At 44.5% G+C, this 144,179-nt stretch overlaps 1 protein-coding gene across 1 annotated transcript; it reads left to right on the forward strand.

Annotated features, from left to right (window-relative positions):
- The first annotated feature begins 31,044 nt into the window (after window positions 1-31,044).
- LOC144498469 (decorin-like) lies at window positions 31,045-97,713 on the forward strand. Its single transcript, XM_078219631.1, has 8 exons — window positions 31,045-31,302; window positions 56,493-56,705; window positions 73,975-74,087; window positions 82,718-82,931; window positions 83,469-83,582; window positions 90,016-90,109; window positions 91,910-92,048; window positions 96,935-97,713. Exons 2-8 carry the CDS (start codon window positions 56,522-56,524, stop codon window positions 97,127-97,129), a joined length of 1,053 nt encoding a protein of 350 aa, XP_078075757.1. The 5' UTR covers window positions 31,045-31,302; window positions 56,493-56,521; the 3' UTR covers window positions 97,130-97,713.
- The last annotated feature ends 46,466 nt before the right edge of the window (window positions 97,714-144,179 follow it).

Genomic DNA, 144,179 nt, shown 5'->3' on the forward strand with positions numbered 1-144,179 from the left:
TAAATGGCCTATTGCTCTAAATTCAATGTTATGCTGTTCTTTGTTCTCCCTGCACAGGAACTAGTTTCTCTCTATCTCTTCTAAAGGTACAATGCCCTAATGGGCATTGGTGACCATGGACTTCCATTGGATTGGTCCATGATTATGCTTGGCAATGGTTTGCTATTGTATTCTGCTGCGCGGCTGACCAGGAATCTCTCCCATTCCTACTTCCTATCATCAGGTGTGTTGGAAAAATTTACAGGCTGATAATCAAGCTGCTTGGCCAAGTTTGAATCATCTTCCATGACCATCAAGTCCTGAAGGGGGTCTTGAATCCAGAGCTCTTGGCCCGGAAGTAGGGACCTTACCACTGCATCACAAGACCTCCCACTCTTTCCATCAACCCTATCAAGTTGTTTGATCATCTTAAATACTTCAATTATATCGGCCTTTAATCTTCTATACTCAAATGGATACAAGACATTGTAACCTGTCCTCCTAATTTAACCATTTTTGTTCTCAGTGATTGGGTGCAATTTAAATTCAAAAGTGTTAAATCCCTCATGTGCAAGCTTGGATTTAATCCAAAATCTGATGGTATTTAGTGACACAGGATGCTTAGGTCCAGCTGCAGAGATAAACATCTGGTTCAGAGTATCTCAGAAGAGAAATGTGCTGTAGAACAAACATACAATGTAAAACCCAAGCTCTGTATAAATATTAATGAGATCCAGGTGAGAGGCCACATGTTTTATTAGATGGAACTCGTTGGGAGGACTGATGCTCAATAAGGATTCCAGTATCCAGGAAGGGGTGGAGGTCAGGATCTTCGAATGCCCAAGGCCAGGCAAATAATCCGCAGGTGGTTGTACAAGGAAGGATGTACAATTAATTAATGAGGCCGTGTGGGGGACATTCAAAATCCGAGGCTTTCAGATTTTGGCTCGACCAGATGAATTGTGGAAGAACTTCAGGAATTAACTGGAATTCAACACAACCCTCGAGGAAACAGAGACACCAACAAAGAGGAAAAGGGGCTTGATGAGAAGTCTGGCTGGAACATGAGCCCTGTGAAGCAACGGGCAGATGAAGAATGTAGCAACTCTTACAACTGCTCACTTTTTACATGCTTTAAGTGAAAGAATTGATGGGAAGTTTTAACACCAGGAGGATGTACAATGGTCCATTTAATGGCTGGACCTCATGTAAATGGAGCCATCAAGGTGCCGGGCGAAAACGGGATCTAGACACAGCTTTCCGAGTTCACACTGATACAACACTGGGATAGCCCAGGATCAGCAAGATTGTTTTTGTGGGAACCTGAGCCACTTTCTTGTTCCTCCCCACTTCAAGGGAATAATTTTCAGCATCCATTTTTGCGACCTGCTCAAATTTATCAGCAGTAGAACTATTCTGAGAGTACACTAGATTCCTCAACTGGCAATTGGCTCCCTCGCTATGTTATAGAACACAACTTGCATTTATAAAGGTCTTTCCTCATGAAACATGTGACCACTGCTCAGTGATCGATCCTTGTGAAAATGTCAATAAATAGATAGCCTCAGCTTTAGAAGGGCCATTCGGTCCTACTGCTGTGAATCTTGGCCAGTTAAAATCAACTCACGCCATTGTGAAATGATCCCAACGTGTAAACCAAAGGCCTTGAGCATGGCTCCCATGGATTGTCTGTTATAATCATTATCCAGTGAGGGATTTACTCATCCTGGCCAGAAAACACTCCGTCCATGAGTGAGTTTACCACTGGCTTAGGGCATCATTAATGAGGGGTTGCCATAAACAGCCTTGAGTGAGAGTTAATTGGTTGGAGGTCATGTTTCCAGTGACCTGTACTGGGCATGATCATTCACGGTTACCCAGTGAGGACCTTATCAAGTTTGGTTGTATACATGCCTGATACCATAGGATGACTGTTGCCTTAAGAACATCAGAGATGGATAAGATTGGTTGGAAAAGAAGAAGGGAAATTAAATGTAGAAAAGTATTCTGAGAAAGAATCACAAAGGAAACAATGAGCAACTCAAAATGACATTGAGCTTCAGTGTTAGTTAATTGGCTCGTGCATGGATTGTCAACCAGACAGTAGTAATGGAAAGAAGTATGTTGTAAACAGAAACTTGTGGCAAATGGAATCCTTTGTTGTTGGAAAACGTTACTTGTTTACTGGTACAAGTACATCACTGTAATTGTACAGTATCATAAAATAGGAATTGTGGTAAGTTATTTTAGTTTAAACAACGGCACTTGCAAGTTGTTGGTATAAGGTGGGAGACATGAATTGTAAGCTGTAGTCCGAGCAGTGTGGCTTCATGAACCGAATGGACTGGAGGTGCAAGTAAAATTGAGCAGCTCTATGTAGCTTCCAAAACTTAGTGATGGTCTCGTCAGTGTGTAAGGCATATGTGGATGGTGAGACACTAAAGCTTGCACAGTACAGCTGACTCTGTTGGTTTTCTGGTTTTAATTATTCAGATGTCTTTATATCAAATCTTGCAATCATCAAAGAGTAACTGAGCCCTTCATTTTGCCAAGCAGCTTACAGGCCTAAAAAAAAAGCAATTCTGTATTAAAGACCATGCCGAATTCGACCTAAATATTCACTGAGCAGCGAAATCAAAACTGTGCCAACAAGCCTGTTTCATTAAAAGAATATGACATCTGGATAATAAAGTTGAATTTTGTGCAGGCCAGATTGGCACTGCATTTGCCCAGAAACAGTCAGAACTTTCTCAATTTTTCTGAATGCAAATGGGTGTAGTGAGATCTTTCCCTTGGTTGAAGAGTCCAGAACCAGGGAGCACAATTTCAAAATAAGGAGGATGACATTAGTACAGAGATGAGGAGAAATTTCTTTACACAGAGGGTTGTGAATCTATGGAATTCTCTACCCAGAGGGCTGTGGAAGCTCAGTCATTGAATATGTTTAAGGCAAAGACTGATAGATTTCTGATTAACAATAACGTTAAGGGTTATGGGGATAATGGGTGTAAAAGGCATTGAAGTGTCTGATCAGTCATCAATGTATTGAATGGCGGAGTAGGCTTGATGGGCTGAATGGCCCACCCCTGTTCCTACGTTCCTGTGCCAATCAAGCTGAAGACTGCATGGAGCTACCTAGAGGCTGGCCCTGGTATTCAGTGACTTATATCAGATTTGACCCCTGAGCATAAATGAACGATGCAGAACAAATTGTTGTTCATTTATGTAGCAAACCTGTAATGATATACTTGTGGAAGATGGACTGAAACCAAATTGTGCAAAACCAGAGGCAGTGCAGTTCAAATCTATAACTGGTCATATATAACACTGCTGTTTGTGGAAGCTTGCTGTGCACAAACAGGAGGTTGTGAGAAGCGTTATAAAAATGTAAATCCTTCATTCCTTAACCCTTTATATAATTCAGAATAAAAAGCTTGTATTATCTATTTGTGTCTATTTTTTGTCTACTATTTGTAAGTGTGCACTGGAATCCTGTGTGTCCAACACGGAGAGTTTTTTTTGGCAGAAATTTCTACTCAAGGTACTAATGCAACTTTGCCAAATCAACATTTCATAGCATCTATAAAGTGCCCACAACAAGATGCACTGCAGCAACTCACCAAGGCTACTTTGATAGCACCTTCCAAACTTGCAACCCCTACCACCTGGAAGGACAAGGGGAGCAGATCCATGGGGACACTACCATGGTAAGATCCTCTCCAAGCCACTTAACATTCTGACTTCAAACCATTGCTAAGGACTAGATCAGAAACTCCAAGGTATTTTATGAAGTTAGCCTCGACCCTAACTTTTACATTTAATTTTGGCATTGGTGAGCACAAGGTGTTTCACTCCAGGTATGATTCAAGTGACCCACTAGGAAGCTTTTATCAAAACAAGCTTTATTTAAGAACACAATTGGAATATAAAAAAAGAATTAGCATAATTTTTACCAATTAAAATGCTTAAAATGACTAAGTATATTTCTAAGCAGCTAGCTATCTCTACTGTTCTACTTTAGCAATAGCCCCACAAAAATGAATCCCTTCTTTAGAACCAGTTAGCACAGACACCAAAGATACTTACATAGGTACTAGATTTCCAGCCCTTTGACACTTCGGGTGAGTGAGCCAGCCAGACACTTGTCTTCTAATTCTCATGTAGCAACTTCCAGAGAGACCCCAGGCAGTAGAATCTGAGAAAAGGGCTTATTTCTTTGCAGATTCCAGTCTCCACTTCAAACAGAGCCAGAGACACAGAGAAAGCAACCCCTCTCTCTCTAAAGAGCCCAAAAAACAGACTGCCTTGAGGACTCTGGTAAAGTCCAGTTATACCTTATACCCAGTCACATGACCCTACCTGTCAATCAACCCAATCAAGCCCCATTCTGCAATGTCCCAGGAGAAAACACAAAACAACAGAACCCTGCATTTATTCAGATCAAAATAAACATTATATCAATTAAGATCAATTATGTTGCTGCAGGAACAATACAGTGCTGTTGGCTCAAGACAAAACAGCTCCAATAAAATGGAAGGGACTAGTAAAAATATTCAGCACAGAAACACAACCAAAATACATTTCTTAAAGGCACAGTATTGTTGACTGCTGTTCCTTCATTGTCACTGGATGAACATCCTGGAACTTCCTAACAGCACTTTGGGTGTACCTACAATGAATTGCCATTGCTCAAGAAGGAGGCTCACCACCATCTTCTCAAGGACAATTAGGGATGAGTAACAATGCTGCCTTTCCAGCAATTTTCACATCCTATGAAGGGGTATACAGTATGCAATTCTGTCGGGCAATATTGTGATCTGTCTGAAGCAAGCTCTTTGTAAGATTGTAAGATAACCTGTTAAGAGAATGTTAGCAAGTCCATTCTTCATGCAGCAAGATATAGGGAAGTAATAGCCTGATTAAAACATTGAAATTTATGCAGCAAAGACTTTAAGAGGGAAGTGAACTGGATGGAAAGGTAGCTATGACTGGCAAAGTTATAAAAATAAGGATATTAGGCCCCGAAGGAATCTATTTCATTGAATCCTGTGCAGGTTGTATTTCTGTATTATGTAATGAAATAAACTCTACCTGTAATCCAAAACTAATTGACTCTCTTTGAATTTTTACACATTTTAAACCTTAGCAAGATTCAACATATCAAAGTCTCAAATCTTGGAATACAACTGAGGAGCCTAACCATCAAAAGGGACTACATTCTAGAAGAAAGTCTACAGATTCTCTGAGCTGTGAGCTCCTGCCCAGAGCAAAGTGGGTCAGTGAGTTTATCACTATCCTATTCCAGTGTAGTATATTTAGTTCAACATCTGTGTACAAGCAATGTTCTGCATGTGCTTTTAGAAATACAAATGATTAAAGGGACATCGGGCCTGATTTTACCAAAACGGGCGCGAAATCGCGGTAAAGTTGGGAGTCGGGCCTATACCGCGATCTGCACCCGAATCCGAGCAGATCCTCTACCGACACCCGATTCGGGCACGGGTCCGGCCTGTGCCCAAATCGGGCGGCCCGACGATTTAAATGCATTTGCATGCATTTAAATCGACTTAATGAATCGCGCGCCGAACTCAACCGCCAAATCCCACTTTACCGTCTTCTGGCCCGATCCGCGTCCGTGCTGTCACCGACCTGCAAAATAAAAGTCTGAAGTCGCTGCTGCAGCCTCCGAAGAGCGGAGTCAGAGACTGCAACGGCTCCCTGACCCAGGTCATCCTCTGGTCGGGACGGGAGGGGGGGGGGGTAGAAGGAGAGGGGGTGTGACGTCTCATCCCCTGGGGGGGGGTGGGGGGGTGGTGGGAGGGGAGGGGGTGTGACGTCTCATCCTCTGGGGGGTGGGAGGGGAGAAGGTGTGACGTCTCATCCCCTGGGGGAGAGGAACGAGAGGGGGTGTGACGTCTCATCCTCTGTGGGGGGTGGGGGGGTGGTGGGAGGGGAGGGGGTGTGACGTCTCATCCTCTGGGGGGTGGGAGGGGAGAAGGTGTGACGTCTCATCCCCTGGGGGAGGGGAACGAGAGGGGGTGTGACGTCTCATCCTCTGGGGGGCAGGGGAGGATGGAGCGGGGGGCAGTGGGAGGGGAGGGGGTGTGACGTCTCATCCTCTGGGGGGGTGGGAGGGGAGGAGGTGTGCCGTCTCATCTCCTGGGGGAGGGGAACGAGAGGGGGTGTGACGTCTCATCCCCTGGGGGAGGGGAACGAGAGGGGGTGTGATGTCTCATCCCCTGGGGGAGGGGAACGAGAGGGGGTGTGATGTCTCATCCCCTGGGGGAGGGGAACGAGAGGGGGTGTGACGTCTCATCCTCTGCTCGTGGGACGTATGAGACGTCACACCCATCTCTCCCACTCTCTTGCCCCTGCAGGGAAGAGTAATCTGTGGCTGGTAGTGTACCAGTGATAGTGTATCCCTTTACAATGTGGAATCGGCCGGTTCTGCTTCATCTTCTTAGCGAAGAATCGTTTCATCCTGAAGGTTTCGTGGGATGGCATGGCCACACGTCCATTCCGGCAGGAGGCATCGGCCGCAGACTGGCAGCCAATCCTGACCAGAGGATGAGTCGTCACACCCCCTCCCCTCCCACCCTCCTCCCCCCCCTCCCAGGGGATGATACGCCACACTTCCTCTCCCCCCCGCCCCCGCCAGGGGATGATCGGTTACACCCCCTCCCCTCCCACCTCCCCCAGGGGATGATAAGTCACACCTCCTCTCCTCCCCCCCCCCCCTCCAGGGGATGATCGGTCACACCCCCTCCCCCCCGACCAGAGGATGAACGTCAGAGAGCCGCTCTCTCCGCTTTCTGCTTTTTTTTTCGAGCCCGGGCTCGCTCTGTCAGATTTTTTTCGAACTGCGCATGCGCAGTTCAGAGCTCCGATCGGTCCGCCATCGCTAAGCCCCAGCCACAGCGCGAATCGGACCGGAACCGGCAAAACGCGTATGGGCGCACTGCAAAGAGGATTCCAGGCGCAGATCTATTTGACGCCCAGATTCAGCACTTAGGCTCAAAATGGTAAAATGCCCCCCATCGTCTTTCTGAAACCAATGTCATGAAAATCTTTGTTTACAAACATAAATTATCATTGAATCACAGAACCCCTACAGTGTAGAAAAGGCCATTCAGTCCATCGAGTCTGCACCAACTCTCTGACAGGGTATCTTACTGAGGCCCTCTCCCTCACCCTATCCCTGTAACCCCACACATTTACCATGGCTAATCCACCTAACCTACACATCTTGTGACGCTAAGGGGCAATTCAGGACGGTCAATCCACTTAACCTGAACCGTGGGTGGCACTGTGGCACTGTAGTTAGCACTGCTGCCTCACAGCGCCAGGAACCTGGGTTTCATTCCAGCCTCGGGTCACTGTCTGTGTGGAGTTTGCACATTCTCCTCATGTCTGCGTGGGTTTCCTCTGGGTGCTCCGGTTTCCTCCCACAGTCCAAAGATGTGCGGGTTAGGTTGATTGGCCATGCTAAATTGACCCTAGTGACAGGGGGACTAGCAGGGTAAATATGTAGGGTTGGGGGAATAGGGCCTGGGTGGGATTGTGATCGGTGCAGACGTGATGGACCAAATGGCCTCCTTCTGCACTGTAGGAATTCCATGATTTTATGATCTTTGGACTATGGGAGGAAACAGAGAATCCGGAGGAAACCCACGCAGACACTTAAATAACTTTATGCTCATAAATATTTGAATGAATGTCAAATAATGTCTGAACTTGCCTATTGGCTGAATCATACCACACATGTTCATCAAAGAGCTTACGTAACATTGGGGTTGGACCTGTGATAAAATTGACTGTTGTAAGGGAGACTGATGGATCCCTGTGACCTTCATATGGATGATGTGGTTCAGAAATGAATGGATCTAATCATTCTGGATGTTATTAATCACCTGGACTTGATCAACAATTGCCAAAAACAGTTTCAGAAAATAAAGGTCGCCTTAGACACACCTAATCCAGTTTCTTTGGGGATGTCACGAGGGTGGTAGCTCTGGACGGTCAAGCAACTACTTGGATTTCTGAAAAGCTTTCAATAAATTCCCTCATGATAGATTGTGCACAAACTTTAAGCATCATGGAGTGAGTGGAGAAAGGGCAAAGTGAATTCGAAATTAGCCAGCATTGAAATGATGACTTTGAGCGAGGTAGCTTTCCATTAGGGGCCTGTCACAGGTGGGTTTAGTATTGGGTCCTGTGTCGGTCACCAGGTCTCTGCGTTGGATTCCCTGCTGTTAACTATGTCAGTTAATGATTTTGTACAGGAGATAAATATAGTTGGTAGTTGCAGGTGACACTAAATTGTGAGGTAGCTGAATCTTATGAGGAAGGAAATTAATCACAATTTGTTTTGGACAGATGGAGAACATGAGTCCAAAATTGGCAAATTCTATTCAATTCTATAATAATTCTATAAGATCATCGGCTTGATAGTCACCCTAAGCACTTGAGAAAGTGTAGCTTAGCCAAGTGGCACTGCATAGACCTGTCAGCCTTTAATGGCATGATCTAAGTACACTCAGTATCAAAAGGTATTGTCATCTGTTTAAACTGGGAAACTGCATGAAGGGTGTGATTTCCCTTCCATCAACTCTTATTGGCTGGCAGCTTGGGAGACTATCTCGAACCAAGACAATGCACAACAACAACTTGCATTTATATAGCACTGTCAAGTTAGTAAAATGTCCAAAAGTACTTCATAGCAGCTAAATCAAACAAAATTCCACATTGAGCCAAAAGAGATATCTTCAATGGGATGTGGGTAGCACTGGCAGGACCAGCAATTATTTCCCATCTCTCATTGCCCTTAAACTGAGAGGCTTGCTGGACCATTTAAGAGCCAATCACATTGCCGTGGGTCTGGAGTTACACATAGGCCAGAAGGGTAAGGCCTGCAGATTTCCTTCCCAAAAAAAGCATTAGTGAACCAGATAGGTTTTTTGTAACAGTTGCTGTCCTAGTCATAGTTACTGAGATTTGTAAAAATTCATTCTTGTGATGTCGGCATTCCTGTCTAGGCCAGTATTTACTGCCCATCCCTACTTGCTGCCTTTTTGAATCGCTGCAGTCCATGTGGTGTAGGTATACCAACCGACTGTGGTTTAGGTATACCATAATACCATTAGGGAGGGAGTTCCAGGATTTTGACTAGCGACAGTGAAGGATGGGCGATATATTTCCAAGTCAGAGTGGTGAGTGGCTTGGAGGGGAACTTTCAGGTGGTGTTGTTCCCAGGTATCGCAGTTCTTGTCCTACTAGATAGTAACAGTTATGAGTGGAAGGCTCTGCCTAAGTGAGTTCCTTGGTGAGTTGTTGCAGTGCATCTTGTAGATGGTTCACACTGTTGCCACTGTGCATTGGTGGTGAAGGGACCAGATGTTTGTAGATATGGTGCCAGTCAAGCGGGCTGCTTTGTCCTGGATGGTGTCGAGCTTCTTGGGTGTTGTTGGAGCTGCACCCATCCAGGCAAGTGGAAAGTATTCCATCACACTCCTGACTTGTGTCTTGTCGATGGTAGCCAGGCTTTGGGGAGTCAGGAGTTACTTACCATAGGATTTCTAGCTTCTGACCTGCTCTTGTAGCCACAGTATTTTTATGGCCAGTCCAGTTCAGTTTCTGGTCAATGGTAATCACCAAGATGCTAATAGTGGGGGGATTCAGTGATTGTAATGCCATTGAATAACAACTTTTACAGATGCACCATAGAAAGCATTCTTTCTGGTTGTATCACAGCTTGCTATGGCTCCTGCTCTGCCCAAGACTGCAAGAAACTGCAAAAGGTTGTGAATGTAGCCCAATCCATCACGCAAACCAGCCTCCCATCCATTGACTCTGTCTGCACTTCCCGCTGCCTCGGCAAAGCAGCCAGCATAATCAAGGACCCCACGCACCCCGGACATTCTCTCTTCCACCTTCTTCCGTCGGGAAAAAGATACAAAATCTGAGTTCACATACCAACTGACTCAAGAACAGCTTTTTCCCTGCTGCTGTCAAACCTTTGAGTGGACCTACCTTGCATTAAGTTGATCTTTCTCTACACCCTAGCTATGACTGTAACACTACATTCTGCACTCTCTTGTTTCCTTCTCTATGAACGGTATGCTTTGTCTGTATAGAGCGCAAGAAACAATACTTTTCATTGTATGTTAATATATGTGACAATAATAAATCAAAGCAAATCAAACAGGTGATGGTTAGATTCTAACTTTTAGAGATGGCCATTGCCTGGCACTTGTGTGGCATGAATGTTATTTGCCACTTGTCAGCCCAAGCCTGGATATTGTCCAGGTCTTGCTGCATATGGATATGAACTACTTCAGTATGTGAGGAGTTGCGAATGGTGCTGAACATTGTGCAGTCAATAGCGAACGTCCCCACTTCTGAAGGTATAATGAAAGGAAGATCATTGATGAAGCAGCTGAAGATGGTCGGGGCTAGGACACTACCCTGAGGAACTCCTTCAGTGATGTCCTGGAGCTGAGGTGATTGACCTCCAACCACCACAACCATCTTTCATTGGGCCAGGTCTGACTCCAACCAGTTTTCTCTCTGATTCCCATTGACTCCAGTTTTGCTCGGGCTCCTTGATTCCACATTCATTCAAATGCGGCCTTGATGTCAAGGGCAGTCACTCTCACCTCACCTCTGGAATTTGCTCTTTTGCCTATGTTTGAACCAAGATTGAGTGGCCCTTGAGGAACCAAAACTGAGCGTCAGTGAGAAGGTTATTTCTGAGCTTTATATTCCAGATTTATTAATTGAAGTTAGATCCAAACAGCTGCTGTAGAGGGATTTGAACCCCCATACCTTGGTGTACATATACACCGGTCCCTTAAGATGGCAGGTGGATAAAGTAGTTAAGAAGGAATATGGGATACTTGCTTTTTTTAGCTAAGGCATAGAGTTTAAGATCAGGGAGATTATGCTGGAACTGTATAAAATGTTGGTTAGGCCACAGCTAGAGTATTGTGTGCTGTTCTGGAAACCACATTATAGAAGGGATGTGATTGCACTGGAAAGGGTGCAGAGGAGATTTGCCAGGATGATACTGAGTTTTAGTTATGAAGAGAGACTGTATAGACTGGGGTTGTTTTCCTTGGAGCAAAGGAGACTGAGGGGGGACATGATTGAGATGTATAAAATTATGAGGGTCATAGAGTAGACAGGAAGGACTGTTTCGCCTTGGTGGAGGGATCAATGACCACGGGACATAGATTTAAAGTAAGGGGCAGGAGATTTAGAGAGGATGTGAAAACCTTTTTCACCGAGAGGGCGGTGGGAGTCTGGAACTCACTGCCTGAAAGGGTGGTGGAGGCAGAGACCCTCATAACATTTAAGAAATAATTAGATGTGCACCTGCGATGCCAAGGCATACAAGGCTACGGACCAAGTGCTGGAAAATGGGATTAGTTTAGTTGGCTGGTTGTTTTTGACCTGCGCAGATGTGATGGGCCAAAGGGCCTTTTCTGTGCTGTAGACCTCTATGACTCTATATCTCAGCATTAGCCTAGGCCTCTGGATTAAAGTTTAAAGTTTATTTATTGGTCACAAGTAAGGCTTACATTAACACTGCAATGAAGTTACTGTGAAATTCCCCTAGTCCCCATAGTCCAGTACCTGTTCGGGTCAGAACATGGGAGGAAACTGGAGCACCCGGAGGAAACCCACACAGACACAGGGAGAATGTGCAAACTCCACACAGACAGTGACCCAAGCCAGGAATCAAACCCAGGTCCCTGGCGCTGTAAGGCAGCAGTGCTAACTACTGTGTCACTGTGATTTTGAGTCCAGTGACATTGCTAGTTGTGTGGCTTATCCGATCCAGAAAGACTGTAGTCTGACTCGGGGTGTTACTTCAATCTGATTTATATATGATAGGTTATAGAGTAAATACATCTCTCATGAGTTCAGACTGTTCCATTCTGCTGATGCCACTATTAGATCATAATCTACATCACTCACTACCATAACTTTTCTACTGACGCATTACACTACAGGTACAATTACCACAGCACCACCATCTCCTGCTAAAAGATCACCCTAAAATGATCAAAACCTTGATCAAAGACGATCGGCTTTGAGAGGAGTGAGAGAGGTAGAGAGGAGGAAAGATCTAAGGAGGAAATTCCAGAGTTTTGGGCCCAGGTAGCTGAAAGCATGGTCACCAATAACAGAGCGATTAAAACTATGAATGCGTGAGAGATGGCAATGAGAGAAGTGCAGTTATCTCAGAGGGTTTGCGAGCTGGAGGAGGCTACAGAGCTAGGGAGGTGATAATTAAGCCATTGAAGCTTTTGTAAACAATTGATATAAACCATATGGAAGTCCCTGTATCCCTGGAACACCTCAGCGTTTCCTCATACATACTCCCCCCTTCTACTTATTCACATTATCTTGAGATTACACAGTTTCATTTAGATATAACTGTTCAAGTTTATTCTTCCTTAACAATTTCATCAGAAAATCCTCACTATTCCCAGTTTAAACCAGTATGAAGGTAATTATAGGGTCTCCGCCTAATTGGCTGAACGTAGCATTGTTGCTTCTGAATCAGAATGTTATGGATACAAGCTCCAATCCAGAGACTCAAAGACACAGGCTGATCCCATCCAAAGTCAACAGACTTCTGGCTGCTCCATCAAATTTTCTGGCTCCCTCCGTGATGATTCCCACAGCGGGTGGGAGCAGAAAATCCCAGCCATAATCTAAGCTGACACTTTAGTGCAGCCTGGATGCCATCTTTCAGATGAGATATTAAAGCAAGGCTCCCTCCGTCCTGGCCTTCAAATATCCCAATTATACTAGCCTGCAGCTCCAATGATTGGAGCTCAACTCTGCAGATTACGTTTTCAGACAGAGTCAATGAGTTCAAACTCCATGCAGGAAAATCCCCAAGTGCTGCAGCTGAACAGCCAGGCAGCATCAATCAAAAAAAAAAATTTTTGGCTGCTAGAGCATGTTGTGTAAGTTCAGAAGGACAGGTTTAAGGCTAATGTATAGTTGGGGGTATAGCTCAGTGGTGGAGCATTTGAAGTGGTCCCTGCTTCAAACCTAGGTGCCATCTTGAAATTGTTTTCAATCAGCCAAAAGGCCTCCTTCTCCACCTTTCTGACTCCCATCACACTGTCTCAGCGCATTAGAAACATAGAAAGTAGAAGCAGAACTAGGCCATTCGGCCCCTTGAGCCAGTTTCGCCATTAATTTTGATCATGGCTGATCATCAAATTCAATATTGTGATCCCACCTTCCCCCACCCCGCCCCTCATATCCTTTAATCCCTTTAGCCCCAAGAGCTATGGCATCATTTGTCGAAAATAGTCCCCTGATGTGGACAACAGAAAGGAATGTATATTTTAAATCCAGGATCAGGCCACTAATAAATGGAAATACTTTGTCAAAGAGGGCTGGCTTGGAGTTGAGAGAACGGAAAGGTTATGGCTGTGATGAAATAAACTAAGAAGGCTCCATTGGTCTGTGTTGAAGATTAACTCACAATCTGTGAAAATCACTTCATGTATTTTTCGGTTTCTCCCATTGTCTACTGATCTCATGCTGGAAAAAATTCTGACTGCTTTTTCCCAATTGACGTTTTTCAAACAAATTGTCCCAATAAAGCTGAGCCAGATGTCTGTTTTTTTTTTGTACAGAACCCTGAGGAACTATTTTTTTTTGAAAACCCAACAAATTAATATTCCAGCAGCTGTCTGGTGCGGTGAAAAAGGAGTGTTACAAAACACTTGCATCAAGTACGATAATACTTTGGGCGGTTTCTTTCCTGTCAATGAAGGTATTCGATATACTTTGGCATTAAAATTCAAGAGAAAACTTGGATTGTTTGAGAAAGCAAAGTACTTTACTGCTACCTTATTCTCCTGTCAACCTACCTTGTACTATTGGGCTGCAATATCCCTCTCTTGCATGTACAGCAGACTCAAAAAGTGCCAGACATTGCCTACCCGAATATAATTTTCCCATATGTCAGCCTTGGGCAGTGTCATGCCTTGATTGAGTTCTTGTAGGTGCTGCAGCTGCGATATATTAGGGCAAAGTACTTGACATGTTTTGAATTGAACAGTTGGCGATGTTAACTAGGAAAACTGATGATTATTCTGAATTAAACATAGGATTAGATATGAGTATTTCTGTGTTCATTTAATATTAATATTTGAAAAAACTGCCATGATTTTGTCTGCTGTGTGACTGTGATACACTGACAATTCAATGTTTTGTTTGAGGTAGTTGCCACGGAGTCAGAAGGTCAGTTCAAGTCCTGCTCCAAAGATCTAAACCTGTAATCCAGGCTGTCTCTTTGGTGCAGTACTGAGGGAGTGCTGTACTGTTGGAAGTGTTGTCTTTCTCATGAGACATTAATCCTCTCCAATGGACAGTTAAAATGCCATAATGCTATTTGGTTAAGTGTTGCTGACGCCTTCTGATGTCCTGACTGACATTTGTCCCTCTAATGCCAAGTGTGCATTTATTTATTTAATTGTTGTTTCCGGGAGCTTGCTGTGCGCAGTGTGTTGCCTAGATTATAACAGTGACCACACAGCAAAAGTAACTAATTGGGTGAAAAGCATTTTGGGGTGTCCTGAGGTCACAAAAAGGGAGTATATAAATGTAGATGTTGCTTCTCTTTTCAAAAATGGAAAACCTCTACCAAGACCACGGTGGCACAGTGGCACAGTGGTTAGCACTGCTGCCACTCAGCGCCAGGGACCCGGGTTCAATTCTAGCCTCAGGTCATCACTGTCTCTGTGGAGTCTCCCCATGTCTGCGTGGGTTTCCTCCGGGTGCTCCGATTTCCTCCCACAGTCCAAAGGTGTGTGGGTTAGGTTGATTGGCAATGCTAAATTGCCCCTTCGTGTCAGGAGATTAGCAGGGTAAATATGTGGGGTTGGGGGAATAGGGCCTGGATGGGATTGTGGTCGGTGGAGACGCGATGGGCCGAATGGTCTCCTTCCACACTGTAGGGATTCTATGATTCTCTGACCAGGGAAAAATGTCAATGGGAGTCCTGCTCCGAGGAGCTGGTGGTTTTTCACTCGTGTAGTGGGAGAGCAGGATTGGTGAACTCATTCTTCAATGCTAACTGGTGTTTTCAAACAATTGTGGTGGTCACGTTTGTATCAGCTATTTAAAGAAGAAAGTATGGAAGAACTAATGTTTGCTCTTTAGCAAATTTCCAAGAAGTGTCCTGAACTGCTTTGCATGTGTAGAGCTCCATTGTGCGAGCAGTGATGTTATGCAAGTCATTGAACATCTCAGGATCACGTAAATCAGTCTGGACAAGAATTGAATCCAAGTTCCAGGGGCGAAATTAATGAACAATCGGTTTGATTTAGCGGCAAAAATGTAGGCCAGGATTTCCAGGGCTGAAAGGTCAGGTCCCATTTTGGGATTTTCAATCAGGGAAAATCAAATAGAATCATAGAATCCTTAGGGTGCAGAAAGAGGCCATTCAGCCCATTGAGTCTGCACCAACTCTCCCATCCCTCCACCCCATCTCTGTAACCAGCCACATTTCCATTATTGCCACTATAAGCAGAAGCTATTTGTGATTCTGGCTCACAGTTTGATGACTTTTTGAAAAATAAATTAAAATATTACTAAAGCAGCGAAGGCTACACTGTTAAATGAATTAGTAGTGCTGGTCTATTTTTTCATTAATTGTTAAAGGAAAATATTAATTTGCATTTCACATGCACTTTATAGCTTATTGATGAAGTCTTTCTTTTGTATTAGAAAGGCAAGAGCCTGGTCTTGGTGGAAGTTGTCAGTTTTTGAAATTAGAAGGGACATTTGCACTTATATCCCCCGCATTCCCCCCCACCGCCTCTTCCTCGCGTCCCATCCCCTGCCCTTTGTGACCTCAGGACATCCCAAAACCCTATGTGCCCAGTTAATTACTTTTGAAGGTTGGTCACTGTTGTCATCCAAGGAACAGTTTATATTTACTTTATACTAAATTACAGGGTGCTTGAAATTTAAAAGTCCAATGTGATTGATTTTTGCACTTGGATATTCCACTTAGAACTTCACTGAACTCTAGATTTTTTTTCTGAGTATCATTTTTACCTTCCATTTTAGGTGATTGGGACTAACAGCAAGAAGCTGAAGTGATGGAGTGACAGATTTATAGACTGAGGAGCACACGGTTGCCACTAGGTGGCATAGGCCTAAACTGGAGCAAGGGTAGGATGGTGGAACAGTGCGGAGCTAGCTCAGATTGTAGAGGTGTGAAGTGTATGGAAATGTTGTGAAAGTGAAAGACTGGTTGGCTGATTGGGCTTGATCTGTGTCAGCCGAGGTGCCATTTTCACATGAATTGTGTCATGTGTGTTGAGAACCCCGCTGATGTTAAATGCAAGAGTAATCCAAAACCCAGAAGGGTAACTTGTAACATCGGTTCTTCGTGGTATTGTATTTTCAATTTGGTATAATGTGAGGAAAGATATGCAAATCAGTGAGGAACCATTAGTCTTGTTGTAATCAATTAATAAAGACACAATTAATAAACACACAACAAAAAAGACTACAATACACTACCACAGTACTCTTAACTTCAATGATGGTTATGCACATACAGTATCTCATGAAGTTAACCCTTGTTCCCAACTATCTATATTCCTAAACTATGAAAAATGCCCTTTTCCCACACAAAATCCAATATTATATAACTCCATAAGCTAAATCCAGCATTTAGTTACCACCCATAAGTTATCTTCCAGTCTGGGATAACCTTGCTTCAGTTCAGCGTAGTATTTCTTCTCTTTGAGAGATTTAAAACAGCAGCTTTCAGCACCAACCTGTTTTCGGGACATGCTGCCTCCTCCAGCAGAGTGCGGCTATGGTTACAACTGCTTATCAGCTTTACCTTTCTTCCTCCTCTCCTACTGTACTCAATTAAGTCGAATGGGTCGAGAGCTTCAAGTTTTTAGGTGCCCAGATCACCAACAACTTGTCCTGGTCTCCCCATGCCGACACTATAGTTAAGAAAGCTCACCAACGCTTCCACTTTCTTAGAAGAGGAAAGAAATTTGGCATGTCAGCTACGACTCTCACTAACTTTTACAAATGCACCATAGAAAGCATTCTTTCTGGTTGTATCACAGCTTGGTATGGGCTCCTGCTCTGCCCAAGACTGCAAGGATCTACAAAAGGTCGTGAATGTAGCCCAATCCATCACGCGAACCAGCCTCCCATTCATTGACTCTGTCTACATTTCCCACTGCCTCGGCAAAGCAGCCAGCATAATTAAGGACCCCACGCACCCCGGACATTCTCTCTTCCATCTTCTTCCTTCGGGAAAAAGATACAAAAGTCTGAGGTCACGTATCAACCGACTCAAGAACAGCCTCTTCCCTGCTGCAACTTGACTTTTGAATGGACTTACTTTGTATTAAGTTGATCTTTCTCTCCACCCTAGCTATGACTGTAACACTACATTCTGCATTCTCTCGTTTCCTTCTCTACGAACGGTATGTTTTGTCTGTAAAGCGAGCAAGAAACAGTACTTTTCACTGTATGTTAATACGTGTGACAATAATAAATCAAATCAAATCAAAATGGATATACTGTTTCTTCCCTTTTATGTCATTTTATTTTAGTATCACCTTGGACCAGGTTTTTACATACGGGCGCAAAGTATTTTCTTTTCTCTCCACTTTGAACTTACCTCTTCTACAGTTCTAACACCTATTTTTATACACCATTGTTCACCTCCTAGTCACTTAGATAAATACTTGTTTTCCTATTGCTATGTTACTTTGCATATCAAAATGAGCCCTTCAGACTTGTAACACTTGTAATGGTTCCCCTTTTATCCAATACTCGATTTTACTCAATTCTTGAATCTTCCTTTTACTCCAGTTTCTTGACAAATGTGGTGATTACATTGCAATTTGAAGCAAGACTGATGATACCATGCATTATACCAGCACGTCAAGTGCAGCTTATCTTACTGTGGTCTAAATGTTTCAAGTTTCAGCTCTTTCATGCTTTAATGAAATGACTTGAGATATTGTTTTTGAGATAAAGCCCTTGTTTTTGGTATCATCTAAGCCTCACACAAAGGTTTGCAAGTTCACAGAATCACAGAATTATTACAGCATATAAGGAGACCATTTGGCCCACTGTGTCTACACCGGTTCTGAGTGCCATTCTCCTACCTTCTCCCCATAACCCTGCACATTCTTCCTTTTCAGGTAACGGTCTAATTCTCTTTTGGATTCTTTAGTTACAGGAAGGATGTGGAAAAGATTGAAGTTACAGGAAGGATGTGGAAAAGATTGAAAGGGTGCAGAGGAGATTTACAAGGATGTTGCCTGGATTGAGTGGCATGCCTTATGAGGATAGGCTGAGGGAGCTCGGTCTTTTCTCCTTGGAGAGACATAGGATGAGAGGAGACCTAATAGAGGTATATAAGATGTTGAGAGGCATAGATCGGGTGGACTCTCAGAGGCTTTTTCCCAGGGTGGAAATGGCTGCTACGAGAGGACACAGGTTTAAGGTGCTGGGGGGTAGGTACAAGGGAAATGTTAGGGGGAAGTTTTTCACACAGAGGGTGGTGGGCGAGTGGAATTGGCTGCTGTCAGTGGTGGTGGAGGCAAACTCAGTAGGGACTTTTAAGAGACTCCTGGATGAGTACATGGGACTTAATAGCATGGAGGGTTATAGGTAGGCCTAAAAGGTAGGGATATGTTTGGCACAACTTGTGGGGCCGAAGGGCCTGTTTTGTGCTGTAGTTTTTCTATGTTTCTATGTTTAGTTAAACCTGCCTCCACCACACTCTCAGGCAGTGCATTCCAAAACCTCAGTCACACATTTGTAAAAACGTTTTTCTTCATATTGCTTTTGCTTCTTTTGCCAATTACATTAAATCTGTGTTCTCTGGAACTCGATCCTTCCATGAGTGGGAACAATTTTTCCAGATCTTCTCCGTCCAGCTCCCCATTATCTTGAATTCCTCGATCAAATCTCTTCTCAGCCTTCTTTTCTCCAAGGAAAACAGTCCTAACTTTCTAATCTATCTTCATAACTGAAGTTCCTCATCCCTAGAATCATTCTCATGAATCTTTTCTACACTCTCTCCAATGCCTCCACATCCTTATTAGTACAAACGTAGGACTGGAGAAATTAATAGAGTGGTGGCTGTCGGGATAGTGAATGCACTGGTGGTCACTTTCCAAAATTTTATAGATTCTGGAATGGTTTGTGTACATTGGAAGATAACAAATGTCACTCCACTATTTAAGAAAAGAGTGAGAGAGGAACCATACATGTTGGCCTGACATCAGTCGTAGGGAAATTGCAAGAATCTATTATAAAGGATGTGATAACTGAACACTTGAAAGTTATCAAGTTTGATAACTTTGGGTAGGGCCAACATAGATTTATGAAATGGAACTCATGTTTGACTGACCTGTTGGAGTTTTTTGAGGATATAACTAACGAGATAGATAATAGATATTTAGAGGCTTTTGATAAGTTTTCACACAAGGGTTAGTGAGCAGAATTAGAACATATGGAAATGGGAGTAATATATTGGCATGTATTGAGGATTGGACAGAAAACAGTGAATAGGAATAAATAGGTCATTCTTAGGATGGCAGGCTGTGACTAGTGCGGTACCACAAGGATCAGTGCTTGGGCCCCAGCTATTCACAATCAGTATCAGTGATTTGGATGGGGAGACCAAATGTAATATTTCCTTGTTTGCTGATGAGATTAAACTAGGTGGGAATGTAATTTTGAGGAGAATGCAAAGAGGCTTCTAGTGAATTTAGACAAGCTGAGTGAGTGGGGAAGAACTTGGCAGATGGGATATCATGTGAAAAAATGTTATCCACTTTGGTAAGAAAAGCAGAAATGAAAAGCCTTGTTTAAAGAGTGAGAGGTTGGAAGGCGTTGATGTGCAAAGGGACCTGGGTGTCCCTGAAAGCTAACATGCAGGAACAGCAAGCAATTAGGATGGCAAAATGGTATAATGGCTTTCATTGCAAGAGGACTTGAGTACATGAGTAAAGATGTATTGCTGCAGCTGTATAGAGTCTTGGTGAGACCACACCTGGAGTATTGTGTACAGTTTTGGTTTTCTTACTTAAAGAAGGAAATACTTGCCAAAGAGGGAGTGTAACAAAGGCTCACCAGACTGATTCCCGGGATGGCAGGATTGTCCGAGGAAGAGAGACTGAGGAGACTGGGCTGGTATTCTCTAGCGCTTTGAAGAATGAGAGGCGACCTCATTGAAAGTTACAAAATTATTATAGGGCTCTAATAATAATTTATTATTATGCATGCAGGAAGAATGTTTCCCCTCGTCGGTGTGGGGGGGGTGGGGGGGGGGGGGGGGGGGTGGGTGTCTAGAACCCAGGGACACAGTCTCAGAATAAGGGGTGGGCCATTTAGGACAGAGATGAGGAAGATTTTCTTCATTCAGAGGGTGGTATATCTCTGGACTTCACCACTCCAGAGGCGATGGAGTCATTGGCATATTCAAAGCAGAGGTCAATAGATTTTTAGATAGTAAAGACATTAAGGAATATGGGGATGGTGCAGGAAAATGGCATTGTGGTAAATCGGCCATGATCTAATTGATTGGCAGAGCAGACTCGAGGGGCCAAATGACCTGCTCCTGCTCCTATTTCCCATGTTCCTTCCTCAAGTATAGTTCCCAGAACTGGATACAATACTTCAGATGACACTGAGCTGGTGACTTATACAAATTCAACATAACCTCCTTGCTATTGTACTCCATGAGCCTATTAATAAAGATACTATTTTCTTTGTGAACCACTTTTTTAACCTATCCTGCCACCTGCAATAATAATGCGCATATACATCCAGGTCTCCCTTCTTCTGCACACCCTTCAGAATTGTATCCTTTATTTTATATTGTCTCTCCATGTTCTTCATACCAAAATTAATCACTTCACGTTTCTCCGCGTTGAACTTCATCTGCCCTGGCTATCGGCCTGTCCCACCAACTTGTCAATGTCCTTTTGAACATAAGAACATAAGAACATAAGAAATAGGAGCAGGAGTAGGCCATCTAGCCCCTCGAGCCTGCCCCGCCATTCAATAAGATCATGGCTGATCTGAAGTGAATCAGTTCCACTTATCCGCCTGCTCCCCATAACCCTTAATTCCCTTACCGATCAGAAATCCATCTATCCGTGACTTAAACATATTCAACGAGGTAGCCTCCACCACTTCAGTGGGCAGAGAATTCCAGAGATTCACCACCCTCTGAGAGAAGAAGTTCCTCCTCAACTCTGTCCTAAACTGACCCCCCTTTATTTTGAGGCTGTGCCCTCTTGTTCTGGTTTCCTTTCCAAGTGGAAAGAATCTCTCCACCTCTACCCTATCCAGCCCCTTCATTATCTTATATGCCTCTATAAGATCACCCCTCAGCCTTCTAAACTCCACGAGTACAAACCCAATCTGCTCAATCTCTCCTCATAATTCAACAGAATCCTCCGCACAGTGCTTCCACGTTTTATGTCAGCTGAACATTTTGAAATTGGGTCCTGGGACACCACAGTGGGTTCAAACCCCACTACACCTGACACACTAATGCAATAATGGGTCAATAATGGGTTACGCTGCAGGAAAGGATGTCCCGAGGCATGGTACATTGGGGAAACCATGCAGACGCTGCGACAACGGATGAATGAACACCACTCGACAATCACCAGGCAAGACTGTTCTCTTCCTGTGGGGGAGCACTTCAGCGGTCACGGGCATTCAGCCTCTGATCTCCGGGTAAGCGTTCTCCAAGGCGGCCTTCACGACACACGACAGCGCAGAGTTGCTGAGCAGAGACTGATAGCCAGGTTCCGCACACATGAGGACGGCCTCAACCGGGATATTGGGTTCATGTCACACTATCTGTAACCCCCACAACTTGTCTGGATGTGCAAAGTCTCACTAGCTGTCCTGTCTGGAGACAATACACATCTCTTTAACCTGTGCTTAATGCTCCCTCCACTCACATTGTCTGTACCTTTAAGACTTGATTAGCTGTAAAGACTCACATTCCAATCATTATTCATGTAAATTGAGTTTGTGTCTTTGTGCCCTGCTTGTGATCAGAACTCCCACCCACCTGATGAAGGAACAGCCTGTTCCGAAAGCTAGTGGCTTTTGCTACCAAATAAACCTGTTGGACTTTAACGTGGTGTTGTTAGACTTCTTACTGTGTTTACCCCAGTCCAACGCCGGCATCTCCACATAATGGGTCAGTGCCAGAGCAGCTGCTTTTCAGATGTGATGTTAAACCAAGACCATGTCAGCTCTCTGCGGTGGATACAAATACTCCTGTGGCATTCTTTAAGAAGAGTAAGAAGTCTCACAACACCAGGTTAAAGTCCAACAGGTTTATTTGGTAGCAAATACCATAAGCTTTCGGAGCACAGCTCCTTCGTCAGATGGAGTGGTTATCTGTTCTCAAACAGTGCAAACAGACACAGAAATCAAATCAGTATTCTGTAATTTGATTTCTGTGTCTGTTTGCACTGTTTGAGAACAGATAACCACTCCATCTGACGAAGGAGCTGTGCTCCGAAAGCTTATGGTATTTGCTACCAAATAAACCTGTTGGACTCTAACCTGGTGTTGTGAGACTTCTTACTGTGCCTACCCCAGTCCAACGCCGGCATCTCCACATCATTCTTTAAGAAGGGCAGGTGAGTTCTTTGTCAAGCATAATTTCCCCTTCATAAATCCATGCTGACTCTGTCTGATCCTGTCACTGCTTTCTAAATGCTCCGCTATAAAGTCTTTGATAATGGATTTGAGAATTTTCCCCACTACCGGTGTTAGGCTTACTGGTCTATAATTCCCTGTTTTCTCTCTACCTCCTTTTCTGAATATTTATTAGCTACCCTCCAATCTGCAGGGACAGTTCCAGAGTCTATAAAATCCTGGAAGATGACCATCAATGCATCCGCTATTTCGAGAGCCACTTCCTTAAGTACTCTGGGGTGTATCAGTAACAATGTGCATCATTCATATGCTGTTCATTCTTCAGCAAAATCTGGCCCAAGCAAATTCTTTCCTTTGTTAAAGGCAATTAATGGAAAATCTAAGGCAGCTGTTCAAAGTTATGAGAACATTAGATAAATCTGGAGGAACAATTGGTTGATGAGTCACTAACAAAGGCCGTCTCCAAAAGAATTAAAAAGATGTTTGAAGAATGTTTTTCATTTTCTACAGGCAGTTAATCCAGAGTGGGTGACTTGACCAGAAACAATGTCGGAAGTAGAATCCACAATAGCTTTTAAATGGGAATGGGATTAGTATCAGTCAAGAGAGAGCAGTAATGTGATAAAAATGGAAAGTGCTGAAAATACTCAGCCAGTCAGCCAACATCTGTGGAGAAAAGGCAGTGTTAGTGTTTCAAGTCGGATATGGCTGTTCTTCAGAGCTGAGTATTTCCAGCGTTTTCTGTTATTATTTCAAATTTCCAGCATCTGCGATATTTGTTTTTGTATTTTTGAAAAGAGAGACATGTTGTGGAAGTTTTCCACCTTACACTCATCAAGACAAATGTAAAAATTACAAATTTGAAATAATCACTGCAATTTATGCAACAGGAGAAAAGGGTGCTGATTGGTTGGCAAGACAACTCTGATTGACCAAGACGTATAAATTGTGGTGATTGTTTGAAATTCTTTTATTTGTCTTGATGAGTGCAAGGTGAAAAACTTTGACAACCACCGAAATCTTGCTCCTGTTCATGCTGGCAGAATCTTACGGTCCAGCCGACGGCACACTCCCGCTACGGGTTTCCCAGCAGTAAGGCGTGCGTTCAATGGGAAAACCCTGTTGACAAAGACAGCACCATAAGATCCCACTGCTAGTGAGTGGCGTGTCGCCTCCCACTGCCACCAAACTCGTCGTAGAGAGGGAGAAAAATCCCACACAACAAGCCTTCCTTTTCAGTAATGTTCAAGTTCTGTACTGCTGAGCAATGGTTTTGCTTTTAGTATAAGTCTAAAATGATGCTAGAAAGGGCAGGAAAATGGGATTCTGCAAGTCGTTTGTTTGAACCAGCTCCCTTTGATGAACCAGATGATTTTTCTATGCTGAAATACACACTCCATGTCTTCTTGTGATTTTTTTGAAAACATATTCCTCACGCTGTGCTGTTCTCCTCAAAGCTGAAAGTTCAAACTATTACCTGCTCTCATGCACCTTTGAACCTATGGAATCATCCAATGCAGATGGAAAGCATTTGGCCCATCATGCCTGTACTGACTCTTTGAAAGAGCTATGCAATTGGGTTCACACCCCATCGCTCTTTCCCCCATAGCCCTTGCTAAACTTTCCTCTTTAAGTATTTATCCAATTCCCTGATTTTGATTTGATTTGATTTATTATTGTCACATGTATTAACATACAGTGAAAAGTACTGTTTCTTGTGCGCTATACAGACAAAGCATACCATTCATAGAGAAGGAAAGGAGAGAGTGCAGAATGTAGTGTTACAGTCATAGCTAGGGTGTAGAGAAAGATCAACTTAAAGCAAGGTAAGTCCATTCAAAAGTCTGACAGCAGCAGGAAAGAGGCTGTTCTTGAGTCGGTTGGTACGTGACCTCAGACTTTTGTATCTTTTTCCTGACGAAAGAAGGTGGAAGAGAGAATGTTCGGGATGCATGGGGTCCTTAATTATGCTGCCTGCTTTTCCGAGGCAGTGGGAAGTGTAGGTAGTGCCAATGGATGGGTTTGTGTGATGGATTGGGCTACATTCATGACCTTTTGTCGTCCCTTGCGGTCTTGGGCAGAGCAGGAGCCATACCAAGCTGTGATACAACCAGAAAGAATGCTTTCTATGGTGCATCTGTAAAAGGGCAAGTTACTATTGAATCAGCTTCCACCAACTAGTCAGACAGCACATTCCAGATCACAACAACTTCATTCAGTTAAAAAAGCTCTCCTCATCTCTACCCCTCTGGACAATTATCTTATATATCTCTGTTTCCTGGTTGCCAACCAGCCAGTGGAAACAGTTTCTCCTTATTTTTTTGATCAAAGCGTGGCATCCCCATCCCACCGACTCATATTTGTGAAGATCTTTGTTAAATCACTGCTTAACCTTCTCATCAACTAGAACTTGCTTATGGGACTTACGAGATTACATTCTTATGTTGCATTCACAAAGCATATCTATTGCAGCAAAATGTCCCTCAGCGAATGTCTTCACAGGGGCGATTGTCAAACTGAATTTCACAAGTCACTTTGGGAGCTATTAGAACAAGTGGCCAAAGGCTTGTCAAACAGGTAGGTTTTAAGGGATGTCTTAAAACCGGAAAGGGAGGTTGAGAAATAGAAAGGTTAAAGGAAGAAACTTCAGAGTGATCTTGTTGATGGTGCAGATCATCTCACGGTTACTATGACATCAAGTTTGCAAACAGTCTGGTTAAACCTCAGGCAGTTGCTAGGGAGTGGGATGGAGTTGGTAGCGAGGGAACATAATTTGTGGTGGCAATTAAGACTTTAAAAAAAATTTAGTTGGATGAAATTTCTGCTCATCGATAGCTGGGTGCATATCGGACAACCAGTGCAATGATTTGGGGACAGTGGAGGGGTCGGCAGAGATGGTGGTGAGGTAAAGTAGTAAAGTAAAGTTTATTTATTCATCACAAGTAGGCTTACATACACACTTCAATTAAGTTACTGTGAAAATCCCCTAGTTGCCACACTCCAGCGCCTGTTCGGGTGCACTGAGGGAGAATTGAGCATGGCCAATGCACCTAACCTGCACACCTTTGAACTGTGGGAGGAAACCAGAGCACCGAGGAAACCCATGAAGACACGGGGAGAACGTGCAAACTCCACACAGTCAGTGACTCAAGTCAGGAATTGAACCTGGGTCCCTGGCACTGTGAGGCAGCAGTGCTAACCATTGTGCCACTATGCCGCTCCTGGGGAAAGGGGGAAGCTCTTCACATACATGTCAAATGTGACATGTTATTGGAAGGAAGAAAGAACTTGCATTCATTTGGGGCCTTTCATGACTCAAGACTTCCCAATTCAATCCAAACAGTACTTCCTGAAGGGTAGCCATGCTGTGAGGGATGAAACACGGCAGCCAAGTCCCTGTCCCACACGACCCATAGTATACAAAACACGGTATTGAGGGAATGCTCCACATTCGGACATGCCAGGTTTTGAACCTGGTGTTAAACCAAATTCCCATCTGCTCTCTTGGGGTGGGGAGGTTGTAAAAGATCCCATGCCAGCAGTCTATGGAAAAATAGGGTGGGGTTAGCCCCATTGTTCTGGCCAATATTTACCCTTCAACCATCACCACTAAAAACAGATTATTTGATCACTGTTTATTGTTAGAAAAAATATTTTTTGACGATAAAGTACTTTGGGATGTCCTGAGGCGCTAAAGTTGTTTTTATCTTTCTTTCAAAGTGCAAAAATTTCCAATGCTAACATTCGTCATTGTGCAGTGCTTTCGAAAAGGGATTAGTATTAAGATTTTGTTTCTACTTTAAATCCCAATTGCTTTTTTAAATCAATTGACGGGCCTTTACTGGTCCTGACTGAAATTTGACATGGGTGGAGAGACATATTGCAGAAAGGCAATTATCAGCTACTTCACAGTGAAGGGTCTCTTGAGATACGATTTTACACAAGAAATGGTTTGCCCAGAGCAAAGTGGCGTGGAGTTACGAATGAAGCTGGGGACAAACATTTGGCCTGCTCGTGCTTCATTCCTCCACGTGCTGCTTTTAGGCAGGTTATTCTTCTCATCATTGTTATTAGCCCATTGAATATAAGACCAAGTAAATGAGCTAATTACACATGGAGGAACGTATTTCTTTTTAATGCTTTCATGGGATGTGGGCGTCATTGGCAAAGTCAGCATTTATCACCCATCCCTAAGCAATAATCCCTAAGAGAAGGTGGTGGTGAGCCGCCTTGTTTAATCTCAGAAGTGATGTAGGTATATCCACAGTGCTGTTAGGGAGGGAGTTCTAGGATTTTGACCCAGTGACGGTGAAAGAATATTTCCAAGTCAGGATGGTGAATGGCTTGGAGGGGAATTTGAGGGTGGTGGTGTTCCCATGCGTCTGCTGCTCTTATCAATCTAAGCGATAGAAGTTGCAGGTTTGAAAGGTGCTGTCGAAGGAATCTTGGTGAATTGCTGACTATAATGAGTGCAATAAATATTTATACCTAACTTTGCAGGTTGGAATTCTGCGATGTGTTTCCAGGCGAGTTGTTTTGCTGCTTTGTTCTGTTCACCCGGGAGTTACTTCAACACACCACCAAGTATCATTGAAGCATCCATTTTAGAAGGAGGCCATTCGGTGCATCTTGCCTGTGCCAGCCCTTTCAAAGTGTTACAGATTAGTCCCACTTATCAAAATCCTGTGACACAGTCTAAAATGGGTGAGGGTGCAGGGTTCTCCTGGCATAATGGCCAAGATTTATCCTTCAACTGTCACCACCAAAAACAGATAATCTGCACATTTATCTCATTGCTGTTCATTTCCTCTCATATTTAGTTATTTATGCGTGTTGGTCTTTTCCAGTTTGTGACTATGGGTGTGTGCGTTTAACAAGTCCTGTATGGTGTCTTTTAGGGTGTTGCACCACCATGTATTTGTGTAACTTAGTGAGAACATTACTCCCCTTGTTCTTTCTCTTATCCCGACAACTTTGTCCCATAAAACCACTGAATCCCTACAGTGCAGAAAGAGGCTATCCAGCTCATCGAGTCTGCACTGGCTCTCCGAAAGAGCATCTCACTCAAACCTTCCCCTCTGCCCTATCCTTGTAACCCTGTGCATTTAGCATGGCCAATCCACCTAACCTGCACATCTTTGGACACCTAAGGGGCAATTTAGCATGGCCAATCCACCTTGAAGTATATATCCAACTTCTCGTTTGATAGTTGCAATTGAATTTGCTTCCATCACCTTTTTAGTCAATGTATTCCAGATCACAATAGTTCATTGTGTCCAAAGAATCCCCTCTGCACACTTCTAGCTCATTTTGCTAATTAGCTGCTGCAATCTCTATCCTTTGGTTAGCGACTGATCTGCCATATATTGACATTCATTTAAAACTGGGTGAAAAAAAAAAGCTTTACACTTATCTTTTTAAGTTTGTGAAAGATCCAAAAATGATTCACAAAAAGTAGAACTAGATATCAGTCAGCTGAAAAGAACTTGTGGTGAAATACACCTTGGCGAAACTCGATCACAAGATGTTCCAAAGTGCCTTTTGTACAATTAATTACCTTGAAGCTTAAAGTCGCCACACTCCGCCGCCTGTTCAGGTACACTGAGGGAGAATTTAGCATGGCCAACGCATATAATGAGCACATCTTTTGGACTGTGAGAGGAAACCAGAGCACCCGGAAGAAACCCACCCAGACACAGGGAGAACGTACAGACTCCACACAGACAGTGACCCAAGCCGGGAATTGAACCTGGGTCCTTGGCACTGTGAGGCAGCAGTGCCAGGGACCCACCGTGCCACCGGACCACTCCAACATTGAGTGGACAAATGCAGAGAGCAGTTTGCACAAGCTCCTTGGCTTTGTCATTCCAATCTTGCAGTTGAAGTCAGAAGGCTGATTACTCCAGAATCGTGAGCACAATCTCCAGGCTACAACTTTATTGCAGTACTGAGGGAGTGCTGCACCATTGGACTTGCTGTTTTCTGGATGAGAAGTTAAATTCAGGCTCTATGTGCCCTTTCAGGTGAATGAAGACCCTCTGACATAATCTGATGACGGGAAGGAGGCCTCCTGGTGTCCTGGCCCTCAACAAACTGTATGAGTCTACGATTTCAGGCATCCAGCATCAAGTCAAATACTCACAGAATCCAGTTAACCATAGTACAGTCAGTGCCGATCTCTCTGCACTTTCACCAACTTTCACTAACACAACCTACGCAATTGTAGAATGATTTCTATTTCCAATACCAATCCCTCTTAAACCTGGAGGGTGGAGCAATTCAAAGTGGTTTGTGCTCCTTTACTGCAGTTTTATAAAATGAATACATCTACTTTATTCCATAATCAGAAATGTTGCCATCAGTTTAATAGCGGTGCAGGATTTGGTGAATAATTAACAATGAGTTCACAAAGTCTGTCATTATTACCACATAAAACAACCCCTAGGAAATTGAGGCAAGGAAGGGATCCACCATAAGTTTGGGAATCATCACAAATTGCTGCAAGATTTGGGCCACTTTGCCCCCCAAAAATGGCAGCAAAGCCTTCAACCTCCCAAAGAGTGTCAAGAAATGGCTAGGTTTGCAGTGTCAATATGAATGAGCCTCATCACAGCAAGTTAGGGCTGGTATTTCATATCGTAAAGACCCGGTTATTGAGGGGATTTATGGTCCTGACCTTCCACCCAACTTCCCCAGCCCAGAAAGGAACAATTGAAAGTGTCTAATTGCAGTGGGTAGTAAATTATTCCTGGAGTTATACAAGGTTTTTACTTTTTTTTCTTACTTTTCATTTTGGTCACTGTTTCCTCTTTCATTTTCAATCCAATCTTTCTTTCCCTCTCTTTATTTATTTCTGTACTTGATTTGGCCCTAATTAATCCTAATTCCTTCAGTGTTGCTTCCTCCTTTTTTCCCCTCAATCTTAAATTTTATTAGTTAATAGGAGATAGATCATTGGATCCATCTCCCCTGCCAGCTCCTGTTTTCTCAACTCTCAAATGGCCAACTTTACAGGAGAGGCCAAAGAAAACACTTCAAAGACACTCTGAAGCTCGCCTTGAAGCATTGTAGCATTGATCTTAATGACTGGGAGGAGCTTGTCACCAACTGTTCAAAATAGCAGTAACTCGCATACCAAGCTGCATCATGCTTTGAGTCACAAAGGGCAAGATTCTCTGGCCTTCCAGCCGCGTGTTTCCCGCCAGCAGGAGGTGGCGCGTTGTTTGCTTGTGGCGGGGTTCTCTGGTCCCACCGCTATCAATGGGAATTCCCATTGCTGGCGGGAAACCCATGGGCAGGGGTGTGCTGCCGGTGAGATGGAGAATCCCATCGGCCTCAACGGCTGGAGAATTCCGGTCCACATCTTAATGATGAGGCAGGGCAGCAACAGAGAAGGAAAGGAAAGGATGCAAATCCTACACTCCGGATCCCACTACTTCATGGGAGATTCTGCCCCATGCGGCTACAGATTGATTGGTCAATTCGGCCTGATCAGTCACAGGAAGACCCATGGCGGGAACTCGCCACCCTGAGTAGAAGCCATTCTCGACAGCCAGTGAGAAGAAGCACCGCAATAACACACCACCAGCAGTCTGTCATGCAAAAGACGCGCTCTGAGGGGTGAGACAGTAAGAATTCAATTTGTGGCACTCACTGCTAGTTGTCCCTCTCCAGCAATTTCTGGGCAGACGTTTCGACAAGCTAGTGATGATAATTGTTTCAGCAAAAACTAAATATTAATTGTGTTATAGCTCTTCAATGGGTGTGATGGTCTGCTGTGGGGTCGCAATTCATGTTAACTTGTGGGGAAGATGAAGTACTGGCTATTCACTTTAGTGAAAGTATAGTGGTGGAAAGAGGTTATTCTGGTGCAATAAGCACTTTAGAAGACCAGACTAACGGCAGCCTTGTTATAAAGCTAAAAATGGCCAGGCGTCTTCTGTCAACTAAAAGAAACCAAGAAGGGTTTCTTTTATTAAACAAAAACATTCTTGCATTTTACTAAATACTCTGAGAGGTTCTGTGACAGAACCTTGGATTTCCATGAGGTGAAATCTTCACCTTCAATATACTGTGCCCCAAGTAAGATCATTTCTAATCGATGCCAATTATCATTTTAAGCATTTGTAACTGCTTCCTTTTCAAACCCATGGAAAGTGTCACCATTATGGAGTTTATTTTCTCAAACCCCGGTGACACGTTTGATAAATTACAGTTCAGATCTAGTGGGTGTGTGGCTTCACAAATCCACCAGCAAAGGGGAATACACAACTGGGGGGGTGGGGTGGGTAGAATCCAACAAAAGGCTAATAAAGTGTTCTTGGCTTCAATACAAGGGATATATCATTACCATATGATCAGGAGTTGCCGGTGTGTGTGTGTCAGTTAAAGTTCTCTGCAGTTAATGGGACCTAGTCTGGAGGCTAGCTAAAAGAACAGGAGCAGGGGAATTTTTTTTAACCAGCTGTGACCCTCCAGCGAACAGCAACAAGGCTCCCTCCCCCTTACACACCTGTACTGCTCTCCCCAGGCAGCTGAAAACTTCACCATCAGAACATCTTCAGAGAAATACTGGGACAGATCTCAGCAGCTGAAAAGGTATGGCTCGCGTCCAATGCTGATCAATTCAGTCTTGCTGTAAATAGTCATTTGATTGTGATTTTTTTCTCTCTGTCTAAAAGCTGTCGTCTCTGTGAATCTGAGCGACTTGTTCTCAATCTTTAACTCGATTGCATGCGTTGGATCCGAGGTACTTTTCCCATCCACCAAAACATACAAGGTTTGCTTTGCTGCAAAAATAAGTTGAGAGTTCTTCTTTTTATTTGCCCTTTCAGCATGGGCTAATTATTAAATGGCGTGCAGGACGGGCGCTTTGTTTTGACTGCAGTAATGTAAATGTAGTGAAATGTTTTAGCCTGCAACGCTCAGAGTTTAACGGGCTTGAGGATGGACGTGTTGTTGACTTTATCCCCTTAACGTTTGAAAGCACGAAAGGAGATGCAAAACTGACCTTGTAAGCTCTTTGTTAGCAGCACTCCGGGGGTGTAGTCAATTAAAGCGACACGGTGGAAGTGAGTAGGTAAGCCTGTGGTACTGGAGTACATTGCTGTCAGTCCCATTCACAGAATGGTGAAACTGAAGAGTGAAACACTCATATGGTCCTAAAAATGTTACTTTAATAAAAAGATTCTAGATGTATGGAATTCCGTGTTGTCTAATTCTGAGCTGTTCCATTTTCTGTCACAAGCTATTTTCTTAGCTTCATTTCTGAAATGATCACTTTGGTCTCTTCCTATAAGTGTTTGGGAACTGTGCCCAAATTCATGTTTCAATGCGGTAAAGTAAATAGTGGCTTGAGTGTCCCCTCGTAATGTTACATTCCCATAGATAGTGGCCAAACTATTCCCTTGTGCACCAGATTGAAATATAGATTTCTTGGGGGGGAAAAATTAAGAACAAGAATCACCACAAAGGATAATTCTAGTCATTTTAGAGTCCTTGCCTCCAATGTTTTGTTGAAATGTGTTGCAGTTTGAAGAGAATGTTTCATTAGTATTGTAGCAAGGTGACATATGCCCCACCTGATTTTTCCTTCAGAGATAAAAATTAATCCCCCTATAAACTCATTTCCATCTCCTTTGTTGCCCTGATCTATTGAATGGCAGGGTATCAGCTAAAACATGAGGGTGTGTGTGGCCAGGAGCATATTGTGATGGGGCACCAAATGGGGGGGATCATTCATCAACCAGTTGGTGCCCGCTGGGGCTCACTGAGCTGGACACCCCTGACTTACAAGGTCATTGGTTCAAGTCTCATGTCAGATAATTGAGCATGCAATTTAAGTTGATAGAAACACTACAGTGCAGAAGGAGGCCATTCGGCCCATCGAGTTTGCACCAACAGTCCCACCCAGGCCCTATCCCCATCACCTACATATTTACCCCACTAATCCCTCTAACCTACACATCCCTGGACACTAAGGGGCAATTTAGCATGGCCAATCAACCTAACCCACACATCTTTGGAGTATGGGAGGAAACCAGAGCACCTGGAGGAACCCCATGCAGACACAGGGAGAATGTGCAAACTCCAAACTTAAGGGTGGCACAGTGACACAGTGGTTAGCACTGCTGCCTCACAGCGCCAGGGTCCCAGATTCAATTCTGGCCTCGGGTCACTGTCTGTGTGGAGTTTGCACATTCTCCCCTTGCCTACGTGGGTTTCCTCCGGGTGCTCCGGTTTTCTCCCACACTCCAAAGATGTGCAAGTTAGGTTGATTGGCTATGCTAAATGGACCCTTAGTGTCAGGGGACTAGTAGGGTAAATATGAGGGGTTACGGGGCCTGGGTGGGATTGTGGTCGGTGCAGACTTGATGGGCCGAATGGCCTCCTTCTACACTGTAGGTATTCTATGATTCTATGATTCCACACAGACAGTGACCCAAGCTGGGAATTGAACCCAGGTCCCTGGAGCTGTGAGGCAGCAGTGCTAACCACTGTACCACTGTGCCACCGCCATCAGGTTGACATCAGCACAGTGCTGAGGGAGTGCTGCAGTGCCGCAGGTGCTCTCTTCTGCATGAAATATTAAACCAAAGCCTTGCTGCCCTTTCAGGTGGCATTACATTATGTTGAAAAAGAGCAACATATTTCTTACTGACATCCAGGTCAATATTTACCCTCCATCAGAGAACATACAGCATAGCAGGAGGCCCATCAGCCTATCACTCCTATACTGGCTCTTTCAAAGAGCTATCCAATTAGTGCCTATTTCCTCACTGCCCAACACATTATTCCTCTTTAAGTAAATATCCAGTTCCCTTTTGGGAGCTCCTATAGAACCTGCTTTCACCGCACTATCAAGCAGCACATTCCAGTGCATCAATTATCCTTTCATGGGATGTTGGTGTTGCTGGCTAGGCTAATATTTATTGCCCATCCTTAATTATCTTTGTGAAGGTGGTGTTGAACTGCCTTCTTGAACCGCTGCAGTCCATATGGTGTAGGTACTCCCACAATGCTGAAAGGGAGGGAGTTCCAGGATTTTGACCCAGGGATAGTGAAGGAACGGCGATATATTTCCAAGACAGGATGGTGAGCGACTTGAAGGGGAACCTACAGGTGGTGGTGTTCCTATGTGTTTGTTACCCCCATCCTTGCTGCATAAAATCTTTCTTCTTGTCACTTCTGGTTCCTTTGCCAATCACCTTAAATCTGTGTCCTCTTGTTATTGACCCTACTGCCAGTGGAAACTGGTTCTCCTCATTTACTCTATCAGATCTCCCCTAATTTCCTCTTTCCTAAGGTGGACAATTCCAGCTGCCCTAGTCTCTCCCCACTGCTGCAGTCTTTCATTCCTGGTCTCATTCTATCCTCTCGAAGACTTTGAAATCCTTCCTAACGTGTGAATCCTGCAATTGTACACAATACTCCAGCTGGATCTTACCCAGTGTTGTCGTGATTATGGGGTCTATCTCTTTAAGACAGCACAGCAGAAGAGGGTCACTTGGCTTGAGGGACCAATCAGAATCGAAAGTGAGTGACCACCCAGAGGGTGGAGTCCTCTCTTGGTTCCCATTGGCTCCTCAAGGCAGGTAACCCTCTTCTGATCTGCTGTCTTAAAGAGAGACCCCACAATCACTACAAGTGTCTTATAAATAAGTGACATAATTGCTTTGCTATTACACTGTTGCTGGCAAGCCCAGCATTTATTGCCCATCTCTAATTGCCCTGGAACTGAATGGCTTGCTAGGCCATTTCAGAGGACATTTTAAGAGTCACTCACATTGTTGTAGGTCTGGAGTCACATGTAGGCAGAACCAGGTAAGAAAGGCAGATTTCCTTCTCTAAAGGGCATTGGTGAACCAGATGGGTTTTTACGACAATCAACAATGGTTTCATGTCATCAGTAGACTTTTAATTCCAGATTTTTATTGAATTCAGATTTCACCGTCTGCCGCGATGGGATTGAAGCCCGGACATCATACGGTCCCATTATTCCCATGGGCTTCAGTTTTGCTAACAAGTCTATTATTGGCATATTGGCAAAGTTTGAAAGTTTGCAGAGCCAACATCAGCCACCTCCATCAATCCTCTCCGAAACTTAATTCAAGAACTCAATCGAGTTAGTCAGATATGATTTCCCTTTAACAAGCCTACACTGGCTTTCACTTCTAACAGTTTTCCAAGTGCCAATTAATTGTGTCCTGGACTAACCTCTCTAACTGTTTCCCTATCACCAATATTAGGCTGAGTGGACTTTTAATTCCCAGGTTTATCATTTTCCCCATTTTTGAACAGGAGTGTGACATATTCATCAGCATTACGTATGAAAACCCCAGATTATCTGGTCGTTATGACATTGCAGTTTGTGGGAGCTTGCTGTGCATAAAATTCCTACATTACTGCAATGACTATGAAGTATTTAATTGGCTGTAAAACACATGGGGGCATTCTGAGATTGTGAAAAATGCAAGTTCTTTCTTTTATCATCCATAGGGGCTGCCCTTGGAGTCCCATAGAATTACTACAGTGCAGAAGGAGGCCATTTGGCCCATTGAGTCTTTACTGACTCAGCATCTTATGCTGGCCCACCCACCCCCTCGCCCTGCCCTATCTCAGTAAGCCTGATGGCTAATCCACCCAACCTGCACACTTTTGGACTGTGGGAGAAAACTGGAACACTCGGAGGGAACCCACGCAGCAAGGGGAAACTCCACACAGGCATGTATTTTTTTCCGTGTGTCCCTTAAAGAACTATTAATAATCTTTAAACATCTGCATTAATTGTCACAGAACAGGGCCAACATGGGAGAATCTAGTATCAGGGAGGGTACAGTTTAAAATTCATTGAGCTCCCATTAAAGTTGGAGATGAGGAGGAATAATTTATTCTCTCAGAGGGTGGTTAGAATTTAGAATTCCCTTCCCCAGAGAGCAGTGGGCATTGGGACATTGAACATATTCAAGGGAATTGAGGGTTATGGGGAGGCAGACAGCAAAAAGGAGTTCAGGCCACAGTCAGATCAGCCATGATCTTATCAGTGGGGGGAACATGCTCGAGGGGCAGAATGGCCTACTCCTGCTCCTATTTCTTATGTTCTGTGTGGTACCTTCAAAGGCCACCGCACTCAGCTTCACAGGAACACTGCCTGACACTCTCTATCTCAATCGCTTCCCCTCTGTCTGACTCTCACCCCATTCCTTTCCTCCCCTCTCTCTTGTTACTCTCTCTATCTCTATCCCTGTTTTTCCCTCTTGCCCGCTCCAGCTGGATGGAAAGTGGGAATGAGAAGCTGAAATGGAGGGAGGTTTCATCTGTATCTAACTGCATTTTCTGAACTGCCCTGTTTTTGTTTGATGAAACAGTGAAATGGGAGATTGACTTTGTAATGGGCTGTGTGTGTGTGTGAGTGTGTCTGTGTGTGTGTATATCGTTGTATGTATCTGTGTGTGTTTATCAGTCTGTGTATCTGTGTGTATATTTCGGTGTATGTATCAGTGTGTGTGTGTATGTATCAGGTGTGTGGGTGTGTAGCGGTGTATGTATCAGTGTGTCTGCGTGTGTATATCTGTGTAGGTATCAGTGTGTGTGTGAATCGGTGTGTGTGTATCAGTGTGTGAGTGTGTATTGGTGTGTGTATTAGTGTGTGTGTGTGCGTGTGTGTGTGTATCAGTGTGTGAGTGTGTATTGGTGTGTGTATCAGTGTGCGTGTGTGTGTGTATCGGTGCTTGTATCAGTATGTCTGTGTGTGTATATCTGTGTATGTTTTAGTGTGCGTGTGTATTGGGGTGTGTGTGTAGCGGTGTATGTATCAGTATGTCTGTGTGTTATATTTGTGTATTAGTATGTGTATGTATCGGTGTGTGAGTGTGTATCGGGGTGTGTGTGCATATATCAGTGTGTGCGCGTGTGTGTGTGTATATATGTGCGTGTGTATCAGTGTGTGTGTGTGTATATCAGTGTGTGTATCAGTGTGCGTGTGTGTGTATCAGTGTGTGTGAGTGTGTGTGTGTATATCAGTGTGTGTATCAGTGTGTGTGTGTATCAGTGTGTGTATCGGTGTGTGAGTGTGTATCAATGTGTGTGTGTATCAATCTGTGTGTCTATCAGTGTGAGTGCGTGTATCGCGGTGTGTGTGTATTAGTGTGTGTGTCTGTATGTGTATATCAGTGTGTGTGTGTGTGTATCGGGTGTGTCTGTGTGTGTATCGGGGTGTTGTGCATCAGTCTGTGAGGTGGTCGCATAGGTTTATTTGCATGTGTGTGAAAGTGTGTGTGTGTATTCTGCATGTATGTATGTGTGCATGTGAGTATATGTGCATGGGAGGCGTTTGTGCATCTGTGTGCCTATATATGAGAGTGTGGGTGTGTATGTGAGAGAAATTGTGTGTGTGATTCTGTGTGTGAGGGTGTAAGTGTTTGCCTGCATGGGGGTTAGTGTGTGAAACATAGAAACGAGAAGCAGGAGGAGGCCATTCGGCCCTTCGAGCCTGCTCCACCATTCATTTTGAACACGGCTGATCATCAAATTCAATATCCTGATACCCCCTTCCCCTCCATATCTCTCAATCCCTTTAGCCCCAAAAGTTATATCCAATTTCTTCTTGAAATCACATGTGAACATGTTCAGGTTCCTAGCCATCAGTGTGTGTGTGTGTGTGTGTAAGCATGCATGTACATGTGTCTGTATATATGAGTGTGTATGTACACGTGTGTGTGTGTTCACATGCGTTTGTGTATATGTGCATGCGGGCTGTAAGTTGTCGGTTAGTCCGTGTGTCTCTGCTCCCATTCTCTGTGTCTCTGGAACACAGATTCTGCCTGAGCAGCTCAGCATTTGATCATTTTCTATTTCAATATCTGATCTTTCCCCAGTGGGACTGAACTGTCTGTAAATCATGTTGGAAGGGACCTTAGGATCCAGTCCTGCTACTGGGGGAGAGACAGAGAGGGAGAGACAGAAAGAGGAAGAGATTGGGATGGTTAATGAGGGCCAATGTTGCCAAAAATCTGTGTGTAGCAGTGTGAAGGTAGCAGCCAGCTCTGCTCTGTGAGAAATAACCGTCTCTCTCTCTCTCTCGGGGACACGGATTTGAAGGGAGTGGTGAAAGAACCAAATGTGACACGAGGAAATCCTCTCTGTCCCAGCTTTTGGTCGCCTGTTCCGAATATCTCCCCGTGTGTCTGGCTGGGAGAATTTGTCTTCGGAGGGCCCCCATGTGAAGTGTCTTTGGGATGTTCCATTCTGTTTCTGGTGTTATATTAATGCAAGTTGTTGTTGCTTTACAAGTCCTGTTCACGTGTTCCAACCCGGGGGGTTCTCAGCCCCTGTAACCCGGGGCCATTTGAACATCCCACAGTCACAGTCACTCCAACATCAGTGGCTGTGTCTTCAGCTGCCGAGGCCCCTAACTGTGCAATTCCCTCCCTAAAGGGGCGATGAAGGCCTGGTGGTATCATTGCTACACTATTCACCCAGCAACTCAGCTAATTTTCTGGGGACCTGGGTTTGAATCCCACCACATCCTCCCAGTGTTCCCTTAATGTGGCACCACATCATTTTACACCCCTCCACCCACTGAATCACTGCTCAGCCACACCCCCACCCACCGTGATCTAAAGAAATCCCAGCCTGTCCAATCCTTCCCAATCGCTAACATTCTCCATCCCGACAACTTAGAATCATAGACCACACAGAGCAGAAGAGGCCCTTCTGCCCATCGAGACTGCACTGACACGTGTGGAAACCTGACCTTACCTGATCACATTTGCCAGCACTTGACCCATAGCCCTGAATTTACAACGTGCCATCCTTTATAAAGGATGTGAGGCAACCTGCTTCTACCACACTCCCTGCAGAGCATTACAGACTGTCACCACCCTCTGAGTAATAAAGTTTTTCCTCAAATCCCCCTTAAACATCCTCCCCTCACCTTGACCTAAGAATATAAGATCTAGGAGCAAGAGTAGGCCTTCTGGCCCCTCAAGCCTGCTCCGCCATTCAATAACATCATGGATTACTTTATAAAAGGGGAAAAGCTGGAAACAGTGCAGGTCCAAAAAGACTTGGAGCAGTCACTTACACATAGAAAATAAGAGGAGGAAGAGGCCATTCGGCCCTTTGAGACTGACCCACCATTCAACAATATCATGGCTGATCCTCTGTCTCAGTGCCATACACCAACGCAATCCCCAGACTGGAACCTTAGAAATGTATGTATTCCCTTCTCGTGAATTGGCTTCCACACCCTTGTACGTTGGAGAATTCCACAGGTTCACCACCCTCTGGGTGAAAATATTTCTCCTCATCTGAGTCCTAAACGGCCTAACCCGATGCTGAGACTGTGATCCCTTGTTCCAGACTCTCCAGCCAGAGGAAACGATATCCCTGTATCCAACCTCTCAGAGATTTATAAATTTCAATATTCGATCCCCTCTCATTCCTCTAAATTCCAGTGACTACAGGCCCAGTTGCCACAATCTCCCCTTATACAACAATGCTGCCATCCCAGGAATCAGTCTGGTGAACATTCACTGCTCTCCCTCTACGGCAAGTATATCCTTTCTTAGATAAGGAGAGCAAAACTCACACAATACTCCAGGTGTGGTCTCACCGAGGTCCTGTGCAGCTGCAGTAAGACACCTTTGCTCCTTTACTTAAATCCTCTTGCAATGAAGGACAACATACCATTGGTCTTCCTAACTGCTTGCTGTACCTGCACGCTTGTTTTCAGTGACTGGTGTTCTCGGACACCCAGGTCCTTTTATACAACATTTGCCAATCTATCACCAGTCACAGAATACTCTGCCATTCTGTTTCTCTGTCCAAAGTGGATAATGTCACATTTATCCACATTATTCTGCATCTGCCATGTATTTCCTCTCTTACTCAACTTGTCTAAATCACCCCGAAGCCTCTTAACATCCTCCTCATCACTCACATTCCCACCAAGTTTCGTCTCATCAGCAAACTTGGAAATATTGCATTTGGTTCCTTCATCGAAATCACTGATATATTTTGTGAATAGCTGGGAACAAGAACTGAACCCTCTAGTCATTGCCTGCTGTTTAGAAAAAGATTCATTTATTCCTACTCACTATTTCCTGTCTGCTAACCAATTCTCAATCCGTGCCATTATATTACCCCCAATCCCATGCACTTTATTTAGCGCACTCACCTCCTATGTGGCACTGCTCCATCCTTTTGTGTGCAGTGTAGATTTACCAGGGCAGCACGGTGGCACTGAGGGTGGCACAGTGCTTAGCACTGCTGCCTCACAGTGCCAGGGACCCGGGTTCGATTCCTGGCTTGGGTCACTGTCTGTGTGGAGTCTGCACGTTCTCCCCGTGTCTGCGTGGGTTTCCACCGAGTGCTCCGGTTTCCTCCCACAGTCCAAAAGATGTGTGGGTTAGGTGGATTGGCCATGCTAAATTGCCCCTTAGTGTCATGGGGGCTAGCTAGGGTAAATGCAGGGAGTTATGGGGATAGGACCTGGGTGGGATTGTGGTCGGTGCAGACTTGATGGGCCAAATGTCCTCCTTCTGCACTGTAGGTTTCTATGATTCTATGACAGTCGCCCAAGGTCGGAATTGACAACTGTGCCACCGTGCTGCCCTGGTACTCAATGACTGGAGCAGCCTGATCCTCATTCTAAATGATGCTGAACCATGCTAAACCACATCAATATAATTAACCAGTGTCGGGATAGTCAGGCCTCCCATGACGTACAGAAACTGTGAAGAAATGTTTCACAAATAATGAACCTAATTTGATTGGTTCACAATTATTGCTGGCCAAAATTTAAGTCCCCCATATCTGGGAGGAAGATTAAATTAATTTAAATGACCTGCATATTTCCATTCCTCCTAGGTATCACCTTCCATTTTATCTTTCAAAATGGACACAGTAAGTAGTCTCACAACCAACAGGTTTATTTGGTAGCACGAGCTTTCGGAATGTTGCCCCTTCATCAGGTGAGTCTCCTGATGAAGGGGCAACGCTCTGAAAGCTCATGTTACCAAATAAACCTGTTGGACTTTAACCTGGTGTTGTGAGACTACTTACTGTGCCCACCCCAGTCCAACGCCAGCAATGCCACAAAATGGACACTGATAATGTTCACAGACATCAGGCCCTTGTTTAATTCTATTACCTCAACAACTTGAAAGGCAATATACACCAGCATCCCTGCACTCAATGGCGAAAAAAGTGATCCTCCCTTAAGAAATGGAGGTGTGAAAATTCATACGAACACACAAATTCGGAGCAGGAACCTGTTCCGTCACTCAAGAAGATTGTGTCTGATCTGATTGTAACCTCGATTCCACATTTCCGCCTCCCCGATAACCTTTCACCCTCTTTCTTGTCAAGAATCTCCCTATCTCTGCCTTAAAAATATTCAAAGTCTATTCCCACTGTCTTTTGAGGAAGAGAGTTCCAAAAACTCATGACCCCCTGAGGGAAAAAATTCTCCTCCTCTCTGTCTTAAATGAGCGACCCCCAATTTTTAAACAGTGACCCCGAGTTCAAGATTTTCCCACAAGAGGAAACATCCTCTCTACATCCACCCTGTCAAGTTGCCCTTTGTATCTTATATGCTTCAACCAAGTCGCTTCTTACTCTTCTAAACTCCAGCGATGCAAGCCGAGACTGATCAACCTTTCCTCATAAGAGATCCCACCCATTCCAGGCATTAGTATAATGAACCTTCTTTGTTCTCACTGGAACGACGGAGGTTGAGGGGCGACCTGATAGAAGTCTACAAGATTATGAGAGGCATGGACAGAGTGGATAACAAGCAGCTTTTTCCCAGGGTGGAAGAGTCAATTACTAGGGGGCATAAGTTTAAGATATGAGAGGCAAGGTTTAAAGGAGGAAATGTTTTACACAGAGAGTGGGTGGGTGCCTGGAACTCGTCGCCGGGGGAAGTAGTGGAAGCAGATACGGTAGTGACTTTTAAGGGGCGTCTTGACAAATACATGAATAGGATGGGAATAGAGGGAATATGGTCCCCGGAAATGTAGGGGGTTTTAGTTCAGTCAGGCAGCATGGTCGGTGCAGGCTTGGAGGGCTGAAGGGCCTGTTCCTGTGCTGAAATTTTCTTTGTTCTTTGTTCTTCTCTGATCTGTTTTCAATACATTTGCATCCTCCCTTAAATAAGGAGACCAATACTGCACACAATGCTCCAGTTGTGGTCTCACCACTATCTTTGGTTTTCCATTAATGAATCGGGACAGAAATAATAAATGCTTCTGGATGCCTATGCTCTGTGGGATTTAATTGGTAGGTTTTCTACCACATGTAATCTTGCACTGTTTAACATGTGCATAACTAATCAAGGATATTAATCCAATTTCAGAGTGGGAGCCAACATGAAAATGAGCAAACCAATTTATTTATCCCAATTCACAGATATGTTCCTTCCTGAATTTTTCAAGACTGTTTTAGAATTCATAGAATCCTACAGAGCAGAAGGAGGCTTTTCGACTCATCGAATCTGCACCAACCATAATCCCACCCAGGCCCTATCCCCATAACCCTATTCAATTACCCTAGCTAATCCCCCTGACACTAAGGGGCAATTTACCATGGCCAATCAACCCACACATCTTCGGACTGTGGGAAGAAACTGGAGCACCCGGAGAAAACCCATGCAGACACGGGAAGAATGTGCAAACTCCATACAGTCAGTGACCCAAGCCGGGAATCGAACCCGGGCGTCTGGTGCTGTGAGGCAGCAGTGCTAACCACTCTGCCACCGTGTCGCCCTAATTGTATGGGCAAGTGAGGTATTTTTGTAATATATAAGCATAATTAACTTCAGAATTCTGAAATCGGAAACAAAGAGTAAATTGCAATTTCAGTTTTAAAAGTTGGTCGCTTATGCAAAGGGGTTGAAAGTTCTTATTACAGTTCTTTTAAATTTGTTCTGACCTTTTTCTACTTAAAATTTACAGCACAGGCCATTCAGCCCAACGGTTCCATGCTGGTGTCTATGCCCCATGTTATTGAGCCTCTTCTACTCTCCCCATCTAATCCACTGGAGTGTCAGTCTTCATTCTGGAGTGGTACTTAAATGCAGAACCCTGTAACTTGGGAAGTGAGTGTGCCACCAACATAGCCACTCAGTCAGAGCTGATGCTGGAGGCCCTGAACTCCAGGTGAATGTTGGTATAAAGCTGTGGCCACTTCAGAACTGAGCTGAACTTGTGATGTCAATACAGCCTAAACAACCAACGTCTTACTATTGCCTAACACAATCACAAGTGAAAAGTAGCAGCATCAGTTTTCTGAGGGAAAAGTGAATGGGCACCAAGAAAACTTTGGAAACAAGTACTTGGCTCACATCAAATTAAATAGAACCATAGAATGGCCACAGTGCAGAAGGAGGCCATTCAGCCCATCAAGGCTGCACTAACTCTCCGCAGAGCATCTTACTCAGGCCCACTCCCCTACCCTATTCACGTAACCCTGCGCATTTACCATGGCTAATCCCCCTAACCTACACACCTTTGGACACTGAAGGGCAAAATAGTCAAGTTTAATGCCAGGACTTGCATCCACTTAAAATATGAGCAATGGTAACAGCAACAGTTCCATTCTTTCAGATTATCGGGAGCTAATCTGGAGGACATGGTGGTTTCCAGCTGCCAATGGGCAGGGTTTTCCAGCCCCTGTGGCATGATTTCCAGCAGTGGAGGCAGCTTGCCATTAGCTGCTGGCAGGATCTTGCAGTCCCACTGATGTTTACAGCATTTGTGTGGCTCTCCTGTCCAGCCATGGGGTGATGGAGGGATCATCTTCAGCGGGACTGGGGGAAAGGGCTGGAAAACCCTGCCGAATGAGTTTGCTGAGCCATTACAGAATTTAGTAGACGCGCAGAAAGGTTTTGATGCCTGAAAAGATGAAAAAACCATCGACAGCTACAAGGAAAATGCAAAGGGAATGTGAACACCATATCTAAGGAGCTGAAATACAAAGAAAAATACAGCTTTCTAAAACTCTAGTTAGATCCCGTTAAGAATATTTACAGTACTGTGGGTGTTCCTGCACAGGGACTGCAGCAGGTCAAGAACGCAGCTTCTCAAAGGACAATTACTGTGGGCAATAAATGCTGGCCTAGCCAGTGACGCCCCCACACTGATACGGGGAGAATGTGCAGACTCCACACAGACAGTGACCCAAGCCGGGAATCGAACCTGAGTCCCTGGCACTGTGAGACAGCACTGTGCCACCGTGCCACCCCTAAATGAAGGGTGAGATGTGAGAGACAGAAAATAACCAGCCATTGACCAATGGGTCCATGTTTATCATGTAAGAATTCCTATCTTCTGACTAGTTAGTGCAATGATCTGATTGGATGAATTAATCACATCTCCTCTGGCAATCACGGTATAGACTTGCCAATAAGACGGCGTTGAAATTCAACCTAAAAGATTCCATGAATTTGGAAGAGTTTAATGAAATTCACACCTTCATCTCAGCTAGTACCCTTGTTACAACCTTTCATTCTGATCTGCCGATACACTATCATTCAACAATGATAAACTTCTTCCCTCATATTTATTGGGTTGAATTTTAAGGACTGTTTCACATGTGAGTGTGTGTATCTATGTATTCTGTAATTTCCACAAATTCATTCCTTCATGGGATGTGGGCATCGCTTGGGAGGCCAGCATACTTGTTGCTCATTCCTCATTGCCCTTGAATGGAATGTTTTGCAAGACCACTTCAGAAGGCAGTTAAGTGGATCTGGAGTCACACGTTAGCCAAACCAGTTAAGGATAAGACTAAAGGACATTGGTCAATTAGATGGATTTTTGCAACAATTAATGATGATTTCATGGACACCATTTCTGAGACTAGCTTTTGTTCCAGATTTATCAATTGAATTTAAATTCCACCACCTGCCATTTTTTGATTTGATTTGATTTATTATTTTCACAGGTTTGGTATATAGTGAAAAGTATTGTTTCTTGTGCACTATACAGACAAAGCATATCGTTCATGGAGAAGGAAACGAGAGAGTGCAGAATGTAGTGTTACAGTCATAGCTAGGGTGTAGAGAAAGATAACTTAATATATGGTAGGTCCATTCAAAAGTCTGATGGCAGCAGGGAAGAAGCTGTTCTTGAGTTGGTTGATATGTGACCTCAGACTTTTGTACCTTTTTCCCGACGGAAGAAGGTGAAGAGGGTACGTCCGGGGCATGTGGGGTCCTTGATTATGCTGGCTGCTTTGCCAAGACAGCGAGAAGTGTAGAGAGCATCAATGGATGGGAGGCTGGTTTGCAGGATGGATTGGGTTACATTCACGACCTTTTGTAGTTTCTTGTGGTCTTGGGCAGAGCAGGAGCCATACCAAGCTGTGATACAACCAGAAAGAATGCTTTCCGTGGTGCATCTGTAAAAGTTGGTGAGAGTTGGTGGGATTTGAATTCACGTGCCCAGAGCATTAGCCTGAGGCCCTGGATTGCTAGCCCAGTGATATTACTACCATGTCACCTTACAGCATCATACAGAGTATAAGTGTGTGAGCATCAAGCAAAATATTAACACAAGGTTACATGAACTCATTGCATTTAAATAGCAACTTATCTTCTCCTAAGTTCAACTCTTCTGTCCCTGTATGTAACATGTTGGGTCATCTCCAATAGGAATGGGAGCTTGTACTGCAGTCTATAAATAAGAGGAAAAGCTGCTATTGAAGTATTAAGTTCCATTGGAGTCGAGAGCAGGGGTTCGTAGCTGACACAAGAATACAACACAAGATATAGCAGCAGGAGTAGGCCACCAGGACTTTCAAGTCTGCCCCGCCATTCAATACGATCATGACTGATGTATGCTGGCCTCAACTCCTTTTCTGTGGTATTTTCCCATAGCTCTCTATTCTTCAATCCATCAAACATTTATCCACTTTGATGATACAGCCTCCACCACCCTTTGCGTCAAAGAAATTCAGAGATTCACCACCCTGTGCGAGAAGAAATTTCTATGCACCTCAGTTTTAATGACTAGCTCCTTAGCTTGTAACTATGTCCTCTTGTTCGTGAATCTCTCACTGGCAAAATTGGTGGAGTAGTGGATGACGTGGAGGGCTGTTGTAGGCTGCAAAAAGACATAGATAGGATGCAAAGCTGGGCTGAAAAAAGGCAAATGGAGTTTAACCCTGATAAATGTGAGGTGATTCATTTTGGTAGGACTAATTTAAATGTGGATTACAGGGTCAAAGGTAGGGTTCTGAAGACTGTGGAGGAACAGAGAGATCTTGGGGTCCATATCCACAGATCTCTAAAGGTTGCCACTCAAGTGGATAGAGCTGTGAAGAAGGCCTATAGTGTGTTAGCTTTTATTAACAGGGGGTTGGAGTTTAAGAGCCGTGGGGTTATGCTGCAACTGTACAGGACCTTGGTGAGACCACATTTGGAATACTGTGTGCAGTTCTGGTCACCTCACTATAAGAAGGATGTGGAAGTGCTGGAAAGAGTGCAGAGGAGATTTACCAGGATGCTGCCTGGTTTGGAGGGTAGGTCTTATGAGGAAAGGTTGAGGGAGCTAGGGCTGTTCTCTCCGGCGCGGAGGAGGCTGAGGGGAGACTTAATAGAGGTTTATAAAATGATGAAGGGGATAGATAGAGTGAACGTTCAAAGACTATTTCCTCGGGTGGATGGAGCTATTACAAGGGGGCATAACTATAGGGTTCATGGAGGATATAGGAAGGATATCAGAGGTAGGTTCTTTACGCAGAGAGTGGTTGGGGTGTGGAATGGACTGCCTGCAGTGATAGTGGAGTCAGACACTTTAGGAACATTTAAGCGGTTATTGGACAGGCACATGGAGCACACCAGGATGATAGGGAGTGGGATAGCTTGATCTTGGTTTCAGATAAAGCTCGGCACAACATCGTAGTGTTGTACTGTTCTATGTTCTATGTTCTAAAACATTTCACCATCTGCCCTGTCAGGTCTCCTCAGGATTTTAATAAACAATAATTACTAATGGAAACGGGCTACTGCTGGATCTGCCATCTTTGATGTCATTAGTTTACCAGGAGCGCAACCCAAAGTACAAATGCAAATTGACGCAGTTAAAGACCAGCTGATCCAACAAATATGCCCCAAACCTACGTGATGGTTGGGGCATCAAGGTTAGATGATATCAACCCTTGTCCCCTGGCTTTGAATCCTAGTGCCTCATCCACCAGAGAGAGAGGTAGAGAGAAACCCATGGTCAACAATAAAAATCTGCGACATTTGATTTGATTTATTATTGTCACATGTATTAACATACAGTGAAAAGTATTGTTTCTTGCACGTTATACAGACAAAGCATACCGTTCATAGAGAAGGAAAGGAGAGAGTGCAGAATGTAGTGTTACAGTCATAGCTAGCATGTAGAGAAAGATTGACTTAATGCGAGGTAGGCCCATTCAAAAGTCTGATGGCAGCAGGGAAGAAACTGTTCTTGAGTTGGTTGGTACGTGACCTCGGACTTTTGTATCTTTTTCCTGACGGAAGAAGGTGCAAAAGAGTATGTCCGGGGTGAGGAGAGGGTGCTGACCTTAAACCTTAATTATGCTGGCTGCTTTTCTGAGGCAGTGGGAAGTGTAGACAGAGCCACTGGATGGGAGGCTGGTTTGCGTGATGGACTCGGCTTCATTCACGACCTTTTGTAGTTTCTTGTGGTCTTGGGCAGAGCAGGAGCCATTCCAAGCTGTGATACAACCAGAAAGAATGCTTTCTATGGTGCAACTGTAAAAGTTGGTGAGAGTTTGGGGCGGCACGGTAGCACAGTGGTTAGCACTGCTGCTTCACAGCTCCAGGGACCTGGGTTCAATTCCCGGCTTGGGCCACTGTCTGTGTGGAGTTTGTACATTCTCCTCGTGTCTGCGTGGGTTTCCTCCGGGTGCTCCGGTTTCCTCCCACAGTCCAAAGATATGCGGGTTACGTTGATTGGCCATGCTAAAATTGCCCCTTAGCATCCTGGGAAGCGTAGATTAGAGGGATTAGCGGGTAAAATATGTAGGGATATGGGGGTAGGGCCTGGGTGGGATTGTGGTCGGTGCAGACTCGATGGGCCGAATGGCCTCTTTCTGTACTGTAGGGTTTCTATGATTCTATGATTTCTCTGAGTTGTAATGGACACGCCAAATTTCCTTAGTCTCCTAAGTAGAGGCGTTGGTGGGCTTTCTTTTACTGTAGTTTTGGCGTGGAGGGACCAAGACAGGTCGCTGGTGATTTGGACACCCAGAAACTTGAAGCTCTCGCCATTCCCCTCAGGTAATTAAATTCCAGTCCACAGATCATTATTGGCTCTTTAGTTATCTCATTATTCAAGTAGGCTTCACAAAGTGGCACTCACACATTCTTAACTTCCAACAAGGACCTACATTTCTAAGACCTGACATTCCACAGGTGTTCCTGCCATAACTCGGGCCATTAGTGGTGTTTCCCTTGGGACAGATGTTGATCCACATTTACTGAGAGGCTGAGAGGTTGCAGTGAAACATCCCGCTTCATTTCAGAGCCTCACTCCTATAGCAAACAGCAGCCACTCATATAACACCGATAAATAATGTCTCACATTCCAAAGGATGACATTTATAATATTTAACACTCCCTGAAATATTTCTTCTGCATATATTTCGTAATAATTACAACAAATTTCCATTTTTCCCCTGCAGTAACCTCATTTCTTCCCATACTTTGTTCACCCTCAATGTATCCTGGTTTGGGGGGGGAACGGCGGGGAAGTGGTGGTTGTGTGTGTGGCTGGTGCAGGCAAGGACAGCTGGATTTTAAACAGATGTTTGGTGCCAAGCGAAATAACAGTCGGAGAGTCTGGTGGAACATTAGTAAAGGAAGGATGAGGTGGAGTTCAGTCGCAGACTTGGCATGTAGGATTTCACGTGGATCTGTCAAATAATTTGTCATATCTTAAGAATTGAGTAGAAAAACAGAGTGTAGAATAACATCAAATAGCAGCGAATGAATATGGTGTTTTTCTGACTGCCATCTAAGCTTGTTACTGATAGTTCTCAGCTGGGTTTCAATCAGCTTTGGAGCACTGAAATTTAATGTACAGTGTTTATAATTTGAGCTTTCTATTCATGCTGTTTGTCTCTTTATCTGTTCTCCCCGGCTCCTTCTCTCGGATTGCTATTTACTGCTTCTGTATGTAGTGCTGCAGCTGGAGTTTTGAATAGCCATGAACGTATAGATGTACTGTCTGGCTGTGTTCTAGAGCGATCTTGATCTCTTTTCATAGCCTCCCATTGCTAAGGGTGCAGTCAATGATACTGCAATCAGTCAACAGAAACTGGTGCAGCTCCTACCAATTATCGCAAATTGAAGCACTAAGATTCGCAAAATTCACCCAGTATATGGTGGAGGTTGGGTGTCTATTTAAAAATGCCTACCCTGTAATAGATGTTACAGTCTCTCTGGTAATGTTAGGTAACAGAATAAAAAAAAAGATTTAAATTATCTCACGTCTTTCATAATCCCATGATGTCTCAAAGTATTGTACAGCCAATGAGGTACTTTTCGAATATAGTCGCTGTTGTTTACTGAACATTGTCTAACCGTGACCAGTTTGTATTTAATCATTAATGTTCAATTATGTATATTAGTTCTCTATTTAAACAGGGAATTAAAAACAATGGCCGACATTTCCGGCTGTTTCCACTGGCAGGATCTTCCAGTCCCATTGATAGCAGCCCACCTCCCGCTCTCCGCTACGGGTTCTCTGGAGGGTGTGACCAATGTGGAAACCCGTGCGGGACTGGGAGATCCCACCGCTGGCCAATTGTTGGCCACCTCTGCTGCCGCAATGCACACTGCAGAGGGGTTGGAAAATTCTACCCTTTGAGTGAAGGTATAATAAATCCACATGCTATTTTGTGCACAGTGTGATGATAGATATTTTAAAAAATATTTTTGGGATTATGGTGGTATTCTGTAAGAAAGTTGTGTTTGTGTGTGTGTCCATGATTTATTAAACCGGGGGAAGGTGACTGGAGACAGCTTCTCTGTGAGAACTGAGAGATAAAAGGGTAAAGGTGTGGTGAAGTTTGGTTTATAAGTAAATTGGCTGGAGTTAAAATTTGCATTAAGAGATAAACAGGGACCTGGCTTTTCAAAGGGGAGTTTAGAAGTTGCAAGGGACTATTTCACAACCTACAAAGGTTTCATAAGTAAACAGGGGAAGGTACATTACATTTTATTGACCCAAAAGTGGAGGCAATAGGAAAACATGAAAGATTTCTATATTTGGAAATGTTGAATTCAAAGAGGTATTTGAGGGCAACAAACTCTGAGACGAAAAGGAAAATGGATGTTTTAGAAAATAAGTTTAGTTGAGTTGTGGGCTGGAAATGTCCTGAGGATCAAATCTGTGGGTTGAAAAGATACAAAAGGGTGAATTTGAAGCAGCCATACAGCTTCAGGCCAGAAATGTCTTTGGTCAAAATTTTCTTCCCCGTCCCACCTGTGGGATCTTCCAGTCCCAATCATGGCAATTAGTCACCCTGTGGCATGTTCCCTGGTGGCAATGCAGTGTGCAGGGCATACAAAACCTTGCAGGTGTCAGTGGGACGAGAAGATCTCACCAACAGCCGCCTTGACCACAGGAAAACATGCTGCTTGGGGCGGGGGGGGGGGGGGGGGGGGGGAGGGGGGGGGCAAATATTTCCACCCGCCTTTTGTTTCCAGAAAGCAGTTTGTTTCTGACCCTTTAGTTTGGATTTGCAATGTCTGAGGAGAAGTGTTTGAGGAGTTGTCCAATACGCCTTTTTTAAAGTGACACCAATTCATACTTTGGATAATATTACTGGATTTTTATGATTAAAAATCTATAAGACAGTTGTTGTCAAGAAGGAAGTTTACTTGTGTGTTTTGACCAAGTGGGTTTTTTGAGGGGTTGTTCTGCAAGACAGATTTAACTGTGTAACTTTTATTTTTCTTTCGTAAATCTCTTAATTTTCAAAGTCCTAAAGGTATTGCTGGAGTTCTATGCTTTTGGGGTCAGTAGCTATCCCTCCTCATTTTCAAAATAGATTTAAAAAGGGTTTATGGTCAGTCCCTCTGGGATCTGGCTTGCTTAGCAAACAATGTCTGGGGTGGTCATAAAAGCAGTGAGTTTTTGCGATTTGGAAGGATGGTGGAAGCAGATTCAATATTAACTTTCAAAAGAGGATTGGACTGATATCTGAAAGGGAACAATGATCAATGAAGGAGAGTGGGGCCTCATTGAATCTTTCAAAGAGCCAGCACAGGCACAATGGGCCAAATGTCCTCCATGCTGTAAGATGTGATGATTCTATGGCCCGGACACTGCGGCCATTCATGTTGGCGGGATTCTCTGGTCTCACTGGCAGCGCACCCCCTGCTGCGGGTTTCCTGGCGGTGTGGGGTGGTGTCAATGGACATTCCCACTGAAAGTGACAGAACCAGAAAAATGCGGAGAGGGAGGCCAGAGAATCTCGCCCATTGTCTAATTCGATTCCTGTGTTGTTAAAGCTGCTCATTCCATTACCTGTATTATTTACTCAAATTCTTCCTGTCCAAAAACATCTAAATCCTTCCAAATCCTTACTGTGTAGCAATCTTTGTTATAAAGAAACTGATCACTTGTTGTCAACCTTTAACTATTACTGGTTACATTTTTAGAGGTTCCTCGCTGCAAAGCATGGAACCTTTCCTAAGGGAAGAATTTGCTTGGTATTCTTTATGGCAAATATGTTGTTAATATTTTCAACCAGTTGTGTCTGCTAGCTGTGGTTCAGTGGGTAACATTGACACCCTTGAGTCAGAAGGTGGTGGGTTCAAGTCCAGCTCTCAAGATGTGAGCACCAAATCTTGACTGGTGCTTTTGTGCAGTAACGGGGGGAGTGTTTTGGATTAAATGTTGAAGTGAAGCCCTATCTGAGCTCTCAAAGATCCCTGGCACTCTTTGAGCAACATTTACTCCTCAACTGACGTCTAAAAGCAGATTATCTGGTCATTTACAGGAGGGATGTGGAAATGATTGAAAGGGTGCAGAGAAGATTTGCAAGGGTGTTGCCTGGATTGGTTGGCATGCCTTATGAGATAGGTTGAGGGAGCACGGTCTTTTCTCCTTGGAGAGACGAAGGATGAGAGGTGACCTGATAGAGGTGTACAAGATGTTGAGAGGTATAGATCGGGTGGATTCTCTGAGGCTTTTTCCCAGGGCTGAAATGGCTGCTACGAGAGGACACAGGTTTAAGGTGCTGGGGAGTAGGTACAGAGGAGATGTCAGGGGTAAGTTTTTCACTCAGAGGGTGGTGGGTGAGTGGAATCGGCTGCCGTCAGTGGTGGTGGAGGCAAACTCGATAGGGTCTTTTAAGAGACTTCTGGATGAGTACATGGGACTTAATAGAATTGAGGGTTATAGGTAAGCCTATATATAAGCCTAGGTAGGTAGGGACATGACCGGCACAACTTGTGGGCCGAAGGGCCTGTTTGTGCTGTATTTTTTCTATGTTCTATTTCTGCTTGCTGTGTGCAAATTGGTGGCCATGTTACCCTCTGTTACTATAGTGACTACACTTAAAAAATGCTTCATTGGCTGTATAATTCTCTATGATCTTCTGAGGATATGAAAGGTGCTAGATAAATGCAAGTTCTCTCTTTTATTCTGTAGTGAAATTTCTGTGCATGGTTGTGCGTCTGTTTACTTGTGTTTTGATTGTAAATGATTTATCTAATTGTTTAGATATATAATAAGAGCTTTTACTATAGCCTTCTAGAACATTCTTTTTGAATATTTGATTATTACATTTAGGAGTACAATTGCTTGATGATTATGCTACTGGATTATTAACCCAGAGATAAAAACAAAAAATGCTGGAAATATATTTTCAAGTCAAGGTGGTGAGTGGCTTGGAGGGGAACTTGCAGATGATGGTGTTCCCAAGCATCTGCTACTTTAGGTGGTAGAGATCACGGGTTTGGAAGGCACTATTGAAGGAGCCTTGACAAGTATATCTTGTAGATGGGCTGCCACACTGTGCATTGGTGGTGGAGGGAGTAAATGTTTAAGGTGTTGAAGGGGGTGTTCATCAAGCAGGGCTGCTTTGTCCTGGATGGTGTTGAGCTTCTCGAGAATTGTTGGAGCTACACTCATCCAGACAAGTGGCGGGTGTTCTGTCACACTCCTGACTTATGTCTTAAAGATAATGGAAAGGCTTTGGACAGGGGATAAATTACTCGCTGCAGAATTCCCAACTGTTGATCTGCTTCTATAGCCACAGTCTTTATATGGCTTGTCTCTTTCAGTTCCTGACCTAAATTTAAATTCAGAGGGAAACACATTGATACAAGCTATTTTTAAAAATCTTTACAAAATATATCCAATGTGGTCACATATGACCACATCTCCAATCCTTCTCGCGACAAACTTAGAATATTCGGGCAATATAATTTATTTAGCTCAAAAGAGATGGCCAGCTGTGGAATGAGACAATGTCTGATCTGAAATTCCTTATGTTCATAAGCAACACGTTGGCTGGAACGTAACTGAGAGTAACTGCCGGAATTGTGTGGTAACTAGAACTGTTCCAGTTTTAGAGTAATACACCAGACTGATGACTATTTGACGAGACTTAAATATGATTAGATGTGAATGAAAATGCTGAAATAGGTAGTCAGGGATTCAGTGATGTTTTCCAAAGTTATATTTTTTCTTAATTATATGCCCCAACTCCACAAACATCTATTTCAAAATAACATTTCCCTCTGCATTTATCAGAAATGTGCATGTTGAATGAATTATTGTCAGTTCGCTTGAGACAGTTCAGGAGATATATTTAGAACTCATTGTTATTAGCAGTGGAGGAAAATATTCCTGCTGATTATCAGGATTCAGGAGAACTCTGAAAGGGATGGCCTTATTGAGGGCAATTAAATTATTGTGACACACCCTGTGACAAATTCCCCCAGTTTGTGTCTCCTTCTCTCATGAAACATTGAGGGAACAAAACAGAAAATGCTGGAAAACCTCAGCAGGTCTAACAGCATCTGTGGAGAGAGAATAGAGCCAATGTTTCTGGATGGCCCTTCATCAGAACCCTACCAGCTCTGATGAAGGGTCATCCAGACTCGAAACATTAGTTCTATTCTCTCCCCACAGGTGCTGTCAGACCAGCTGAGGTTTTCCAGCATTTTCTGTTTTTGTTTCAGATTCCAGCATCCACAGTATTTTACTTATATCTAAACATTGAGGGGAGACTGTCTGCTTTGGAGCTTGCATCATGGACCCACATTTATCAGTTACACATATTGGGTGGAAATCAGGAGCAGTTTTCCCATTCATCCTCCCCCTGGACTCAGTCCCATGGAATAGGAGGCAAAAGAGCTCTCCTTGAACGTTCAGTAGCGGGGTGGTGTAAAGAGCCAGTGAATCTACCTCTCTCCTTCTGAACGGCAGAGCAGGCTTCTAGCTGGATGATGTACAACTAACAAGAATTACCATAGAATCCCTGGCACAGTGGTTAGCACTGCTGCCTCATAGCGCCAGGGATCTGGATCCAATTCCGGCCTTGAGTGACTGTCTGTGTGGAGTTTGCATGTTCTCCCCGTGTCTGCGTGGGTTTCCTCCGGGCGCTCCAGTTTCCACCCACACTCCAAAGATGTGCAGGTTAGGTAGATTGGCCATGCTAAATTGCTCTTTAGTATCTAATGATATGTAGGCTAGGTGGATTAGCCATGGTATATGCATGGAGTTATGGGGATAGGGAAGGGGTGAATGGGCATGGGTAAGAAGCTCTTTCAGAGAGTCGGTGCAGATGTGATGGGTCAAATGGCCTCTTTCTGCGTTGTAGGGTTTCTATAGATTCTATGGATAATTAACAAGAATGAGTCACTATAGGAAGGATGTGATTGCACTGGAGAGGGTGCAGAGAAGATTCACCAGGATGCTGCCTGGACTGGAATGTTTCAGCTATGAAGAGAGGCTGGTTAGCCTGAGATTGTTTTCCTTAGAGGAGAGAAGGCTGAAGGGGAGACCTATTGAGATGTACAAAATTATGAGAGACATAGATAGGGTAAATAGGTAGGAACATTTTACATTAGTAGAGATGTCAATAACCAGGGGCTTAGATTTAAGGTAAGGAGCAGGAGATTTAGTGGGGGTTTGAGGAAAGGGTTTTTCGCCCAGAGGGTGGTGGGAATCTGGAACTCACTGCCTGAAAGGGTGGTAGAGGCAGGAACCCTCACAACATTTAAGAAGCATTTAGATGAACACTTGACACACCATTGCAAACAAGGCTATGGACCAAGTACAGGAAAATTGGGATTCGAATAGATAGGTGCTTAATGACCAGTGCAGACGTGATGGACTGGACGGCCTCTTTTTGTGCTGTAAAACTGAGAATGAAATCTAGGCTGACGCTGCAGCGCCGTACTGCGGGAGTGTTGTACTTTCAGAGGTGCAGTCTTTCAGATGAGATGTTAAACTGAGGCTGCTCCACTGTCTCTAGTGAATCTAAGAAACTCCTTAGCAGTTCATAGAATCATAGAATCATAGAAACATAGAATCATAGTTATCAGAGAAGAATGGGGAATATCTCCCAGAGTTCCTGCCGCTATAATATTTATCCCTTGATCAACATCACTAAAACAAAACAGATTATCATTTGTTTTCTCACTATTTGTTCGAGTTTTCTGCGCACAAATTATTGCTTCTTGCATCACATCAGTTCAAAATAGTAATTATAAAACACTTTGGGATGATCTGAGGTTGTGAAAAGTGCTATATAAATGTAAGTTCTTTCACTCAGTGCTGTTGCGTAGTGCTGGCTGAATCTTTGAACAAGTGTGCAAGGGATTAGAACAGAGTGGATGGAGTGTTAGCTGAGTGCAGAACCTGGAATTACAGTGGGCAGCTGGTCTTTGAAACCCCCAATTCAATAGATGCAGAATCTACTTCAAGTAAACTGCGGGAAACAACTGACTGGGAATGGGAGGAAAATCTCTCCACTGAACTGCATACAGTTTTGGTCTCCTTTTTGTAAGGAATAGAGGGATTGCAAAGAAGGTTCAGCAGACTGATTCCCGGGACCGTCCTATGGGAAGAGATTGAAGAAACTGGGCTCGTATTCTCCAGTGTTTAGAAGAATGAGTGGTGATCTCACTGAAACAAAGACAATTCTTACATGGCTCAACAGAGTAGATGCAGGTAGGATCTTTCCCCTGGCTGGGTCTACAACCAGGGAACCAGTCTCAGAATAAGGGGTAGGCCATTTAGGACTGATATTAGGAAAAATTTCTTCAGTCAAAAGGTGGTGAATCTTTGAATTCTTTACCCCTGCAGACTGTAGAGTCATTGAGTATGCTCAAAACAGAGATTGATAGATTTTTTGATATTAATGATATCAAGGGATATGGGGATAATGTGGGAAAATAGCATTGACGTAGAAAGTCAGCCATTATCTAGCTGAATGGCAGTGGAGACTCAAGGGGCCGAATGGCCTACTCTGCCATTTCCTATGCTCCTACGATCTCAAAGGTTTGAGTTTCCCTGCCCCCTGCAAAGCTTTACTAAATGTCACTATCTTGATCTTTGAATGACATAATACATGTTACACATAATATAGCAAGATGCATTGAAGGGGAAATATGTGAGGGAGAAAGGGATAGAAGGACATGTTGATGGGGTTAGAATAGAGTGTAGGAGGAGACTAGTTGGGCTGAATAGGCCTGCTCCGGGACTGCCAATGTAATGCATTTCTGTGTGTCGTAACCACAGTGTTCCTTTGTCTTCTCCTAGGTTAAGTCACTGTGTTACTTGTACCAACCATGCGTGTGATCATATTGCTGGCGTTCCTGGTCGCAGCCTCCTGGGCCAAGCCATTCCGTCAGACACAGTTCCTTGACTTTATGCTGGAGGATGAGGGATCTGGTTTTCTCCCTGAAAGCGAGGGGCCCATCTGCCCATTTGGTTGCCAGTGCCATCGCAGAGTGGTTCAGTGCTCTGACTTAGGTAAGCTATGTGATCTCAAACTGCTCCAGTCATGGGGGGATTTCTCTTCCCCGTCATCTTCACCTTGAATAAATCAGGTCAAATTCTCAGCCTTGTTTTCATCTCCCTCCATTTTCTCACCCTTCACTATCTCTGTAACTACCCCCGAGGTCTCCAGCCCTCCTAGATTTCTTTGTTGCTCTTATTTTATGAGCATCCCTGATTTTTAATGGCTCCACCATTGCTGCCCATGCCTTCAGCTGCTTAGGCCCGAAGCTCTGGAAATCTCCCCTAAACCTCTTGGTCTCTCTCGTCCTTTAAAATGGTCTCCTAAACACCTACCTCTTTGACTGGATTTTTAATCAGCTGTCCCAATAACCCTTTCTTTGGCTTAGTTTTATTTTTGATGATGCCCTTGTGAAGCTCCTTTGGGCTGTTTTATCATTTCAGCTAGTTCTTGTTCGATATGAAGAATGGTTCTGATCGAGTAAATGAGGAAAAGCCACTTCCATTGGTGGGGCCCGGTAGAAGCAGGGTGTCGGTAACCATGGAGGGGAAATGAGGAGAATCTTCGTTTTAACACAATTAGTAGTTATGATCTGGAAAGCACTGCCTGAAAGGACAGAAGCAGGCTGAGTCGTAACTTTCAAAAGGGAATCGAATTTGTACTTGAAAAGGAAAAGGAAATGAAGGGCAATATGGGAAAGAGCTGGGGCGGGACTAAGTGGGCACGCTTTCAACAAGCTATCATAGGCACGATGGCTGAATGGCCTCCTCTCTGTGTTAATGTTGAATGGAGTACATGCTTTAAGTTGGTAATTAAGCACCGCTGTCCCCGGTTGGGGAAGGAATAGAAAACCATTGCAACAGTACGTAAACCAGTTCACTCTGGGTGTCTGGGAGGAACTGGATGAGTCTGTGACTTTACTTTGTTGTCTGGGAAATAAACCTGTTTTAAGATACAGGCTCGCTACTGACTCACTCTTCCACAACATTCCATTATCGGAATTAACACTCTGCTGGATGGTTGTATGGTTTGATAATATTACTGACCACGAAGGATGGAATTGTGAAAATGATGAATAGAATCCTATTGTATCTGATACTGAATTGTAAATCTGGATTTAAAACAGAAAATGCCGGATAAACTCAGCAGGTTTGGCAGCATCTGTGGAGCGAGAAACAGAGTTAACGTTCCGAGTCCTTAGCTTTGTGACACTATAAGGCTTCTTCAGTCCTGAATGGCACCATTAGCACCTCCTTTGTCTTATGTCCACAACATCTTTACCAATCCTTCTTTAGCTCTGATTTATGCCTGATACTTCATTCTGCCCCAGCCCACTCTCTAACTATATAACTCACTACATTTCATTCCCTCTTCAGTTCTGTAGAACAGTCATATTGGACTCATGTAGAACGCATATTCCACTGTGAATGGTCACAGTGCCCGCATAGTCCAAGTTCAAGAAACCTGCATCCAATCAGCCAGAGCCCAATTTCCCAACCATTCAGTTGGAAAAACAATGACTTTGGAACAAAATCCTTCATAGCGAGTCCAAGCCTGATCACCGAACACATCCCAAGAATGGAAAAACATTCTTTGAATATCTTCTCCTTTTGAACAGATTGGCTTATAATGAGTTGTAAGGCATGTTTGTGCATGTTTTTATTTAATTTTTGGATCAGTGATGTGCACGACAGAAATGTAGATTGAGTCCAGGGCAAGGACACAAACACAAAATGTGTCCATAATTGCTTAGTTTGATCATCAGCTTTGATGCAGGCTTACAAAGCTTTCTGAAAATGATAGATGGCCTGGGTAAATTAAAACAAGTTGCCATTTATAGAGTTCATCAGACAGAAAGATTTGGAATTTTAAAAAATTCTCTCAGGGGATGTGGATGTTATTGGGCTAGGCCAGAATCTTTGCCCATCCCTAATTGCCCAAGATGGTGCCTTCTTGAGACGTTGCAGTCCTTGTGTTGTAGGAACACGCACAGTGCTGTTGCCTCACGGAAATGCTCTCAGGGTCCTTTAGCACTGTGCGGAGTGGTTTCCAGTATAGGCTGCTGCTGCACACCATTCACTCCCTTGCCTTCGCCCGCTGTCCAGACACATCCAGGTGTGCTTTCCATCTAGTGATGGAGGACCCACTGGAGGGTTTTCTACACAGGAGTCCTCCCACATATAGGAACCTGGGCTGGAGGATGTTGTTAGAAGCAGTCCCATACAACCGTAGGTTGCGTTGTTTCAATGACTTTCAAGATGACTGCCTCTTTTGCAGTCGTGTGGAGTATGTGGACTAGTTTTCTGAGAAATCTGTTACTTTTTTTTTGGTTGCAATTCAGCACCATGTTCTTGATCTTCAGGCACCTGGTACAAAAGGGATAAGGGGGAGGGGGGGTGGTGGTGGTGGGGCAGGGGGTGAGAGGACCACCTCCTCTTAGCCCTACTCCTGGGCCCTGCCAAGCTGGCCATTAATAGGTTCAGGCAGTTGAGAGGGTTGCCCATCCTGACTTTCTCTCCCTTTTCTGTGGCTATGTTCGCTGCCGGGTGTTCCTGGAAAGGGAGCATGCACCGGCACACAGGTGTCTATGGACTCCATCATAAGAACATAAGAACATAAGAAATAGGAGCAGGAGTAGGCCATCTAGCCCCTCGAGCCTGCCCCGCCATTCAATAAGATCATGGCTGATCTGAAGTGGATCAGTTCCACTTACCCGCCTGATCCCTATAATCCCTAATTCCCTTACCGATCAGGAATTTCATCTATCCGTGATTTAAACATATTCAACGAGGTAGCCTCCACCACTTCAGTGGGCAGAGAATTCCAGAGATTCACCACCCTCTGAGAGAAGAAGTTCCTCCTCAACTCTGTCCTAAACTGACCCCCCTTTATTTTGAGGCTGTGCCCTCTAGTTCGAGTTTCCTTTCTAAGTGGAAAGAATCTCTCCATCTCTACCCTATCCAGCCCCTTCATTATCTTATAGGTCTCTATAAGATCCCCCCTCAGCCTTCTAAATTCCAATGAATACAAACCCAATCTGCTCAGTCTCTCCTCATAATCAACACCCCTCATCTCTGGTATCAACCTGGTGAACCTTCTCTGCACTCCCTCCAAGGCCAATATATCCTTCCGCAAATAAGGGGACCAATACTGCACACAGTATTCCAGCTGCGGCCTCACCAATGCCCTGTACAGATGCAGCAAGACATCTCTGCTTTTATATTCTATCCCCCTTGCGATATAGGCCAACATCCCATTTGCCTTCTTGATCACCTGTTGCACCTGCAGACTGGGTTTTTGCATCTCATGCACAAGGACCCCCAGGTCCCTCTGCACAGCAGCATGTTGTAATTTCTTTCCATTTAGATAATAATCCAATTTGCTATTATTTATTCCAAAGTGAATAACCTCGCATTTGTTAACGTTATACTCCATCTGCCAGATCCTCGCCCACTCACTCAGCCTGTCCAAATCTCTCTGCAGACCTTCTACGCCCTCCACACGATTCACTTTTCCACTTATCTTTGTGTCGTCTGCAAACTTTGTTACCCTACACTCAGTCCCCTCCTCCAGATCGTCTATATAAATGGTAAATAGTTGAGGCCCCAGTACCGATCCCTGCGGCACGCCACTAGTTACCATCTGCCAACCAGAAAAGCACCCATTTATGCCGACTCTCTGCTTCCTGTCGGATAGCCAATCCCCAATCCACGCTAACACCCTACCCCCAACTCCGGGTGACCCAATCTTCTTCAGCAATCTTTTGTGAGGCACCTTATCAAATGCCTTTTGGAAATCCAAAAACACCGCATCCACCGGTTCCCCTCCGTCAACCGCACTAGTCACATCTTCATAAAAATCCAACAAGTTCGTCAAGCACGTCAAGGCCTTCCATGCCTGGTGGGCACCGCGGGGACTGGGCTGCATTATCATGTTTAGCCATATTTTGTTTTGATGTTTTATATTTCCTTTAAGATTCTGTTTACTTTGATACTATGGCGGCACAAGGCGGCACGGTAGCACAGTGGTTAGTACTGCGACTTCACAGCTCCAGGGACCTGGGTTCGATTCCCGGCTTGGATCACTGTCTGTGTGGAGTTTGCACATTCTCCTCGTGTCTGTGTGGGTTTCCTCCGGGTGCTCCGGTTTCCTCCCACAGTCCAAAGATGTGCGGGTTAGATTGATTGGCCATGCTAAAATTGCCCCTTAGTGTCCTGAGATGCATAGGTTAGAGGGATTAGCGGGTAAATGTGTGGGGATATGGGGGTAGGGCCTGGGTGGGATTGTGGTCAGTGCAGACTTGATGGGCCAGATGGCCTCTTTCTGCACTGTAGGGTTTCTATGATTCTATGATACAGTTTCCCTTTAAGAAGTTGCATTGTAATTGATCCCACAGTTTGCTGCATTAATTTATTTGGTTAATGAAGAAAAGCACAGTGCTGTTAGGGAGGGCGTTCCAAGATTTTGACCCAGTGACAGTGAAGGAACGGCGATAGCGTTCCAAGTCTGGATGATGGGTGGCTTGGAGGGGAACCTGCTGTTGTTCCCATGCGTCTGCTGCCCTTGTCCTTCTAGCAGGTAACGGTGATGGGTTTGGAAGGTACATAGCACATCATATCGTCAGGATGTCCCAAACTGTTTCACACCCAGTGAAGTAATTTTGAAGTATAGTCACTGTTAGAATGTAGGATCGTAGAAGCATGTGGCACAAGAGGAGGCCAATCGGCCCATCATTTGCCAGGGAAGAAGCAAACTATATTCCCCAATGGTCATGCCCTGGGGTCACTTTTAATACCTTACCCCACCCAGCTGGAATGGTGAGCAGGAGGGTTAAAACCAGCTCCATTTCAACTAGGTAGGTCATGAGGGGAGTAGGGGGGATGGAGGGTGGACAGTGGGATGAGGGGAAGGGGTTGGGATGGGGAGAGGGAGAGGTTGGAATGAGGTGGAGTGGGTGTGGAAGAAGTTGCAGTAAGATGGCGGTGAAATTAGGGGCATAGAGGGCAGTGGGGTGGGGATGAATGAGGTGTCCTGGAGGGTGGAGGGGTGTTCTGGAGGGGGAGGTTGCAGGGCTAGACTTAACGTCAATGGAAAAACAACAAATGCTGGAAATACTCAGGTAGCATCTGTGGAAACAGAGTTAATGTTTCAAGTTGATGACCTTTCATCAGAGCCGTATTGTGTCAAACACAATCGAGAAACCAGGCTGGAGGTAGCAAGTGGCCAAATTAAGTTAAATTATTTATATTCTCCTGAAGAAGTCCTTGTCCAGGTTCTGGAAGGAATCCTTGCCTGCCTCAAACTCTCCTACACTTAACATTCCCACACTCCTCTTAAGCAGTTAGCTTATTCTTGCTATGGTCTCCTAATGCCCCGACTCTTGTTCCCACCCATTGATCATGGGGTCGTTCCCACCTAGCAAAAGACTAATTTCAAATATTAAAAATGTTGGATCTACCAGGCCTCGCTTCCTTCTGACCTCCAGAATGCGGTGTCCACTCCCGACCCTCAGCTCACTGATCCCATCAAAATTGTTCCCCCACCTCCCCAGGTTTGATTGTCCCTAACACAACTCCCACCAACAAGACACAGAGAGGAGTTGATATAAGTACAAGACATATGTGGAAGAATTTGTGCAAACAGGCATATCAACTTGAATAATAATACCAGCACAAATCATTAATCTCCTGGTCAGAATCAACGTTTGAAAAACTAGAGTTTGGAAACTGGTGGCAGCAATAAACCTGGCAAATAGTTTAAAGACTAATTCAAGTGGAGTCTTGCTGCTCTGGTTCCATTACTTCATTTAGGCTAAAATATCAGATGTGCAGGGAATTTGTTTGACTCGAGGTTCTTGTTTTAAAGCTTAATGATGTTCTTTTGGCACATCACTTTGGTGAGAATGTATTCACCAGAAATCTTGGACAAGGGACTCTCATTCCTGAATCTTTCCACTTCTCAAAGTCCTTTCCAAGACGGTGATGTGATATTTGTGATATTTTCTTTGTGCTTGTGGCTGTGTAGGACGTGACTAAAGGGGAAAAAAAGAGCTTTCCTCGTTTGAGTTACCCAATGAAAACATCAAACACATCAAGTGTGGCAGGGCCAGATGGAGAGTAAAGGCTTTCTCCATCCTGCCAAACAATGTTCCTCAGACACAAACCCGGAGGCCATTTTACACCAGACCACTAAGTTTTTCCAACTCCTGCGAACGGCATCCTCCTGGGAGTGTCAATTGGTAACAGAAATCAGGAACAGTTCTTGTGCTGTGGGACTCACATCCTCTAAGAATAGATTGAAAGTTCTTTCACTATCAGGAAAAATGGAGCAGCTTTCATCTCATTCTTCCGTCCATGTTCCGACTTGACATAGTGGAAGTCCAGTTTAACTGTTTCTCCCCATAACTCAGGCAGGAAACACAGGTAATAGCAGTTTGACATCACTGAGTGGCAAACTGAGGGGCAATTAAGAGTCAACCACATTTCTGTGGGTCTGGAGTCACGTGTAAGTCAGACTGGGTAAAAATGGCAGTTTTATTTCCCTAAAGAATATTAGTGAACCTGATGCATGTTTATGGCAGTTGATGATATTTTTATGTTCACCATTACTGAGAATAGCTTTATATTCCTGATTTTATTAATTGAATTTAAATTTCACTAACTGCTGTGGTGGGATTTGAACCTTAGCATTAGCTGGGTTCCTGGATTACCAGTCCAGTGACATTACTACTACAACTTTACTGCATCAAAGAGCCTTGGCAAAACTGGAGTCATACTTAACACAAAGCAAGATGGTTGTGGTGGTTGGAAGTCAAGCATTTCAAACATCACTGCAGGAGTTCCTCAGGGCAGTGTCTTAGACCCAACCATCTTCAGCTGCTTCATTAATGACCTTCCCTCCATCATCAAGTCAAAAGTATACCATACATAGAGAAGGAAAGGGGAGAGTGCAGAATGTAGTGTTACAGTCATAGCTAGGATGTAGAGAAAGGTCAACTTAATGTGAGGTAGGTCCATTCAAAAGTCCAATGGCAGCAGGGAAGAAGCCGTTCTTGAGTCAGTTGGTACGTGTTCTCAGACTTTTGTATCTTTTTCCTGATGGAAGAAGGTGGAAGAGAGTATGTCTAGGGTGCATGGAGTCCTTGGTTATACTGGCTGGTTTTCCGAGGCAGCGGGAAATGTAGACAGAGTCAATGGATAGGAGGCTGGTTTGCGTTATGGACTGGGCTTCGTTCAGGACCCTTTATAGTTTTTTGTGGTCTTGGACAGAGCAGGAGCTATACGAAGCTGTGATACAACCAGAAAGAATGTTTTCTATGGTGCATCTGTAAAAATTGATGAGAGTCGTAGTGGACATGCCAAATTTCCTTAGCCTCCTGAGAAAGTAGAAACATTGGTGGGCTTTCTTAACTATAACATCAGCATGGAGGGACCAGACAGGTTATTGGTAATTTGGACACCTAGAAACTTGAAGCCCAGTCCATAACGCAAACCAGCCTCCCATATCGACAGGGGCATGTCCTCTACTACGCTTCCTGAAGTCGATGACTATCTCCCTTGTTTTGTTGACATTGAGGGAGTGATTATTGTCATTGCACCAGTTCACCAGATTCTCTATCTGTACTCCATCTCATCATTGTTTGAAATCTGACCCATCAGCAAACTTGAAAATGTGTCAGAGGGGAATTTGGCCAGACAGTCATAGATGCATAAGGAGAATAGTAAGGGGCTGAGGACACAGCCTTGTGGGGTACTGGTGTTGAGGATGATCATGGAGGAGATGTTGTTATCTATCTTTACTGATTGCGGTCTGTGGATTAGGAAGTCTAGGGTTAATAGAAGTCTGGGTTCATTCAACCAACCATTGTGGAACAGCCTATCTGAGATTGCAAGTAGCAGCTAAGCACATAACCTACAAGTTGGAACCCATCGTGAGAGGTCAACCTTTTCCCTCAGAATCAACACACTCCTCACACTTTCCTCACACTCCTGACTTGTGCCTTGTAGATGGTGGACAAGCTTTGGAGAATCAGGAGATGAGTTACTTGCTGCAGAAATCCCAGCCTCTGACCTGCTCTTGTAGTACGGTGTTTATATCATAGAATCGTAGAATCTCTACAGTGCGGAAGAGGTCGTTTGGCCCATCAAGTCTGCATCGACTCTCCAAAAGGGCACCCTACCTATGCCCAATCCCCCGCACTAACCCTGTAACCCCGCACATTGATCATGGCCAATCCACCTATCCTGCACATCTTTGGACTATGGGAGGAAATCCTGGAGCACCCAGAAGAAACCACGCAGCCACGAGGAGAACGTGCAAACTCCATACAGACAGTGACCCAAGGTTGGAATCAAACCTGGGTCCCTGGCACAGTGAGATAGCAGCGCTAACCACTATGCCCACCATGAAATGAAATGGTTAGTCCATTTCAGTTTTTGGTCAATGGTAACCCCAAGGGTGTTGATAGTGGGTGATTCAGTGATGGTAACACCATTGAATGTCAAGAGGCAATGGTAAGATTCTCTCTTTTTGGAGATGGTCACAAATATGATGAGGGGTTTTAGATAGGGAGAGCGAACAGTGATGAGGTGTTTTAGATAGGGAGAGTGAGCAGTATTGAGGGGTTTTAGATAGGGAGAGTGAGCAGTGATGAGGGGATTTAGATAGGGAGAGTGAGCAGTGATGAGGTGTTTTAGATAGGGAGAGTGAGCAGTGATGAGGGAATTTAGATAGGGAGAGTGAGCAGTGATGAGGGGATTTAGATAGGGAGAGTGAGCAGTGATGAGGGAATTTCGATTGGGAGAGTGAGCAGTATTGAGGGATTTAGATAGGGAGAGTGAGCAGTGATGAGGGGATTTAGATAGGGAGAGTGAGCAGTGATGAGGTGTTTTAGATAGGGAGAGTGAGCAGTATTGAGGGGTTTTAGATAGGGAGAGTGAGCAGTGATGAGGGAATTTCGATTGGGAGAGTGAGCAGTATTGAGGGGATTTAGATAGGGAGAGTGAGCAGTATTGAGGGGATTTAGATAGGGAGAGTGAGCAGTATTGAGGGGATTTAGATAGGGAGAGTGAGCAGTGATGAGGGGATTTAGATAGGGAGAGTGAGCAGTGATGAGGGGATTTAGATAGGGAGAGTGAGCAGTATTGAGGGGATTTAGATAGGGAGAGTGAGCAGTGATGAGGGGATTTAGATAGGGAGAGTGAGCAGTGATGAGGGGATTTAGATAGGGAGAGTGAGCAGTGATGAGGGGATTTAGATAGGGAGAGCGAGCAGTATTGAGGGGTTTTAGATAGGGAGAGTGAGCAGTGATGAGGGGATTTAGATAGGGAGAGTGAGCAGTGATGAGGGGATTTAGATAGGGAGAGTGAGCAGTATTGAGGGGTTTTAGATAGGGAGAGTGAGCAGTATTGAGGGGTTTTAGATAGGGAGAGTGAGCAGTATTGAGGGGATTTAGATAGGGAGAGTGAGCAGTGATGAGGGGATTTAGATAGGGAGAGTGAGCAGTATTGAGGGGTTTTAGATAGGGAGAGTGAGCAGTATTGAGGGGTTTTAGATAGGGAGAGTGAGCAGTGATGAGGGGATTTAGATAGGGAGAGTGAGCAGTGATGAGGAGATTTAGATAGGGAGAGCGAGCAGTATTGAGGGGTTTTAGATAGGGAGAGTGAGCAGTGATGAGGGGATTTAGATAGGGAGAGTGAGCAGTATTGAGGGGTTTTAGATAGGGAGAGTGAGCAGTATTGAGGGGTTTTAGATAGGGAGAGTGAGCAGTATTGAGGGGATTTAGATAGGGAGAGCGAGCAGTATTGAGGGGATTTAGATAGGGAGAGTGAGCAGTATTGAGGGGTTTTAGATAGGGAGAATGAGCAGTGATGAGGGGATTTAGATAGGGAGAGTGAGCAGTGATGAGGGGATTTAGATAGGGAGAGTGAGCAGTGATGAGGGGATTTAGATAGGGAGAGTGAGCAGTATTGAGGGGTTTTAGATAGGGAGAGCGAGCAGTGATGAGGTGTTTTAGATAGGGAGAGTGAGCAGTGATGAGGGGATTTAGATAGGGAGAGTGAGCAGTGATGAGGGGATTTAGATAGGGAGAGCGAGCAGTATTGAGGGGTTTTAGATAGGGAGAGTGAGCAGTGATGAGGGGATTTAGATAGGGAGAGTGAGCAGTATTGAGGGGTTTTAGATAGGGAGAGTGAGCAGTATTGAGGGGTTTTAGATAGGGAGAGTGAGCAGTATTGAGGGGATTTAGATAAGGAGAGTGAGCAGTGATGAGGGGATTTAGATAGGGAGAGTGAGCAGTATTGAGGGGTTTTAGATAGGGAGAGTGAGCAGTATTGAGGGGTTTTAGATAGGGAGAGTGAGCAGTGATGAGGGGATTTAGATAGGGAGAGTGAGCAGTGATGAGGGGATTTAGATAGGGAGAGCGAGCAGTATTGAGGGGTTTTAGATAGGGAGAGTGAGCAGTGATGAGGGGATTTAGATAGGGAGAGTGAGCAGTATTGAGGGGTTTTAGATAGGGAGAGTGAGCAGTATTGAGGGGTTTTAGATAGGGAGAGTGAGCAGTATTGAGGGGATTTAGATAGGGAGAGCGAGCAGTATTGAGGGGATTTAGATAGGGAGAGTGAGCAGTATTGAGGGGTTTTAGATAGGGAGAGTGAGCAGTGATGAGGGGATTTAGATAGGGAGAGTGAGCAGTGATGAGGGGATTTAGATAGGGAGAGTGAGCAGTGATGAGGGGATTTAGATAGGGAGAGTGAGCAGTATTGAGGGGTTTTAGATAGGGAGAGCGAGCAGTGATGAGGTGTTTTAGATAGGGAGAGTGAGCAGTGATGAGGGGATTTAGATAGGGAGAGTGAGCAGTGATGAGGGGATTTAGATAGGGAGAGCGAGCAGTATTGAGGGGCTTTAGATAGGGAGAGTGAGCAGTGATGAGGGGATTTAGATAGGGAGAGTGAGCAGTATTGAGGGGATTTAGATAGGGAGAGCGAGCAGTATTGAGGGGATTTAGATAGGGAGAGCGAGCAGTATTGAGGGGATTTAGATAGGGAGAGTGAGCAGTGATGAGGGGATTTAGATAGGGAGAGTGAGCAGTGATGAGGGGATTTAGATAGGGAGAGTGAGCAGTGATGAGGGGATTTAGATAGGGAGAGCGAGCAGTATTGAGGGGTTTTAGATAGGGAGAGTGAGCAGTGATGAGGGGATTTAGATAGGGAGAGTGAGCAGTGATGAGGGGATTTAGATAGGGAGAGTGAGCAGTATTGAGGGGATTTAGATAGGGAGAGCGAGCAGTGATGAGGGAATTTCGATTGGGAGAGTGAGCAGTATTGAGGGGATTTAGATAGCGAGGGTGAGCAGTGATGAGGGAATTTCGATTGGGAGAGTGAGCAGTATTGAGGGGATTTAGATAGGGAGAGTGAGCAGTATTGAGGGGATTTAGATAGGGAGAGCGAGCAGTGATGAGGGAATTTAGATAGCGAGGGTGAGCAGTGATGAGGGAATTTCGATTGGGAGAGCAAGACTTCCTGTCTTGCCATGCTTGTTGCTCCCCAGTGATTTGGTGAGTCCATTAACTTTAACGGAACTGGATGATCCCGTTGGCATACAGGGCTCGAAAATCCCGACTGGAGAAATTGTTCCATATTGACGAGCATCAGTGACCAAAGGACAAAGATTTAAAATTAAAATTTAAAATTTGAAATGAGAGAGGTGATGAGTATTATTGTTACTCAGTGAGTTGTGATCTGGAATGTGATGAAAGAAGTTTGAATCATAATGTTTGGAAGGGAATTGGATAAATATTTGAAAAGGAGATATTTGTAGGACTTGGGGATGGAGCATTTATATCATGCCTATTCCAAACACAGGACATTCCAAAGTACTTTAAAGCCATTGAAGTGTGCTTGAAGCGCAGGATGGGTTCCAGTGGCATGCGGGAAAGTCGCTCTGATTTCCACTGGCAGCGGAGCGGGTGGAAACATACAATCCTTCACCTTCCAGCTTATTAGTTATGCATCATGGAGGCACTGGGTGAGTCTTGCGGTGGGATGGGCAGGAAGTTGCCTGCCCCACATTTACCTCATATGGCCTATAGTCCTGCTGCCATTTTTAAAAGGCACCTGGACAGACATTCAATCATTGCAGGTCAGGAGCGCTACGCTACTCCTCCAGAGTCCTTGTGGCCGCAGCTCGTATAGGAAAAGCCTGCAGATGTGGGCAACCACAACCCAGGACATTCGAGCACCTCGGGCATTGCCTTTCGCGCATCACTGCATAAGGGCAGCGTCAGCAATAGCAATATACCCATGGTCAGGCCAATGCCCTCCACTGCAGTGGTCGATGTTCACCAGTCTCTTGACCTTCTAGAGGTTGTGCTGCCTCTTGCTGTTCAAGCACTTGCTCCTCCTGGCACTGTGCCAAACTACAATGCACCCTCCTTCCCCCCCCCCATCTGATCAGAGCTGTTACCAAGGCAGCGTGGCCTGCTGAGTGAATCAACGACACCTCAGTGCATCTTTGAACAAATTGAAGTGATACACTTAATGAGCATGTCCTCTACAGGTTTCCCTCCATCTGAGAATTAGAAGGCCAATGCTGAGCCCTCCACCTGTCAACCCGTCACTCGTTAGGCCATCGTTTATTGCCTAATTGCCCTTGCAAAGGTGGTGGTGAGCTGCCTTCTTCAACTTTTGCAGTCCTAAAGGCAGTACCTTGAGTTCTTATCCAAGGAGCCAAGCATCAATAGCACTGACCCTGCCCACTCTACCCACTCTAGACATTCCCCCTCCTTTTCCCCTGTAATCCTGCCTCTCCTGTCCAGCCTTCACTCACCCTCCCACCCTCTCCCTCTCCCCCTCCCAGCCTTTGCCTGCCTGCGTTGTCCAGTCTTGGTGCAATGTTTGCTATCGCCACTCGAGTGAAGTTACGCGAGGTCTCCGAGAAGGAGAAAGCAACATTTATGGACCACCACGGTGTGAAGAGGTGAAGCTCTGCCAGGCATGCGCCACTCACGTACAGCATAAAACTGAATGTACTAAATTCTTGCTGGCAAGACACTTAATCTAGAGGGTGAACTTCATTCTGATAAGGTGGCTTTCAATAGCATACAGGAAATGCTTTAATTCATGCAAATGGTGTTCCCAATATTGTTCATCGGGAAGCCTTTAACCTGCCTTGAAAGTCGGGAGTCAGTTTATCCCTCTCTTTGGAAACAGGTCTTTTGCCTCCTGTCAAATTAAGTGACCCACCCATCCCCAATCCCTCATCATGATTCCCACTGTTGGAGAGACCAGAAAACTCTGCCCGTAGTGAATGTAGTGAAATGCAGCAGCCAATTCACAAAAAAGTGGCAGGATACCTCCTTCAAAGAGTTGGAACAGGCACGATGGGCCAAATGGCCATGTTCTTTGCCATTTGATTCTATGAGCTATACTGGCTCCTCATTTCAAAATTGACACTGACTTAACAAGATGAATCTCAGGGGAACATCTCACCTCTGAAACAATTTTGAGAGAGGCCCACAGGCTAAACCCACACTCACTCTTTCCCAATTTTCAGTCAACAGTTCCTCCTTTCCATCAGTTAACTCCAGCCCAGCATTTAGTCAGGTATCTCACAGGCACATCAGACAGATATTTCCCCCTGTCCCCAGTGGAGCAGCCTGACAGCTTTTGAACCGCCTGCTTCACTCCACTGGGAAGGACAGCTTTAATTGTTGAAGCCAGACTATGGCTCCAGGCTCCGAACTAAATGAACCAAGCGTCTGATTCAGTTCAGACCTTGCTGAGTCTGGTTAATGCAAGTTTTGCCGTCCCTTCCCCCACCAGCCCATATATTTTTAAGTCTGCTTCAATGTATATCTCTCAGAGCTAACTCCTGACACAGCAGTAAATGATCCTTTAGCCCGCATTTCTGTGCAGAGGGAAATATGGGATGTGTAAAATTCAAAGGGAGGAGGGAAATAGACTGTGTGTGTTATATGGGGTGGACTGGTGGGAATTGACACAAACAAGTACCTGGTGTCCTCCAGCAATGTCAAAACACAAGGTAGCCGTCCACACAGTCAACAAAGACCATGGGTGGCCCTTCCCACTGGGATCTTCCGGACCCGCCGAAGGAGACCAACCCCCTTCTGATGCTGAGTATCCTGGCACCAGGACGGGCAATCCATGCAAAACATCGTTGAGATTGGCGGGTATGGAAGTTCCCACCGGCAGCCAATGGCAAGCTATCACTGCTGCTGGAAAACACTGCGGGGCGGGGGTGAAAGAATACCACCCCATTTGTTTCCAAGGCACAGGGTGGGATTTTCCAGCCCCGTCAACAGGGTGGGGTGGGGGCAACCATCGCAGGTGGGACGTGTGAAGTCAATCTCCAAATGATCCCATGTTACCCATATGAACGTTGGTGGGATTCAGTCTGCTACCAACATGACTGGAAGAGAAATAGAATTCAGGAATATTCTTTTAACTGTTACACAAACAAACCACAAGATTCTTATCGTCACTTTGAATGTTCCATTAACCCAAAGCCAGAAAAGCAATTGGCACTTGCTAATTGCTTTTTAATTCACTGATTGTAGGTTTATTCAACACATTATTATAATTCCTGTCATTTGAACCATCTGTTATACATACATTCAGGTACATAGAGTTTGTTTCATTCTTTCATGGGATGCACTGACTAGGCCAGCATTTGTTGCCCATCTCTAATTGCCCTTAAACTGAGTGGCTTTCTCAGCTATTTCAGTGGGCAGTTAAGAGTCAACCACGTTGCTGTGGGTCTGGAGTCACATGTAGGCCAGACCAGGTAAGGATGGTAGAATTCCTTCCCTAAGGGTCGTTAGTGAATTTTTACAACAATCAATAATAGTTGTCATGGTCACCATGACTGAGACTAGCTTTATAATCCTGATTTATTAATTGAATTGAAATTCTACCATCTGCTGCCATGGGATTCAAACCCACATTCCCAGGGCATTAGCCTGGGCCTCTGGGTTACTAGGCCAGTGACATTAACACAATAGAATACTTTGCTCAATCATTTTGCACGAATGCCTCAGCAAGTTTGCCATGAATTGTGGACTATTTGAAATAATTCTGACTAAATGAGCTGATGCTCTTTTCTCTGGAGAGGAGAAGACTGAGATCTTGAATATTATCAAGAGGTTCAATAGGGCAGATGGAGAAAAGGTGGTTTCACTTGTGGGGCGAATCCAAAACTCAGGGCCACAAATATGAGATAGTCATAATAGAATTGAAATGTCAGGAAGTTATGCTGAATCTTTATTGAACATTGGTTAGACCACATTTAGGGTATGGCATGCAGTTCTGGTCTCCGTATCATAAAAAAAGATATAGAGGCACCGGTAAGGGTGCACAGAAGATTTACAAGGGTGATATTAGAAATGTGTGGGTATAATATCAGGAAGGAATTAACAGGCTAGGTTCTTTTCTCTTTTAAAAAAAGCACCAAGGGCCACAAATGTGAGATAGTCATTAATAGAATTGAAATGTCAGGAAGTTATGACGAGGGTTTTTAAAATTATAAAGCTCTTGAAAGAGTGGATACAAAGAGAATGTTTTCTCTTTTGGGGACGAGCATATCTGGAGGCCATTAACACCAAGAAATCCAAAAGGGAATTCAGAAGAAACTTCTTCACCCAGAGAGTGGGGAGAATGTGGAAGTCGCTCCCACAGCGAGTGATTGATGTGTTTAAGGGGAAACAGAATGGAGAATTACAATGATAGATTAGATGAGGAAAGATGGGAGGAGGCTTGAGTAGTGGGCTGGTTGGTCCAAATGGCCTGTTTCTATTTATGGATAAATCCAATGGAGAATTCAGGATAAATTTTGGGTGAGATTCTCTGGTCTCTCCGCAGTGTTTTACTCAGCGACGGGAGATGATGCACCATTTGCTGGTGGCGGGATTTTCTGGTCCCGCCACTGCTAATGGGATTTCCCATTGACCGCACCCTACACCGCTGGGAAACGCATGGCAGGGTGCGTCGTCAGCGGGACTAGGAGATCTCGCTGGCGTGAACAGCCGGAAAGTTCTGGCTTTTATTACCCAGAGAGTGTTTAGAATGCTACAAGGATCAGTTGTGGTGTATTTTACAGTTGCATTTAAGGGAAGAGAGGTGAGTACATAAGGGAGAAAGAAATAGGAAGATTAAATGAAGAAGGGCAAAAGGAGGCTCATATGTGGAGCATTAGCACAGGCCTAGACCAGTTAAACCGAGTGGCCTGTTTTTGTGCTGTGAAACTCTATGTAAATCATGAGGCACAATTCTTTTATCAACGTTTCATGTCTTCAATTAAATTAAATTTGTTTTTCATAAATCTACTTGACTTTCAAACCTGGGGCTATGTTGTTGGAGCATCTGTATAACATTAAATGAATTACACATTCTTGTAAGTGGACCATTATGTTCTGGGATACATGCTTTGCTTTGAGTTGTTCGGAGAAAGGAAAGCTTTGGGGGCTGGGGGTGCAGTTGGGAAATGGGGTGCTACTTTGGTTCGATGGTTTGGTTAACATACGCAAGGCTGAAGTGTCACAGCGAAATACCCTCCTGGCAACACTCAAACTAATATTCATTGCCAACTGTATGGAGCTGCAGATAACAAGGGAGATAATACTCAGTGTTTACCGTCTCTGCTTGTCTGCAGCTAAAATAAATCAACTGATTTTAGAGACGTGTATCCTGAAATCAGATGTGGAGAAGATTGGAGCTTAGGTTGCCCAGAGGCTGTAATTTAATCCTTTGCTCGGTCCTGCTTTTCACATTGCTGAATAAATATCAATGTCCTTTCGTCACCATTTCAGTGTAAGAGCGATGGTTCCTAACCCTAGCTGATTTATGTTGATTTTACACCATGCCAATTCCTCTGGAATGCTCTTTCACTTATTTCCATGGTCCTGCCTATTAATGGCCATAATGCGCTGTTGGGTGGATGTAAGAGATTGAATGCCACTGCTTTCAGCTGGGCAACTCTCCTTAGTTCCCCAACCAATATTTATTTATCCCTCACCTAACACCACTGCAGAAACAGAGTACCTGCTCTAAATCACACTGCTGTTTGTGGGAGCTTGCTGTGCGCAAATTGACTCCCATGTTTCCTGCATTTCTGATACTTCATTCAGTGTCAGCCTGGATTAAGCGCTTGCACACAGAACTCAAATTTTCTAGGTGAGGTGCTGACACTTGAGCCGGGGTTGGTGCAAGTCTAAAAAGTGATGTGTAAGCTCTTAAAAAGTGACATCTTTCAAACTTTCTTCTGAAACAGGTCTGACCACAGTGCCCGAGAACATTCCCAAGGACACCACACTGCTTGATCTGCAGAACAACAAGATCACAGAGATAAAAGAAAATGACTTCAAGGACTTAAAGAACCTTAATGTAAGCTACCTCTCACTACTGGCCTGTGGCTCCTATTCCCGAGGCAGTCAGCCTCACAGAATCGTCTCTTGATATGTTTTCTTCAGTAGTGGGGTTGAGGTCTCGATCTTCACCATGATCTTCCCCCAATGCCGCCTCTCTTCCATTATCTGAGAGGGCTGCTCCCCTAAATCTGGGTCCACTTCAGGCCCTACATCCCTGCTCACTGGTCACCTAGTGCTGTGGGGGAATGGGAGAGAGGGCAGGAGCAGCCCGTAGGTCTGCTCTTGGGCCTGAACAGGGCATCAATTGCTGGGATAGAAGCAAAATACTGCGGATGCTGGACTCTGAAACAAGAACAGAAAATGCTAGAAAATCTCAGCAGGTCCGACAGCATTTGTGGGGAGAGAATAGAGCTAATGTTTCGAATCTAGATGAACCTTGCAATTGCTGAGTGGAGCCACAGAACAATAGAATCCCTACAGTGCAGAAAGAGGAAACCTGGCCCATCGATTCTGCGCTCAATCTCCGAAAGAGCATCGGACCCAGGCCCTCCCTTCTGCCCTGTCTCTGTAACCCCATGTATTAACCATGGTTAATTCACCTAAACTACAGATCTTTGCACACTAAAGGGCAATTTAGCATGGTCAATCCACCTAACCTACACATCCGGGGGAAACCCACGCAGACTCCCAAGGCTGGAATTGAACCCAGTTCCGTGGCGCTGTGAGGCAGCAGTGCTAACCACTGTGCCACAGTGTTATCCAGTGGGGGTGCTCAATACCTCCCTTCCACGGTTATGCCTACGTTCAGATGTTCCCAAAGAAGGAGCACATGTTGTCCCCGGCTATGCTTGATTGCACATGAAGAACTGGAATACATTGAAGACTTAAGGGAACAAAATTAAATTGTTAAATTATTTTTCTAGTGAGTTTTGTCATCATTTGGAACTTTAATTTGTCCCACTCTAATAAGGGGCTCATAGGTTTAAATGTTCTTGTGCTGATGATTTATCATCCTTACTGATTGGTTAACAGAGTCAAACTGGCTTCAACTTGTCTTTGCAAAGGAATGTTCTCACTGCAGTCTCTCTTTGTTTCAATGTGTAGGTTACAGTGGTGGAGTGGTTACGTTACTGGGCGAGTAATACCGTGACCTTAAGCAATAATCACAGTACATTCAAATCCTCCCCACAATCGTTTGGGAGTTTAAATTGAGTTTTAAAAAGACTTGGCAATACAAAGCTGCAGGGTGTGAGTAAAAGTGAAAAGCTGTTGGACTGTCGGGAAAAAGAAACAATCTGGTTTGCTGATGTCCTTTAGTGGAAGAAACCTGACCCAATCATTTTAAAACATTTGGTCAAGGCACAGCCACCATATATTGCTCTTGAGAAGATGGTGATGCTGTAGTCCATGCGGTGGAGGTACATCCACAGTGCTGTTGGGTATGAGGGAATGGAATATTTCACACCTAAAGGACAAAGCTTTAACATTGGCAGGGATGTAAAGTGAATAATAGTGGATTATTTATTAGTCTTTCATGGGATGTGGGCATCATTGGCAAGGCCAGCATTTATTGCCCATCCATAACTGCTCTTGAAGTGAGTGTCTTGCTCGGTCATTTCAAAGGGCAGTTAAGAGTCAACCACATTGCTGTGGCTCTGAAGGCACATGTAGGCCAGACCAGGTAAGGATGGCAGATTTCCTTCCCTGAAGGACATTAGTGAATCAGATGGCAGTCAATAGTAGTTATCATGTTCACCATTACTGAGACTAGCTTTATATTCCAGATTTATTAATTGAATTTAAATTCCATTAGCTGCCATGGTGGGATTTGAACCCATGTCCCCAAAACATTAGCCTGGGCTTCGGGATTGCTGCACCAATGAGATTACCACTTTGTAACTGTCTCAGATTGTGCACCCTACATGCCTCACCCTACTCTCCTGTGACTTTCCATTGATGGCAATGGGTAGAAATATTTAATGGTTCATATAATGGAGAGAAAATTCTGTCAAACTGGAAGGTTTGACGCACAGATATCCTTCTCCAGCTCTCTAACTAGTTCCTGCTGAATACTGGGGAGTGGAATGCAGGGGGTTTTGTTGCATTGTCATTTTGTTGCGGCCTTTTGCGCTCTGTTCAGCCTTCAATGACAAAGCGGCCCATTTATATTGCAAGTCACTAACTGTGGGCTATTCTCTCTTCCCACTGCCTCTATTCTTGTACAGAGAGTGGCTTTCTCTGAGCCAAATCAATTCTGAGCTGTCCTCCATTACTGGTGCAAGGTGTCATCCTCTCATTTAAGTATGAGCAGTCATTCAATGACCCAGCATAGGGCCAATGTACCGGCTGGTTTCTGTGGTCCTCCTTAACAGATTCCCCCCCCCCGCCCCTCCGGGCCCATCAGAGGACCACCCATAACATTCCTCTCAGGTACCATCCACCCACACATTCCCAACCCCGGCCTATGTACCTCCACCACCTATGTACCTCCCCGTGCCAAGCCACCTGTGCATGAGCTATCAAACAGGTGATGCACCATTGTATCATTTACTATCGAGCTCCACTTTCTGGCTTCCTCAAACTTGCTTTGCTTCCATTGGATTATTTTTTCCCAAACGTTTATCCCATACATGTAGCCATTTACCTGTAAGTGACCACTTCCTGTTAATTCCTTTCTGACGTCACTTCCATGTCCTAACCCGTTGCCAAGCTGCCTCCTATAGATTTAAACAGAATTAGTGGGAGTGCTGTTATTATTGCAAATGGCCTGCAGGATTTGGCAGGAACAGGCCCTTAGAAGTAACAATAATTGCAATTGACACCAAACAGCTCGAGCCTGATATGAGAACCTTTGCTGCTGATATAGTGTGCAGTCACCTTCAATTCAAATCAGCAAAGCAATCAAGCGGCAGGAACATTGGAGCAGAATGGGCCAATATTCCCAGGCATTTGAGTAAATGCCAGGGAATCTCATTGAATTCTTACCCTAACAGGAGTACGGCCACTTTGGAGGAAATATTTCTTCACTGGAAGGGTTGTGAATAGTTTGGGATTCTCTAGCGAGCTGTGGCAGCTCAGACATTGAGTTCAGACAGGGGTTGTTGATTTTTGGGCACCTCGAGGATTTGAGGAGGGCAGCAAAATGGAGTTGAGGTCGGAGATCAGCTATGATCTTTGGCACAGCAGGTTCCAGAGGACAAATGAGCCACTCTTCTTTCTTGTGTTCATAAATGGCTCCAATTTATCTCTTAATCAAGTGCCCTCTGGACTAATTCATTGAAGATTAATTAAACCAAAAGACACATGATTCGCAAGGAGAGACATCCGCCTCCTATTTTCTTGCAGCACGGTGGCACAGTGGCTAGCACTGCTGTCTCAGAGTGCTAGGGACCCCGGTTTGATTCCTGGCTTGGGTCACTGTCTGTGTGGAGTTTGCACGTTCTCGCCGTGTCTGCATGGATTTCCTCCGGATGCTCCGGTTTCCTCCCACAGTCCAAAAGATGTGCTGGTTAGGTTCATTGGCCATGCTAAATTCTCCTCAGTGTACCTGAACAGGTGCCAGAGTTTTCACAGTAACTTCATTGCAGTGTTAATGTAAGCCTACTTGTGGCAGTAATAAATAAACTTAGTAAACTAAACTTTGCCTGCACCTGAAGCACCAAAGGCATGAGTGAGGTAACTTAGTCCATGGTCAAGCACCCGTCTCAGAGTGCAGAATTCAATAGGGTTAAAACTCGGGTTAGCCATGTTTCTAGAGGTTTCATCATGTGTTGGCCATGTCATTTCTAAATCTAATATTACACGGTTTTCCTATGTATTAATATTTGAGTCACCAAACGTCAGTAAACTGTGCTTTTTTAAGTGAAAAATATTAGTGCCAGTAGGCATTTTATTTCAAACCAAACAGTATTCTGAATCATTAGCCTTTAGCATAGCTAGAATTTCATTATGCAACTGTCTAATTATTTAATTCAAACCTATTAAAAACATGAATTACAGAAGATTTTACCTACTCGAGAGTGAGGGATGGTATATAGAGGACCCCTGCTTTTACTGATTTATATTAATAATCTAGACCTGGGTGCACACAGCACAATTTCAACTTTTGAAGACGATGCAAAACTTGGAGGTGTTGTGAATTGAGAAGGATAGACTTCAAGAGGATATAGACAGGCTGGGTGGAATGGGTAGACACGTGGAGAGAAGTCTGAAGTGATATGTTTTGATTGAAGAATGAGGAGAGGAGCAGAAAATAACGGGTAAAATTCTAAAGGAAATGCAGAAGCAGAGGGACTGAGTGCATATGTGCATAAATCATTCAAGATACACAGAGTACAAAAACAAGTAAGTTATGAACCTTCATAAAACACTTATTTAGCCTCAACAGGAAGGATGTGAAGGTTTTAGAAAGGGTTCAGAAAAGATTTACGAGAATGGTTCCAAGGATGAGAGACTTCAGTTATGTGGACAGATTGGAGAAGCTGGGGCTGTCCCTGGGAGAAGAGAAGGTTGAAAGGGGTTTTGTTAGACGTGTTCAAAATCACGAGGAGTCTGGATAGTGGAAATGGGGAGAAACTGTTCATGTCAGCAGAAGGCTGAGAATCCGAAGGTGATTAACAAAAGAAGCAGAGGCGACATGAGGAAAAACCTCTTTATGCAACAAATGGTTTGTATCTGACATGCACTGCCTGAGCGTGTGGTGGAGACAGATTCAGTTGCGGTTTTCAAAAGGGAACTGGATAATTATCTGGAGAAAATAAATTACATGGCTACAGGGAAAAGGTTGAGGAGTGGAATATAGTGTTCAATTCTGGTCGCCACACTACCAGAAGGATGTGGAGGCTTTGGAGAGGGTAGAGAAAAGATTTACCAGGATGTTGCCTGGTATGGAGGGCATTAGCTATGAGGAGAGGTTGGAGAAACTTGGTTTGTTCTCACTGGAGCGACGGAGGTTGAGGGGAGACCTGATGGAAGTCTACAAGATTATGAGAGGCATGGACAGAGCTGATAGTCAGAAGCTTTTTCCCAGGGTGGAAGAGTCAATTACTAGGGGGCACAGATTTAAGGTGCGAGGGGCAAGGTTCTTTGGTCTTTGTTCTTTGAGTGGGACTAGCTGAGTTGCTGTTGCAGAGAATTGACGCAGCGATAATGTGCTGAATGGCCCCCTTCTGTGCTGTAAGCATTCTATGATTCTAGTATACGTTGTAACAGTTATTGTTCCCCAAAAGTATTTCAACAGCTGTGGAGCGCTTTGAGACGTCTCATAAAAGGCATTATTATAAATACAAGTCTTTCTTTTTAAGAGAAATGAGCTCCAACAGAATAAAAGCCATGGGAAGCACTGGAGGTAACCTCCGGCAGGATACAGTCTAAAAACAACAACTTCATGTCTGTCATTTACTCTCAGCACCAAGGTACCTGTAATAAAATTCAGATGGGGCTACACTAACTGGTTTCCTCTGTGGCTCCATAAAGATTATACCAGCAAAGTTCTAAAAAACTGTTTATAGGTATTGGGTAGAAGGTCATTAGTCAGTATTTTATTCTGTTGCACTAATCTAGGCTTTGCTGGAATTAGAGGTTCAGCTTCATTAAGGCCAAAAGAATGATCCAAAATTCCTTTAGCCAACATTATATTTATAAACCGTTCTTTTTTAAAATTGTACATTTGGGGCCAGAGGCAGATTTCACAGTGAATCGTAAACACGTTCCATTAACTGACATTAATGATGTCAGTGTAAATAGCAAATGGAGAAAAATGTTGCCCCCATATAATCCTTTTATATTCGTTCACAGAGTAAGTTCCTTATCTCAGCCAGCTACAGGGCCAGGTTGAGCAAAGGTGAGGTACAACCCCAGAGAGAGGGAGGGAGGGAGAATCAGAGAACGTGTGAACTCAAAGCTCCTTATAACACGTTGATCAAACTGGGGTCAAAAAATGCCTGGGAATGGCTTGCTTGGTCATGTTGTGTCAGGAATGGTGCCAAAGACACTCAGGATACTAAATGAGGTTGAATGATCAATTCTATTTGAGGTGAGTGATCAGTATATCAAATTAGCAGCAAACAATTGTGCACAATAATCAGCCTAGAAGAGACTATTATCCATAAACAGCTGATGAATGTGTGAGGGAGAAATGTTAGCCAGGACACAAGGTGTCCTTGTGTTCTTTAAACATCACCCAGGGATGTCCTCTTTAGAGAGAGCAGAGAGGGCCTCAGCGAAGAGACGATGCTCCCACAATACCCTACAGTTATGATAAATCCACCTTCTTCCGTCAGGAAAAGGATACAAAAGTCTGAGGTCACATACCATGCGACTCAAGAACAGCTTCTTCCCTGCTGCCATCAGCGTTTTGAATGGATCTACCTTGCATTAAGTTGATCTTTCTCTGCACGCTAGCTTTAACTGTAACAGTACATTCTGCACTCTCTCCTTTCCTTCTCTATTACCGGTATAATTTGTGTATAACGCACAAGAAACAATACTTTTCACTGTATATTAATACATGTAAAAATAATAAATGAAATCAAATCAAATAAATCGACCATGTGCATGATCTTTTGGCTTAACATAAGAACATAAGATCAGAGCAGGAGTAGACCATTCGGACCATCGAGCCTGCTCCATCATTCAGTGAGATCATGACTGATCTGATTGTGGCCTCAGCTCCTCTTTCCTGTCTGCCCCATAACCCTTGACTCTTGTCGATCAAGAATCTATCTAACTCAGCCTTGAATAAATTCAATGATCCTGTCCCTGCTGCTCTCTGGGGAAGAGAATTCCAAGGATTAATGACCCTGCGCTGCTGTTTGCATTCAGCAATGATGGAAAATTAGCCTCTGCATTCCAAATTCGATCAGAGATTCTCCACTTCATGGATGGCCCCTCGCAGGTGGAGATAACACAATAGCAGCTGTTTGCTCGCTGGAGGTAAGACATATCTGTGTGCCATTTTGGTCTCCATGGGCACGTTCTTCCGGCTCTTCATGCCAGTGAGATCGTCTGGTCCCACCGATAAGCACCCCCGCTGTGGGTTTCCCGGCGGTGTGGGGTGCAGTCAATGGGAAATCCCATTGACAATGGCGGGACTAGAAGATACCACCACCAACCAATGGCGCGAAAAATGCTGCGTTGAGGCCAGAGAATCCCAGCACATATTTAAGGATGAATGTAAATGCATTAGAGGCGGTTCAGAGGAGGTTTATTAGATTGATACCTGACATGAGTGACTTGTTTTCAAGGGATGTTTCCACTGGAGTTTATAGGAGTAAAGGGTGACTTGATTGAAGTATATAAGATCTTAAACAGTATTGACAAGGTGGATGTGGAAAAGATGTTTCCTCTTGTGGGTGAGTCCAGAACTAGGGGACACTACTTTAAAATTAGGGTCTGTCCTTTACAGACAGGGATGAGGAGATATTTTTTCTCTCAGAGGGTTGTACGACTTTGGAGCACTCTGCTCAGAGGTGGTGACGATAATGTCATTGAATATTTTAAAGGTAGTAGTAGGTAGATTCTTGTCAGGCAAGGGACCACAGGTAATCAGGTAGATGGGAATGTGGAATTCAAAACACAAAGAGATCAGCCATAATCTTTTTGAATCGAGGAGCCAAATGGCCGACTTCTGCTTTTAATTGGCATGTTTGTAACTCAGAAGTAGAATCTTGTGATAAGGAAGAGGTAACATGCATTTCTTCATATCTTCTCCTGAACCCAATCAGGTAATTACAGGCAGCTAGGAGCAGTGGACACATTTTTTTTAGAATTGCTCATATTTGGGCGGCATACACACCATGGCGCCATTCAGCCCATCTGGTTCATGTTGGTGTTTATCCTCCACAGATGCCCTCTTCCACTGCTCTTCGTCTAACTCAATCTTCTTCTCCCTCTAATCCTTTCTCTCTCCTGTGTATATCTAGCTTCATCTTAAATGCATCCAACCATAACTACTCCATGAGGTAGCAGGTTTCTCATTCTGACCACTCTCTGGGTAAACATGTTTCTCCTGAATTCTCTTATCAGGTTTATTAGTGACTATCCTATATTTATGTGCCTTAATTTTAGAATGCCCACATGTGGGAACATTTGCTCCACATTTACCCATTCATAATTTGAAAGATGTGGAAAAAATGACACCAGCCTGTTCAGTCTTGCCTGATACATCTCAGATCTGCTATCATCTGTGAAAGTCTTTTGTTGCACCTTCTGGAGTGCCTCTGTGTCCTTTTTGTAACATTGAGATCATGACTGTGCGCAGGGTTCTGTGCGACCTAACTAAAGTCCGATACAAGTTCAGAAGTTAATATGCATCGCCGTGAGGTATGAACCCAATTTAGAAAATTAATATGGGTGGAACAGCATGGTTATAATTTAGTGGACACCCAGGCATTGATCCTTAAGGTGGCGGTGCTATTTTTGTATAAGTTATATACAAGCCAGATGAAATGATATGTTGACAGACACAGAGTTAACATTTCAGAATGATGACCTTCTGAAAGCCCATGAACTCTCTCTCCACTGGTGCTTGTTGATCTGCTGAGTGTTTCCGACATTTTCAGTTTCTTTTTCAGATTCCCAGCATCCATGGTATTTTGTGTTTTGTGGCGTTCATGCTGATTTTCGTGGCTTTCCTTTCTTTTCCAGGCATTGATCCTGGTCAACAACAAAATCGGCACCGTTCATCCCAAAGCCTTTGCGCCCCTGGTGAAGTTGCAGAGACTTTACTTGTCCAAGAACCTGCTGAAGGAAATCCCAGCAAACATGCCTTCCTCCCTCCAGGAGCTTCGCATCCATGAGAACGAAATCACCAAAGTGAAGAAGAACGCGTTTGACAATCTGTCGCAGGTGTACGCCTTAGGTATAACTCACTGACACCGTGCTGACTGAGATCAGACAGGGTACAAAGCTAATCCAGGCCATCTTCCCTCTCCTTTCATTGACACTGAGTTTATTCTCTTCAGTTGGCACCAGTGGTTAAAAGGTTGGGGGGGTGTGGAGAGTTAATTTTACTGTACTGTTAGAGAGAGAGTTCCAGATTTTGATCCAGCGACAGTGGAGGAATGGTAATATAGTTTAAGTCAGGATGGTGCCTGACTTGAAGGGGAACTTGCAGGTGGTGGTGTTCCCTTGTGTTTGCTAACCTGGCCTTTCTAGGTGGTTTTGATCATGGGCTTGGAAGCTGTTGTTGAAGGAGCCTGGGCAAGTTGCTGCAGTGCATCTTGTAGATGGTACACACTGCGTCAGTGGTGAAGGGAGTGAGTGTTGAAGATGGTGAATGGGGAGCCAATCTTGAATGGAATTCTTGAATGTTGTTGGAACTGCACTCACCTGAGGTGAGGTAAGATATATTGATTCTAACTTTTCTTTTCAATTCTTTCACCTCCAACTTCAACAGAAATGGGCAGCAACCCCCTGAAAAATGCGGGTATTGACAGTGGAGCTTTTCATGGACTGAAAAAGCTTTCTTTCATTCGACTATCAGATGCAGCCCTCACCGCTGTTCCGAAAGGTAATGAACGTTTGAAGCAATTGGAGCAATTCATCTTGGCAAAGGAGCCGTGAGCTTGGTGAGATCTGTGCGTCTAGCCAGAACTGTACTGAGCGTGTGGTGCCATTCTCCTTAAATGTGTCTGTTATCTATTAATTTCTTACTAATTTGCCAACACACTTATTAACTCATGACCACGAGTGAAGCTTGGATTGTTCTCCATTAAATCAGAGAAAAGCAGAGAAGGCTAGTGGGAGGTTTAATCGAGGTGTTCAAAATGAAGAGGGGCTTTGATAGAGTAAATAAGGAGAAACTATTTCCAGGCAGGAGGCTCAGTAACCAGAGGGACACAGACCGAAGACAATTGGCGAAAGAGCTAAAGAGGAAGAGATTTTTTTTTATACAGCAGCTTGCTGTGATCTGAAAGGTAGACGCAGAATCGAAGATAACTTTCAAAAGGAAGTTAGACAGATACCTTTTTAAAGAAACAGTTGCAGGGCGAGGAAAGAACAGGGAAGTGGCAATAAAAGATAGTTCCTTCATTAAACTGTCTGGGACATGATGGGCCGAAACGTCTTCTTTGGTGCTGTTTGATCTTGGTTTGTTTACAATTGTGAAATTCTGTCTCATAATGAAGGTAGCTAATAGTAAATAAAATTATCCCAGCTGATATTTGTGGATAGATAATGAATATATATTCTGGTCCATTTGTCAATCTGATATTTTTAAGTGGCTGCACATTTGACATGGTTAACATCTCAACAGAAATGATGGGCACATAGCTGACCGGTGAACAGCTTTTTTAAGTGCTGGCTTTGACAACAACCGTTTCTAGCCTTGCATTCGTCAGGTTCGTGTCGGTGCAGATTTAGTGGCGTAACTTCCAATTTCACAATCCCGATGGGAAAATGAGCCCATCAAATATAGTGGGATTGGACTGTGCGTGTTTCCCTCACCATTTAAATGAATGGTTGGAAGTTGCATGCTTGTGTGGATCTGAGTTTCTGATACCTGTTTCCTGGTGACCTGTTAGCAGTGAACAACCCTTTCGGTCCAGGTTGATGCCAGAGCAAGCAATAGATTTGCTTCATAGATATTACTTTCAGATTGGAGATAATCTTGTTCCCAGGCCTTAGAATTTCCTTTGCATTCATGCTCAGAAATAAGCTTGATGCAAACAATTTGCAAAGTTTAAAGTTGGTTGAGGTCTGGTTTACGATTTTTAAAATATTTCTTACTTCATGGGATGTGAGCATCACTGGCAAGGCCAGAATTTGTTACCCAATCCCTAATTGCCCCTTGAACTGAGTGTATCGCTCAGCCGTTTCAGAGGACAGTTAAGAGTCAACCACATTGTTGTGGGTCTGGAGTCACATGTAGGCCAGACCGGGCTAGGACGGCAGATTTCCTGGGAGTGTCTTGCCCTCCCATGGCTAGTCTCTGTTACACTGGATGATTTTTGACTGTCAATTGCTCAGCCTTCAATCCTCTCCCCCCATATCTGAAATATTTTTATATCTAATAAAATGAAGGTAACACAATTTATTTAATGCCCCATGATTTTTTTTTCCTGCCTGTTACTCACGGCAGCATTTTGGAGATTAATTTTCTATTCCTGGACACTTTGGGCCGTAGTAAGAAGTCTCACAACACCAGGTTAAAGTCCAACAGGTTTATTTAATAGCACAAGCTTTCAGAACAGTGCCCCTTCATCAGGTGCTCCGAAAGCTTGTGCTATCAAATAAACCTGTTGGACTTTAACCTGGTGTTGTGAGCCTTCTTACTGTGCTCACCCCAGTCCAACGCCGGCATCTCCACACTTTGGGCCAGTCTAAAAGTATTGCTGACCCTGAGAGGAATCATAGAATCCTACAGTGCAGAAGGAGGCCATTCAGCCCATCGAGTCTGCACTGACCACAACCTCACCCAGGCCCTATCCCCACAGCTCCATGCATTTACCCTAGCTAGTCCCCCTAACACTAAGGGGCAATTTAGCATGGCCAATCCACCTAAATCCACATCTTTCGGACTGGGGGAGGAAACCGGAGCACCTGGAGGAAACCCACGCAGACACGAGGAGAACGTGCAAACTCCACACAGACAATGACCCAAGCAGGGAATTGAATGTGGGTCCCTGGCGCTGTGAGGCAGCAGTGCTAACCACTGTGCCATCGTGCCACCCATGAAGAGTGCAGAGGAGCATTTAACTGCGGGAACCTCATCAACTGATCATTCCATTCTCACAGAGTAATTACTAACCAATGTGCAACATCTTTCTCAGTTCATGTTTCCTGATCTAACCACCACTCAGCTGCAGGATTTAACCAACAGACCTAATCCTTAAATAGCAGCATTCCCAGCTTGTAATGCATTTAATTCAAGGTTCCGTTCTTCACTTACGTGGAACACCTCCCTCAATATCTCTTTCCCTGCTTTGGGATTTCTCTGGTCCCTGTTTAAAAATGTTTAAAGTTTTTGTATTAGTCACAAGTAAGGCTTACATTAACACTGCAATGAAGTTACTGTGAAATTCCCCGAGTCACCCAGAGTCCGGCGCCTGTTCGGGTCAATGCACCAAACCAGCACATCTTTCAGACTGTGGGAGGAAACCGGAGCACCCAGAGGAAACCCACACAGACACGGGAGAACATACAAACTCCACACAGTGAGTGACCCAAGCCGGGAATCGAACCCTGGTCCCTGGCGCTGTGAGGCAGCAGTGCTAACCACTGTGCTACTGTGCCACCCACATTCAGGGATATCCTGTGAGTCTATTTTAAATTCTATTTAAATTTTAACTTTGCAGGCCTGGCTTTGACCATGCTACATTTCAGCAGCTCTCGCTCAGTGTTGATGGGTGCTCTTTCACCCTTTCGGGCCTCTGGGTCTTCCCCAGGTTTCTGCTGTTTGGGGTGTTGGCCTCTTTTCTTTTGCCGGCTAACACCTGCCAGATGGCCAAATTGTTCCGATTCCTGCTGCTGGTGGTTCAGGGACAATGCCTACTGTGACTGGGCTTGAAACAAGGTCACACTCTCGCTGGAACTGATGAAGGGGGGCAAACACAGATTCTCCTCCCATTCCACTAATCAGGAATTTAGCCTTTAGAGAGGAATTGGATGGGCGGGGGGGGGGGGGGAGTTGTGGGGCAGATTTAAGTTTCCCTCCAACATTATGGGCTGGCTGTCTCTTGTGTCCTGAGGCAGTACAATGGACTTGCTGACATTGTAGAATGGGTAGAGGGACACTGTTCCTAAAAGGACAAAACTCTGGAAATTCTCTGAGGGTTTGTTCAGCTCAGACTGCCATACCTCTAAAAAGAAGTCTCAGTAGCGAAAGGCTCTGCTGCACTAGCCTTTGGGGCACCCTTCAGGGGTCTACTCATGTGGAACCTTATTAGATCAACAGGCTTCCCTTACAATCCCCAGCCTTAGGTCCGGAATGGCCTATTTTATTGCAGTGGGAACTAGCTTCTATGTGTTCTCCTTTTGGGTTGCAGGAATGCTTTCCTCACCCTCCTTCATGTTTTCCTTTCTAGTTGGGGGCCTTTCCTGTCTAGATCACCCTGTTTACCTTTCTAATGTTCATGGGAATGGTTTGAAAAGAGTCTGCCTGAGTTTCGAGGCCGATGGGTGAGATCGTATCCCTGGCTGTGAGGAGACTCTGCTCCTCCGAGTGCACTTGCAGGTTGGAGTGTAGACAGCATTTGAATTCCTGCAACGTTATCATCTCACACAGCCCCTCACAGCTGTGTGGGATTCTTGGGGATCTTACCCATCAGTCGAGTGTGATTTGCTTCAGACGTTCAAACTCAATGTAGGTTTGTGTGGATTTCTTCGAGTGTTCCGGAATTGCTGATGTACTTCCAGGACTAACTCATCGACACTTAGGATGGCAGGCCTTAGTCTGCTCGTAACTCATGGACACATCAGGAAGCAGCATGGGGAAGACCTCTTGGCTGTCCCTGACAGTTGTCCTTGAACTAAAATTGTCCAGAAATCATTTTAATTGTCCTGCTACTTTCTCAATGACTCCACATCACTCTCTTTGGATTTGTGAATGAATCTAGCCTGAGAGCCTCAGAGAGTGGTCCAAGATTAGAGAGATAAAGGTGTGCTCCAGGGTAGAGAGAGACTTCCCCTTGTAACTTCCAGCTGACTGCTCTCTCTCTCTCTCTCACTTTAAGCTGCTAGCTCCATTTCCAATTGTCAAAGCTGGAATTCTTCTCTCTTTCATTTCTCCTTCTATTTCTTTCTCTCTTTCCATCGAATCCCTACAGTGCAGAAGGAGGCCATTTAGCCCGAGCCTGTACCGACTCTCCGAAAGAGCATCTTACCCAGGCCCAGCTCCCAGCCTATCCCCATAACCCTGTGCATTCTTCAAAGTAAGAGTTTTAACAACACCAGGTTAAAGTCCAACAGGTTTATTTGCTTTAACCTGGTGTTGTTAAAACTCTTACTGTGTTCACCCCAGTCCAACGCCGGCATCTCCACATCATTCTTCAAAGACCATAGAGAAAATAATTATTGCTTCATGTGTGTCTAGAGTCAAAGTCCAATGAGGCATTCCTTCACAAAGATCAGCAGGTAGAAAAACAATGCTGTATATTCACTTTTCCATTAGGATTGACTTCACACAATGAGATAGGCACACAGTGATAGCTAAACTAGGATTGTTTTCACTGGAAAAGGGGAGGCTGAGGCAAAACCTGATAGAGGTCTACAAAATTATAAGCAGCATAGACAGGATGGATAGTCAGAGGCTTTTTCCCAGGGTGAAAGTGTCAATTACAAGGGGGCACAGATTCAAGGTGAGAGGGGGAAAGTTTAAGGGAGATGTGGGGGGGACGTTTTTCATGCAGAGAGTGGTGAGTGCCTGGAACGCACCATGGTTGCCAGAGGAGGTGATGGAAGCAGGCACATTAGCAATGTTTAAGAGGCATCTGGATGGGTACATGAATAGGGAGGGAATAGATGGATATGGACTGAGTAAGGGCAGAATGTTTTTTTAGTTTAGTTAGGGCATCATGATTGGCAGAGGCTTGGAGGGCCGATGGGCCTGTTCCTGTGCTGTACTTTTCTTTATTCTTTGTAACATCACTGAAAAGCAGGTCGATTGATGTATTTACCTACATTACAGGTGAAGTGACAACGTTGCAAAAATATTTCAATGGCTGTAAAGCACTTTGGGAACCCAGAGATCACGAATATATAAATGACCTTTTCTTTGAATGATTTGTTGATGCATTGGTTTTGTTCTTGGGATTTGAGCAGTGCTCACAAGGCTAGCATTTATTGCCCACTCCTAACTGCCCTCAAAGGGGTAACTGTGAGCTACCTATAACTGAGTGGCTTGCTGTATCATCTCAGAGGCCACCGCAATGCTGTGGATCTGAAGTCATGCATAGGCCAGACTGGGTACAGATGGCAGATTGCTTCTGCTGAAGAACATTGGGAAACCAGATGGGTTTTTGCGACAATCAGTAGTTCCACAGCAACTGCTGTTTGAAACTCACATCACTAGCCCAACACCGTAACCATGATGCTATTGCTGCCCACCCAAAGACCCACTGATGTTCAGAATTTTTTAAAAATTGTTTAATGGGATGTGGGCATCACTAATTAAGAGTCACATGTAGGCCAGACCGCGTTAGGAAGCCAGATTTCCTTCATTATTATTTTTATTTACTAGTGTCACAAGTAGGCATACATCAACACCGTAATGAAGTTACTGTGAAAATCCCCGAGTCGCCACACTCTGGCGCCTATTCGGGTACACTGAGGGAGAATTTAGCGTGGCCAATGCACCTAACCAGCAAGTTTTGCAGACTGTGGGAGAAAACCGGAGCACCCGGAGGAAGTTCAAGCAGACACAGGAGAACGTGCAAACTCCACACAGTGACCCAAGCTGGGAATCGAACCTAGGTCCCTGGTGCTGTGAGGCAGCAGTACTAGCCACTGTGCCACCATGCCGCCCAGTGAACTAGATGGATTTTTACAACAATCAATTGGCCGTCATTAGACTTTCAATTCCAGACTTTTATTGAATTCAGATTTCACTATTTGCTGTGGTAGGATTCGAACCTGGGTCCCCAGAGCCTGGGTTTCTGGATTACTAGCCCAGTGACAATATCACTGCACCACCAGCTCAAAGTGCTTTCAATTGATAATGACATTCCTTAAATGTATAGGGGATGATTTGACAAACCCAATAATTCCTGGAAGGGAGGGAGCACCTCATGGGGACCCATAGGTTGCTTTCCAATGAATATTGGAGTTGGGTTTCCAAGGGTAAATGCCGCTTCTTATTGGAGTGCAGGAGAATAGAACCTACTCCTTGTCTTATTTGAAGGTGATGGAATATTTATCAACAAGCCTTTAGTCTCAGTGATTTATGGTAACTCACACATAGCTCTTTTTGACTAATTTCTTTCCCCTCCCCCGACCTCCTAAACCAGGTCTCCCGAGTTCTTTGTCTGAAATTCATCTTGATGGCAACAAAATCACTCGTGTGAAAGCTGATTCGCTGAAGGGTCTTCAAAACTTGGCCAGGTAAATGGAGCTTGTGGTCTGACAGTCTCCCTGTCTGTCTGATCTCTTCCAATCCCATCAGTCCTCCCACATACAGTTATAGAGTCATAGAGGTCTACAGCACAGAAAAAGCCCTTCAGCCCATCGCATCTGTGCTGGTCAAAGACAAACCACCTAACTATTCCAATTCCATTTTCCAGGACTTGGCCCATAGCCTTTTGTGCTTTGGCATCGCACGTGTACATCTAAATACTTTTGCATTCCTCCAATTCTGGCAACTTGTGCATCTCTGATTTCACTCACACCACCATTGGCGGCTGTGCCTCCAGCTGCTTAGACCCTGAATTGTGACCTCTATAGTTCCCTTTCTTCCTTTCGACACTCTGTAAAACCTACTTTTTGATCATTGGCCCTAATGTCTCCTTTTTGTGGCTCGGGAACACATTTTGTTAAATAACACTCCTGTGAAGCACCTTGGAACATTTCACTAATTAACAGTGCATATAATAGACTATATGGTTCAATCCTTAACGCCACCATTCACAATCTGTTTGTTTTGTGTCCATGAATTTTTGTCCATCTCTTCTTAGCTCCAATCTAAAAGTTAAAGTTTATTTATTAGTCACAAGTAAGGCTTACATTAACACTGCAATGAAATTCCCCTAGTCGCCACATTCCGGCACCTGTTTTTGTCAATGCACCTAACGAGCACGTCTTTCAGACTGTGGGAGGAAACCGGAGCACCCGGAGGAAACCCATGCAGACACGGGGAGAACATGCAAACTCCACACATACAGTGACCCAAGTCGGGAATCAAACACAGGTTCCTGGAGCTGTGAGGCAGCTGTGCTAACCACTGTGCCACCGTGCCACCTCTCCCTGATCTTCTATTTTGCCTCACATTCTCCACCCCCCTCTCCCATTATATAATTCAAAATGGTCTGGTTGGATTGCTCTACAGGTACCCACTCAATGGACTGAATGGACTATTCTGTGCCATACCGTCTGTATGATTCAAGGTCAGCTAGCTTCTGTGGGCAGAGTTAATCTTTCAAATTGATAGCTTTCAGGTTGGCACAAAACCTAAGAACATAAGAACTAGGAGCAGGAGTAGGCAATTCAGCCCCTCGAGCCTGCTCCACCATTCACTGTGATTATAGCGGATCTCACCTTGGACTCAACTCCATTTACCTGCCCGTCCTCCATAACCTTTCAACCCATTGATAATTACAAATCTATCTATCCTCTCCTTAAATTTACTGAATGGCCCGGCATCCACCGCACTCTGGGATAGTGAATTCCACAGATTCACCACCCTTTGAGAAGTAGTTTCTCCTCATCTCTGTTTTAAATCTGCACGCCCCTTATCCTAAAACTATGACCTCTTTTTCCAGATTGCCTACAAGAGGAGCATTTGCAATCTACTGTCAAATGGGAGGTAACCCGTCATTGGCCGATGGCAGGTCTTCTGGCCCCGCTGTTGACAATGGGTTTTCCCGTTGAAGACACGCCTCAGTGCAGTGAAACCTGTGGCTGGGATGTGCCATTGGTGGGACTCTTTTCAGGTGCTCTTAGCATATTCTGTCCTAATTGGCCGAAATCTTCCATCGTCATTCATGGCTGGAGTTTTCCAGTGTCGCTGAGAGTGAATGGAGGTTTGGCTGGAAAGCAACATTCTCCGATCTCGCTTGCAATGGGCCCAACCATGGCCAAGACTGGAAAACCCTGCCCATTATTACTCAACATCTCCTGTTAGTTATCAACTTGTGAGCTTTCACATCACATGCACTATAGCGTTCTAATTCATTCCCACCATTGCAGGCTTGGCTTGAGTTTCAATGCGATCGTCATTGTGGACAATGGCACTCTGGATCATGTACCATACCTGCGAGAACTTCACATGGACAACAATGCACTCATCAAAGTACCTGCTGGCTTGGGCGACCACCGATACATCCAGGTATGTAGGTGAAAGACAATGCCAAACTGTGATATGTTTACACTAATGATCCTGTGTTTAATCTGTTTGAGGTATCTGGCTATTTTATAAACTGAACATGATGTTTAGGAGGAACATTAAAAGACCATTTTCTTTATTGTTTTCTGATGCATTCTTCATGGCAAGACTCTGATCAAGCAGAATCAACTTGCCAACCAGTCAGCACCCTGGATAAATGGGAGCTCCCTTTGAAGTTTGACATTCTTGCGTCTGTCCTGATGTGTGCAAGATGAATAGCTTTGACTGTCCCTTTTTCTAGCAATACTCATTTTCTTTTTATTCTTGAGATATGAGCATCAATGGCAACTGTTGGGAATTTTTAATGTATTATTTTGTGGGATGTGAGTGTCACAAGAACCATACCATAGAACCATAGAAAATTACAGCTCAGAAACAGGCCCTTTGGCCCTTCTTGTCTGTGCCGAACCATTTTATGCCTAGTCCCACTGACCTGCACTTGGACCATATCCCTCCACACCCCTCTCATCCATGAACCCGTCCAAGTTTTTCTTAAATGTTAAAAGTGACCCCGCATTTACCACTTTATCCGGCAGCTCATTCCACACTCCCACCACTCTCTGCGTGAAGAAGCCCCCCCCTAATATTCCCTTTAAACTTTTCTCCTTTCACCCTTAACCCATGCCCTCTGGTTTTTTTCTCCCCTAGCCTCAGCGGAAAAAGCCTGCTTGCATTCACTCTATCTATACCCATCAAAATCTTATACACCTCTATCAAATCTCCCCTCATTCTTCTACGCTCCAGGGAATAAAGTCCCAACCTATTCAATCTCTCTCTGTAACTCAGCTTCTCAAGTCCCGGCAACATCCTTGTGAACCTTCTCTGCACTCTTTCAATCTTATTTACATCCTTCCTGTAACTAGGTGACCAAAGTAAGTGACTAGTAAGGCTAGCATTGATTGCCCATCCCTAATTACCCTTGAGAAGTTGGTGATGAGCTTCTTGAACCACTGCAGTCCCTGTAGGGGTCTGGACAGAGTAGACAGGAAGAAACAGTTCCTATTGGCAGAGGAGTTGTGAACCAGAGGATAGTTGCTTGGTATTACAGAACTTGAATATTGCTGAAAAGAGAATGTTACTGACGTTTTCACTCATCAGGATAAACACAAGAATGTCAAATTTCAAACAATCACAACAATTTACACCACAGGAGAAAAAGGTGCTGATTGGTTGGCAAGTTGATTCTGACTGGCTGAGGCCATGGAGAAAGCAACTATAGGCTCCCCAAGCTCCTGGGTAATTCAGAAAATGGGCAAGACTTGAAGCACGTTCGTATATACATTCATATGCAGGAATCTGTTCTCTGCAAACAAAAGGAATATGTTCAAGCCTTGCACTGCTTTTGAATGACCCGGGAGCTTGGGAGCCTGAAGCTCCCCATTGTTTTCTCCTCAGCCAGAGTTGACTTGCCAACCAATCAGCAGCCTTTTTCCCCTGTTCGAGAAATTATTGTGATTGGTTAGAATTTGCCATATTTGTGTTTGTCCTGATGAATACAAGACAAGAAGCTTTGACAGCATGGCTGGAATTTTACCAGCACACCCACCCCGATTCCGGGGCGGGCGAGGCTCGGAGAACGGCATTCTCCATTGGCCTCAGGCAGGATCGTACGAAACTTGGGGGGACATGCTGGTAAAATTCCACCCCATGTCTCTATTTCCAGCAATAACCAGAGGAAACCCCATTTTAAGGTGTTTGCCAAAAAACACCAATGACAGCATGAGGCAAAACATTTCAATGCTGTGAGTGCTTGGGATCTGAACTGCACTGCCTGAGGGTGGAGAGTGATTCAACCATGGCTTTCAAAGGAAATTTGGAATAGTGCCTGAAGAGAAATAAATTTGCAGGGCTACAGGGAAAAGGCAGGGGAGTGGGACTTGCTCGGGGTTGCTCTTGGAGAGAGCCACCATGGATAGAATGGGCTGAATGTTCTCCTTCTGCCCTGTAACCATTCTATAATGCAATGAGTCAGAAGACTAGGGCTTGACTCCTACTCCAGAAACTTGAGATCACAATCTAGGCCAATGATGGGCAATCTCGGCTAGTGAGTGGGCCGCATGAGTGGCCCTCCTTCATCTCAGTGGACCACAAGATTGAACTCAGGCTTGTTCACTAACCGTGACCCCATGAATAAGATTAAATACATTTAATGCACACTGAATATTTCATAACGAGTATAGAAAATGCTTCATCATTTATATATTAATAGAACTATCAACTTCAAATGGTAAAAACAAAAGAAATGTTTACACTTTGGACACAGTGGGAGCGCACGGCTCTCACAGTCAGTGTTGTGAGCAATCAGCACACACCTCACTTCACTTGTCCTTGCTTTACATCACTTCAGTCATACCGGTAGGAAAAAAAATACTCAGAAGGAAATCAGTGGAAACTGGCAATTCTGCGCCTGGGCAGCGGTGAACAAAATGTCTGGTGGGCCGCACTCGGAACCCTGATGGGCCGGATGTGCCCCCCGGGTCAGAGGTTGCCCATCACTGCTCTAGGCTGACACTCAGTCGCATGCTGCACTGCCGGAGATGCCGCTTTTCAAATGAGACATTAAACTAAGGTCCTGTCTTCCTTCTCAGGTGACATGAAAGATTCCAGAGCACTATTTTGAAGAAGAGTAGGCAAGTTTTCCCTGATGTCTTTGCCAATATTTATCCCTCGGTCAACATCAGAACATAGAACATAGAACATTACAGCGCAGAACAGGCCCTTCGGCCCACGATGTTGCACCGACCAGTTAAAAAAAAACTGTGACCCTCCAACCTAAACCAATTTCTTTTCGTCCATGAACCTATCTACGGATCTCTTAAACGCCCCCAAACTAGGCGCATTTACTACTGATGCTGGCAGGGCATTCCAATCCCTCACCACCCTCTGGGTAAAGAACCTACCCCTGACATCGGTTCTATAACTACCCCCCCTCAATTTAAAGCCATGCCCCCTCGTGCTGGATTTCTCCATCAGAGGAAAAAGGCTATCACTATCCACCCTATCTAAACCTCTAATCATCTTATATGTTTCAATAAGATCCCCTCTTAGCCGCCGCCTTTCCAGCGAAAACAATCCCAAATCCCTCAGCCTCTCCTCATAGGATCTCCCCTCCATACCAGGCAACATCCTAGTAAACCTCCTCTGCACCCTCTCCAAAGCCTCCACATCCTTCCTGTAATGTGGGGACCAGAACTGCACACAGTACTCCAAGTGCGGCCGCACCAGAGTTGTGTACAGTTGCAACATAACGCTACGACTCCTAAATTCAATCCCCCTACCAATAAACGCCAAGACACCATATGCCTTCTTAACAACCTTATCTACTTGATTCCCAACTTTCAGGGATCTATGCACACATACACCTAGATCCCTCTGCTCCTCCACACTATTCAAAGTCCTCCCGTTAGCCCTATACTCAACACATCTGTTATTCCTACCAAAGTGAATTACCTCACACTTCTCCGCATTAAACTCCATCCGCCACCTCTCGGCCCAACTTTGCAACCTGTCTAAGTCTTCCTGCAAACTACGACACCCTTCCTCACTGTCTACCACACCACCGACTTTGGTGTCATCAGCAAATTTGCTAATCCACCCAACTATACCCTCATCCAGATCATTAATAAATATTACAAACAGCAGTGGCCCCAAAACAGATCCCTGAGGTACACCACTTGTAACCGCACTCCATGATGAATATTTACTATCAACCACCACCCTCTGTTTCCTATCCGCTAGCCAATTCCTGATCCAATTTCCTAGATCACCCCCAATCCCATACATCTGCATTTTCTGCAGAAGCCTACCATGGTGAACCTTATCAAACGCCTTACTAAAATCCATATATACCACGTCCACTGCCTTGCCCCCATCCACCTCCTTGGTCACTTTCTCAAAAAACTCAATAAGGTTAGTAAGGCACGACCTACCTGCCACAAAACCATGCTGACTATCACCTATCAATTCATTACTCTCCAAATAACTATAAATCCTATCCCTTATAATTTTTTCCAACATCTTGCCGACAACAGAAGTGAGACTCACCGGTCTATAATTCCCGGGGAAGTCTCTGTTCCCCTTCTTAAACAATGGGACAACATTCGCTAACCTCCAATCTTCTGGTACTATACCAGAGGCCAACGACGACCTGAAGATCAGAGCCAGAGGCTCTGCAATCACTTCTCTTGCCTCCCAGAGAATCCTTGGATAAATCCCATCCGGACCAGGGGATTTATCTATTTTCAGACCCTCCAGAATATCCTGCACATCCTCCTTATCAACTGTAATACTGTCTATTCTACTCCCTTGCAACCCAGTGTCCTCCTCAGCTATATTCATGTCCCCTTGCGTGAACACCGAAGAGAAATATTGGTTCAATGCTTCACCAATCTCCTCCGGTTCCACACATAACTTCCCTCTGCCATCTATAACTGGCCCTAAACTTGCCCTAACCAACCTTCTGTTCTTGACATACCTATAGAACGCCTTAGGATTCTCTTTAACCCTATCCGCCAAAGTCTTCTCATGTCCCCTTTTAGCCCTTCTAAGCTCGCTCTTCAACTCCCTCTTAGCCAATCTAAAGCTTTCTAGTGCACTACCCGAGTGCTCACGTCTCATCCGAACATAAGATACTGAAGATACATTTCCTGTTGCTCTTTGTAGTAGTGAATTGGCTTTCAATAACAGTTTCCTGTAACAGAAATAGGTTCCTCATATTGGCTGTGAAGCACTTGGAGATGGTGCAAGCTGCTATGGAAAGGCAAGTCTTTCATTTTGTTCACTGATGATTGCTGTTCTTGCTGACACTATCGTTTCCTTTCTCCCTGCAGGTGGTTTACCTGCATAACAATCTCATCACGGCCGTGGGTGTCAACGACTTCTGCGGACTCGATTACTACGCAAAGAAGAACCTGTACTCGGGGATAAGCCTCTTCAATAACCCTGTCCCATACTGGGAGATCCAGCCAATAACCTTCCGCTGCGCCACAAACCGAGCGGCCATCCAGCTCGGCAACTTTAAATAAAACCTTCCCAGTCAGTGAGAAGGAAATGTCACACCCAGTGCTGAGTTTCCCCCGTACAGTTTAAAACCAAAAAAAATACAAACACCCCAAGAGCTAGTGGGAAGTGTAACCCTACAGCTGACCAAACAGAAACAGTGCTACTACACTATCTTCATTATTCCTGAATAATTATAGGAACGGGCATATCCACGAGCTTCATTTTCCAACAGTTTCCTTATCCTGTAATATCTGCGGGCGCAAGTACGTTACATGGTCCGACTGGATCCTCTCCCCCCCCCCATCAGCCAGTAATTTATTATCCATCGCTGTGACAACCTGTCAACCACAATCCTTCTCCAGCGCCTGAGGGCGGTTCATTGCTAAATCTCACATTGTCCCTGACCAAATTTGTCAAGAATTCCTTGGAAATGCTTTTTGTCCCATTCGTGTTGAAAGCCTTTGTGTGTGGGGGAAGGGGAAGAGGCGGTTTTGATTGATTGAAATATGTGGCTCTCCCATCCTTTGCAAAGTGTATGTATCATAAGCAGCATGTTGGTGCTCACCTGGTTAAAGTGAGAACCATACAAAATATATCGTATGCTCCAGTCCTGGTTTCCTTGGATTCATTGTTTTTGACGACAGCATTTATGTAGCGTCTCTAATGTAATAAAACATCCCAGGGCGCTTCACAGGAGCATAATAAAACAAAATGTGAAACCAAGACACAAAAGAATCAGATGGCCAAAGCTTGATCAAAGAGGTAGGATTTAAGGAGTTTCTCATCACGGTTCCAGTGGATGTTATAACTGGACGGAAAGATCTCAAAATGGAATCCTGGCTCAAAAGACCATGGCCGGAATTTTCCGGCTGTTCACACTGGCAGGATTCTCTGGTCCCGCTGCAGCGAATCCAGATTTGACTAAGCACCAAATTTTCTGTCCTCGCTTGCAGCGGCAGCACGGCATGAATGGCCGGAAAATTCCAGCCAACAACTTTTATTTTTTTTTAGGAGGAGAGTCACTGGGCCACTAATTAGCTTTAACAAGAAAAAGACATTAATTAACCATGAAATTTTGGTTATGCTATAATACTCCTTTACCCCTCCCTTAGCTTCACAAATATACACAGATTTTAAGGTCAACACGGGTTTCAAAGTATAACTTTGGCAATAACAGTCTCAGTAATACACAGTCCCTATACTATAAACACACAGGATGTCTGTGGTAAGACACACTCTCTTTTCTTAACCTGACTGAATTTTGGTGGATTTCTCCTCAAAATCCACCCCCCCCTCCCCCACCCACTGTCCAGATGAATCTTATACCGTGAGCCACCTAGACTTTAGCTGTCTGCACTTGTTTTCTTAATCATTACTCCATGGCATGGTTTTCTTCTAGCAAGGCTGAGAGAGTTGTTCCCTCTCTAGCCTTCTAAACCAATTATCAATTAATTCACAGTTTAATATACACAGATTTTAAGGTCAACACGGGTTTCAAAGTATAACTTTGGCAATAATACAATTAAACTCAAGAAACCTTTCGACCTTAAAAGGGTCCCCTGTTGCTCAGCAACAACCTCATGCTTCTGCTAGCTTTTATTTACTCTTTACGCTGTAACCTCTCTAAGCAAAATAGAAGCACATTTTGGACTGAATCCAAAACCCCCACACATACAAACACCTTTGTCTCAATGAATCCATCTATACTCTTCCTTACACAAATGCTAAATTAAACCCACTTAAAACTGTATCTTCTAATATTTACCAATACAAATATAAATCACTTAAAACTACCTTTGTTTTCCTAACAGTCTTAAAGGAGGAGAGTGAAGTAGAGAAGTGGGGAGTTGTAAGGGGGAAGGGTTATTCCACTACCGAGGTCTTAGGCAGCTGGAGACATAATCACCGATAGTAAAGCAATTAAAATCAGGGATGCTCAAAAAGGCCAGAATTTGATGAACACAGATGGCTGGGAGGGCTGAGATAGGGAGAGGTGAGACCATCAAATGATATGAAAACAAGGATAAGGATTTTAACATTGCTTGACCAATGCAGGTCACCATCATGCACAGGGTGATAGTTGAATGGGACTCGGTGAGAGTTAAGAGACAGTGGAGTTTCGGGTGAGCTCATGGAGGATAGAATGTGGGAGATGACTGGATAGTCAATGTCACCTTACCTCGATGGTCTTGCTTTAACTGTCAACTGATTTTTGACCAATATATCTTTAAGAACTGTAAATGCATAACCGAAAATGCAATCTACAACCTACGAGACATAACTTCCAATGTGTTTTGGCACCACATTCAAAAGTTCAAAATGATTGAGGTAAATAATCAAAATAAACGCAATAAAAATCAGACAAGTATGTAATCTACTCTCAGACTTCACCTTGATGCACAACTGCACCAACAATAACAGTGGCCCCAATATTTGATGGGTTCGAGCAGAGGGAGTGAATCTGTAGGCGACCAACCTGCAAATTTCGATCCTGCCTAATTTTAACATAGATTATCACTAGCAATTTTTTTTTACTCTGTTGCCTGGCCAGATTGAGAGTCTGCCTGGCTGCTGTATGGGAAAGCCAAAGGCCGCAAATAGGATTCATCCCCAGCAATCAAAGATCAGAGCACGGTGAGGAGAGGAAGTGGTGGAGAGGATGGAAGGAGAAATTGCTGGGGGTGGGGGGGAGAGCAACAGCAAGATGGGAGGCATGGGAAGGGGTGGGTTGATTGCGAGGGGAGAAATGCAGGGCGGGGTTGCTGGTCGGCCAGTCACAGTGGGGTAAGGATCGTAGGAGGAGAGGTTGTGGTGGCAGATTTGCCTGTGGGGTTGAGGGAAGCCATCCTACTCCCCCTGGCCCACAGCAATATTGGAAAAACTTTTACCTGCTGCATCTGGCTGGATGGGTTTCCCAAGCCCTGCAGCCAGCCCAAAACCGTTCAATTTAAATAGCTCCCCTGAGGAGCTGATATTTGAATATTATAATCACTGACACGCCTCCCCAGACAGTTTACTCACATATCCCCCAGAACTGTCACACCTAAACCAGAAGGAGGCACATTTCCCATGGATGGGGTCCGGTTTCACTTTTTAATGAGTTTTGGAAACCTTTCCCTTTATCATGGGGAGGGGGGAGGGGAGAGGATAAGATTCACAAAAGAGCCTCCGAAGATCAAATTTAACAAGCGCCTGTGGTAAACATTCCAGCCAGTGTGTTTTCGATAGGTAAGGGGACATAAAATAGGGCATGTGCCCACACCACCCACCCCTGAGTTCACCTCAGAATATAGAGGGGATGGGCAGACACCAAAATTGGCAGTCCGCCCATCATATTGACACTACCAAGCCAGCTGACCCTGATAATATGCTCCCCACATGACAAAACGGCATGGGAGTGGGCAACCAATATTTTAAATAAATTTATCGAAAGGACAGGAAGGAAAGGGGGTAGGATAGGATTCTATCCTCGAGGATCGAGGGGTGGTCCCCCCATGACAGAATGCCCCCCCACTTTCTTCCTGCCTCGCTGTACCCATAAAGTCACCTCCCCAACCTCCTCGAACCCCTCTCTAACCTGTCCAAACCCTTCCTGCCCAAGACTCCAGACATAGATGTTTCTGCGGATCCATTGGGCCTTCCTCTGCTTCCCCGTTGCAGTCCTGGCAGCATCCCCACTAATATGTTCTTGGTGCTGCCAGGGCTGATGGAACTGCTGGCCACTCCCAAAGGCAGGGCTCCTCCTTAATGAGTGTCTGAAGTCCTACACAGGCCCTGTTCAGCCTGAGTGCCCAGCATGGAATGGATTATCGTCATGCCAATTTTGTTTCCAGGGTGGGGGCGAGCAATGTACCATATCCCGGACCCTCTGCACCCGCAACCCACCACCCCGTTATATTCATCTCAAGGTCTTTCATATTGAGCCAGACCCTGTACAAGGGTAAATAGAAACATAGAAGATAGGAGCAGGAGGAGGCCATTTGGCCCTTTGAGCCTGCTCCGCCATTCATTACGATCATGGCTGATCATCCAACGCAATAGCTTAATCCTGCTTTCTCCCCATAATCTTTGATCCCACTTGCCCCAAATGCTACATCCAGCTGCCTCTTGAATGCATTCAATGTTTTGGCATCAACTACTTCCTGTGGTAATGAATTCAACAGGCTCACCACTCTCTGGGTAAAGAAATGTCTCACCTCTGTCCTAAATGGCCTACGCTGAATCCTTAAACTGTGACCCCTGGTTCTGGATTCCCCCACCATTGGGAACATCCTTCCTGCATCTATCCTGTCTAGACCCGTTAGAATTTTATAAGTCTCTATGAGATCCCCCCCTCATTCGTCTGAACTCCAGCGAAAACAATCCTAACTTAGTCAATTTCTCCTCATACATCAGTTCCGCCATCCCGGAATCAGCCTGGTAAACCTTCGCTGCACTCCCTCCAGAGCAAGAACATCCTTCCTCAGAAAAGGAGAACAAAACTGCACACAATATTCTAGGTGTGGCCTCACCAAGGCCCTGTATAATTGCAGCAACACATCCCTGCTCCTGTACTCGAAACCTCTCGCAATGAAGGCCAACATGCCATTTGCCTTCTTTACCACCTGCTGCACCTGCATGCTTACCTTCAGTAACTGGTGCAAAAAGACACCCAGGTTCCGCTGCACACTCCCCTCTCCCAATTTACAGCCATTCAGGTAATAATCTGCCTTCTTGTTTTTGCTTCCAAAGTGAATAGCCTCACACTTATCCAAATTATTCTGCATCTGCCATTGTTTAGCCCACTCAGCCAACCTTCCAGATCATTCTGAAGGATCTCTGCATCCTCGTCACAATTCACTTTCCCAGCCAACTTGGTATCATCTGCAAACTTTGAGATGTTACATTTTGTTCCCTCATCCAAATGATTGACGTATGACGGGGTTGGCGGGGGGGGGGGGGGGGGGGAGGAGGGGAAGAGACAGGGCTTCAGACCAAGCCCCCTCCCTATAGAAAGGTACTGGTCACACTTCTCACTCGTACCTCAGGCCCTGCTGCCACTTCTCCTTTATTGGGAACAACGCAGTTCAACACAAGGAAGAGGAAAGAGACCAGGTTTTCAGGCTGTATTCCCTACAGTCCTCCACCTATGGAACATGCAAGGACCACAGGATTCCTGGAACACTAGAGGGAATAAAAGCTCTGCATTGACTGAGGCATGCCAATAAAGGTAGGTTTTCCCAACCAATCTCCCTTCATTTTCCAGCACCAGGTCAGAGCCTAAAAGGAAGGTTCAGGTAATTATATTTATTTTCAATGAAGAAGCTTGTTTGAAAAATGAGATGGATCCATATTTGTTGTTCAGGGGAATCTATACCATCAACAACAGGATTTGAATGTTTGATGGGAGAACCACAGAATCCCTATGGTGCAGAAGGAGGCCATTCAGCCCATTGAGCCTGCACTGACTCTCTGAAAGAGCATTCCATCCATGCCCTCTCCTGCGCCCTATCCCCGTAATCCTGCACATTTACCATGGCTAATCTACCCAACCTACACACCTTTGGAGGGAAACCCATGGTTGAAAATTGATCTGTAAATTCTGGAAGGAGCCAAACCATTTGCTAAGTGGCTTTTTTTCACTCCAGGTTTTATGAAACTATGATGACATGAGGTTCTGTGACATTAATAATGGATGTGTGATTGAGCTAGGAAAATCTTCCATCCATTTCTTTACCCAGAAACAAGATGTCTCCATGCAGAAAGGAATTTGACATGGGCTTGTTAACCTGTTAATGATAGGAAGGAACCCTTCCCCTCAATAGAGGGGGTCAATAACCAGAACGTATAGATTTAAGCTAAGGGGCAGGAGATTTAAAGGGGATTTGACGTGGAACATTTTTACCCAAAGGGTGGTGGGAATCTGGGAGCTCACTGCCCAAAAGGGTGGTAAAGACAAGAACCCTCACATCATTTAAGAAGCATTAAGATGAGCACTCAAAACGTCACAACATACAAGGCTATGGACCAAGTGCTGTAAAATGAGATTAGAATGGATAAGTGATCCTGATGAAGTGTATCCGAGGACATTGTGGGAGGCTAGGGAGGAAATTGCGGGTCCCCTAGCGGAGATATTTGAATCATCGACAGCCACAGGTGAGGTGCCTGAAGATTGGAGGGTGGCAAATGTTGTGCCTTTGTTGAAGAAGGGCTGCAGGAAAAAGCCTGGGAACTACAGCCCTATAAGCCTAACATCTGTAATGGGTAAGTTGTTAGAAGGTATTCAGAGAGAGAGGATCTACAGGCATTTAGAGAGGCAAGGACTGATTAGGGACAAGTCAGCATGGCTTTGTGAGTGGAAAATCATGTCTCCCAAATTGGAGTTTCTTGAAGGAGGAACCAAGAAGGTAGATGAGGGCAGTGCAGTCAATGTTGTCTACACGGACTTTAGCCAGGCCTTTGACAAGGTACTGCATGGTAGGTTGTTGCATAAGGTTAAATCTCATGGGATCCTGGGTGAGGTAGCCAATTGGATACAAAATTGGCTTGAAGACAAAAGACAGAGGGCAATTGTAGAGGGCTGTTTTTCAAACTGACCAGCGATGTGCCTCAGGGATCGGTGCTGAGTCCACTGTTATTTGTCATTTATATCGATGATTTGGGTGAGAATTTAGGAGGCATGGTTAGTATGTTCGCAGATGACACCAAGATTGGTGGCATGTGGACAGTGAAGTAGGTTATCTAGGATTGCAATGGGACCTTGATCAATTGGACCAGTGGGCTGATAAATGGCAGATGGAATTTAATTTAGATAAAGCAGGATTTATTCAATGAATGGTAGGGCGCTGGGGAGAGTTATAGAACAAAGAGATCTAGGGGTACAGGCTCATATTTCCTTGAAAGTGGAGTCACAAGTGGACAGGGTGGTGAAGAAGGCATTCGGCATGCTTGGTTTCATTGGTCCGAACATTAAATACAGGAGTTGGGACGTCTAGTTGAAGTTGTACAAGACATTGGTAAGGCCACATTTGGAATACTGTGTACAGTTCTGGTCACCCCATTAGAGAAAGGATATTATTACACTAGAAAGAGTGCAGAAAAGATTTATTAGGATGCTACCGGGACTTGATGGTTTGAGTTACAAGTAGAGGGTGGATAGACTGGGACTCTATTCCCTGGAGGCTTAGGGGTGATCTTATCGAGGTCTATAAAATAATAAGGGGCATAGATCAGCTAGATAGTCAATATCTTTTCCCAAAGGTAGGGGAGTCTAAAACTAGAGGGCATAGGTTTAAGGTGAGAGGGGAGAGATACAAAAGGGTCCAGAGGGGCAATTTTTTACACAGAGGGTGGTGAGTATCTGGAACAAGCTGCCAGAGGTAGTATTAGAGGCGGGTACAATTTTGTCTTTTAAAAAGCGTTTGGACAGTTACATGGATAAGATGGGTATAGAGGGATATTGGCCAAATGCGGGTAATTGGGACTAGCTTAGTGGTTAAAAAAAGGGCGGCATGGACAAGTTGGGCCAAAGGGCCTGTTTCCATGCTGTAAACCTCTATGACTCAATGACTCTAGATGCACAATGGATCGAAGGGGCCTCTTTTGTGCTGTAAAATTCTATAATTCTATGTTCACACTGGTCCCAGTCAGTATTCATTGCAACCCTGAGAAGATTTGAAGTATCAACTGTGAAGCATTTGATGGAAACAAAATCATTAGCAATTCAATGGACAGGAAGTGGAAGTTATACTGCTTCCCTTTGACAAACTTGACCCAGGTATTTGTTTATTAATCAACGAGTAGTCAGCTCCATTTGTGTCTGGCGAAACATTGCAGACCCGTTTGAGCTTCCCCTCGTCGTGCTGTTACTTTATGATAATATTTTGACAAGTGTACATCATCTGATGCTGCCCAGGAGAGTGACGGTTCACCATGCCACTCACTTTGTTCTTTCCTGCTTAGAAATCTAACTCAGCTTCTCTGGCTGAAGAAATGAGACCTCATGCCTGGGTCCACGCCATCACAAATAAACTTTTATCAAAACCACACATTCTGTGCTCTCCGATGGCCCTCATGTGTCCTATGAAAACAGGAATATCAGTGTTGGAGGCATTTTTCTCACTAAGTCATTTCCTCTGGCAAGTGTTGGATGTGACAATTATTTTTGGCGGAGAACTGAAGGTCTTATTTTTTTCTACGGAGGTTTTTCCAGTTGAATTCGACAAGCCTTTTAAGTCCAAATATGAAACAATAAAACAAAATCTAGAAGGTTCTGTTGCTGGCCTCACCAGAGCGGAAGCTATCTGGCACAAAGTACCTTTGGTGCAAACATCAGCTCTTTGTCATGTTCTGTGCCTGTTTCTATCCCAATCTCAGGATGTCCCAAAGCACTTTACAGCCAATGAAATACTTTGAAAGTATAGTCCCTGTTGTAATGTCAGAAGCATGGCAGCCAATCTACACACAGCAGGATCCCAGGAACAGCGACATGATAATGATCAGATAATCTGATTTCATGATGGTGGTTCAGGGGCAAATATTAGGAGCACACTTCCGCTCTTCATGGAGAAGAGAAGGTTGTGAGAGGTTTGATAGAGGCGTTCAAAATCTTCCGGGGTCTGGACAGGGTAGATCAGGAGAAACTGTTCCCATTGGTGGAAGGATCGAGAACCAGGGGGCACAGGTTTAAAGTGACGAGCAAAAGGAGCAATGGTGACATGAGGAAAAATGTTTTTACAAAGCAAGTGATTGGAATCTGGAATGCACTGTCTCAGAATGAGATTGGGTCAATCGAGGTTTTCAAAAAGCAATTGGATCATTTTCTGAAGAGGAAAAATGTGCAGGGCCATGAGGAGAAGGCAGCATGGCACTGGGCAAATTCCTTCTTCAAAGGGCCGGCACAGACACAACAGGCTGTATGGCCTTGTTTTGTGCTGTAAAAAAGTTATGTCCCGGATGACCATAGGCTGAGGATCACCACACCTCAGGTGAGGGGCAAGGTTGAGGAGGTAAGACCTTCGTGAACAACCTCAGCCGGTATGAGAATTGAACCTGGGCTGTTGGTGTCGTTCTGCATCACAAACCAGCCACCCAGCCAACTGAGATAAATTGACCCCCAACCCAATTCTATGAGTTTGTTGCTGTAATAAGTGTCCGGGGGCAGAAGTCGCTTCACCAAAATCCCTTTAATCACAAACTCTAACAGCAGTACACAGAGTGCTAGCAGTGAGCAGTCTACCTCCGGGGGTGTCAGAGGAACTGACACTCCTGATTAAATACAAGGCAAAGACTCCCTGATTGGCCTTTCAATTGGATCTTTAATCAGGGAGTTCATACTCCAATAGGCCAACCTCAATAGCCTGATTGAAGTCGTTACAGATGCCATGGGATCTTTTACATTTAGCTGAGAGCTCAACCCAAGTCCAAATCTATGAACTTTCTATTAATGTTGATTATATTACAATCACAAATTGGCACAGCCTTGTTGCTATGAAGATCATCTTTTTTATATCCTCATGCTCCTCCTTGGGTGGGGGATTTGTGGGCTGATAACAGGCTGACTGGTTCCAATATGAACATTTGACATCTTTAGCCAAAACATGGCAGAACGAGAGATTCCTGGGCTCTCAAACTCATGATATATGTGCGATCGATCCACCCAAATCAGACATGAATATCTCCCAGGATGGTCAAGTATAAATTCTGAGCTGGAGTTACTGTCTCCACTTGCTCGGATTAATAAAGACACAGTACATCAGTGATGGGCAACCTACGTTAGTGAGTGGGTCGCATGAGTAGCCCTCCTTCATCTCAGTGGGCCACAAGATTAAAATCAGGCTTGTTCACTAACCATGACCCCATGAGTAAGATACAAGTTATAGAAAATACTTAATCATTTATATATTAATAGAACTGTCATCACGCAAACCAGCCTCCCATCCATTGACTCTGTCTACACTTCCCGCTGCCTCGGGAAAGCAGCCAGCATAATTAAGGACCCCACGCATCCCAGTCTTCTCTCTTCCACCTTCTTCCGTCGAGAAAAAGATACAAAAGTCTGAGATCACATACCAAATGACTCAAGAACAGCTTCTTCCCTGCTGCCATCAGACTTTTGAATGGACCTACCTTGCATTTAGTTGATCTTTCTCTACACCCTAGCTATGATGTAACACTACATTCTGCACTCTCTCATTTCCTTCTCTATGAACGGTATGCTCTGTCTGTATAACACGCAAGAAACAATACTTTTCACTGTATGCTAATACGTGTGACAATAATAAATCAAATCAAATCATCAACTACAAATGATAAAAACAAAAGAAATATTGACACTTTGGACACAGAGGGAGCGCACGGCACTCACAGTCAATGTTGTGAGCAATCAGCACGCACCTCACTTCACTTGCCCTTGCTTTATGTGTGAATCATTTCAGTCAGACCGGTAGGAATAAAGCAATGCAGACAGAAGTCAGCGGAATGTGGCAACCCTGCGCATGGGCAATGATCAACAAAATGTCTCATGAACTGCACGCAGAACCCAGATGGGCCGCATGTGGCCCCCGGGCCACAGGGTTGCTCACCGCAGGTATGAATCCTTTACCTTTTGTCACAATGGCTGGAGCACTATAGTCAAGACAAATGCTGGTTCCAGTACTGAGTAGATGTGCAAACTGTAATTCCATGATGTTTGAGAGATCTGAAGTAATTGCTTAACGCAAAGGAAGATCAGTGCCACTGAAGTGCAGATTGCTGACTTTACAGGTTTGACCCCAGAAAATCTGTGCCTCACTGCACTGTCGGAGGTTCTGTCTTTCAGGGAATATGTTAAACTGAAGTCTTGTCCACCTGTTTGGGTGGATGTAAAGGAACCTGTGGTGTATTTTAAGGAAGATTAGGACAGTTAAGCGCAGTGTCCTGGCCAATATCTATCCCTCCATCATCATCACAAATACACATAATCTGGTTGTTGTCATGCTGTTAGCCACACATCAGTGGGAATATAGATGTTAGTCTGTGTTGTTCAAACAGCCAAAATAAAAGGTGCTGAGACTGCCAGGCACCTGAAAAGGCAAATTGTTTCCACTCTTTCTTTGCTTTGCTTCAGGGAGCCTCAGAAAGCAACGTTTAAGCATCCCCCTGACCCAGGCTATCCAATCGGATTTTTCCGAGAGTGACAGACTTTCCATTGGTTGCTGCTATTAGCCTCTCACCACCTGACATTGATTAGCTTCCCACTGGATGCTTCTCACCGGTGTTGGGTGGGAATCTGAGTGGGGAGCATGCGGGTGAAACCTGGGGTTAAGCTGAGCTCAGGGTGGGTTGTCACTCGCCTGACTCCTGCCGTGAGTTATATCTGCAGATAAACAGCTGGGGTCAAGTGGTTTTGTGAGATTAGATTGACAAGCGATTTCCTATCATTTTTACTCTTTTTAATGTTAAGGAAGTTGCCAGAATTCACCTCTGTATTATTGTAGTCTGAAAATTCAGTGCTGTGAGTATGTGTGTGTATGTGTGCGCATGTGAGCACATGTGTGCAGGCGTGTCTGTGTACATGCATGTGTTTGCGTGTGTGTGTGCGTGCGTGAATGCATATGGTTAGTGCAGCTTCACTACATGGACCGCTGCAGTTCAGGAATGCAGCTCATTGCCTCTGTCTAAGAGGCAACTAGGGATGCACAATAAATGCCAGCTTTGCCCAGCGGCACCCAGGTGTCAATATGAGTCAGCAATTAGGGTCGATACTTTGTGCACCATTCAGTCAATGCTTCTGAAATCTCACTCTGGAGGCACATACGCCAGAAATCTCTGACCTCGCCAGCATTTGGGATTCTCCAGTCCCGCTGCAATCAATGGAATTTTGGGTGAGCGCCAAACTCTCCATTCTCGCTGCCAGTGGGGCGGAAATGGACAAAATTGGTGAATCCCACCCACAGTGTCATAGCACGGCTCTTTGATGGGGTACCCACCATCACATCTCATGGATCAGTCCATTGTTTAAGCTGCTGAGATGCTGAAAAGATACCCGATTCCACCAATCACACAATACCATCTTCAAAAAAAGATCACAACACAAAGTGGGAAATATCCTGGATCAGAAGTTTCAGGGCTTCTCCCAATGATGTCTTTCAAACAGCATTGACCACAACACTGGAGCAGATAGAAGATAGTTTCCCCTGCCGCTTTCAGGTAGTTTAATCAACAACTTGCATTTCTATAAAACTTTTAATGTTGTTAAATATCCCGAGGCATTTCAAAGGAGTTCCTTTGGATAAGAATTGACACTGAGCCAAAGAAAGCAATATCATAGAATCAAGGATCCCACAGTGCAGAAGGAGGCTATTTGGCCCATCGGGTCTGCATTGAACACAATCACACCCAGGCCCTATCCCCATAACCCCATGCATTTACCCTAGCTAGTCCTCCTGACACTAAGGGGCAATTTAGCATGGCCAATCCACCTAACCCGCACACTTTTGGACCCATGCAGGCACGGGGAGAACATGCAGACTCCACACAGACAGTCACCCAGGGTCCCTGCGCTGTGAGGTAGCAGTGCTAACCACTATGCCACCCTATGAGAACAAATGAGCAAAGGCTTTGTTAAAGAGATAGATTTTCTGGAATGTTGTAAAGGACGAGGGAGGGGTGGAGGTTGAGGGTGGGAATTCCAGAGTTTAGGAACCAGGCAGCTGTAGGGATGTCTGCCAATGGTGGAGCAATGGAAATCAAAGTAGGAGGCCAATTAGAGGAATGCTTAGATCTTGGAGGGTTGTCGGGCTCGAAGGGAAGGGGACAAAAGGCTCTCAACCCTTCGAGAGATCTTGGATCTGGATTTTCTCATGTCAGATTAAATCCAAGAAATATTTTTTTGTATCATTTGGACAGAAGAAAATCCACAATTTACAACAGCACCAGAACATTTCCAATTATCTAAAGTCTGACATAAGAAGACTCCAGAACAAAGCAGGACTTAATTTATCAACAACAATATTTATATGTGAACAATCAGAGGTCTGACAGATTGCAATACACGTCCACTCTCTCCTCCTCCCTGGCTCCAACTGAGGTTCCTCCCCGACCCAGGACATGCGCCCTTGCTCCTGATTGGCTTGACTTTCTGCGCTGCCTCTCCATTGGGTCTGGCCTGAACACGTGGCCCTCAAGAATCGCCCCCTCAAAGGGGCCATGTGACCATAATGTTTATAAACAGACAGTGATAGAGATTGGAAATCTCTAAATATATTGGAAATACATATTGTTCACACATGTGACATTGGGATTACTTAGCAGGGAATAGCTGCACCAGTAATAACTGCTTAAGAAGCAGCAATGTGACTTGGTGATATTCTATGAACATAAATCCACTACTGTCAGGGAAACCTTGTGGAATGTGGGATTGACTGTGACATGTCGAGCCTATATGTATCAGGGAGTGATTTAGTTTAGGACAAATAGAACTTGATTCAAATATAGTTTATAGTAAAAATAATACTTATCATCTGGTATGGATAGATCACTGTAACGTATAAATTAATACCAAGTCAGCAACATGCCTTTTACACATCAGCACGCACACTGCATAATATACGAGCAATCCGATGTGATACATACTTCACCTGAAGGGAAATGCTGAAATATTTACTCACAGTTTGAACTATCCCATTTTGTTCCCCACCACTTGTCTGTGTCTTGTTCACTGATATTTTTTAAATGTAGCTTTGTAATAGCAGGAAGTTGAGGAGGCATGTGGAGGGTGAAAGGCTGCAAATTTCAAATTTGAAATTTAGAATCTCGACTGCAAATCAAACATTGAAGGAGAGGAAGGAGGTTCAAAAAACAGAAGCATGCATGATTAAGAATGTTAATGAGTGCGGGAGGCAAGGTTATACCTGAGGTTCGTATAGACTGTCACCGAAAAACACAATTCTAAATTGAACCACTTTGGCTGTGAAATCCTCTATGAAGGAAAAGTCAGGCTGCCACCAAGAATGATTTGGTCGATCTCGGGGGTAAAAGGTCATGCCACTGTTACACAGCCATTTATTGGATTGGAATTCAGTGGACATTTGTAATCCAGTCAGTGAGGGTGTTTCCGTCATTACATAAGATTCTTTAGACATTGATCGTGCAAAAACAGCCAGCAGAGAGCACTGCTTACTTGTGTTAAGCACATCAGTTTATGTAGTTAACAAAATTAACTACCAAAACAAAACTGGACTTGTCTTCTAACTTTTAAACAGAGTATAGTAGGATATTTTGGGCCTGACTTAATGATGGATTGTTGGTGCAGACAACACAAGATACATCATTGCAGAGGAGTTAACTGTTAGCACATAGGGGACAGTTTTCCACTCTATATATATTTAACCAGATCAGAACCCTGTTTCGAAAGAAAACATTCATGATTTTGTGATATACACAGGAAACTACCTTCCGTTAATTAAATTTGGAATCTGCATTTGCTGTTCCCTTTTATTCCCTACCAAATGATTCAGAGACTGCCTCCATCTTGAGGTGCCCTCTTTGTCTCCGACCTGGATCAGCAGCATCCACCTCTCTTGGTAATTTTGCCAGTCCCCTGTCTTGGGGTGCTATGATTGCACCCCCCCCCCCCCCCCCCCCAACCCCACATGCCCACCATCCCTAATTGGGCTGTGAACATGGAGACAGCCTCTGAATTGGCTGTTGCTGGGAAGATCATGCTGGTGGATGGATCTCCAACATCAGGAGGGGTATGACCTGGAAATGGCCCCAACAGCTGAGAATCTTCTAAATACAGAAGATTCTGAAGAAGAATTGCAATAGTGAACAGAGTATGATTTCAGTAATTAATGCATTGAATGGCGGAGCAGACTTGTTGGGCCGAATGGCCTACTTCTGCTCCTACATCTTATGGTCCAATGATATAGTAGGGTTAACATTTCAGGTTGTGTGAAAGGTCATTAACCCTACCCATCATCCTCCACAGAGACTGCCTGACCTCCTGTTTTCTGCACTGTTCTAATTTTATTTCACATTTCTAGCGTTGGCACAACCGCTCTTCCCGAAGACCGAGTGATTCATTGGTGGGACCAAGGCCTTATAATCTGTGAAATGTTGCCCCCTAGTGAACCTTATGTACCCACAGAGTACATAGGTATGGGAAGGTTGGGCTGAATGGCCTGTTTCTGTGCTTTATATCCCATGTACACCTCCTCCTCAGTGCCCTTTGTCTCCTTTCAGCTTCTGGAATCACTGCCACATGATCATTAGCTGTTCTTCAGCAGTTGTTTCTGTTTTGTGCTGCCCTTCCCTCTCGCTGTCTTTCAGTACATGCTTTATTAGAGTCCACAGACTGCTCTAGGCGATTGGCCTGGAGAATGGAGGGAGAAATTAAACATCTGTGAAGCAAACGTTTTCAGTTAGAGCTGAGCTCTGGGTCGACCACAAACTCAGTCGCCTTTTCTTCCATCGCAAATACATTCAAATTTCAGACAGCGGAAGCACATGACAATAAATGGGGTGTAAAAGTGTTCGTGGATTGGGTGTAATTCATCTTCTTCTTGCTTATCAGTACCCATAGTGTCAACACAAGATTTGACTATACAGTAAACATCTCTAATACTGGTTTCAAACTTCCCATTAGCAAGCAACTCGCCTGATAACTATGCACAAACTGTAGAGGTTTAGAATTAAATGTACGGCAAGGCAAATTGCATTTCCAGCATAACAGCATTCCTGTTGTGAATGAAAGTATTAACAAATGCAGAGCAAGCTAGATTTCAGACATTTGCCTGGCTGGGATTGAAGTGAAGTTAAGAATGTGTTGCTTATTAGTCACAGATGTCCCATGATCTGTGAACCAGCCAAAACCTGAAAACAGGGTCAAAGATCTCCTGCTGGAGATTGCAGTGTCGTGACTGCAGACCAGATGTGATTGTCTGGAGGAGGAAAGAGAACCAGCAAGCGGAATCTCAATGAAGCCCGTCTGAAGCCACAATCTGTAATATATTGAAGCATCGGACTCTTCAAATAAATCGGCACCAAGAGGACATTTGGAAAGATGAAGAACTTGTAGCGATGCAGTGCCTTTCACAATCTTAGGGTGTTCCAGGCAACTGAGTCCTTTCGAAGCAAAGCCAGTGTAGTAATGTAGGAAAAGCAGCAGCAAATGTGCACAGCAAGATCCCACAAGTGGCTAGATGTCTATTTTGGGTCTTGGCTGAAGAATAAAAGTTGACCAGGATATCAGGCAGAACCCTAAAAGGTGGCCTGAGAGGTTGTGTTATTTATGAGGCTGAGAAATAAATAAGTAATGTCACAATTATATTTCTTTCCTGGCACAGAGTGCTGCGAGAGTCACCTTGCTTCCTTGTCATTAAATCTACACCAATTAAGATAAAAATGTGTGGCAGCAGCTCCCAGTCTCATGCCCTCTGCCACCCAAGAGAGACCAAAGGTGTCACGGTAACAGCAACTTCCCCTTCGTGTCACACACTACTCTGGTTTTGACATACATCATCAATCCTGGGACTGCCACCCCCATCCCCTCCCCCCTCGGCCTCCCACCAACTCCGCGCCCCCCACTGAATACTATTGTGGGAGCTCCATTTCCATAAAGACTGTAGTGGTTCAAGAAGAAGACCCATAGAAAAAGACTCAACAGAAGGCCCGCAGGTACAGCAGGCAGTAAAGAAGGCAAAATGGTATGTTGGCCTTCATGACAAGAGGATTTGAGTATAGGGATAGGGATCTTTTGCTGCAATTGTATAGGGCATTGGTGAGGCCACATCTGGAGTATTGCGTGCAGTTGTGGTGTCCTTATCTGAGGAAAGATGTCCTTGCTATAGAGGGAGTACAGCGAAGGTTTACCAGGCTGATTCCTGGGATGGCAGGTCTCCCATATGACGAGAGATTAAATCAGTCAGGATTCTATTCACTGGAGTTTAGAAGAGTAAGAGGGGATCTCATAGAAATTTATAAAATTCTAACAGGGTTAGACAGGGTAGATTCAGAAAGAATGTTCTCAATCGTGGGGGAGTTCAGAACTAGGGGTCACAGTTTGAAGATAAGGGGTAAACCTTTTAGAATTGAGATGAGGAGAAATTTCTTCACCCAGAGGATGTTGAATGTGCGGAATTCACTACCACTGAATGTAGTTGAGGCCAAAACATTGTCTGATTTCAAGAAGAAATTGGATATAGCTCTTGGGGCTCAAGGGATCAAGGGATATAGGGGGAAGTGAGAATCAGGATATTGAATTTGATGCTCAGCCATGATCAAAATGAATGGTGTAGCAGGCCTGAAGGGACAAATGGTCTACTCCTGCTTCGAATTTCTATGTTTCTATGTAACATCAACGTTTTGGGGCAAGAAGCAACGAGCTTCATCATTCATATATAGAAAGAAAGCAAATAATAATACAAGACAACACATCCAAATGCATCGGAACTGGAAGGAGCCCCGCTGATCATGGAGAAGTCTTGGTGAATTGTTGCAATGCATAGTTCACAGTGCAGACACAGTGTGCCTCTTGCAGAGAGAGTAAATGAACAAGATGCTGAACAGAGGAACTGCTTTGCTATGGATGTTGTGGAGTTTCATAATCTGAGGAATTACAAATTGAGCTGAACAGTTCTGCTTCTGACCTTTGGATGGAGGGAATTTCATTGGTAAAGCAGCTGAAAATAGTTGGGTCTTGGACACTGCCCTGAGAAACTCCATCAATATTTTGAGGCTGAAAAGATTGGTCTCTATCAACTGCAATGTCATGCTTGAGTGTGGTTGTTTATTCATATTCTTGTGGGGGGGGGAATAAAAGGAAAATGTTGCATTTAGAAGATCTGCAATCCTACCTTGGAAACATCTTAAAACATTTAATGAATAATGCATTACTTTGAGGGAGGCAGTGGTGCGGTGGTATTGTCACTGGTCTAGTAATTCAGGGACCCCAGGGTAATGCTCTGGGTAGAACATAGAAACTACAGCACAAAACAGGCCCTTCGGCCCCACAAGTTGTGCCGAACATATCCCTACCTTTTAGGCCTACCTATAACCCTCCATCCTATTAAGTCCCATGTACTCATCCAGGAGTCTCTTAAAAGACCCATTGAGTTTGCCTCCACCACCACTGACGGCAGCCGATTCCACTCGCCCACCACCCTCTGTGTGAAAAACTTCCCCCCAACATTTCCCCTGTACCTACCCCCCAGCACCTTAAACCTGTGTCCTCTCGTAGCAGACATTTCCACCCTGGGAAAAAGCCTCTGAGAGTCCACCCGATTTATGCCTCTCAACATCTTATATACCTCTATTAGGTCTCCTCTCATCCTACGTCTCTCCAAGGAGAAAAGACCGAGCTCCCTCAGCCTATCCTCATAAGGCATGCCACTCAATCCAGGCAACATCCTTGTAGATCTCCTCTGCACCCTTTCAATCTTTTCCACATCTTTCCTGTAATGAGGTGACCAGAACTGAGCACAGTACTCCAAGTGGGGTCTGACGAGGGTCTTATATAGCTGCATCATTATCCCCGGACTCCTAAACTCAATCCCTCGATTGATAAAGGCCAGCACACCATACACCTTCTTAACCACCTCCTCCACCTGTGGGGCCGATTTTAGAGTCCTATAGACCCGGACCCCAAGGTCCTTTTGATCCTCTACCGTACTAAGAGTCTTTCCCTTTATATTGTACTCCTTCATCCCATTTGACCTGCCAAAATGGACCACTTGCATTTATCTGGGTTGAAGTCTATCTGCCACTTCTCCGCCCAGTCTTGCATCCTATCAATGTCTCTCTGTAACTTCTGACATCCCTCCAGACTATCCACAACCTCACGAACCTTCGTGTCGTCGGCAAACTTGCCAACCCATCCCTCCACTTCCTCATCCAGGTCATTTATGAAAATGACAAACAGCAAGGGTCCCAGAACAGATCCCTGGGGCACACCACTGGTGACCGACCTCCATTTAGAAAAAGACCCATCTATACCCACTCTCTGCCTCCTTTGGCAAGCCAATTCTGGATCCACAGGGCAGCAGCCCCTTGGATTCCATGCCCTCTCACTTTTTCTAGAAGCCTTGCATGGGGGACCTTATCGAACGCCTTGCTAAAATCTATATAAACCACATCTACCACTTTCCCTTCGTCAATATTTTCGAAGAACTCCACCAGGCTCGTAAGGCATGATCTGCCTTTGACAAAGCCATGCTGAGTATTCTTGAGCATACTAAACCTCTCTAAATGCTCATAAATTCTGTCCCTCAGGATCTTCTCCATCAGCTTACCAACCACTGAGGTTAGACTCACCGGTCGGTAATTTCCTGGGCTATCCCTATTCCCCTTCTTGAAAATAGAAACCACATCCGCAATCCTCCAATCCTCCGGCACCTCTCCTGTCTCCATCGACGACACAAAGATCATCGCCAGAGGCTCTGCAATCTCTTCCCTCGCCTCCCACAGTAACCTGGGGTACATCCCATCCGGACCCGGCGACTTATCTATCTTGATGCCATCCAAAGATTCCAGCACAACCTCTTTGTTAAAGTCCACATACTCAATCTTTTCAGTCCACCGCAAGCCCGCAGTACATCCACCCAGGTCCTTCTCCTCTGTGTAAACCGAGGCAAAATACTCATTGAGCACCTCTGCCATTTCATAGAAATCATAGAAATCATAGAAACCCTACAGCACAGAAAGAGGCCATTCGGCCCATCGAGTCTGCACCGACCACAATCCCACCCAGGCCCTACCTCCATATATTTTACCCACTAATCCCTCTAATCTACGCATCCCAGGACACTAAGGGCAATTTTAGCATGGCCAATCAACCTAACCCGCACATCTTTGGACTGGTTCTACTGGTTCTATTGGTTTCTACTGGTTCTACAATTTCTACTGTACAATTCTACAATTTCTACTGGTTCCGTACAGATTTTCCCGCCTTCACCTTTTATAGGCCCTATTCCTTCACACGTCTCATCCTTTTACTCGTCACATATTTATAGAACACCTTAGGGTTTTCCTTAATCCTACTTGCCAAGGCCTTCTGGCTCTCCTAATTTCCTTCTTTAGTCCCTTCCTACAAGCCGTATACTCATCTAGATCCCTATCTTCGCCAAGCTCTCTGAACCTTTTGTACGCTTTCCTTTTCTTCTCGACTAGGTCCCGCACAGCTTTTGTGCACCACGGTTCCTTTAACCTACCAACTCCTCCCTGTCTGCTCCCTGTACCTGGGTTTGAATCCTATCATGGCAGATAGTGAAATTTGAATTCAATAAAAATACTGCAGTTAAAAGTCTAATGATGACCATCAATCAATTGTCCATCAAAAACCCATCTGGTTCACTGATGTCCTTGAGGGAGGGAAACCTGCCATCCTTACCTGGTCTGGCCTACATATGACCTCATAGAATCATCGAAACCTACAGTGCAGAATGAGGCCATTTGGCACATTGAGTCTGCACTGACCACAATCCCCCCCAGGCCCCATCTCCAGAGCCCCATGCATTTACCCTAGCTAGTCCCCCGACACTCAGGAACAATTTATCATGGCCAATCCACCTAACCCGCACACCTTTGGACTGTGGAAGGAAACTGGAGCACCCGGAGGATCCACAGAAATGTGGTTGACTCTTAAATGTCCTCTAAAATAGTCCAGCAAGCCACTCAGTTTCAAGGGAAGTCAGGGATGAGCAATAAATGCTGGCCCAGCCAGTAATACCCACATCCCTTGAAATCATAAAGAGAAAAATACAATCAATCCTGACGTGTAAGTCAATGTAATGACAATTTTTCATGTAGCAATGCCACCAAGGATTTATCAGAGCAATGGCCATTTGATTTGTTGTTTTGTGGTGCAAATTTCTTTGAGGGAGGAATGTTGGCCAGGACATCCACTGAATGACAAGCGCAGGTAGACAGAGCCTCAGTTTAAACCTCACGTGAAGGAAGCGGGCTCCGGCTGTACTCTTTGAAGAGAATGCCTTAACCCAGAAACTCCAGTTTGAAGCAAAAGATGTAAAAGATGTCCAATGTACAACAAAACTTTCATTGATATATCCCATTCTAATGCAGGGGAGTTCCAGAGTATAGGGCTCAGGGAGTTGAAGGCACCACCACCACTGGTAGTGTGACAAGAATCATGGATGTACTAAAATTGGAGGTGCGCAGAGGTTTGTCGGGTGACAGGAGGTTACAGAGGTAGGCAGGGGACAGATGAGGGAGTGTAGTTAAAGAACTGTGTTTTTTTTAGGAGAATATAAACTGTACAGCAGGAATGCTAAATTACAAAGGAAGATAGCTGATGGAATAATTGGTCCCATCTGTCTACACATCTGATCGACTTGGCTGGAATGTGTATGCTGTTCCTGTGCATTCAACCTGAAAATTGTAATCCCACATATGGATGCTGGCTACAATTCTCGTCACAATGTCCAAATGTGCACGTGCACCGTTGCCTTTTGGCTAGAGGCTCTATCCAATGTGAAACGTGGACACAGGAAATGAGAAACTGAGCCAGCTCTCCACTGTTTCTATTAAGACTGAATGTGCCCCTCCCTGAAATAACCCAGCTGTGCTGCACAGGAAATAGTAAATGCTCAATTGAAGGCATAGTTCTGGATGGCTCAAAGAACAAAGAACAGTACAGCACAGGAAACAGGCCCTTCGGCCCTCCAAGCCTGTGCCGCTCCTTGGTCCAACTAGACCAATCGTTTGTATCCCTCCATTCCCAGGCTGCTCATGTGACTATCCAGGTAAGTCTTAAACTATGTCAGCGTGCCTGCCTCCACCACCCTACTTGGCAGCGCATTCCAGGCCCCCACCACCCTCTGTGTAAGAAACGTCCCTCTGATGTCTGAGTTATACTTCGCCCCTCTCAGCTTGAGCCCGTGACCCCTCGTGATCGTCACCTCCGACCTGGGAAAAAGCTTCCCACTGTTCACCCTATCTATACCCTTCATAATCTTGTATACCTCGATTAGATCTCCCCTCATTCTCCGTCTTTCCAAGGAGAACAACCCCAGTCTACCCAATCTCTCCTCATAGCTAAGACCCTCCATACCAGGCAACATCCTGGTAAACCTTCTCTGCACTCTCTCCAATGCCTCCACGTCCTTCTGGTAGTGCGGCGACCAGAACTGGACGCAGTACTCCAAATGTGGCCTAACCAACGTTCTATACAGCTGCATCATCAGACTCCAGCTTTTATACTCTATACCCCGTCCTATAAAGGCAAGCATACCATATGCCTTCTTCACCACCTTCTCGGCACCATCCAGGTCAAAGCAGCCACTTGATCGCTGCCCCTTCCACAAACATTCACTCCCTCCACCACCGATGAACAGTGGTAACAGTCTGTACCATCTACAAGATGCACTGGAGGAACTCACCAAGGCTCCTTAGACAGCACCTTCCAAACCCACGACCACTACCCTTGAGAAGGAGAAGGGCAGCAGATACCTGGGGGTTCCTCTCCAAGTCACTCATCATCCTGGCTTGAAAATATATAGCTGTTCCTTGACAGTCGCTGGGCCAAAGCCTTGGAACTCCATTCCTAACAGCACTATGGGTGTACCTACATCTCAGGGACTGCAGCAGCTCAAGAAGGCAACCCACTATCACCTTCTCAAGGGCAGCTAATGATGGGCAATAAATGCTAGCCTAGCCTGTGATGCCTCATCCCATAAATTTTAAAAAGTCCACTCAATGGAACTGTGATATCAATCATCACTTGAAAGTGAATCAAAATTTCATGAGGACGAGCTAGGTTATTATAACAAATGTCCATAGAGTCAATCAATGTACAGATAGGGCCTTGCAGCCCATCATTTCTCTGCCAGCTCTTTGAAAAAGCTGTTGAATCAGTCCCCATCCCTCTGCTCTTCCCCCATGATTGCGCATTTTTCTTTTTCAAGTGCCTATGTTGAAATGTGACATTGACAGTAAAGATGTGAGATTTATCCAGAGTCTATATTGGAACTAAATAGTGAACATCAGACTGGAAGATGGGTGACCAGGTATGTTTCAAGCGACGGGAGTGGTACGGTGGATCTGTGTACTGTTACCAAAATTAGTCAATCTATACACAGAACAAATAGTCATTGAAGAAGATATACTTCCAGGACTAAACAAATGGACAAACTTGTGATACACTGACAACACACCACTAAATCAAAAAAGGCCACACAAAATATCATGGATGAAGTAAAATTTAGAATTTGAGAACATAGATGGAGTATAAACACCAAAAGGACAAAAACAATGGTAGACAGAAAGAATACATTCAAAGAAACTAGAGTGAAGATTGAAGTAAATGGTGTCGCACTGGAACAAGTAGATAAGTTTGTCTATTTAGGACAAGTGATAACTGAAGATAGTAGATGCAATGCTGAAGTCAGAAGAAGAATAGAGAGAGCCAGAAGTAATTTTCTGAAGATGAAAAAATGTGTTAAATCAAAAAAAATTCAACTTGTAGCAAGGAGAAAAACTCATAAGATGCCATGTTGTATCCACTTTCCCGTCTGCCCCATTATCACATTGGTGTTAATGAGAGTTTGCTGTGTGCCCATTGGTTACTGTGGATGTAATCTTGAAAGTCACTGCCCCCACCACCACCACCACCCCACCCCCCCCAACACCCACCCGCCCTTACTGTTGACATCTTCTCCTCACCTCTAGCCTGTGAACCCTCTGCTGTTCACTCACGTGTACCTGGGTCCCTTTTTGAGTCAAGACGACGGTGGGTATTGTACTGGCAGCAGTCACCGTCTCCCCAGTGACACTAGTGAGTGCAGAAGAGCTGTCAGCCTCTGACTGGTGCTCTTGGTGAACTGGACTTGTGCTTGCAGGGGACTTTGATGCCATGGGCAAGATCTCGTTGCCTCCACCAAGATTCCACGCAGCACTGCCAACATTGGCTAGACTTCAGATGTGCTTAATTAGTTGTAAAGTACTTTGGATGACCTGAGGTTGTCAAAGAAGATATATAAATGCAAGTTCTTCTTTGCTGATTTCGACAATCGCACCATGTCTTCAGTATCTCCTATCAGACCTTTGGTCATGTTTTCACACTCCGGTAAAATGGGACACTAGGAATCCTAACAGTCCTCAGCTTTGAACTGCATGAACCATTAGCATTTGAAGTCAAATACTGTCACAGTGTGGCAAACAGAGCACACGGTCCATGCGGTCTCCCACACTTCCTAAGCATGGTTACATAGGAACATAGAAATTCGCAGGACAGGAAAAGGACACTGTGGCCCAGATGGCTAGTCAGGTCGGTCAGGAAGTATCATATCCCATGATTCCTCTCTCAGCACTCCATCAAAGGAGTCTCCAAGTACTTGTCCAAACTCTTTCCCTGGGTTAGCTAATATAATCTACCTCTCTTGAAACTCCACTCACTACACTCAGCACCTGCCATGTGGCGATGGTTAAACTCTTCACCTCTTCCCATGGCTAACTTTGAGCCTCCACATCCTCAGTGGGATTCACAAGCTGAGCTTCTCTGAAGTAAATGATTGGCCTCAGTGAGGAGAGTTTGACAAGATTACCCATTTTTTTCCACACAGATGCCAGCCCATTTTTAAAAATAATTTTTGATTATTGGATTCTGAGGTGAAAAGTGCTTGCAGTTATGTAACATCTCTGAAGGAACAACATTGGAATTAAATTAAGTTACCTGACATGTTTACTTTACGATGTGGCATATCGGTTGTAAAGTCTGAAAGAGGGTTTATTTTTGCACTTAAACTTATGAAACCTTATTTTTATAACTTTTTTTAATAATTTGAACATGACTAAAAAATCTTTCAAAAGATCCAAGATAAATATTTGCTCTGATAAGTCTCCAATTGCTTGCAGCTGCCAGTCTGAATAGGCAACTTCCCCTCTGTAGCCATGTGCGCTTTGAAATTACTCCATTTTGTGATCATGAAATTGAGCCCAAAGAAAGTTGTGCAGATTAAACATTTGTTGCCTGGGAGGAACTTTCACCAGTGATTTATGAGTCAACTGCTCCAGCTGCTTGTAGAGTGACCCAATGACTGCAGCTGGAAAAACATTCTCCAAGTGCTCACTGTTAACTCAGTCTGTTTTCTGTGTGCTGCTGCGAAGATGTTTCCACTTCCAGGTGACACCAGAAGCAGGGGCCATAAAAATAAGCTGGTCGCTAATAAATCCAAAAGGATAAATTTCTTTACCTGGCGTGTGGTGAGAATGTGGAATTTGCTAATGCAGGGAGTGGTTGAAGTGAATGTAACATAGATGCACTTAAGGGGAAGCTGGAGAACTCTTGAGGGAGACAGGGATAGAAGGATAAGCTGATGGGGTTAGATGAAGAGGGCTTGGAGTCGAGACAACATGGACTATTGCACCAACTGGTCTGTTTCTGTGCTACAATACTCTGATTTTGATTTGATTTGATTTATTAATGTCACATGTGATGCACTATCAATTACGACACGAAGACTCCTGTGAGTGAGGGAAACTAATCGGCTTTTATTCACAGAGAACAGGAGCACACCCTTGTAGCTGACCTGGTCTAGACTGAGGCGAGGAGGAGGGACCATCACCTTTATACCCCACTCTGGGTGGAAAGGGAGGGGTCTCAGGTGGAAAGGGAGGAGTCTCGGGCCAGGTGCAGCATGGGTGTGTCCAGGCACATACATGTAGTAACAGTGGTTCACCACAACATGTATTAGTATCCAGTGAAAAGTATTGTTTCTTGCACACTATACAGACAAAGCATGAAGCAATACTTTTCACTGTATACTAATACATGCGACAATAATAAATCAAATCAAATCAAAATCAGAGTATTACAGCACAGAAACAGACCAGTTGATGCAATAAAATAAAAGCAAATTACTGCGGATGCTGGAATCTGAAACCAAGAGAGAAAATGCTGGAAAATCTCATGAGGTCTGGCAGCATCTGTAAGGAGAGAAAAGAGCTGACATTTCGAGTCCAGACAGCCCTTTGTCAAAGCTAAAAGGCATAGAAAGTGGGAGATATTTATACTGCAGGGTGAGGGAATGAAAGATGAGTCATAGCCACAGAAACCAGGGGAAAAGACTGCTAATAGCAGTCCACAGAGAGAATAAAGAGTGTGAATGGCCAAACAGCAGAGAAGCTAAAATGAAGATGTTGAGGGAGCCCCCTCTCACGCGCCCCCCCTCCCCCCTCCCCTCACGCCCCCCCCCTCCTCCCTCCCCCCTCACCCCCTCCCCTCACGCACGCCCCCCCCACCACCCCCAAATCTTCATTTTAGCTTCTCTGCCGTTTGGCTATTCACACCCTTTATTCTCTCTGTGGACTGCTATTGTAAGAGTTTTAACAACACCAGGTTAAAGTCAAGAAGGGGAATAGGGATAGCTCAGGTAATTACCGACCGGTGAGTCTAACCTCAGTGGTTGGTAAACTGATGGAGAAGATCCTGAGGGACAAGATATATGAGCATTTAGAGAGGTTTAGTATACTCAAGAATACTCAGCATGGCTTTGTCAAGGGCAGATCGTGCCTTACGAGCCTGGTGGAGTTCTTCGAAAATGTGACTAAACACATTGACGAAGGGAAGGCGGTAGATGTGGTTTATATGGATTTTAGCAAGGCGTTCGATAAGGTCCCCCATGCAAGGCTTCTAGAAAAAGTGAGAGGGCATGGGATCCAAGGGGCTGCTGCCCGGTGGATCCAGAACTGGCTTGCCCAAAGGAGGCAGAGAGTGGGTATAGATGGGTCTTTTTCTAAATGGAGGTCAGTCACCAGTGGTGTGCCCCAGGGTTCTGTTCTGGGGCCCTTGCTGTTTGTCATTTTCATAAATGACCTGGATGAGGAAGTGGAGGGATGGGTTGGTACGTTTGCCGACGACACGAAGGTTGGTGGGGTTGTGGATAGTCTGGAGGGATGTCAGAAGTTACAGAGGGACATAGATAGGATGCAAGACTGGGCGGAGAAGTGGCAGATGGACTTCAACCCAGATAAATGCGTCGGGGTCCATTTTGGTAGGACAAATGGGATGAAGGAGTTCAATATAAAGGGAAAGACTCTTAGTACGGTAGAGGATCAGAAGGACCTTGGGGTCCGGGTCTGTAGGACTCTAAAATCGGCCCCGCAGGTGGAGGAGGTGGTTAAGAAGGCGTATGGTGTGCTGGCCTTTATCAATCGAGGGATTGAGTTTAGGAGTCCGGGGATAATGATGCAGCTATATAAGATCCTCGTCAGACCCCACTTGGAGTACTGTGCTCAGTTCTGGTCGCCTCACTATTGGAAGGATGTGGAAAAGATTGAAAGGGTGCAGAGAAGATTTACAAGGATGTTGCCTGGATTGAGTGGCATGCCTTATGAGGATAGGCTGAGGGAGCTCAGTCTTTTCTCCTTGGAGAGACGAAGGATGAGAAGAGACCTAATAGAGGTGTATAAGATGTTGAGAAGCATAGATCGGGTGGACTCTCAGAGGCTTTTTCCCAGGGTGGAAATGTCTGCTACGAGAGGACACAGGTTTAAGGTGCTGGGGGGTAGGTACAGGGGAGATGTTAGGGTAAGTTTTTCACACAGAGGGTGGTGGGCGAGTGGAATCGGCTGCCGTCAGTGGTGGTGGAAGCGAACTCAATAGGGTCTTTTAAGAGACTCCTGGATGAGTACATGGAGCTTAATAGGATGGAGGGTTGTAGGTAGGTCTAACAGGTAGGGATGTGTTCGGCACAACTTGTGGGCCGAAGGGCCTGTTTGTGCTGTAGTTTTTCTATGTTTCTATGTTTCTAAGTCCAACAGGTTTATTTGGTAGCAAATGCCATTTGCTACCAAATAAACCTGTTGGACTTTAACCTGGTGTTGTGAAAACTCTTACTGTATTTACCCCAGTCCAACGCCGACATTTCCACATCTGGACTGCTATTAGCAGCCTTTTCCCCTGGTTTCTGTGGCTATGACTCATCTTTCATTCCCTCACCCTGCAGTATGAATATCTCCCACTTTCAATGCCTTTTAGCTTTGATAAGGGTCGTCCAGACTCGAAACATCAACTCTTTTCTCTCCTTACAGATGCTGACAGATCTGATGAGATTTTCCAGCATTTTCTCTCTTGCAGTTGATGCAATCGTCTGTGACCGCTGGTTACAATGGTGTCCTTAGAAGGCTTCTTCCAATGCACAAAATATGGCAGCATTCATTACTCAGCCCTAACAATACAGCTTGGGATTTCCAACTGAGAGATATTGGCTCCCCATTATGGGTTGCCAATTCTCCAGGTTTGCACTGAAGTCTCCAGGACTGATAAATTGATGTCCGGGGCACAACCCAGTATTGTAAGGTGAAAGATTTGTATGCTTCCTTTATTTCATTTGAACATTATTGATTCTCAGTGATAGAAGCCTTTCAGATGGGGTTGGTGTGAGGAATCGCTGTTTGACCGAGCAACTTTAGGAATTCTACATATAACATACCGTATCTTCATTCTGGTAGCGCACCTCACCCCAGGCAACAGGCACCAGATCCGAGTAAGATTGTTCAAATCTGGGAGAGCTAAATTAGCAAAAATTGTAACTGCTGCAAAGTTTAAACAGGAACAGAAATTAAATAGCAGAGACTGTAAGGTCTCACTGCAAACAAAGAGAGAGTCTATCATTGCTGCTTCTGAGAAAGTTAAAATTCTGCAGACTGGCTTAGGAAGCAGAATCCAGGCAGTAACAGCCAGGAGTCCTGCAGCCATTTTCCTGCACAATCACTGCTTCATAAGAGCATAAGAACTAGGAGCAGGAGTAGGCCATCTGGTCCCTCGAGCCTGCTCCGCCATTCAATAAGATCATGGCTGATCTTTTCGTGGACTCAGCTCCACTTACCCATCCACTCACCTTAATTTCTTTACTGTTCAAAAATTTATCTATCCTTGCCTTAAAAATATTCAATGAGGTAGCCTCAACTGCTTCACTGGGCAGGGAATTCCACAGATTCACAACCCTTTGTGTGAAGAAGTTCCTCCTCAACTCAGTCCTAAATCTGCTTCCCCTCATTTCATGGGTGGAAATTTGAACTAAAACTGGGAAAAAATCAGATGGAGCTCAACAGTGCCACCTGCACATTCAAGCAGTATCCTATGACCCAGCTAAGGCAGTGGCCACTAATTGCAACTGCAACTCAGACTAAATTAGCTCGAGAAGAGCTGGAGGAAACTTGCACAGCTGCCAAAAGTTCTGGATAGCATTAAAAATCCTTCAAAAGTCAAAAGTTGATCACAAAACTTCCAACACTCATCTCCTTTCTGAATTTACTTTGTTCTGACAATGCAATGAGCTGTGTTTTCTGGAAGTCAATATCTCCAAACTCAATAAATTAAAATTAAAATTGGGACAGGCAAGGAAGTCCTCCATGGACTGAACCCATCAGGATTGTTTGATGACCATCTTAAGAATTCAGAAACAATATTGCCAACACTTGAAGATCAATTACAAGTGAAGCTCAACTTTAGAACACATCGTCTGAATTCAGCAACAACTGACAGAGAACATTGACCAGTTCATAAGTAGACGTAGAGACAAGGGGCGAGATTGTGAGCTCATGGCAGAAGACCGTGCTGACAGAATAATCGAGCTTGTCATAGCACCCACTTTGATGGAAGCATTCCAAAAAGACCTTGTGGGTCAACCGAAGTTACATAAGAACATAAGAACTAGGAGCAGGAGTAGGCAATTCAGCCCCTCGAGCCTGCTCCGCCATTCAATCCGATCTTGGCTGATCTCATCTCAGCCTCATCTCCACTTTCCCGCCCACTCCCCATAACCCCTCATCTCGCTACTAATTAAAAATCTATCTATCTCCTCCTTAAATTTGTTTAGTATCCCTGCGTCCATTTTAAGTTTTTTAAAGTTTATTTATCAGTGTCACAAGTAGGCTTACATTAACACTGCAATGAAGTTACTGTAAAAATCCCCTAGTTGCTACATTCCGGCACCTGTTCGAGTACACTGAGGGAGAACTTAGCATGGCCAATGCACCTAACCAGCACATCTTTTGGACTGTGGGAGGAAACCGGAGCATCTGGAGGAAACCCACATAGACACAGGGAGAACGTGCAGACTCCATACAGACAGTCACCCAAAACCAGAATCAAATCCAGGTCCCTGGCGCTGTGAGGCTAACTATTGTGCCACTGTCACGCTATTGCCCTGTGGGGTAGAGAATTCCACAGATTCACAACCCCGAGAGTGAAGTAATTCCTCCATATTTTTGTTTTAAATCTGCCAATTCATAGCCTAAAACTAAGGCCTCTCATTCTAGAATGTCCAACATGGAGAAATATCCACTCTATGGCTACCCTGTCAATCTCCTTTAGCATCTCATATATTTCAATTAGACCTCTTCTCATTCCTCTAAACTCCAGCGAGTATGGGTCTAAACTGCTCAATCTCTCTTCATAAAACAAGTCCTTCACCCCTGGAATCATTCTAATGAACCTTCTCTGAACCATCTCTAATGCATTTACATCCTTCCTCAAGTAAGGGACCAAAACAGTGCGCAGTACTCGAGATGCGATCTCACCAATGCCCTATACAGTTGTAACAGCACCTCCCTACTTTTATACTTGATTCCATTAGCAAGAATGCCAAAATTCCATTTGCCTTCCTTATTACCTGCTGCACCGGCATTCTAAACTTTTGTGCTTCATGCAGGACACCCAAATCCCTCTGCACTGAAGCATTTTGAAGTTTCTTTCCATTTAGATAATAAGTTGCCTTCTTATTCCTCTGACCAAACTGGATAACCATACACTTATCCACGTTAAATTCCATCTGCCAAATTTTGGCCCACTCACCAAACTATCCATATCTATTTGTAAATTTCTTATTTCCTCATTGCAACTTGCTTTCCCTCCTATTTTAGTGTCATCTGCAAATTTGGCAATTTACATTTCAACCCTGCATCCAAGTCATTAATACAGATTGTGAATAGTTAGGGCCTGAGGACCGAAGACTGTGGCACATCATAGTTACAGCTTACCAACCAGAAAAAGACCTATTTATCCCCATTCTTTGTTTTCTGTTCCTTAGCCAATCCTCCATCCAAGCTAATGCTCTTAACCCTGTGGGATCTTCCCTTGTGTATTAACCTTTTGTGTGGTGCCTTATCAAATGCGTTCTGGAAGTCCAGATACATTACATCTACAGGATCCCCATTATCCACTTTGCTTGTTATATCTTTGAAGAACTCCAGCAAATTAGTCAAACACGATTTACCTTTCATAAAACATTGCTGATTCTGATGGATTGTGTTTTGATTTTCCAAATGTCCCATTACTACTTCCTTAATAATGAATTCCAACAGTTTCCCAACAATAAACGTTAGACTAACTGGTCTATTGATTCCTACTTTCTGCCTTTCTCCCTTTTTGAACAGGGGTGTTACATTAGCTTTTTTCCAATCAACTGGAATGTTTCCAGAATCCAGGAATTTTGGAATATTATAACTAATACCTCCACTTTCTCTGCTGCTACTTCTTTTAAGATCCAAGGATGTCGGCCATCAGACCCTAGGGACTTGTCTGCCTTTAATCCCAATAGTTTGCTCAGTACTATTTCCCTAGTGATGGTAATTGTTTTAATTTCCTCTTTTTCAACAACCTCCGCATTACCTGTTACTATTAGGATAGTTCTCGTGTCCTCCACCATGAAAACAGAAGGAAAATATTGAATTAGTGTCACTGCCATTTTTGTGATCCCCATTATTAGCTCCTCAGTCTTGTCCTCTAAAGGACAAATGTTGACTTTAGCTACTCTCTTCCTTTTTATATACTTATAGAATCTTTTGCCATTCATTTTTATATTTTGTGCATTTTTTCAATAATTTACCTTTGCTACTTTTATTACTATTTCTGGTAACCCTTTGTTGGTCTTTAAAAGTTTCCCAATGCTCCTGTCTGCCACTGACCTTTGCAATATGGCATGCCTTAGTTTTTGCCTTTATGTTATCTTTAACGTCCTTGCTTAGCCACAAATGCATTCTCCCCCTCTTACAATCTTTCTTCCTTTCAAATATATCCTAGTTGGGAGGAATTGAATATCTCCTTAAATATCTGCCACTGTTCACCAACTGTCCTACCTTTTAGTCTTTTTGCCCAGTCTACTGGGGCCAAATCTGTCCTCATGCCTATGTAATTAACTTGGTTCAACACCAGAATACTGCTGTGGGACTCAAGTTTATTGGCCTGAAACTGAATTTGAAATTCCAACATGCAATTATCACTCTTCCCTGAAGGATCATTTACTACAGGATCATTGTATACTGATGAAGCACTACTGCAAAGCAAATGCAAATACAAAGCCATACTAATGGGTAGACATAGTATACAGGCTACGCATAATTTGTCCACCATTGGCATGATAGTTAATGTAGGCAACCTCGTAAGCATTGCAGCCTCAAGTACCCAGGGAATTCCTAGGTTTTATCGCTGTATGCAAGGCCTGCAGCAGCAGAGGACAATGGCCATGCCAATGCAGAAAGCAAAGGATACAAGTGGTGCAACATCAAGAGAAGCCACCAAGGAAGGTCAGACAGGTGCAGTACTCCAAACAACCAGGAGCATGTACCAAACAGTGTAACCAGAACCATGAAATGTCTAGCCATGTTAGACAGTCGGATGATGAAAATGACCAGACCATGGACCACAAAGTGAGCCAACATTCAGTGCAGTGAGCATCAAAGAGTGGATGGGCATGGTGGTACAACAGGAGCCTTTGCCACCATACAGATTATAAACCCACCAATGAAGGGTCAGCATAGTCTGTACAAAACACAGGAAAACAGGTGCAAATACTCTTCCAGGTCGCACACAGAGATGCATGCACAGAAGTGGCAAGTGGTGATTCAACCAACCAATACTAATGAACAACCATGTAAAATGGTTCAGAGATTCCAGTACACTGAAGTGCTGCTACAAAAATTCACCCTGGTCACCCCAGATATTTTTGTTGTGGATACCATAGTTCCAGTGATCTCAGGTCTACCGGATTGCAAGGACCTGTCCATGATCACCATCCGTGATATTGTTAAGACAATGCCAAGGACCACAGGCCACAAGGAACACTATTGGAAGAAGAACACTAACTCTGCAATGCAGATCACTACTAACAGGCTACATGACACTGAACCAAATTTGTATACCCATTCCAAAGTTGTAAACTTCATCATAACGTGGAACCAACATGGATTACTATTCAGGAGACAAGTGCGGACAATCCTCCCCAGTCATCACTCTTCAGTACTCCCAAGGATACATGGTGCATTACGTGAAAAACAAGAGGAAATGAGCAATGTCCAAGGTCCACATGTGGGTAACAAATGATCAAACCTGAACATTGGACAGAAAGTTCGAACACAATACCCAACTAATGGCACCTGGAATCCAGCAGAAATCAGCAGCATGTGCCCAGAACCAAGATGGTATCAAATACAAACACCAAACGGCACGACAATGTGACAAAAGAGATGGTAAATCAGAAAGATAACACATCAATAAAACACAAAGCAGTCAAATTGTGAACAGAACAAAGTCTTTAACACAAAAGAATTCTAACCAGCATTCTGAAACCACACAGCAAGATCACCATAACTAAAGCTCGATGGATAAGAAAACTGTGGATATGTTTCCAAGACTTGTAAATTAGTCCTCTATGTTAAAGTATGTTCAGATACAATGTGAATCAATCCATTGAAAACAGAGACTGCTTGGATGGATGGTGAGGACCTTGGCAACACTACAGGCTGTGGGTTGACAAGTTCCTGGGTCCTGATGGACTACATCTTAGGGTCTTAAAAGAAGTGGCGAGTGAGATGTTGATGCATTGGTTTAGTTTTCCAAAACTCCCTGGATTCAGGGAGGTTCAATTAGATTGAAAAATAGCAAATGTAACTCCTTTATTCAAAAAGGAGGGGGGAGACATATAGAAAAAAACTGCAGGCCAGTTAGCTTAACATCTGTCATAGGGAAAATGTTTAGAAGCTATTCTTAAAGATATTATAGCAGCGAACTTGTAAAAATTCAGGGTATTTGGGCAGAGTCAATGTGAAAAGGAAATCGTGTTTAACCAATTTACTGGAGTACTTTGAAGAAGTAACATATCATAGAATCATAGAATCCCTATAGTGCAGAAGGAGGCCATTTGACCCATCGCGTCTTCACCGACCACAATTCCATTCAGGCCCTTTTCCTGTAACCCCACATATTTACCCTGCTAATCCCCCTGACACAAGAGTTAATTTAGCATGGCCAATCAACCTAACCCACACATCTTTGGACTGTGGATTTATGCTGTGGATAAAGCTGAACTGGTGGATGTACTATACCTAGATTTTCAGAAAGCATTTGGTAAGGTGTCACATCAAAGATTATTGCAAAAAATAAAAACTCATGGTGTAGGAGATAACATATTGGCAAGGGTAGATGATTGGCTAACGAACTTGAAACAGAGGGTCGGCATAATCGACTCTTTTTCTGTTTTGCAAGATGTAATGAGTGGCGTACCACTAGGATCCATGATGGAGCCTCAGCTTTTTACAAAGGGCTGAAGGCATGGTTGCTAAATTTGCTGATAACACAAAGATAGGTAGGATAGGAAGATGTGAAGAATATGCAAGGAGGCCACAAAGAAATATAGATGGGTTAAGTGAGTGGGCAAAGTCTTGGCAAATGGAGTATAATGTGTAAAAGTGCGAAACTGTCCAGAAGTCGGCCTGTGACAGAATACAGACAGAAGTGGTTAATAGATGTTTTTCGGACTGGAGGAAGGTTCATAGTGGAGTTCCCTAGGAGTCAGTGTTGGGAACCCTGCTTTCCCTGATATATATTAATGACCTAGACCTTGGTGTGAAGTGCACAGTTTTAAAAAAAATGTAGATGATATGAAACTTGGAAACATTGAAAACTGCGAGGAAGGAAGTGTGGAATTTCAAAAGAATATAGATAAATTAGTGGAATAGGAGGACAGGCAGCAGATGAAGTTCAAAGCAGAGAAATGTGAAGTGATTAATTTTGGTAGGAACCTGCATGTATTTGTGCATAAATCATGAAGGTGCAGGACAGGTTAAGAGCATGGTTAATAAAGCATACAGCATCCAAGGCTTCACTAATAGGAGCATTGAGTAAAAGAACAACGAGGTTAGGTTCAACTGGTTCAGCCTTAACTGGAGTACACTTTAAGGAAAGATCTGAAGGCATTAGTGAGAGTGCAGAAAAGATTCACAAGAGTGGTTCCGGGATCAGGAACTTCAGTTGCATGGAGAAGAGAGAGCTGGAAGGAGATTTGATACAGATATTCAAAACCATGAGGAATGTGGATAGAATAGGTAAAGGAAAGCTGTTCCCATTGATGGAAAGATCGAGAATGAGAGGATATGGATTTAAAGTTGTTGGAAAAAGGAGCAAAAAGGTCAGAAGGAAACTTTTTTCATGCAGCCAGTGGTTAGGATCTGGAATGCACTGCCTGAAATTGTGTGGGACGTTGATTCAATCGAGGTTTTCAAGACGGATTGAATTATTATCTAAAAGGGAAGAATGTGTTGCGTAATGGAGAGAGGGTGGGGCAAAGACACTAGGCACATTGCTCACTCTGACAACAAGAAGCTGAATAGCTTCCTCCTGTTACGTTGTGAGAATTCTGTGATTCTGAATCCTTGCAGAAAGCTGAATGTGAGGAAATGTTACCACTGGTAGCTGTAGGAGTCAGTATATGCTGAGTGTTCATTGATAGCATCACAGATATGAAGGCAGAGGAATTGAGGAAGGGAAGTAAAGAGTAGGGAATGGACCAGGTGAAGATGGGAGAACGGTGCAAATTGGAAGCAAAATTGATGACATTTTCCAGTTCCAAGCAAGAGCAGGAAAGAGTTGCCATTAATGTACTGGAAAAAGGTGAAGGATTAACCCTGAGTAGGACTGGCACAAGGAATATTCTATATATCCCATAAAAAGGCAGGTGGATAGGACCCATATGGGAACTCAAAGCAACACCTTTCATCTGGAGGCAGTGAGTGGAATTTCTCAACAGGAAAATTAGTTTAGTCAGGTGGGGGAGGAAAATGCTGATTATTAGGGACTGAATGCACCATTCTGGGAAGAAGTGAGGAGTTCTTAGATTATCCTGGTGGGGGAGGAAGGTATAGAGAGATTGGATGCCGGTGGTGAAGAGGAGATGGTTAGGGCCAGGAAATTGGAAATTGTTAAAGTGACGAAGGCATCAGAAGAGTCGTGGAAGTCGGTGGGAAGAAACTGGACAAGGGGAGAAAAAATAGAGACGAGATAGGAAGAAATCAGTTCTGGGAGAGGAGGAATTGTTGCAGGTTTGGCATTCAACCTCATCTCTGTATTTTGGAAGAGATGTGATGTGTTAGGTTTGGCAGGGTAAACTGGAAAGATCCCAAACAGTAAGCTGTTTCTTGGGGCTGAGATCACAAGTCAGTCCTCCTCTAGACTCTGAACAATTAGATTAGTTTAATGTCACACAGCTCCAAATCACACTCAAGCAATTCTTTCCCTTACGCTTTCTTCCATATTAAAAGTTCTGAGTAAATGCAAGATTTTGTTGCTGAGTAACACAGTGTTCCGTATATTATACCCAGCATTAAGCTCTTTCAAGGCATGTAAAACAGAGGTAACGCACAGCACTCTAACCTGACAGGATTTCCTGTGGAGAACCAATGCACCCTTACCCTGCTGCAACTAGCCACACATCTCACCTGTACAGTGATAACACTGTGCCCCCCCCCCCTCCCATCCTCCCCCCACAAAACATTCTGAGTTCTTTTGCATCCCAGGGACTGTGCTTTTGATAACTTTCCTTTCACTAATGTTTCCACACAGCATTGGTTCAATAAAAATTATACTGCAGTGTCAGTAACAGACCAGGGGTTACAGTATAAAGGGCTAATGTTAAATATGTAATTATATAGTCTATATCACCAGTGATGTAAGATCACATGGCAACAGAGCATGGAGATAGTTCTATGTAGAACCTTGTGCTTAAGTCTGTGTTGCATTATGTCGAACAAAAAGTCGAGTTTACCAACAGCCAAATCTCCAGTGTTGGCTAGAAAGCAAGATCATGAACAACCCCATTCAAGACCCACAACGATGCTAACACATGGTGATGGTGGAAAACACAATGAAAGGAGCAACAAGTGAAGAGCTCAGCGACTGGAAGAAGCAGCGAGAGAAATGACTGCAGGGCAAGGACAGTGCAGGTTCAACTGAACTCCAGGAAAGGCTACAGTAAAGGGAAGCCATGGAGAAAATCCTACCTTTACCAGAGTGTTTTGGCCATGTGGAAGGCCTGGATAGAGCCGGGAAGTGGCAGAACTGGCGTCACAGATTTACCAGGTACAGAGTAGCTTTGGGACTAGCAGAGAAGACTAGCAAAGGAACAGGTCAGTACCTCAGTCTTAACCATAGGCAGTAGTGCAGACAACATAATGGGCAGATGGAGTGTAAACAAAGAGACAGTGACTAATGAAGAAGTTATAAAGCCTTTGACACTTACTCTTCGGAGGAACACCATTACAGAGAGAGCAAAATTCAATAGGTATACCCAAAGTCTGGGAGAGGGCATGGATTCCTTCATTCGTAATATCTATCGATTAGTGACAATTGTGAATAAGGAGCCTTGAAAGACAAATTAACTTGGGATTGTATTGTTATAGGAGAATTCAAAGAGACTTTATCAGATTTTCTGCAGTCAAGGGATGATTTGACCCAATTGAAGGATGTGCAGATAGCAAGGCAGGCAGAAGTCAAAAAAACAAAATCAAATTTTTTAAGCGATAAAGGAATCTCATGGAGTGAAAAAAAGCTGGGGCAGTGCATATCTTACCCAGGCACCCCCCCCCCCCTCCCGCCCCCCCCCCCCCCCCCCCCCCCCCGCAAACACACACTGCTCAATTTGTGTTTTAATTTCCATAAACCAAATCTGCACCCAAGTCCCTAATATCCATTGCACAGGTACACAGAGTACAAAAGCAAGTAAGTTATGAATGAACCTTCATAAAACACTAGTTTAGTCTCACTAGGAAGAATGTGAAGGTTTTAGAAAGGGTGCAGAAAAGATTTACGAGAATGGTTCCGAGGATGAGAAACTTCAGCTACATGGACAGATTGGAGAAGCTGGGGCTGTTCCTGGGAGAAGAGAAAGTTGAGGAGGGATTAATTAGACATGTTCAAAATCACGAGAGGTCTGGACAGTGTAAATGGGAAGAAACTATTCCTGTTGGCAGAAGTTTGAGAACGCTAAGGCGATTAACAAAAGAACCAGAGGTGACATGAGGAAAAACGTCTTTATGCAACAAATGGTTTGTATCTGACATGCACTGCCTGAGCGTGTGGTGGAGACAGATTCAATTGCAGTTTTCAAAATGGAACTGGATAATTATCTGGAGAAACGATGTTACTGGACTACAGGGAAAAGGTCAAGGAATGGGACTAGCTGAGTTGCTGTTGCCGAGAATTGACACAAAGATAATGCACTAAACGGCCTCCTTCTGTCAACATTCAATGAATCCAGTATTGATGAAACACATGAGGAAGTTGCAAAAATATATGAGGAAGAAAGAAACTAAAGGTTATCTTGATCTTGATATTGTGATCAAGAAATGTAGGAGGAGCCTTGTGTGGAATACCTGCCCCCGGGACCCCCAGGACTTACCTTGACAGTCCCAGAACTTAGTTCCAGGCAGTGCCTCTTCTGGCCAGTGCAGTGTTATGCCTGGATGGATTGGAGAGTTGTCGCTAATCTGATTGGTTGCCAGCTCTCACGAACTGGACTTCCTTTCAGGGGCAGACAGAAATCCCACCCACTGACAGTCAATGCTCAAGTGAGCGTCAAATGGCAGTGGGCTTCTGAGAGTCAGCAGAAGCGCGTTGTGCTCCGAACTGCTCGCCATCCTTAAAATTCTACCTATCGGAACAAAGGCCATTCAGCCCATCGAGGGTGATCCACCATTTAATACAATCATAGCTAATCGGATACTTAAATGCCTTTTACATCCATTATTCCCATAACCCTTACTTTATTGTGAATCAGAAATCTGTCAATATCTACCTTAAACATACTCAATGGTTGAGTTTCTTCACCTCTCTGAAGTAAAGAATTCCAAAGATCCACAACTCTCTGTGCAAAGAAATTTCTCCTCATTTCGTTCCTCAGTGATTTCCCCCTTTATTTTGAAATTGCGCCCCTGGTTCTACTTAGAAAAACAAGCATCTACACTGTCTATTCCTTTACCTATTTCGTAGGTTTCAATAAGATCACCTCTCATTCTTCGAAACTGGAGAATACAGGCCCAGTTTGCCCAACCTCTCTTCATAAGATAGTCACGCCATTCCGGGAACAAGTCTGATGAACCTTCATTGCACTCCCTTGATGGCAATAATATCCCTTCTGAGGTAAGGGGACCAAAACTGTACACAGTACTCCAAAGCTCCAATACCATTCCCAAAAAGCCAAGGCAATCAAGGATTTTCCACCACCCTGCAACATTACAAAGTTTCAATACTTCATAGAGATCGTCAATCATGTAGGGAGGTTCTTTCCCAACGTGCACGGACCACAATGACAATTACTCAGGCAAGTCCAAGCATGGTGTTGGGAAGAACATCAACAAATCCTGGACCAAATAGAATCAAATTTTGCCAGACATATTGACATGTTTTGACCTCGAACTGCCCACAAACGTTGCTACAGATATATCAATGACTGGATTTGGAGAAGCATAGAATCATAGAGTCATAGAGGTTTACAGCATGGAAACAGGCCCTTCAGCCCAACTTGTCCATGCCACCCCTTTTTTTTAACCCCTAAGCTAGTCCCAATTGTCCACGTTTGCCCCATATCCCTCTATACCCACCTTACCCATGTAACTGTCTAAATGCTTTTTAAAAGACAAAATTGTACTCGCCTCTACTACTACCTCTGGCAGCTTGTTCCAGACACTCACCACCCTCTGTGTGAAAGAATTGCCCCTCTGGACGCTTTTGTATCTCTCATCTCTCACCTTAAACCTATGACCTCTAGTTTTAGACTCCCCTACCTTTGGAAAAAGATATTGACTATCTAGCTGATCTATGCCCCTCATTATTTTATAGACCTCTTGTAGCATTCTTTCAAATCCTGAAAGATGAACGAGGCAGGCCAGTTTATTACACTTCTCAGTCATTGACTGAAATGGAACAAAGATATGCTACCAAAGGCATTGGCAGTCATATGGGCTTGTAAGAAGCTTGCTGAGTACACCTTAAGCCTGCAGTTCACCATTGTGATTCACAAGCCATTAAATACCAATGAACTAGCAAAGATGTCACCTCGAGTCCAGAGAGTTTGGTTGAGGCTCACGAGGTTTGATGCTACAGTCAAAGATGTCAAAGGAAAACAACAAACAACAACAGATGATTGTCACACATTCCTACTGAGAAGCCTGGACAGATGATGATAAGTTTGATCAAGATGTGGACTTGGATACCTCATTGTCTATAAAATTCTCCACATTATAAAATTCCTACCAGAAGCAACACAGAGGCTGAATGAAATACGGCAAGCACTTAAGAAAGATCTGTTTTGAAGATGAGTTGGAGATCTGTGTAGGCGTTTCAACTTCACAGTGAATATTCCTGGTTGTGGATCACATGCAAAGGGCCAGAACCTCCAAGCTCCTTCAGAAATCTCCAGATAAGGTCATGCATAGCAAACGTCCCCTGGACAATTGCCTTGCACTGGGAACTATCCATAAAATATGATTTAAATCACAAACTTGGGATAGTCCTGATTGGATTAACTAATATTTACTCAGGAAAGGTTAGTCTAACTTCTTATGAAGACATCTTCAGTGTTGTAGATTACTTACTAATTTATGATAGAAGGTTGGTCATACCAAGAGTCCTCAGACTCAAGGGCCGGAATTCTCCGGCCGTTCACGCTGGCAGGATTCTTCGGTCCCGCCAGCAACGCACCCCCGCCCACCGGTTTCCCACCGGCAAGGGGTGATATTAATGGGAGTTCCCATTGACAGCAGTGGGACCAGAGAATCCTGCCGCTAGCAAACAACGCGCCACCTCCCACCGGCGAGAAACATGCAGCTGGGAGGGCAGAGAATCTTGTCCAAGATCCTTCGGAAAATACACCACCAACACCTAAGAATCACAAAGTGTCGTGCCAAGGTGTGAAATTCACTCTGGTGGCCAGGAATCTCAAAATCATTAGAGGAAATTATTTTCAGCTGCATCCACTGTGCAATCCATTGCCAAGAGCAAAAAGAACGACTGATGGTATCCTCATTCCCATCCGGACTATGGGAACGTCTCTAGGAATAGTCCTTTTTGAAGCTATGGGGAAGACGTTCTTCGTAGTCTATTCCAGATAGATTGAGGTTAAAGTTCTTCATTGTTCAACCTCAGAAGCAATATCAATTCACCAAAATAAATTTTTGAAAAACAAGGCATTCCAAATGTTATCATTTCAGACAATCTCAAACGGGGAATTAGAAGGGCAAAAAGGGGTCATGAAATGTCCTTGGCAGACAGGATTAAGGAGAATCCCAAGGCATTTTATTCATACGTTAGGAACAAAAGGGTTGTCAGGGAAAAAATCGGACCTCTCAGGGACAAAAGTGGGGAATTATGCTTGGAGCCCAAAGAAGTAGGGGAGATCCTAAATGAATACTTTGCGTCTGTATTCACAAAGGAGAGGGATGTGTTGACTGGGAGTGTCTCGGAGGGGAGTGTTGAACCGTTGGAGAAAATCTCCATTACAAGGGAGGAAGTGTTAGGTTTGTTAGAGAATATAAAGACTGACAAATCCCCAGGGCCTGATGGAATCTATCCAAGGCTGCTCAGGGAGACGAGAGATGAAATCGCTGGGCCTCTGATGCAAATCTTTGTCTCGTCACTGGACACAGGTGAGGTCCCAGAGGATTGGAGGATAGCTAATGTGGTCCCGTTATTTAAGAAGAGTAGGAAGGATAACTCGGGTAATTATAGGCCAGTGAGCTTGACGTCCGTGGTGGGGAAGTTGTTGGAGAAGATTCTTAGAGATAGGATGTATGCGCATTTAGAAAGGAATAAACTCATTAACGATAGTCAGCATGGTTTTGTGAGAGGGAGGTCAGAATGGTTGACGAGGGAAGGGCCGTGGATGTCGTCTATATGGACTTTAGTAAAGCGTTTGACAAAGTCCCTCATGGTAGGCTGGTGAAAAAGGTTGGATCTCATGGTATAAAGGGGGAGGTGGCTAGATGGGTGGAGAACTGGCTTGGTCACAGAAGACAGAGGGTGGTAGTGGAAGGGTCTTTTTCCGGCTGGAGGCCTGTGACTAGTGGTGTTCCGCAGGGCTCTGTATTGGGACCTCTGCTGTTTGTGATTTATATAAACGATCTGGAAGAAGGTGTAACTGGGGTGATCAGTAAGTTTGCGGACGACACAAAATTGGCAGGACTTGCAGATAGTGAGGAGCATTGTCAGAAGCTACAGAAGGATATAGATAGGCTGGAAATTTGGTCAAAGAAATGGCAGATGGAGTTCAATCCTGATAAATGCGAAGTGATGCATTTTGGTAGAAATAATGTAGGGAGGAGCTATACGATAAATGGCAGAACCATAAAGGGTGTAGATACGCAGAGGGACCTGGGTGTGCAAGTCCACAGATCCTTGAAGGTGACGTCACAGGTGGAGAAGGTGGTGAAGAAGGCATATGGCATGCTTGCCTTTATAGGACGGGGCATAGAGTATAAAAGTTGGAGTCTGATGTTGCAGATGTATAGAACATTGGTTCGGCCGCATTTGGAATACTGCGTCCAGTTCTGGTCGCCACACTACCAGAAGGACGTGGAGGCTTTGGAGAGAGTACAGAGGAGGTTTACCAGGATGTTGCCTGGTATGGAGGGGCTTAGTTATGAGGAGAGATTGGGTAAACTGGGGTTGTTCTCCCTGGAAAGATGGAGGATGAGGGGAGACTTAATAGAGGTGTATAAAATTATGAAAGGCATAGATAGGGTGAAAGGTGGGAAGCTTTTCCCCAGGTTGGTGGTGACGTTCACGAGGGGTCATAGGTTCAAGGTGAAGGGGGGGAGGTTTAACACAGACATCAGAAGGACATATTTTACACAGAGGGTGGTGGGGGCCTGGAATGCGCTGCCGGGCAAGGTGGTGGAGGCGGACACACTGGGAACGTTTAAGACTTATCTAGACAGCCATATGAATGGAGTGGGAATGGAGGGATACAAAAGAATGGTCTAGTTTGGACCAGGGAGCGGCACGGGCTTGGAGGGCCGAAGGGCCTGTTCCTGTGCTGTATTGTTCTTTGTTCTAATTATAAATTTGTGAATGAAAGGCTCAAAAAATTTACAGAAGATGATGGCCGGAATTCCCTGACCTTCCCTGCAGCTGGGATTCTCCAGTCCCGCTGTATCTTTCACAACATAGCAGAGCTTAATGAAAATCTAACAATCTCAAGTTTGAACTTTTTAATAGCCTCTCTTGCCTCAACAGTGCACAGAGTGTTCTAGGTTTCCATCTTATTATAATTCCCCATTATCACCTCTGCCATCCAAGCTAACACAGATCTCTTTTCCTGTGCTACTTTCCCCTAGTTCTGCACTTGTTTAAAATATGTCACCCTCTAACATTTTCCAGCTCTAACGAGAAGTCAAAGTATGCCTCTCCCTCTGCAAATGCTGACTGACCAAATGTATGATCATACCAGCTGAGCAGTAAGTTACAGCTTGACTATTATAACCTATCACGTTCCTTCCATCCTTTCTACAACATAGCTTCTCATTATATAGGCATTCACAGCTGGTTATGACTTTGCAACTTAGCAATTGCTGTCTCCATTTTAGACTTAATTGCTGACTGCTCCTTTGGAACTTGCTTTTTTTTTGAAGATGTATTTTCTTTTGTAAGCCAATAGCACAGTATGCATTTCAAATGACTTAAAGTTGCACTGACAAACACACTGATAAGCATGAGAACACAATCATCATCGTAACTCACCAAGGCTCTCTCGACAGCACCTTCCAAATCTGCAACCTCTACTGTCTAGAAGGACCAGGACAGCAGACACATGGGAACACTGCAAGTTCCCCTCCAAGCCACACATCATCCTGACTCAGAACTATATTGTCGATCCTTCACTGTCAAAATCCTGGACCTCCCTCCCAAACAGCTCTGTGGGTGGTTTCCAAATTTCTTCTCCCAGAGGGTAGTTAATCTTTGGAATTCTCTTCCACAGAGAACAGTGGAGACTGGGTCATTGACTATATTCAAGGCTGGGTTAGACAGATTTTTGATTGACAAGGGAGTTATGAGTTATTGGGGACAGTGGAGTTAAGGCCACATTAGATCATAAGACCATAAGATATAGGAGCAGAGTTGGGCCATTCTGTCCATTGAGTCTGCTCCGCCATTCGATCATGGCGGATATGTTTCTCAACCCCATTCTCCTGCCTTTTCCCTGTAACATTTGATCCCCTACCTATCTATCTCCATTTTAGATACACTCAATGAACTGGCCTCCACAGCCTTCTGTGGCAATGTATTCCACAGATTCACCACCATCTGGCAGATGAAATTCATCTTCATCTCAGTTCTAAAGGGTCGTCCCTTTACTCTGAGGCTGTGCCCTCGGGTCCTGGTTTCTCCCACTAATGGAAACATCTTCTCCATGTCCACTCTGATCTTAGTGAATGGTGGAGTAGGCTTGAGGGGCCGATAGCATCACCCTGGGTCTCTGGAATACTAGTCCAGTGACAATACCACCACACTATCACCTTCCCAAATTTATGACCACTAACGTCTAGAAGGACAAGAGCAGCTGATGCATGGGAACATCACCAACTGGTTTGAGTGTATTCGGCTTTCTGGTAAAATCCACCTCCACAGACCAGAAATAAGAACAGAAAATGCTGGAAAAACTCAGCAGGTCTGGTAGCATCTGTTGAGAGAGAAAAACAGAGGTAATGTTTTGAGTCCGTGTGACTCTACTTCTGAGCTAAAGAGAGGATAATTATTTATCAGCTTCTTAGATTTCTCCTAGGAAGTCATCAGATTGGAAGGGTGTATCTCCAATTTCTTGGACCTCAAGATGGTTGGGAACATGTTCTAGCTTTCTCCACTTGAACTGTATTTTAGATCTGCAAAACTTTTTAAAATGTCTGGTCTCGCCAGAGAAAGCATGCAGCTCCCCATGCTGGACAGTCTTTGTGGCGGCATTGTCTGTTGGCGGCGCACCTGGAAAATTTTAGCATAGGTGGAGTTGTCCCACCACTTTGGCAGTTTCGGCAAGCTTTTTCATGGGCTTTTCGGTGCATGGGCCTCCCTCTTTTTGTCCACTTACTGACGCTTGTCCTGGGCCATGATGTCTCCCAGATTCTGCCATTGCAACACAGTCAACCTTGCAAACTGATATAATAAACGCAAAATACTACGGAATCTGAAACAAAAACAGAGAACTGCTGGAAAATCTCAGCAGATCTGACAGCATCTGTGGAGAGACAATAGAGCCACTCTCTCTCCATAGATGCTGTCAGACCTGCTGAGATTTTCCAGCATTTTTCTATTTTTGTTTTAGGCTTGCAAACTGTTCGACCGTCTCTAAGGTCAGATCCTCTTTGGGATGTACAAATCCGACAGCGCATCATTGAACACGTCGACTGTGGTACCGTATCTAGTTAACCTATGCATTAAGAATTGTAATTGCAAGTACTAGCCAATCAATGTAAATCATTAATAAAATAATCAGTGGATTCACCAGGCCTTTGACTCCACTGGTTGAATCTTACTCCTTCTATAAATAGATTCTTAGGGCTGAAGTAGTTATCAAAGGCCCCCATAACCTCGTCATAGGATGCTAAGATCTCCTCATTGCCTTGTCGCACTTGACATCATCAGCTATGGCCTCAACTGCATATAAAAGTGTACAGACCTGGACCGAGATGTTCCGTCCCGCCCCATTGCATGTTATCTGGCAGTAGAGGTGGCTCACCATTGGCCGCTGATGGAATCATCTGGTCCCACCGATGCCTATTGTTTTACATAGCTCACCCATCCCACTGCTGGGGAGCCCAACACGGGGGGGTCACCTTCAGGGGGACCAGAAGATCCTGCCACTGGCATTTCTGTGTTCTTTTGGGTAAACACAAAGCCATTGGGCATCTTTTAAACTGTCTCTTCCAGAGCTCCCATTGTTGGCCTTGCTATGAAGCCATGATGTGTTGCAAAAGCTGTGGAATGGTTTTGTGGCTGTTCAGTAGCTGTCAACATTGTGTGTGTTTCACTATCCCTTACTGAGGTACTTTTTGGTTTTGTACTTTGACTTTGCACAGTCAATTTATTCCACGATATTTACCTATGGGTTATTAATCTGTGGAGTCAGTTTCTTAAACTAAGATCAGCAGCACTGTCACCATGTTTCACTGTCTGCATGGAGTTTGCACATTCTCCCCACGTCTGCGTGGGTTTCCTCTGGGTGCTCCGGATTCCTCCCACAGTCCAAAGATGTGCAGGTTAGGTGGATTGACCATGCTAAATTACCCCTTAGTGTAGGTTAGGAGGATTAGAGGGGTAAATACGTGGGATTATGGGATGGGCTTGGATAAGATGCTCTTTCGGAGAGTCGGTACAGACTCGATAGGCCAAATGGCCTCCTTCTACACTGTAAGGATTCTACGATTTTATGATAAGTTTTAATAAGGTCCACATACTGCTTGGAGCTGCTGGCTAATTGGGGAACAGACAGGAAAGGGGAGTGTTCACATCCCCCACCCTCCTGCTTCTGTTGTACAGGGCCTTGGTGAGACCACACCTGGAACATTGCACACAGCTTTGGTCTCCTTACCTAAGGAAGGTTGTACTTGAAGTGTAACAAGCGTTCCCCAGACTGATTCCCTGGATGGCGAGATTCTCCTATGAGGAGACAAGGCTTGTATTCCTGAGAGCTTGGAAGAATAAGAAATGATTTCCTTGAAGGCTACGAAACTCTTACTGGGCTCCACAGGGTAGATGCAGGGAGGATGCCTCCTCTGACTGGGGTGTGGGGAGGGGATGGTTGTGGGGAGGTGAGGTGGTAGATGTCTAGAAGCCAGGGA

Source organism: Mustelus asterias, chromosome 9 (assembly GCF_964213995.1).
Source record: "Mustelus asterias chromosome 9, sMusAst1.hap1.1, whole genome shotgun sequence".
NCBI classification, from domain to species: domain Eukaryota; kingdom Metazoa; phylum Chordata; class Chondrichthyes; order Carcharhiniformes; family Triakidae; genus Mustelus; species Mustelus asterias.

Excerpts from the sequence above, each read along its gene's own strand:
- LOC144498469 (XM_078219631.1), top strand. The coding sequence starts at position 56,522 with ATGCGTGTGATCATATTGCTGGCGTTCCTGGTCGCAGCCTCCTGGGCC. Across the intron at positions 56,706-73,974 it reads GGTTCAGTGCTCTGACTTAG|GTCTGACCACAGTGCCCGAG; the intron begins GTAAGCTATGTG and ends CTTCTGAAACAG. Across the intron at positions 74,088-82,717 it reads AGGACTTAAAGAACCTTAAT|GCATTGATCCTGGTCAACAA; the intron begins GTAAGCTACCTC and ends TTTCTTTTCCAG.